At 36.1% G+C, this 144,179-nt stretch overlaps 1 pseudogene; it reads left to right on the forward strand.

The window, feature by feature from the left end:
* The first annotated feature begins 142,145 nt into the window (after positions 1–142,145).
* LOC129400917 (uncharacterized) lies at positions 142,146–142,972 on the forward strand (annotated as a pseudogene).
* The last annotated feature ends 1,207 nt before the right edge of the window (positions 142,973–144,179 follow it).

The raw sequence follows: 144,179 nt of genomic DNA on the forward strand, positions 1-144,179 counted from the left end.
CATTTGTCAAATGCCAAAGGGATTGGCACCTTCCTCCTTCATTCAACAGAGATAGGTGGCAGAGAATGAGACAAACATTTCAAGAGACACACACCAGGACCGTCCAAGCTTTAAGGTCATCTGGGCAGTCTTCAGTGGACTCACGGTACAGATTCCATCAACCTACTTCTCAACACTTGAGTTCTTGTTTCAGTTGCCAGATAAATTAAGAACAATTAGTAAGTACATCAAAATTCAGTGGATACAGCATGAGCAGAGACTGGGATATTTCAATCAGCCAATCAGCTGACACCCTTAAATCTGAGACTAAGTGCATAACACTTTCCTATTCTACATCTAGAAAACCCTAAACTGCCTTTATTCTTCCCTGGGTGCATTTTTGCTTATCCTGTAACCTATTCTATTTTTGCACAGATTATAATCTAAAAAAATTAAACTGTTTTGCCCAGGAGACTGTGCCAACTTTGAGGTTATTGATAGAGGTAAATTTCCCACACTTCAGTTCCTTGAGGTGCTCTGGGGATCAGTACTCAGGGTTTTGGCAAAGTATGTGCTCTGCCTATATAAACTATATCTCAGGTCCCAGGCTTGCATTTCACATGAAAGATAAAAGCAAGATTGAACTACATTCCAATTAAGCCTGTTTTACAGACTACAGAAGAATAACATGTCAAGGGTTGTTAGTCTTATCTGCTCTCAAGCAGGAAGATAGTGAGGTAGGAACTAAAGGCCCGGAATCTTAGTCCTACATGAAGTTCCTCTCCATATGGGGAGTTATTTTTCTTTCTCTTCTACTTTCCAATAAACTTTTCTACTGAAAAAAATAGTTCCTGGAAGAGAGCGACACAGAATCCCTTGAACCAGGCTGTCTTCACCGGGGTCCCTTGGAGAAGGGCAGGTTGAGTCTCCCTCCCCACCCTAAACAGAACCCCGGCAGCCGAAAACCTCCAGAACCCAACCACAGTCATGCTCAAGTCCACTTTCTACATGCTCAGATGAGCCTCATGCAGGAAGGAATCAGCTGAGGAACCTAGGTATGCAGGACCTGTGGCTGAGATCTCCAAGCCTGCTCAGATTGGTACTGGGCCTCCTCCACCCAGATCCCCAGTTTCCCTCTGGGAATCTGGGTGGAGATGCAGAGAGCCACACCCACAAATTTCCCCTGTCACCATGTAATCTCATCAAGGGCCAAGATCCAGATACCATAAAACAAAGGTGCCCGAAAAGTGCGATTCAGAATCTCGCACAGCAGAACCTGGCAAGCTACCTGTGGCATATTTGATATGCCAAAAACAGTAACAATAATGTGCCTCATTTCCCTGACCCTGAATGTGAAAGGGATAATGGGAGATGTTACTGATGCCTGCTTGAGCAAATTGATGAACAACAACAGGATGACAGTGATACAGTGATACAGAATTATTAAATTATAATTATTACAATGGGACCATTGTTGGTGGAAAATGGGCACTGGTTGAGGGATGGGTACTCAATCATTTTATGACTAAACACAAGTATGAAAGGTTTTAAGTCTGTAACTGTACCTCACAGTGATTCACGGCCATCCTGTTTTTCATCAATTTGCTCGAGTGGGCATAGTAACATTTCCATGATGAGACTCATTGTTACCATTTTTGGCATATCTAATATGCCATGGGTAGCTTGCCAGGCTCTGCAGTGCGGGTGGAATAATCTCAGTAGCTTGCCGGGCTCTCTGAGAGGGATGGAGGTATCGAACCTGGGTCGGCCGAGGGCAAGGTTTTTCTGCTGTGCTATTGCTCCAGTTCAATTCACTAATAAAAATTTTTATTTTTTTAAAATATTTTTAAATGAGTGCATAACAAAGATGTATTATATAAAATTAATAAAATACTACTCAGCTGTAGAAAGAACAAATTACTACCATTCTGCCAAAGCATCATTAGATATAGAGGCCACTATGCCTACTGTACTACCATTCTGCCAAAGCATCATTAGATATAGAGGCCACTATGCCTACTGAAAAGGATCAGACAGAGAAAGAAAAATAAAACATGATTTGACTCACATGTGGTATATAGACTACATAAAACAAAAGTAAATTTGTGAAATATGGAGAGAAATCAGTGTTTACCAGGGGGAAATTAAAAATATGAAAAAATGAAAAGTATGGTGAACTTGTGATAAACATGCTTGTTGTCTATGATACACTTCTTTTTTTTTAATTTTTTTACTTTATTTATTTATTTATTTTTTTAAAATTTATTTATTTTTAATTAGAGAATCACCGTGAGGGTACAGTTACAGATTTATACACTTTTGTGCTTATACTTCCCTCACACAAAGTTTGGAACCCATCCCTTCACCAGTGCCCATTCTCCACCACCCGTAAACCCAGTGTCCCTCCCACCCTCCCCAATCCCATCTCCCCCCCACCCCACCCTGCCACTGTGGCAAGGCATTCCCTTCTGTTTTCTCTCTCTAATTAGCTGTTGTGGTTTGCAATAAAGGTGTTGAGTGGCCGCTGTGCTCAGTCTCTAGCCCTCATTCAGCCCGCAACTCCCTTCCCCCACATGGCCTTCGACTACAATGTAGTTGGTGATCGCTTCTCTGAGTTGACCTTTCCCCGGAACGTGAGGCCAGCCTCGAAGCCATGGAGTCAACCTCCTGGTACTTATTTCTACAGTTCTTGGGTGTTAGTCTCCCACTCTGTTATTCTATATACCATAGATGAGTGCAATCTTTCTATGTCTGTCTCTCTCTTTCTGACTCTCTATGATACACTTCTAAAACCTCACTGCAGTGTTATTTTGATAAAAGAGAGCAAAAAGTCTCAACTTCCTTTTTTTAATTTTTTTTTTGTTTATAATTTTTTTTTTTTTTTATTGAATCACCATGTGGAAAGGTACAAAGCTTTCAGGTTTAAGTCTCAGTTATACAATGCTCAAACACCCATCCCTTCACCAGTGCACATATTCCACCACCAAGAATCACGGTATACCTCCCCCCTTCCCCCTGCCTCCCCAGCCCCCCACCCCGCATGCGTAACTGGTAAATTTCACTTTACTTTCACTTTACTTTGATTACATTCAATATTTCAACAAAAAATTCGCTATTATTGATTTGGAGTTTCTCCACCCTAAAGTCGACCTGCTAAAAAGAAAGCATTTGATAATTTGTTTTCCATTGCTGAGAATGAAGAGATATGAGGTCAGGAGGCCGCACTAGCAGCCGCACAGTTTTGGATTTCTGTATTTTAGTATTTTAGTAACTAAATCCAGAGAAATATCTGCCAGAAATCGCAACATTGTAAGCTTGTACCTCTCAGCTACTTTATATTCCACGTATAAGTGCAATCTTTACAACTGGTTTTATAAACAAAATTGCATATTGATAAAAGTTATTTTTGCAATAAGAATGTATCATATTGTCCAGTAGTGATTACAAATCATTATTTTGGTGAGACTGCATATTTTTTTTTTTCTGGTGGGTAAGAGTTTGGGCATATCCAGCAGTGATCAGGCCTTACTCTTGCCTCAGTACTCAGAAGTTACTCCTGGTGGTGTTTGGGAACCCCTAAGTGGTTCTGGAGGGTAGAATTAGAGTTGGCCATGTGCAAGGCAAATGCCTTATTCCATGTATATTACCTCTCATTCCCAACTCATGAAAATTTTACCTCTTTCATTCTTAATTTTTTTTGTCGGTCTAATAATCAGATAAGCTCAAGTTGTATCAACTGGAATCAATTTGAGAATAAACATCAAACTTTATTTGGTATGTATTGGAGTTCTACATATATAAAAGAGATCTATAAAAATGACCATAACATTTTGCTTTTATATATTAAGAAAAAGGAAAAATGAGAGAAAAAATGTTTTTGTAGATTAGAGAAAATTATGTAACACTTTCAGCTCAATTACTTTTCCACATTAATGAGGAAGCAAGCCTTTGACAAAGGTATTCATTTCTTGTTTGCAAGAGGAAGAAGAACTAATGTGCTCCTTTTATTCATATTACAAGTTTTTAAGTAACTTTAGTTGAAAATAATCAAGCTGCCAAGGTTCCACATCTTGAGACAGCCTGAAAACTGCATCCCATCACCTCCAGCCTGAATAAGAAAAGAATATGCTACACATTTATGTTTCCATATAACTGCAGTTGAAGCTAATAATAGGTACAGATTAAAATCTTTGGCAAAATTTGAATGTTTTGTACTTGGGAATCATTTTGTAAAAAATATTTTCTTTAGAAATAGTTTTATATTTAGTTCAGATGCAAATTTGGAAAATTTTAAAAGAAAGCTTTCAATTTCTAAAGACCAATGCAATAATTTCTATTTTCTAGGTGTGCTTTTTATTTTTCCTTACTAGAAAATATTACTACTCTGCAAAGCTTTTCTAGTTTCAGTATCAGCTACATTAGAATATTTTAGTAGGATATTTAGTTAAATATGCCCACAATGCAAACTTGAATTTGTTTTCCAAGTTGTTAAAGCTGAGGGAATCAGCTATGAACTCCTCTATTCTGCACAGTGGTAGACCTAGCAAGAAAATAAAAGACAATGGAAGGTGGGAGAGAAAATATAAGGATACAAAACATAAGGCTTTGTATCACCTTGTTATAAAAGCAGATAAATCTGATTTCAGAACAATACTTACTTTTGATGCAGAACTAGATACTCTATTAGAAACAAGCAATTTAGAAATACAAGTAGAAAGAAATCAAAAGAGTAAACATCAAAGGGATACAAAAAATAGACAGTTTATGGTTTAAAGAAAAAAAAATCAATTCAGACTGCATTTGAATGTCCAGGAAACAAAGTAAATGCAAGGTATATGTTTTCTTTTCAAAACAATGGTGTGAAATCCATCAGTATGAAATGGGTATGTTTTTGCACCTGAGTGCACTTTTATAAAAGTAATAACTTTGAAGAGTGGCTTTCGAAATTATTTTAAACTAGAAAATGTGATATGTTATCATGAGTAACTTATCAAGCAATGAATTACTTAGTCATAGGCATAGAAACACATTTTGAAAAGTGTGCTTAAGAGTTTTAAATAAGCCTATAAATGGATCATGAATAAATTCAGAACAAGTGGCTGTAAGGCTGCAAAGTTTATCATATTTGAAATTTCTCAGTTTTTGAAATTTGTCTAATGTATTTAGCCTATAAAATAACCATTTTGAATATAATTAAAACCTGAAAATCTCTTAAACATCAAATGACTTACCATAATGTACCATCTTTCCATTCTAATTTTGCCACAAAAACTATGAAATCATGTAATTATTCATATGTTAATAGAAAAAAGGAAACAAATGGAGATGTGGAATAGCTTCTGTCTAGCTAGAAACATTTGTAGACAGTGAGTAATAAGTTCTATTTATTCTATTGGGATATTATTTAATAATGGCTGCAAAAGACAAATAGATAAAATTATATAAATGACATCAGAATGTTGAAAATTCTCATATTGGATCTGCCTACAGATATACTCAGGGAAGACCAGAATGCTAGTAGTTTGTTTGGTTATTTATGTTAGATACTTGTAAAACAGGAAGGGTGAAACAGAAGCGGGGGCAAAAATGGGCAAGTGCCTAAATTGGCTTAAAAAGTACATTATTGTTTGGGCCAACAAGGATGCTGAGAGATGACATGATATAACTAAAGTTCTTTTCAGAGTCTATATTCCTCCTTGATTAGGGTTTTGCAAAGTGGGTTTTGCAGAATCACTACTACTGGTTCTTTCAGTGATGTATTGCTAGGTTGTCCAGTGATTATTAAAAAAGTTAACACAGAGGGAAAACTGAAATGTTCCTTCCTTAAAACACAAAGAATTTGTGGTATGAAAGGGTTGATACCATAGATAGATAGATGACTGATAGGTGATAGATAGATAGGGATATGTGTGTCTCTTGATCTTTACCTTTTCCAACAGGAAAATTAAATGGTCCAAGAATTTAAAGATAAATATTAGCAAGATGAGTCATGAAATGAGGTGATATTTTTAAGTGTTACCTTCAGAAGGCCTTAGTTTATCTTCCTGACTTTATTTACTTCTTGTTTTGTGTTTTCTCTGGAAGGAGTAGGGAAACGTAGAATGAATATTTTATATTTTGACATAGGCCTTTCATTTATATTCTGTTTCAGTTTGACAATTTATCGTCAACATTGAAAGAAGTCTGTGCAAATTTTAGGAGCTCTTTTACAAATCTCCCATTCTTTTCTTTTTCTTCTTTTTTTCCCCAAATACATTTTGTGACTTCAGTCTCTAGTAAACATTGTGCTAGTCGCTAAAGAAAAAAACAGTAAAACAGACAAGCATGTTTGCTGTCTCATATAATTGGGGAAAAGACAAATTGAAGTTTTGAATTTAGTGTCCTATAGGGAATGCTAAGGGATAGTTTAGTTGCATAAGGACATAAAAAAGGAAAAATTAGCTATTTGAATTTTGTGCCACCAAAATTCTTCTAAAGCACCAGAACTTACAAAACTACTATTTATATGGTTTCATAGATCAAGATTCTAGAACTACACTCTCCACCTGAATGTCTGCTTCCCTCTACCATTGTCCAGACTATGAGAAATATGGGGTTGTTGTTTTTTTTACTTGTAAAGGTCCAGCAGTGCTTTAAATGTAGCACTTCACTGTAGCACTGTCATCCCATTGTTCATTGATTTCCTCGAACAGGCACCAGTAACGTCTTCCTTGTGAGACTTGTTGTTACTGATTTTGGCGTATCGAATGCGCCACAGGTAGCTTGCCAGGCTCTGCCATGTGGAAGGGATACTCTCATACTCTCGGCAGCTTTCCAGGCTCTCCCAGAAGGACAGAGGAATTGAACTTGGGTCTGCCCCATGTAAGGCAAACGCCCTACCTGCTGTGTTATCTCTCCAGCCGCATTGTTGAGCTTCTTAATCCATTATTATTTGATTTTTCTGCACAGTGTTATTTTATTTTATGATTATGAGCAATCACTTCTCCCACCTCCATTTATTGAAGAGGCTTTCTGTTCTCTACTTTATGCTTTTCCTCTATTGTCAAAGATGAACTATACATATACTTGAGGATCTTTCTCTGAACTCTATTCTATTTCACTGATCTGAGAGTCTTTCCTTATTTCAGAATGTGACTTTATTAGAGAAAAGGATTCTTTTAGGTGTAACTAGTTGAAATGAGAGAATTCTGGGCTTAGATGGTGCTTAAGAGATACAGAAGAGGGGTTAAGGCTACGGCACTTGCTGAGCATGCAACCAACTTTGGTTTGATCTTTGGCATTGGATGCCAAGTACTACAAGGAGCAACCCTTGATCACAGAATAAGCAGTAGTCCTAAAGCATAGCCTGGTGTGGCCCAATCACCTGGCTCCAACTGCCCTGGGGAAAAAAATGCTTAAATTTAATGAATGATGTGACTTTTAGGAAAATATGGATATATTATTAATTATATTATATGTAGCACTGTCTTCCTATTGTTCATCAACTTGCTCAAGTGGGCACCAGTAATGTCTCCATTGTGAGACTTGTTCTTACTGTTTTTGGCATAGCAAATACATCACAGGTAGCTCTTCAGGCTTTGTCATGCGGGTGGGATACTCTCCCGGTTGCTTGCCGTGTCTCCAAGAGGCACAGAGCAATCAAACCCAGGCCAGCCGTGAGCAAGGCTAAAGTTCTACCCGCTGTGTTATCGCTCCAGTCCATATACATATATACATATATATATATATATAAAATGGATCTCATTCCCCTGACCCTGAACGTGACAGTGACGAATAAGACGTTACTGGCACCCACTCGAGCTAATCGATGAACAATATATTGTTCAAAATATATTGTCCAAAATATATTGTTGATGAACAACGGGATGACAGTAATAGAGTGATACAGTGATAGGATAATATGAAAATACAGTCACATGGGGGCAAGGAGGTCATGTGATGGAGGCCAGGATTACCAGATGCATGTAGGATAATCTAGGATTGGAAGCACCTGGGGTTAGGAGAGAGGTGTGAAATATTTTTTCTCAAAACTATCAGGATTCTTCCTATACATTAATTTGGATTCTAGTCTCTAGGATTGTGAAAAAAGATAGGCATCTGTTTATAGTATTTTGTTAGCACCACGCTAAGGATTTAATGATTACCTGATACAAACCTGCAGAAAACTGAGGAGAGAGTGGAGTGATAGTAGTGCAGGGAATGATTTTGCCTTACACAGAGCTAACCCAGATTCTATCTTGGGCTGACCTGAGCCCTCCAGGAGTGAGCACAAAGCTAGGAGTAAGCCCCAAGCATAGTGAAGTGTGTTCCAAAAGGAAGAAAGAAAGAAAGGAAGAAAAAAAGAAAAAGGGAACAAAGAAAGAAATAAATAAAGAAAAATAGAAAAAGAAAGAGAAAGAAAGAAAGAAAGAAAGACAGAAAGAAAGAAAGAAAGAAAGAAAGAAAGAAAGAAAGAAAGAAAGAAAGAAAGAAAGAAAGAAAGAAAGAAAGAAAGAAAGAAAGAAAGGAAGAAAGAAAGAAAGAAAGAAGGACAGAAGAAATATTGAGACAGAAAGAAAGAGAGAGAGAAAGAAAGAGAGAGAAAGAAAGAAAGAAAGAAAGAAAGAAAGAAAGAAAGAAAGAAAGAAAGAAAGAAAGAAAGAAAGAAAGAAAGAAATATTGAGAAAGAAAGAGAGAGAGAGAAAGAAAGAAAGAAAGAAAGAAAGAAAGAAAGAAAGAAAGAAAGAAAGAAAGAAAGAAAGAAAGAAAGAAAGAAAGAAAGAAAGATTGAAACAGATAGAAAGAAAGAAAGAAAGAAAGAAAGAAAGAAAGAAAGAAAGAAAGAAAGAAAGAAAGAAAGAAAGAAAGAAAGAAAGAAAGAAAGAAAGAAAGAAAGAAAGAAAAAGAAAGAAGGGAGGGAGGGAGGAGGGAGGAAGGAAGGAAGGAAGGAAGGAAGGAAGGAAGGAAGGAAGAAAGGAAGGAAGGAAGGAAGGAAGGAAGGAAGGAAGGAAGGAAGGAAGAAAGGAAGGAAGGAAGGAAGGAAGAAAGGAAGGAAGGAAGGAAGGAAGGAAGGAAGGAAGGAAGGAAGGAAGGAAGGAAGGAAGGAAGCATGGAGGAAGGGAGGGAGGGAGCAAGGAAGGAAGGAAGGAACTGGAAGAGAATATAAGCAAAATGAAAGAGTATATCAAGAAAAATGAAATAGAATATGTAAATACCAAAAACAGGAAATATTTTGTAGTTGAATTATAAAAAACTAAGCAAATAATTTAACTAAAACAAGGGACTAGACAGAAATATAGGAATTGGATGTTAAAGTGTTCTAAGTACATTTATTTTTCTAGAACATTATGCTCCGGCCAATAAAAAGTTATCCAATGCCCTTAAATTGAGATATATTAAATTTTATTTACAGTTTACAAATATCACTATACACAATTTGTATTATTCTCCAGAGATTACGTACAAAAGGGGAAATGGATTGGCAGAAATGACATTCATGATGTTGTTTTATAATTCTCGAGGATGGAGTGATAAAACAGTAGATAACATGCTTGCCTTTAATGTGATAGACTATGGTTACATCCCTGGTATCATATGAACTGGAGCGATAGCACAGCAGGTAGGGTGTTTGCCTTGCACACAGCCGACCTGAGTTAGATTCCTCCATGGTTCTCAGAGAGCATGGCAAGCTGCCGAGAGAATCCCGCCCACACGGCAGAGCCTGGCAAGTTACCTGAGGCATATTCAATATGACAAAAAGAGTAACAACAAGTCTCACAATGGATACATTACTGGTACCAACTCGATCAAATCAATGAACAATGGGATAACAGTACTACAGTTTTACCTCCTGTGCACTGGCAAGGGTGACCTCTGAACACAGAGACAAAGTAATTCCTGAGCACCGTAGGGTGTGACCTCAAAACAAATTAATAAGCAAACAAAAATGATTATATATTGAAAATAATCACTGAGTAAGAATAGTGTCAATGGGAATAAATAGATATATATTGATTTGAGAAATATTAGCACTGTAGCACTGTCGTTGTGTTGTTCATCGATTTGCTCTAGCGGGCACTAGTAACATCTCCATTGTGAGACTTGTTGTTACGCTTTTTGGCATGTCAAATATACTCTTGGCAGCTTACCAGGCTCTCCAAGGGGGATGGAGGAATCAAACCCAGGTCGGCCGCGCACAAGGGAAATGCCCTACCCCCTGTGCTATTGCTCCAGTCCGATTTGAGAAGTACAAATTTTTACAATTTGATGATTCTTCGGGTATGTAAAAAGAAATTGAAATTAAGGGTGATTCAATATCTGCTTGGACAACTGTGATCAGCAACACTCAGCAATGCAATAAAAAAAAAGGAAAATTAATAGATAAGGAAAAGATTATTTCAAATTTTGGTGTAGTACATTGAGATATCTATGGAGTATACATTTGATATATCTATTGAATCATATGTGAATATGCCTCTAAAAAGAGAAATATCTGTGAAATACACTTTGAAGTGAAAATCTTTGCACAGAATAAAAGTTAAATTTAGTGCAGTAACTAAAATGATATTAGCAAGGAAGGATAGTGATGAAGATTTAGATCGAAATAAAAATATAGGATTGAGAAGACAAGTTCTAGAAGGAAGCTCAGGGTACTACATTTATCTTAGGAAATATTTGGCATATATGTATATTAGGAAAAAATACACAGTAAATATCGACAAATTTAAAACAAAGTTGAGTGCAATCTACGAAAATTGAGGCAATTAGATCCAGAAATTGTTTTTGTAGAAAGAATATTAACCAATGAAGCACCTGATAAAAAACCAGAATGAGTCTTAAACTAAGACATGGTCAGAATTTGCTAGCTGACATTATGTATGTATATATATATATATATATATATATATATATATATATATGATAGCATTCACCCTTAAGACACTATCTTCATGTGCAAAATTAAAGCTTCCAAATTTTCTCTGTAGGAGTGTCACTTAATAGTGAAAGGAAGATTGTGAACTTCGGAACAAAATTTTAACATAGGATACATAGTTAAGTAATAAAAAAAAAACCTGTATAAATCTTTCTGATATCTTTTCTAACAACTGGAGCTGAGGGACTTTGTCACTTATTACTGGACACTACCAGGTTTTTACAGTCAATAGAGCAGGATATTCACTAATTCATAGTGAAACTTTACAGAGATCACCAAGAGCCTTGAAATGAAGAACACATTTTAGTTTTCAAATATCTCATTGGTGAGAATTCAGATAATTTAAAGATTTAAGGGTGTGTGTATCTCTGTGTCTGTGTGCATGTGTGTGACAAGGGGCAGGGGAGAGAGAGAGAGAGAGAGAGAGAGAGAATTTAATTTCTCTGAAAGGAATGAGGTCAGGTTAATTGCTGAGAATGAGGGTGACAGGAAGTAGTGAAAGGATGTCAGGTGAATGAATTCTTAAAATAACCCATTTGGGACAGAAAAGGTTGACATATAGAACATTTTACAACAATTTTTCAGGTCTCAAAAATTTCATTATATCTTTTATCAAAAGTATAGTAGTTCCTGTGGTTGTAGAAGGAGTTGGTGAATCACAAACTGCTAGAGATTTAGGAAATGAATGTCATTTGATTCATTTTTTGATTATTATTTTGCTCTAGTTAAGTTGCTGTTTGCTGATTCCATGTTGACTACGCCCTGTGATCATTCACATATTCATTCAGAAGTAGCAGCCCACAAAGTAATTTAGCATTAAAAAGTGATTTTTTTCTTTTCATCATGAATTTAGATCTTTTAACAACGTATTTTTCTTTTCAAATGTTTTTCTTCTTCCTCTTTTTATCCTTTGCTTTGTTTTTAAAACCTCTCCCATTATTTTAGTTTCAGCATGTATAAACATTTTTACTTCTAGTGTTCCCTAGTTTTCTTATATTGTGCATTTATGTATTTAACATTTTTGAAATCTCAAAATACAAATTCCCTAATTTCTAAAAATTGTGTGACATTGATAATATTATCTATATTCATGTCTCTCTCTGAAAGTATATGCTGAAATTTATACAGCTATATACACATATACTGTGTATGTACATGTACACATAACCTCCTTTTATTTCTTTTGGAAAATAAATAATGTCAGGACAGCAAGTCTTCTCTCAAAGTGAAGTAGTATAGAATAAAATTTCAAAAAGCAGAACATGCATGAATATATTTTTTAAATGTTAGCTATTTTGTTGTAGAATGGAAAAGTATTATATATGAACACATATATTCATCCAGTGATCTTTTAGTTCAAAGAAACATTTTCTGGGGCTGGAGTGATAGCACAGAGCATGCAGCCGACCCGGGTTCAAATCCCAGCATCCCATATGGTCCCCTGAGCTCCGCCAGGAGTAATTCCTGAGTGCAGAGCCAGGAGTAACCCCTGTGCATCGCCGAGTGTGACCCAAAAGGCAAAAAAAAAAAAAAAAATCAAAGAAACATTTTCTAATTCATTCTAGAAACATGAATTTTTATCCTATAGTAAGTTGTGAATTGAAATGTGGTTTTCCTGATATGCTATGGTGACACATGGTGGTTTTCCACAACATGCTGTGGTGGCACAGACTGATCCAAGGAAAAAATGGTAACCAGCGTGAGAATCACTGGGGCCTGATGGTGGGAAACTGGGGCACCCTCCTCCACTCCAGGACCTGTATCCCTTAGTGGTGCTAGACTGACCCCAAACAGTCTTATTCAGACATGTTAAAACCCTGCCACTGCCCATATCACGCAGAGCTGCAGTGGCTCCACCCACTGGCGGCAGCACCATTGCCATCCTCATGGGTCTATTTCGTGGTGGCAACCTGCCAGCTTCACTTAAGTATGATTTCCCTGAGACAAAATATAAAAGGGATGTCCTTTATTTACTCACACAAAAATTTTATTGTCCCATTGCTTTTTCAGAGTGCTGAGAGCTGCTGTCCTCTCTGCTGCCCGCTGCTGTGCGCCATCTTGACTAGTGTTTTCAGCAGTGTGGCTTTGCATACACTCAAATGGGGTGATTTTTACATTATTTGTTATTCTTAGTGCATTATAAACTATCTGCTCTCTAAACTGAAGAAGTCAAATGTGAACTACAGAAGAAGAGAGAAGCCAGAGGACTACATTCGCCAAAAACCAATTAGGTCTTAAAATAGTACTTTTATAATAAATATGAGAATTCCTGAGGGCTGACAAGTGAAACTTAAACTTGCATTGCTATGATTGAAATAGTTGAAATTCTAGTGGTTGGGTTAAATTACAAAAAGAAAAAAAAAACGAAGATGGCCATAAGAAAAAAAAAAAAAGCATCTACCTGAAAGTCAGTACAGATACATTAGCCAACACCAGCTGGACTACAAGTCAAATTAATACAACAGTGACTAATGAATAGATGCTGTACTGTGAGCACTTTCACCATGTAATGTGAGCCTTATTTACCTCCATGTCATTTTCAGATATGAATCCAAGAGTTTAGGATGGAGAATTTTGCTCCTAGACGTAAAATAGCTGTGCATGAATTTTACAATGCCTATCTACCCTTTGGGTGCTCATTGTTTTCTGGTGTATCTGATCACGTACATCTCCTGATTTTTACTTTTGACTCCACAAAAGCAGTTCACAGGGATGATGTTGTGCTGCAGCTCATCACTCACAGCATGTCTGCTGAAAGCTGATTTCACAATATCATTTTCTCCACACATGGAGAAGGGATACCTCACTTGTCACAGGCTATTGAAAGTCGTCAGGTTTCATCAGTGGATCCTGACAACATAGAAGGAATGATTCAACTGAAGGAAGAAGAGGGCATAGTATTTCAAAAGTGATCTCTAAAGACTGATTATTTCTTGTCCTTGACACCCTGCCAAGGGCTAGATACATCGAACATTTGGGATGTAATGGAGCCTACAAATCACTCGTTGCCTACAGTCTCCCTGGGTCTACAAGAGGATAGCATGCTTGAGTTTAGCTCAGTTTTTATTACATGTTGTAAACTTTTGACTGCTATGATATGCCTTGTCATTGATATGTCAAGATTGGACACTGACAGTGTGTCTGACCTGATTGAAATCAAGTATGCTTTATTGGATCTTGTGGAAAATAACAGGAAAGCTTCTATGGTAGGACTTTGGGCAGTGGAATACATTTCATAATCATACCACTTAGGAAAAAAAAAAAGAGACTGATGTTGAGAGTATTTTAGTAGGAGTTAAGAAGCTTTTTCTGAATACAAACAATTATAATTTAATCATATACTATGAAAATTCAAAGTCTATAAAGTCACAGATACACATTTTGCTTTTGTAAAAAGCAAACTTTGCTGGTGCGAACTAGTACATCTAATACCTGCTGCTAAGTGGTGTTTTGTTGTTGTTTTACTGCAGTTGATGTAAATGATTTCTTTAGTACACAGGAGAAATCACAAAAGACTTATTATCAAATGAAAGATAAACTCAGCTTTTGTTATTCAGCATTCAAAGTGCTCACTTGATAATATTTGAAATTCTTTTATGACTATTTCATGAAATGCAGTCTCTAACAATACAATCTCTCTCCATAAGAACACTATCAATGATAGAAGTGGTTTACCCAGTGGAGAAGGGATTGCAGATCAAACTGTGTTTTTCTTTTGCAAAGATATTTCCTCCTCTTAAAGCAGTAAAACAGGATGATAAAGGCATTATTTTAGTTGCAGTAAATCTTAATCAAAAAATACTGGTGGGAAAGAGTATCTCCGAAGCATGCTGCAGGATGATTTTATAACTTTTCAGTATCAGAGTATCCACTTGTTGATTAAAAGATGCGTCCATCACTGTCTGGCAAAGTTGATATTTTGAAAAAGTTAACTAAACAATCACATTTCTCACATTTCTCCCTTGAGTTTAGGACTATCGCCAAAGTAAGTAAACATAGCTTTCAAGCTACTAGTTGAGCTGAATTATTGCATTGTAAAAACTTCCATGTGAAGAGCCCTTTAAATACAGCCAGATAAAAACTGTGGGGCGTAAATGCCATTATCTTCAAAACTCATTCCTTAATTCTCATGTTTCCCTGCCCTGCAGTGTGTATTGTTAAAAAACAAAACAAAACAAAACAAAACAGAGCCTGGCAGTGGAAAAGTGGAAAATATTTTTTTTTACTCAGGAATTATTGCAATTGAAGAAAAGAAAGCTCAATATAAAACAAGGTTCAATTCTATATGCAAAAGCAAGTGGGAGGTTAAGTCAATGGAAATGTGTGTGAGTGGGCGGGGGTGGGGGGTGCAGGAAGGAGGCTGTTGAATAGAAAATAGCTAAAAGGAAGCATCAGAATCTTGAATTCCTGATAAACTCACAGAGGTGTATGCAAGCAGATGAAAGAAAATGAAGAATTTAATCAGATCAGGAATGGAACATTCTTTCAAAATTGATTCTTGCTAATACTGGGTTTTGCAGGTTCAACAAGGAAAGGACCAAGGTCAAGCCATAAGTAGATCAGGACTTCCAAAGTTTGGCTAAAGTTTAATAGAGAAAGAGTCTTCATTAACAATAAAATATTATTTTTCATTGGCTTTACATTTCTCATACATGCAAAATGCATTTTTCTCACAATAAGATATTAGTCATAATTTATACTTGCCATGAATTTTTTTACATTGGCATAGCTTATGAAAATCTAGTATCATTTTGAAGAAAATTGCATATTATTCACCAAAGTCTTATTTAACATAGACAGTATTTATGAACTAATTTTGTTTTTGAAATAATAGTCGAGAGTAGATTTGGAGAGCTAAAGAAGTTCAATCTGGACTCCGATTTTGTTAGCTCTATAGCTTTATACGAGTTACTAACCTTCTGCAGCTCAGCTCCTTATTAACTAACTTGACGATCATAATAACATCTGTCTTACAAGAATGCTTTAGGTGACATAAAACAAGATGTGTAAAATTCTTAGCACAGCAAAACTCGCTGTATAATCACTTGATTATCATTAGGATTTATTGGAGATAATTGTCCAGGAGGTTGGTTTAAATTATTCTGTTTAACTGGGAGAAAGAAAAGAAGAAAAACAAGGTTTTAAAAATTGAACAAAATGATTAAAGTATTTTAGACCCTGGATCTTGTCATTCCAGAGTGTCCTCTCTGTCAATTCTGGCTTTAAATCTGTTACTTATACTTGTGTAGCTTTTCAAGGTGATAAATTATTTAAAAACATACAATGTCTAGACTTCAGGTTTGGAGGAGATACGGAAGTATGGTATCTGAATTTAAAAGAAAAACCATCAACCTTGCTTCAGAAATTCTTGACAGAATGATTAGAAGTATTTATGAAAGTAAAGGATGTTAAACGTTTTGCAGGCAAGGAATCTATTAACTAGTGATCTAGTTGTTTTTGCCAAACAGATAAGCTTCTATGTTCATGGCTTTTGATTCTAGTTTTAATTCATCCATGATACTGAATTTTCTTGTTTCATTTGAAAGATGGTTTGCTTCATAGTTTTCAATGTTTCATTTAGAGATATTCATTCATCTCATTTAAAACAATTCATCTCATTTAAAACAATTTAGCTTCACTTTCCTTAACCTCAAATTTGATTTGACTTATCTTTTTTTTTTTTATTATCATCTACAGCTATACCTAAAATTCATTTTTCTGAGTTGTTATTCAGGGGTAATAATATTATATCATTATGTAATTAGAAAATGGGAATCATGTTAACCTAAAACATATAATCTTATGCTATTTTATTTTTCCATTTTATCAGAAGATACTTAAATCCTGTTATTATAATTATGATTTATATTTACTTCAAGTTTTTATTAAATCTTAAAATTTTTTGCTGTTCAAATCAGAAATTTTGTGAACAAAGCTTAAAGAATTTTTGCACTCTATCCCAAAAGGCACATACTAAGTACTTCTCCAGTGAAACAACTGTTAGCATAAACAAATGTACTAAAATATATTTTTTTAGATTTTTCTTCAACCTACTGTGTATAAAGCCAATTATTATGTCATCACAGAAAACCAGATCTGATAGCCATTGACAAAAACACAAAGCAGATTCCAGTACTAAGACCAATAGGGATTTTACAAGCTGTCCCTTGGATTTCCACCTAGATATTGAAGAAATGGAAATTATGTGACCTTTTCTGCTAAGAGAAGAAACATATTTTTTAAACTTTTTAGTGATGACCTTTTTCTCCAGTGTGATATGATCCATCAAGTACAATTCCATTGCAAATTGACATTTAAAAAATTCCCATTAAAATAACCTCGTTATTCTATTGTGTTATAAGATCATTGAAGTTTGGTGGGGACAAAGGGGTAGACACCGAGGATAAAATGGAATGCGTTGAGAAAACATGTTTTGGAATTAGCGAGATGGTACCATCAATAAGGCGCTTGTCTTGCATGCAGCTCTTCCATGTTCAGTTCCTGGAACCACATATCGTTCAGAATCAGGAGTGGCACACAACAAGGAGTGGCACAAAAACAAACAAATAAAAATATGCATGTTGGTCCCGTTTTCTAATTTTTCTCAAAAACTAATTAAAAATCAAAAATTGAAGTGGCTTCTGTAATGTCACATAACATCTTCTAAATCAATTATTTTATACATTGCCAATGTTCACAAAATGTGTTTTCTTTGTTCATTCTCTCTGCGGTACAATGTCTTCTCTCACTGGATTGGGAAAGTATGGAAATTGTTATCTTCAGTTTAGGTAACTTCCATGGATATTAACCTGTTCACTTAACAACTTTCCCAATATATCCATTTATTTTAATAGTCTATTTTAAAAATTTGTTTCTGGACCACACCTGGTGGTGTTCAGTCATACTCCTGTCTAAGTGCTCAGGAATCATTCCTGGTAATAACAAATATTAAGTGCTGGGATTAAATCTGGTGTTTTGTATTTTATATCCAGTTACCCAAAAATTATTTTGAGTGCACCACTATATTTGCATTTTGTCTTCATATTTTAAACTCATGATCCCCTTTGCTTGTTGTGCTCTTTCACCGATACTCCTTTGTTCCACACAGGTTAAGACAAATATGTTTGTGCTGGTAAAATCAATCTCCAGGAAAGTGACGTTCTGCCCATTCTCCTGGACAACAGACAGCAATAGTGGTTTTCCAAGAGCTCCTCTCTTGGCTGGAACACTAGTACAGCAGGTAGGGTGCCTGCTTTGCACATGGAGAACCTGGGTTTAACCCTTTGTACCTATTAGCCAGATAGGACTGCTCCCTGAGCACAGAGTTAGGAGTAAGCCCTGAGCACAGTTGGGTTGGAGACAAAATTAACAAGCAAACAAAAATAGCACTTCTACAGCATGGACCGATGAATCATCCTTTCTTGATTTAATCTTCTACTTTGGATTTTTATTTTTTGAATTTTTCTAGGGAGATAATTTTGAACATACTGTTCTAACTGTCCTTTCAAATCATTGAAATCATTGTCATCAATCACTAAGATGACTTCTTGCAGTTGCCTTGCTGCCTATGGTCTTTGACTGCACACTAGCCTGAGTGATGCAGACAAGCCTTCATTGTAGAAAAAAATAAAAATAAAATAAAATAAAATAAAGTCAGATAAAACCGTTTTCTAGGTGCTGATTTCTTTGGTCTGAAAATCTCTATGGTAGCCCACCCGGTTACAATTAAGCACATTGAACGCATGTTTTGTCATTAGCCTAAAACTCTCTACCCTGATCACTTTCATTAAATTTCATACCGTGAGGCAAATATCTCAGTGGTAGAATACACGCCATGTTTGTGCAGGCCCTGACTTCAATCCTTTGTGCATTAGGGGGGAATAAAAAGCAGATAAAAAACACATGATTTCCAATTATTTGAAATATAATTTTATCTTTTATTTTTATGGATATTGAGTATGGTTATCTTTCTTTCTTTTTTTCTTTTTGGGTCACACAGGGGTTACTCCTGGCTTTGCACTCAGGAATTATTCCTGATGGTGCTCAGGGGACCATATGGGATGTTGGGAATTAAACCCACGTCGGCCGTGTGCAAGGCAAACGCCTTACCCGCTGTGCTATTGATCCAGCCCCAAGCATGATTATCTTTCATGTTACAAATTTATTTTCTCTGAACTGTGATCTAACATCGAGCTTAGAGTTCAAGTCAAACAGGGATAGATTTTTCTAGAAAATGACCCATAAACTGCAGACTACTGCATGAACACTTTGTTTTCTTTTTCTCTCTTAAAATTGTAGTTTAAGTAACATGTTTACAGTGGTGTTAATATTTATGGTATTGATGGGAAAGTTTTCACACCTACACCAATACCTAGAGTGCCCAAGATCTTCCTCCATGTCATGTATAGTCTTTCTTTTTCTTCCTTCACAGTTTCTCCAACTCCACCATTTGATAACCATGGATTTGTAATCCAAGGCGAAGGGTTGGTCATTATTTGATATTATCTATCACACTGATTTGTTCCTCTATGTACTACAATTGATTGAGACAATCCAGCATTGTTCTTTTCCTTTTTGACTTATTTTGCTTAACATGATGTACCCTATTTAGTTGCATCTAAGTTAAAATAAACTGTAATATTTATCTTTTCTTAAATTCCCAATGTGTTCAGAAATCAAAACTTATTTATTCATTATGTATTATTGGATATTTGGGTTGTTTCCATGTTCTACTATTGCACTTATTTCTATAAAAAATTGTGCATATATATCTTTGGAATTAATGATTTTGTGTTTCAGAAGATAGATGCCAAGACATGGAATCTCTGGGGTTAGAGAGATAGTACAGGGGCTCATGCACTTACCTTGCATGTGACCAACACCAGTTAGATCCCTGGCAACATATTTAGTCTCCAGCAATGCTAAGGCTGATCTGTGAACACAGAGCACAGAAAATAAATCCAAGCACCCCAGACATGGCCAAAAAAAAAAAAAATCATGGAATTACTGGATAATATGAAAGCACTAGTTTTACATTTTAAAAAAGTTTCCATTCTGTTTTCCATAGAAGCTAAACTAATTGATAAATAACTGCTTTCTTTTTTTTTTTGGCTTTTTGGGTCACACCCAACGATGCTCAGGGCTGACTCCTGGCTCTACACTCAGGAATCACTCCTGGTGGTGCTCAGGGAGCCATATGGGATGCTGGGAATCGAACCTGGGTCGGCCGCGTGCAAGGCAAACGCCCTACCCGCTGTACTATTGCTCCAGTCCCAAATAACTGCTTTCTTAAGTGACTGAATCACTTCAGTGAATCGGAAATAAGCAAAAAACAGAAACAATCCAGGTTAGAGGTATAAAATGGCACTTGTAAATAGGAAACTGAGGCACTTCCCATAATAGATTCAGCAGAGGTGAGAGGCAGCTTTCAATTTCATTGAACAGAACTAGCAGAAATAGATATTTACACTGTAAGCTATAGCCAAAAACTGGAACCAGAGCTGATTGTGGGGTACTAAGAGAGAAAAGTCCAGAGATGTAGACTCAGGGCCCCATACGGATCAAACTGTGAGTTTTAGTTCTAGAAATCTCAGGTTTTCATAGTGAAAAACTCAGAAAATCCCCAGTTCTTTCCAAACATCAGCCCGCACTTATTTCTGTAATTCTTTCTCCCTCCTATAGCCGGGGACATAATCCTTTTAGGCATATCAAAGGAAGCTTCCAGGTGGAATAAGTAAAACATGCCCAGTGAAAAATTCCTGTAAATAACTATCTTGGTGTTGCTCAGCTCATACTATCCCATCTCTTGTTCTTCAAAAAGATTAGCCATAAACAAACAAACAAACTATGAAAATGTAGAGCAGAACTATTTTTCAGCGGGAAACTTCTCACTGATTGGAGCTGGGGGAGGAGGTAAACCAGGGAAAGAGCCACTCATATAATTGTGGAGGGGAATAGTAACCCCTCTAGAGGCAGGTTAGGCAATGGGAGGAAAACTGGAGATATCCGTGCAAGGAAGTGGACACCATGAAGGGATTAGTGTTGGAACATCATATGACTGAAATTTAGTAATGAAGAACTTTGTAAGTCTGTAATTAATGTTGATTTAAAAAACTATTCAGAAAATGGTTTAGCTTCTCTTGACTAAAACTTTAACAACACATATTTATATATATTTTAAATTTATATATAATATGTATATATAAATTACATTTATCTATATATATTTTTAAATGTGGATTGTTATATAATTTGCTGTTAGGAAACTTAAAAATCCACTCAAGTCTTTATAACTTTTAATATTTTTAAATATATACTCAAAATGTAGGGTCTGTAAGAAAAAAGCGTAGTTTTCTAAATTGAAAGAATGTGTCATTTCTGTCTAAAGTATTGGCACATGTGAATTTTACAAGAATGGGAAGATTAACTAGAAACTCAGCGCAATGTAAAGGCATCTGAGGAGCAGTAGGAAATGATACTTGACCTTTTGAGACTTCTCGGGGGACTGAAGTTAAAGCAACTCCAGGTGGTCTTCAGAATCACTTGACATTTCCAGTAAGTGATGGGCCAAACAACAAAAAAAGATCCAGAGGAAGTCAGTTACAATAAAGTTCCATTTCACCAAGATATTGAATATGTTTATTTAAAGAATTTCCTAACTCTACATTTAGTATACTTTATTTCTGTTTTTAGTCTAACTCACTGCAAAAAAACAGACATGAGACTTGGATTTAACAAGCTCATGCTGATGTCATTTCTCTTCTAGTAGTCATTACCAGAAGCCTTTAATTCCAGTGTTTTAGCCATCGTGTCTGTTTTGATAACTTTAATTATGTTATGACCCCCCAAATATATCCAGAGATTCTATATTCTTAATACCTGCTTTTAAATCTCCGTGTAGATAGCTTTTCAGTATCCAAGACATGATTTCTACTGTCAAAAGCAATAACAATGATCTAGGGCCTCCAGGTCACAAACGGCATTAATAGGAACCACCAGGGTCACACCCAATGTTACTTGGGAACCATAAGTTGATGGAATTGAACTGGGATGACTGCATTCAAGAAAGCACTTTACAGCTTATAATATGTCTCGATCTTGCAATGGAGTTTCTGTTTATTTGTGTTTTTGTTTGTCTTCTCACTGGAAGAGCTGCAGTCTAAAATAGTGATCAGGAATCTGAAAGATAGTAGAGCGGATAGGGTGCTTGCCTTGCATATGGCTGACCTGGGTTCAATTCCGGATAATGGACACAAAAGGGGTGGCAGAGCCATTCCTGAGCATATATTTTGTATATCCAGAAAGGTCTGGAGATGTCCCATTCTGCATACCGGAGCATGTTAGTAGAAGCTCAGTGTAGTTGGGGCTCCATCTGGAGAAGGCGTGCTGGCTGTATCTTCTCTGTCTGGCAACCCGGTGTTGTTGGCCCGGTCTGGGGTCCGAGCAATCTCTGGCTTGCGGGGCTGCCAGAATGGCCTGGATTCTTCACTGCTGGTTGTGGCCACAACCAACAGTTACTTTTTTGTACCAGTCTTCTACAAATTCGAAGTTCAAAGGCCAAATCAAGCTGTGAACTGGGTCTTGAAGGATGAGTAAATTACAATCAATTAGGAATAATGAATCTCTTTTCTAAAATTTTACATGTACAATTTTTTGATAAAGATTGCCACCACACGAAGGCATAGTTAGGCTGTGTATTTTGTTCCCTGTTGTATTACCATTTACTTGAACCTGTATAATTTACAATACTACTAGCCATTTATGTAATTGGGCTAGTATAGTCTTTATGAAATCAATTATTTTTTTCCTATAGGGCCATTGTTTAAATAAAGAATTTCCAATTGTTCATGTTAAATTTGGATTGGGCTTTGTAGAAAGTTGTACAAATTAGAGTCTGCATTTATATAAAATGTACATAAAAAATTCCCATAAAAATTTTTCCAGAATTATTATAACAAATTAGCACAAATTGGGTGACTACACTTTATCCTTTATTAGTTCAGAAAAACCAACATTTGGCTACAAGGAGCTAGTAGGCCTGATTCCTTCTGGAGTCTGATGGGGAAACCATTCTACACCTCTCAACTGGCTTCTAGTGGAGTTATACAAATGTTTGCATTCTTTGTATAATAGAGATATTACTCCAGTTCTATCGTCATCTTCACATAATCTTTTTCTCTTTGACTCTTTGTGCTTTCTATGCCTAAAAGGATTTTAGTTGTAAGATTTAGAGCCTACCTTGGATCCAGAATGATTTTATTTTGAGATTCTAAACTACTTAATATCTTTCAAAATACGCCCCATGGGCCATACCTGGTGGTGCTCAGGGATTACTGCTGGCTCTGAGTTAAGGAATTGCTCCTGGTGAGGCTAGTAGTACCACTTGGGTTGCCAGGGATTGAACCCTGGTTGGCTGCATACAAGGCAAGGGCCTTAATTACTTTACTATTGCTGGCCCAAGAGGACCAAATTCTAAATTTATAAAAGGAAAATAAAATTTTCTGGAATTTTCTGGCACTATTCAACTCACTATTATTCTCAAATCATCTTTTTTTCTTTGAACTTAGATATCCTAGTCTTTAACTACATAAATTCCAGAATATGTTCACCTTGATTAGCTATGACTTTGTTGCTATCTTGCTCAATGATAATTATAATGTACCAATGTTCCTGAAAAAGAATATGAAAATCTTTACATATGATTATATCACCTCAGCTTAAAATCCATATTTTGTTTTGTTTTGTTTCAGAACATTTTCTTGTATACTTGTACAATCTAGTTAAACTGACATCTATATTTCTTTTACAAAAAATTTTTACAAATTAATTACAAATTAAATACAAATTAATTTTTACAACTTATTTTTTTACAAAATAATTGTTTTCCTTTCTCTATGTATTTTAGCTTTTCTTTCCTTTATATTACATGCAATTCCCTTATGATCACTCCTAATAAAAAAACACCTATTATTCTTTTTTAAAAATTTTTTGTACCTATTATTCTTTAGAACCCAAACATATAAAGCCTGTTATAATAGCTAGCAAACCAATTAACTGTCCTCCTTCAGAATAAAACATATTGCCTTGCTCAAATATCTATAAAGTATGCTAGTTCTCCATTTTATGAGTAATTACAGAATCATAACATTTTTTTCCTTATTATAGATCTGTATTGCTTTTAGAGCATACATAGAGATAGATCTCATTGATTCAAAATATTAAGGTAATATTTATGCTTGTATAATTTTATTTAGATTCAGTAGCAGATGAACACAATGCTGGTATCTTGGTCATTTTATAATGACTGAAGTGATTATTAAGAGTTTTACGAATAACTATACAGAAATTAATGTCCTGTACAAGACCATGGTAAAATGTTAGCACGGCTATTTAGGATTATGGACAAAATTGTAGATATATATTCTTTCTAGAATGTTATTTCAAGCTCATTTTTTCTTCACAAAGATTGTCAAAGAATTAACTGACAAATGTTATAATTTACACTCTAGCACTATAGCATTGTCGTCCCGTTGCTCATAGATTTGTTCACGTGGGCACCAGTAACATCTCCATTGTGAGACTTGTTACTAATTTTGGCATATCGGATATGCCACGGGGGGCTTGCCAGGCTCAGCCGTGCGGGCTGGATACTCTCGATAGCTTGCCGGGCTCTCCGAGAGAGACGGAAGAATAGAACCCGGGTTGGTGGCATGTAAGGCAAACGTCCTACCTGATTTGGTTTGTTAAATGAAATTAAAGCCAATTATCAGAGAATTCCTATTGAGCTTTTTTTTTTTTAACCTATTATGAAGCAGTATGTGTTTTTGTTTTGGGAAATTATTTTTATTTTATTTTATGTTACTTTTTGTTTTTTCTTCTTTATTGGTCAAACCCAGAGATGCTCAGGGTTTACTCCTGGCTCTACACTCAGGAATTACTCCTGACAGTGCTTGGGGGACCATATACGATGTTGGAGATCTAATCCTGTAGGCTGCATGCAAGGCAAACGCCAACAGCAAACAACCTACCCATTGGCTCATGCCCCAACATGCCCATTTGAAGGATACAAGAATTACTACTAAGTTGTGTGATCATTGTTTCCATTAAAATCACTATGTTCTTTATTATAGGATATAGGCATTGAACAAAGTAAACAATGTGTGGAGATACCTTACTTCAAAATTTCTCTTATTTACATGGTGAGATTGTTGCTTGTATGTGAAGAAATTTTGCTAGAGATTAGTTATTAAAATGAGTGCATAAAATTATAAGTTTGTTCTAATTTATCTAAGACATCAAATAAAAGTAAAAATCCCACTCTTCATTTTACCAACCTACTGGTCAGAGAGTCCTTGCCAATGATTCCGTGGCGTCTTTGTTGTCAGTATTTAAATGCAAATGAACAAAATCAGGTTTGGGCTTCAGGAACTTCCAAGAAATGAAACAGCCTCCTCTCAGACACAGATAAAAGCAGTGAAGACATTATTCAAATATATTTGTTAAATATCAAAATTATTTTAAGGACAGAAACATCCCTGTGATTAAAGGTTTAAGAAAACATCATCCATCCACTGTTGGGTCCCTAGTAATTAGGAGCCACAGCTGTGCTGATAAGGGCCAAGGGAAAAGTGTGTCTTGACCCTATGCTGGCTAGGCGACTTATGGCAAACATCTGTTTTCTTTGACCCTGAGCAGTGTAAAGGATCATTAGTTCCTGTGTGAACTGTATGTTGCTTTCCTTTTTGATGTGTGGATAAAACTGTAGTCAATCTTGCATGATTTTAATTGACAGTTTGGAACATACTTTTGGACTGTAAATACAACCTCAGTTCTTGAAACATTGGTGGAATGGATTAGAGTCCCATGACCCATCTCGATCCCTGGACCTGTCACAAAGAAACAAACTCCTGTCCTCTTCTCCTTCTGTGTCTCAGCTATTTTATTATGAACTTGAACTTGGGTGTAACATATTCTGTTCATTGAAATTAAATGAAATAGGCAAATGCAATTCTTTTTTTTTTTTTCAGTTTTAGGTCTTTAGCAGTAGTGGAATGTTGCTTTCATTACAATTAAAAAGTTCAAAGTATAACTTCACCTAGAAAGTAGAGAAGCCTTAACTTTTGAAGGAAATAAACACACAGCTTACATAAGTATGAGTTATTGAAGCAGGCAGGCAGATGGGGGTGGAAGGGGTGGGGAGAGTCAATCAGGAAACCTACTTCAATATTACATGAATAATGTAAATTTGAAACCTTCTACATTTCATCTACCAATCCTCTTTTTTTTTTAAAAGAAGCATGGGATAAACAAAACATTTTGAACATAATGCCAACTGCAATGTTTTCAAGTAAGTTTTTATGATGCTTAACACAGACGAGGCAAATATGTTCTAAAACAAAGTTTATTTTGTAGGAAATTTTTAATCTGACTATATCTTTTAAACAAAGAGATAACTATTCTGTTTTTTTTTTTTTAGATAATGAATTCTTGACAAGGAAAAGGAATTTCAGGTTTGCAGTCTCTGTGATTAATCTTCCTCAAAGGGTCAAGTAAACTTAGTTGAGTAGCCCCAGAGGGAACATCTTCTAAGAGGTGGCACTTTAGTATCATGTCAATTGAGGTCAATTAAGTCCCAGGGGTTTTGAAAGGGGTGTAGCAATTGCTACTGTTACTTTAGAAGTGCAGATTATTTTACATCTAGGCCCATGAATGTTGTAGAGGCAAGCAGAAGCATTTGATCTTATCTGTGTTCTTTTTCCATTTCTCTAGGAAGTTTTTATTGCCTAGAGAATGCATTGTTTGGGGGATATCATTTTGGAATAAGTGACCATTAAATAAAATCATGAAACAAGGTGTTACAGATTTTGGTATAAAAGAAATAACTCTGAGTTGTTTAATGAAACCCATGTAATGGTAACAAATAAGACTTTGCCTCCTGGATGATCAGAACCAAAAACTCTGTAGCAATGGAAGTGAGATCAATGTAGCCTCCATTAATGAACATATTAGAATGGGGGAATTTCAGCTTGAATCCAGAAGAACCTCTATCTAGTTGCATACTGAAGATTGAGCTAATCCTCTTGGCCATGTCAACGGTCTTCCATTTTGTCTGGATTCATAACCCCGTGAAAAGATCTTAGCCCCCTTATCTAAGACACATATTTAGGCTTTTCTTCTTGTTCTCTTGTTGGTAGTTCTTGATATAGCTTCTCCTCTAATCCAGCTCAACTGTCTCAAAGCCTATGCCATAGGAACATAGAGCTTTATTCTTGCTCAGCAACGTAACTTCATCTGTAAAATCATGCCTTGTTTGAAAAACTCAGTTTTCCACAGTTCCCTAGGAAGAAATTCCTCCTTACAGGAAGTCTTGACCTGCCTTTGATGTTCTAGGTTCATGTGTCCCCTATTTTTTGCTTAGAATTTACAACAATGTACAGGTTCCAAGTGGATGTATTTAATTGATTTTTTTCTTTACTAACCTATTTTAATTCTCTGTCTACCTCAACAACCCAGAGGAATACAAGATTTTCCTATCACATTAGAAGGTTTTTGTTTGTTTTATCAAGGTGCTATGCAGAGTTTATTTACATAAATTTCTTTACTTAGTGATAAGGATCTCTCCCTACCTTCTAGTTTAGCACTGTAGCACTGTTGTCTCTTTGTTCATTGATTTGCTTGAGCGGGCACCAGTAATGTCTCCATTGTGAGACTTCTTATTACTGCTTTTGGCATATCAAATACACCATGGGGAGCTTGCCAGGCTCTGCCATGCAGGCAGGATACTCTTGGTAGCCTGCCCGGCTCTCCGAGAGGGATGGAGGAATCAAACCCTGATTGGCCACGTGTAAGACATGGAAGAGTTACTTTCCTATGGATGATTTTATTTAATTTCTTCATAATGTTGATTTGGTAGTCACATGGAACGGTTTAAAGGAAGATGAGATTATCCTTTTGTCCTCATTTCATAAGCAACTTTAATTTAATATATACAATAGTATACTGGAATATTTTGGGATGATCTCCCATGCATTCTAATTGTTAAGGACATACAAATGGTTAAGTAGAAGGTAATTTATTGGCTTTTCTCCTAACGTTGAATTTACAGTGAAGAACAAATTGTATTGTAGAAGAATAGACTAAGCAATATCCAAAATAACAAATGTTCAAGTCTATTTGATACATCTAATCAAGCCATGTAAGAGGCATTTGTTAATCCCTCAATATAAACCCTGAGGCCATCTAGGCTAGAGAAACAGGTTGATCCCTCTGACAAATTTTATAGACCCTAAAAGAATTAGAGATGCCTGGGGAGCAGAAAAGCTGAAAATTGGTTGTATTTTCTGATCTCCTCAATCTTTGAACTTTAGTGTAGTACCCAGTGGCCCCTAACCATTTATGAGCCAGGTCACTGTACCAACATCTCATTCAGAGCATAAGTTCCAGTATTCTGAGATTTACAGCCACTAAACCAACAGATACATTGGGTCAAAGAATAAAAAATGTGTCCCTCAGAAGCTCTTTACCAAATAAGAAGAATACATGGTAGGAAGACAACAACCTTTGTGAGTTACAGAGAATATAGATATCCAGCATGATTCAATCACGATCACAATCACGAAATCCTGTTGATTATCAAGTGGCTCGAGCAGCCTCAGTAACCTCTCCATTCATCCTATCCCTGAGATTTTAGAAGCCTCTCTCATCTCGACCATCTCAACAATGCAGCATCAGAGGTCTTTCAGGGTCAGAGGAATGAGATTCAGCTGGTTACTGGCTTTGGCATATGGATACACTGTGGGAAGCTTGCGAAGCTGTCCCATGTGGGCAGGAAACTCTCAGTAGCTTGCTAGTTTCTCCCAGAGGGAGAAGTAGGTTATAAGATAGCGCTTCTGGGAGCTTGCTTTTAAGTCTCTGGATGTTGGCCGCTGATGGGATTACACACACCTGGGTTCCTCTGCCGGTACCATCACACGTGAGGCCTGTTCAAACGTGTGGAGAGGAGCCTTGAGCATGGCTGTGGCTAGGTTCTGATGGTCTTCGGCCACCGAGAGCCCTGCTCGGGGCAGGGAGGGAAGCTGGAGCCCATCCCCTCCAAGGAGCCCTGGGGAAGACAGTCAGGCATGCAGGCAAGAGACTCTCTGCCTCTTGCATGATTCAATACTTACTACTATTCAAATGTGTGATTCAACATACTTCATATATGCTCAAGAGATAATAGCAAGATTAAGCCACAGAGAATATTTATACTAGACTGAGAACAAGGACAACAACAATAACAATGTTAGTGTCGCATTTCTTCTTAAAGGAGCAAAATCATATCAATATATCGTTTCTGTAGTTAGAACACTGAATTACAGACTAGTGCTGATGTCTTAGAATTATGAGACAATGTAATTTGTTATTGATGATCTGTAATTCTGAAACTGTTAAAATAGTTTGTATCTATCGAGTATTCTTAGAGGTAAGTATATCTCATTGCTTAATTGAAGTATCCCTTTTTTCCCTTTTCTTTTTTGTTTTCTCACTTTTATCAAATCTCACTTTCGTGGTGATCTATAATAGAATAAATGATCCTTCATTTTGGAGAGTTTTCTAATAACTAAAATTCTCAGTCTTTGATTCCTCTAAGAGTCTTTCTGCATTTTGTCAGCAAATGGGTAACTTTTATGATTTACTCACTGACTCGACATCTGTAAATTGCATGTTTCAATCATAAGACTCCTGGTCATACTTTTCAAATTATAACTGCAAAAGGCTCAGTTCACTGAGATAGCCAATGAAACACGAGGTGACAGACAGGTAGCGACAGAGCTTGTCAGCAAAGATTTGAAGATGGTAGACACATGTCCTCAGAGGAACCTTCTGGTTTCTATTAAGACGTTTAGTTTGTTTGCTTGATGAAGAACAGCAAAATTGTTGTTTAAGTAGTTTACTCTAAGAAATCCTTAGAAAAATATTGTGAACGAGAGAAAGATACATGTGTTCACGAGAGAAAGTGGGATTGCTATGAGAGATTACAGGAAAAGAAGACAGGGTAGCGTATTTTCAGGAAGGGTAGGTTCCAAGTCAGTTACCTACAGAATGAACAAAAAAATTTCCTCAGAACCTCATTCCTTGGGGCATACTGTGATATCTGCAAACATAAACAAAATAAGGGTTTACTTTGGGGAGAAGAGTAACCTGAAAACAAACTGCCCTTATCTTTAGGTTTAGGAGCAAGGATAATTGTCCTTATTTAATATTGACTCTTGGCCCTATTTCAATTTCTCAGAATCTTTGATTCTATAAAAGATATTTATAGGTGAGTTTTTAATAACTCTCTTCAAACATATTATTTAATTATGCTCTGGTTTATTAAAAATGTAGCACAATTATATTTGCATTTTTTTCTATTTCCTATTTCAAAACAATAAAAATCCAAGTAAGTTCATTTTAAATATCTTATTCCAAATGATTCTTGGAAAGTATCATTTCCAAGACCGCTGGAAATGTAAAGTCCTGAAAAAGTTATGCAGAATAAAAATTTTTTATAGTTAGAAAAGGAGTGAGAAAAGGTCATTAGCAAAACATAAAACTAGAATTACTTCTGAGAAATCCACCTTCCATTCGAAGAAGATGAAATTAATGTGAGGCAAGTTTAATCCTAAAATGACTTTATGAGTGCTAACTAGGATTCTCCACATTGGTTAGCTGAAAATATCTATTTTTTTGTGAGAAGGTTATAACATAGTTATAGGCTAAGATTTATTTTGGTGGAATTCTTTGTAATCAATACATAGATTTGGTACTTGTTGTTTTCTTTCAAAGCATTATCAATGGAGAGATTATATTTTAACATTCATCACCTGTTTTGCTAAAAACGATAAATATTCCACAGGTAAATCTAATATGAAAAGTTCGCATGAGAAATCCATCTAAGATGCTGAGCCTATAGCATGGAGGGCACTTGCTTTGAAAGTGGCTGACCCAGGCTTGATCCCTGGCACCCTATATGATCTCTTGAGTTCTACCAGTGCACTTGAGAACTTACCTCAAAACCACTCAAATAGCCCTATTGTTCACCTTTTGTCTTTTATTTCCAAGTTTGCATTATAACTAGGTGTTACCACTAACATTTCATAATTTGCCTGTTTATTCAAAATACCCACTAAATCAAATTAAGTATTTTTTGATCTACACAGAGTCAAAACAGTCAAATATCATTCCAAACTTTTGATACCACACAGCCCACTGTGGTCTAACTAGGTAAGAAGTGGACATATCATTTTATAGTCATAATGATTAAAATATTGATATGTAATTGATCTTATATAATAGCACCGTAGCACTGTAACACTGTGATCCCCATTGTTTATAAATTTGCTCAAGCGGGCACCAGTAGCATCTCCATTGTGAGACTCCTTGTTACTGTTTTTGGCATATTGAATACGCCATGGGTAGCTTGCCAAGTTCTGTCGTGTGGGCTGGATACTCTTGGTAGCTTGCCAGGATCTCCGAGAGGGATGGAGGAATCAAACCCATGCTTTGCAAGGCAAATGCCCTACTGGCTGTGCTATCGCTCTAGCCCTGGCGTTGCTCCTGGAGGGACCAAGTCTAATCTAATATAATAAATTTAATAAATATTTGTTTTGCCCTATTTATTAATGCATTTCTTCTCAGAAGCTTTTCAAGTCAGGAAAATGTAATAAAGGATATTTAATGACCCGGTTGAAATATAACATTGAATTACCGACAAGAAATCCTTTTTGAAATTACTAATTGTGTTTAGTTCTTTACTCACCAAAAAATCCAACTATAATGACAGAGTCAGGAAATCGTGATGATGAAGATAAATGGGATTTCTATCTTCTCAACAAAACTCTTGATGTCATAAATTAGATTTTTGACTATTATATTAATTTAGCACAGCGGGTAGAGTATTTGCCGTGCACGCAGCCGACCTGGGTTCGAGGTTCCATTCCTCCTCCCCTCTTGGAGAGCCTGGCAAGCTTCTGAGAGTATCCCACCTGCATAACAGAGCCTGGCAAGCTACCAGTGGCATATTTGAGATGCCAAAAACAGTGACAAGTCTCACAATGGAGACATTACTGGTGCCCGCTAGAGCAAATTGATGAGCAGTGGGATGACAGTGATACAGTGATATTAATTATTACTAGAAAAAGTTTTGAAATGAATAAAATAGGCTTATTTCAAATAGAGGAAAAATTGGAACTATTGTATATACATATAGAGAGCTTATTTTTTAATTTAAGTTACTTTTATTTTTTAATTTTTAATAGCGCCCACATTCAATTGTGCAGGGAGAAGATATTTCCAACCATGCTCTTTCAAAAGGTGTATTACTGGGGGCCACGAGGCACCTTGGCAGTACTAGAGACTAATCAGGGCAATTGTGGTTGTATCTGGGAAACCATGCAATGACAGAATTTATTCTCAGGATCTTGTACATATTGGGCATGTATTCTGTGACCATTTTGCTTCATATCCCTAGTCCCTGGGCTTCTCCGATTTCTCCTTATTTTTCTTACTATGGGGTTAGTCTCTTCAAAAGTGATCAAATAGGCTTTCCTCGATATATCCAGTGAACAATTTTCTAATAGATGCCACTTGGGTTTAGGGAATTATGCTAATTACATATAATATATTAATGTTATTTGGTGGGGAATTGGGGGGCACACCCAGCAGTGCTCAGGGCTATAAGGAATACCCGGTAGCTCTGTGCTCAGAGATCACTCAGTATTTGGAGCATAACGTAAGATGCCAGTGATAGAACCCAGGTCCGCTGCATGCAAGGAAAATACTTTAATTGCTATGGTTTATCTCTGGCACTTGTTATACATATATATGTATATATGTATGTATAGCATATATGTATATATGTATATATAGTCCTTAAGTAAGAAGTTTTCACAGCACGATTTGTCACAAATCTAACAACCTATCTTGTGACGAAGGTGATCATTGTATTAGTTAAATGGTAATTAGAGAAAAATAAACTTTTTTTATATCTTCATTATAGGATGCAGTTTTCTTCACTGAGGTTAAGGTCAGTGAAGAAAAACTGGGAAATAGTGATGACATCTTCCTTAATGTCTATGTTTACAAGTAGGGTTGCTAGCTTTCCAGGATGTATATTTAAATAAAGGTATTTCTGGAAAATAAAGCAGATGACAGTGGCATTTTTTTTAGCGTCATTTATATACATTTCAAAGAAATGAGAAGTACTTACAAGGACAAGTTTCTACAATAAATACCGAACCTTGGGCAGAATGGAATGTAACCTCTTCTTTTTGTTATCAGTGGCGCATAAAGTGGGAAGTGAGCGAGATCAACTGCAGCAAAGAATGCTCCCAACCCTCTCAACAAGACACACCAATGCTCAGGGAAGTACTGGCTTGGATCAGGACTGGTACAGCTGGCTATCAGCAACCACACTGCACTGTGGCTCAATCTGGCCAACCCCATGCTGTAGCCTTCAATCAGTGCCTGGAGTCCACTTGTTAACGCTTGAAATGGAAGATGACCCCTGCAGTCTAATTTCTCTAGGAATCAGGCTGGAACAAGGAGTTGCTCTTCGCAGGTAGGGAAGGTCAGTCCAACCTCAGCACAGGTGTCCCAGGTCAATTGCCTTCTCTCACAGGAAGACAATGAAGCAAAACAGTTTTCTGTTGAAGGAAACTTACTGATAAAGATATGAGGGGAGAGAGAGGAAGTATGTGCCCACAGGAGAACAATAGCTTGAAGACAAAGCCCCAAATGGCTTTCAGAAGGAATTTACAAATAATTCCTTCACTGGGACTTCCCCACATATATCTCTTGGCATTTGCACTGTTGATGGGCTCTGTATAACCAAATTCCTTCTGTAGTTTGTCCTTTTCTGAGTGTTTCACCCTTGGATTTCTGTGTCTGGGTGGTGTTTCAGTTTCTCCTCTCCAAAAGCTCAGGATTTGCAAGTCAAAAATATGTGACTGTCGGGGCTGGAGTGATAGCACAGCGGGTAGGGCATTTGCCTTGCACGAGGCTGACCCAGGTTCAAATCCCAGCATCCCATATGGTCCACTGAGCACCGCCAGGGGTAACTCCTAAGTGCATGAGCCAGGAGTGACCCCTGTGCATCGCCGGGTGTGACCCAAAAAGAAAAAAAAGATATGTGATTGTCATGCCTTTGGGCTACTTCAGGAGCAGATAATCTCTTTTTAAGTTTGTTTTTGTTTGTTTGTTTCTTTTCTCAAAAATACCTTACTAGGACCATCCATACCTGTCTGCCTGAAACAAGTCCATTCTTCTGGTTGCAGCAGTTGTTCAGTGTTTTTCCTTTTACTTTTATGGAAAGACACAGAAAATAATGAAGTTAAGGACATTAGCAGTTGGACTTTCACAGTAGTGATGCTTATGGGCCTCTGACTGACTGTGGGTTCAAGAAGGCATCTGGTTCTAATGTCTGTGATATTTGCTTTATTGTCATATATGTATCTTTTATGGGTTATTGTTAAAGCAGATTGTGTTGCAACCAGAATACTACAGAAGTGAGTAAGGAAATTTTAATAGATAATAGAATATTAGACAACAACTGAAATGCATGGCCCCCCCTAGGTATCTTACATGAGACAGAGAGAAGGTCATTTACTCCCAATTTACCTCTGCCACCCCAAGGCTGTCTGGAAAGGCTACCACTGATAAAGATTTTGATGAGCCCCTTCACAGCATAGACCAGAATCCCACCTGCCCCACCAGGTGGCCATCAAGTCACACCTGAGGTTCGCTTGATCTTCTTGGCATACAAATTAATCCCTTCACCTGATTTCTCAGAGAGCCATGGACTCACATAGGGGGAGAAATCACCCTTTGGAGAAAAGGAAAATTAGTGCTAGGCTTTTTACCCAGCCTTACTGGGTTCTTGTCTTGCCTCACCGAAAAGAACTTCAGGAGTAGACAAGCAGTTAAAATTTGCGGTGGGAGGGGTTAGGAAGGGTAAAGAGGGAGAGAAAATGAGAGAGTAATGAGCTCAAGTGACAACAGTGACTTCTCCAAAGGCGGAGAGAGCCCCTACACACAACCCAGCATTAAATATGAAATCATGAAAATATACATATCAAGACAGGAGATGTGGGTGCTCCATGTGCTCAGCCACATGGGCAGAGCCATCACCTGGGCTCCACAGCAAATGCACTCATTTCCTTGGTTCAAGATGTCTTTAATAGGATTTCTCCAATCGACCCCATGTGGGACCTTTTAGCTAAGAGTCCTGCTGCTTAGGTGGTCACCAAGGGGGTAGAGTGGATGATCCTCTTTGAAAACTTCTTTACACAACCTTCGTTCCTGCTGGATCTTCTCTTGGAGGATGGGTCCTGTAGGAGGATGATAACATTGGTTTGTCCTTCGTCCTGGGCCACAGGGAGCTTGGGTTTGTTGATTGCTCTCCCAATCTGTCAATTACTTTTGCCTCCTGATCAGATTCTGTTGACTTGTAAATATTGTTTTTCTCTTCTCCTTGATGTCCTTTGCATGGTTAGTCATTTCAGAGCAATTACTTTTTGTATGGACACAGGAAGACAGTTCAAAGATGTGCTTTTGTAGCTTGGGGGTTAATTGATTCCACATAATATTACCTCCTGGATATCTGTTCTTTCAACTTAAGCCTCAGTTGCCCTTACTTCCTAGACCCCCAAAAACATGGTTACGACCTGGGACTAGATGGACCCAGGGCAAGCTGTGAGCTACCCTGGCATCAAAAGGGGCCAGTTCAAAGTGTCATAATGCTTAATTATAAGTTAAGACCATGGTCATGGACAAATACTGTCATGATCCCCCCAAAAAAAATAACTAGATTCGGACCCTGCTAGGGTAAAGAATGATTAATCCGGCCTGAGCACTGTAATCTGATTCTGTGGCGAGATGTCCCCAGGAGAGTTGCCCTTCAAGCCTAAATGTATCTATACTGTGTCCATACAGAATGGCAAATATTAGGAAGAAGAATTAAGATGTTAATTAAAGTACTGGTCTAAGGAGAGGAGAAACACACCTTAAGTGCAGTTTTGCCCTTGTGGGCTGCAGGTGGTCAGGAAGGCTTGGTAAACATGTTGATTGCGCCTCCAGGGGAGAGGATGGTGTGGGAAGCATGGTTAGAGAAGAGGGGGCTAAAGGGGGGGCCTCAGGGAGAGTGAGGGACAGAGTTGCAAGGAGTTGCTATGGAGCATTGAGAGACAAAGTTGTGGGCAGAGAATTGGGAGAGAGTTGGAGAGTGACGTGGAGCGAATTAAAGAGAAGGTCGGAGAGAGTTATGATAGAGAGTGGTGGAGCAAGTTGGGGAGAGCGTTGTGGAGAGAGTTTGGGGGAGAGATGGAATAAACAGAAACTGATCATCAACCAGCTTAGCCCTCATTCCTCCTTCATCCTCCCATGACAACGGCCATCTGGGGTGGTGTGGGAAGTAGATTGAGAGCATTGAATATGGACAGTGAGAAATAGCCCCCTGAGAGCCTGCAAATATCTCTTAATGTGTGATCACTCATAGTGTCACCTGAGTTGTTGGTGATTACACAGTTCCAGCTTTTCTGTCTGGGCTAGCTGAAGGTTAATCAGATTAAAGGGAAACTTTGAGGGTTCTTGAGTACTTTTCTTCAGGCCCTTTCTGTGGGGAGGGGTCAAGTCTCTTCAGGGTCCCCTGCTCAAGAAAGTCCTAGCAGATTTTGCTTTCTGTATCCACAAGGTGGGTCAAACTTAAGACTGGTGGCTTTATTTCCAGAAATTCCATTGGCATAATGTGGGGGGTGGGAGGAGAGGACACTTCCCTAATCTATCTGCCTACATCACAAGTGTAGCACTGCAGCATGTAGCACTGTTGTCCCGTTGTTCATAGATTTGCTCAAGTAATAGCTCCATTACGAGACTTGTTGTTACTGTTTTGGCATTTCAAATACGCCATGGGTAGCTTGCCAGGCTCTGCTGTGTGGGCGGGATACTCACAGTAGCTTTCTGGACTCTCAGAGAGGGACAGAGGAATCGAACATGCGTCGGCCACGTGCAAGGCAAACACCATACTCACTGTGCTATCGCTCCAGTCCATCACAAGTATAATAATAATAATAATAATAATAATAATAATTATTATTATTATTATTATTAATATGTTACTGAGCCCACCCGAGAAATCGGTGATTAACGGGATTTTGTGATTCGTGATAATTAATAATAATGATTATTATTGTTATTATAAAATAATGGATGCTCTTACAAGGTCAGAGGTATCAATTTCTCATGTTAAGCATTATATAAAAGAGAGAACACCCTTGAGAAACAAACCTAAATGGTAGACAGGGAATGGGGAGAATATAACATTTTAAATGCTACTAAGGAAAATACATAAATATTTAAAATATCTTTGTAATTTTCATGAAAAATGGTAAAAGCAAAAGATAATGTGTTCATTCCACATTGCTTCCAAGAGCACTTAAGTAATAAAATGTTTTCTGAGAATCTATTGAACATTGACATCTTCCTGTAATGTTCCAGCGCACCTTGAAAATAAAGTCAAGTTACCTTGACAACTTGACACAATGTTCTTTAAAAGAGGTACAAGAATAGTCATTCTTGGTTCTAATACCTCAAGGCTTATTTAATATTGGAAAATGCCATAAAATTCAAGAAATTTTGCTAATCCAAAAAGAAAAGTTCTAACAGATTTCACATGGCTAATTATGTTGCTCATGGCCCCAGAACGGGTGGGATGGAGGTGGAAACTGTTATTAGGAAGATATCTAAGGTTGAAATTCTTCAAATTAGAGTGAAATTAATTTTTCACTAAAATACTCAAGCATCTGTTTTAAAAATACATGTATATAGTTTCCTCATACTGCATTAAAAGCACTTACATTGTTAAGTTATAATAAATGCCTCAGATTTACTTCTAAAAAACTAAAATGATGACAAGATTTATTTTAATAATCTGTAGCACTGTTGTCCCGATGTTCATCAATTTGCTCGAGCGAGCACTAGCAACATCTCCATTGTGAGACTTGTTGTTACTGTTTTTGGCATATCGAATATGCCATGGGCAGCTTGCCAGGCTCTGCCTTTCAGACAGGATACTCTCAGTAGCTTGCCAGTCTCTCTGAGAGGGATGGAGAAATCAAACCCGGGTTGGCCAAGTGCAAGGCAAACACCCTACCCACTGTGCTATCACTCCAGTCCTTTAAGTTGCAAAAATATCATTGTTGAAATTATGTGCCTAGAGCTAAAGTTATGCAAAAGCTGTTGATTGGACAACTAGAAGTAAACTACTTTGCATTGCTGCTGTAAAACACTTCAGATTGCTTACTCTGGCTAGATCCATTGACAAAGACTATGTCAATTTTACACTCTCCAGCCTTTGTAATATTTCTGAAGCAGACATTATTTATTCACATTTTATGTATGAAGAAAATGAAATCTGGGTATGTCCCAGCTAATAAGTTTTCAAATTTTGAAGGTAGGTAAATAGAGTACCCTGGTGTTGAGTTTTTGAGAAGTGACAAAACTTAAAGGAGAAATTGTCTAGTACTGAAGGCAAGTGAAACACATTCCTTTGAGATGCAAATCCTGAACTCTTTGGAGTTGTAAACCCCTAAACAACACCCAAAGAGAGGACCTCTCAGAAAAGGAGAATCTACCCAAGACTCTGAAGGGTCTGATAAAAATATTAAAGGACCTTTCAAATTCCAAGATTTTTTTGAGACAACAGCCAGATTAATTCTTATGTTTGCTAAAAACTCCTGAATAAGGCAATTTGGAGAAATTATATATAACCTTCTCCCAAAAGCCATTCTCATATAAACACCTTCACCTCTGTTCTTCCCTAGTTGCCCTCTCTCCTCTCCTCTCCTCTCCTCTCCTCCCCTCCCCTCTCCTCTCCTCCCCTCCCCTCTCCTCCCCTCCCCCTCCCCTCTCCTCTCCTCCCCTCCCCTCTCCTCCCCTCCCCTCCCCTCTCCTCTCCTCCCCTCCCCTCCCCTCCCCTCCCCTCCCCTCCCCTCCCCTCTCCTCCCCTCCCCTCCCCTCCCCTCCCCTCCCCTCTCCTCCCCTCCCCTCCCCTCCCCTCCCCTCCCCTCCCCTCCCCTCCCCTCCCCTCCCCTCCCCTCCCCTCCCGTCCTCTCCTCTCCTCTCCCTGTCTAAATGTCTTTTAATGAATACTGTTCCACTTCACTTTTTTGCATCCTCCTCAAATTCTTGGAAGGGAAAGGTGATGGACCTAGACTGCATGTGAGATTAGAACTGAATTTGTCTTGCTTGAGTCACAGTTCACTGAGAACTCAGTTAGTGGGGACCTGTTCTCCCACAGCATGAAAGAAGTGAACTTTGGGCTACATCTTGGACTAACAGGTCACAAGTGTCCATGTCATACTGTATAAGTGCCTGTGGCCAACTTGCCCAATTCTTGACCACTCCAGTCCTTTCCATGGTGTCAGAGATAGTTCAAGCAGATGGGTGAAAGCATTGTTTTCACAGGCCATCTCCCTCTCTCCTCGAAGAAATAGCTTAAAATACTGTCAATGCTTTTCCAAGCATGTTCCCTGGATAACATTTTTTAAGTGCTATAGCACTTTATCTTATTTATTCCCTGTCTCAGAGAATCTCCAAGGGACTTCTCACGCCATCTGGATTGCCCAACTCTGAACTCTCACCTCTACCAATTCTCATATCATCCCCAAATTACAGGGACAAAGGGAAAAAAAATGAAGAGCTATTTTTGATGAAGAGAAAACTTATAAATTGAGAAGCATATCTAATTAACTCAGTCTGTAACCTAGCTTTAAAAAGTCCAATTCCTGATCATAGAGCTAGAAGTTAGTCAGGTTTGCCCACCTACCCCACCCCATAGAGGAAAGTGAGGGGTTAATGTTATGCAAAGTAGAGTTGTTATAAGCAGATAGACAAGGAGAACATGCAAGTACTGGAGACAAGCTTCTTTGTTTCCCCACTTCATCCAAATCACCTGCAACACTTGTCAAGATAAGCAGATGTTGCTGCAACATAATTTGTGAGCCACTGGGGATTCCACTCTTTGGTGGGAACCACTTCTCCCACCTGCAACAGATTTATGATTTAACAATTTACACACAATTAGGAAATTTCCAAATGCATATTCATGAGGGGGAATGGTGTGCACAGAAAATGAGGAGCATGTGATAACATATATAAGTCATATATAATATGTATTAAAAATGGTGAAGTGAGATCGATCATCAGAGTGCTTTTAGTATGAGAATGAAGAGAAAGGAAACTATTAAGTGAAGGAGAATTCTGTATGTGTTCACTTGCCACTTCTGTCCAGCCAGAGTGATGAGTACTAGACGTATGGATAAGGCTCTGTCTCAGAATAATCAAAGCTGAAATAATTTGACATTATGGCTGTTCGAACAGAGGTCTTGTCATACTTTTGTCTAAACTGTAAGTCTTAGGTCAGTCTGTTTTTGAACTCTTACTCACCTAGAGGCCATCTCAATTTTGAGAAGGAAGGGGCAAAAAGTTGTTAAAAGTTTTGATTATTTGATTGCACTTTTAAGAACTAAGCACAAGCGAAATTTCCCCAGGCAAAATTTCCCAGACAGATTAGACTGCTCTTTCAACTTTCATAAAACTCAATAATCTTCTCCAAACTACTTAACAAAATTTTCAATAAGTCAGTTGATATGTACTTATTTGATATATGCCTATGCTGGGATAGAATATAAGTTCTATAAGCAGGGGCAGAATGTATTTTTCTCACTGCTTTATACTCATTCATGTAACACAATGTTTTATACTGACTGCAAAAGTTAGTGTGAAGTAGGCAGGCAGATGGGTTGTGAGTGGAGGTTTTTGGCAATAAATTTCAAAAGAATTTCAATATGACCTTAAGAGGAGTTCCTGCCTTCAACTGCTAAGTCCAGACTTGGAAGTCAACTAAAACCCTAAATCTAGAACTCATCAGAAACCCTTCAAGGGGTTACTCAAGAAGAACAAATTCCTGACGAAACTCTGAATGATGCTGTCACAAAGGGAGAAAGATAGACGCTCTTAGGAGACAAGTTGCATAAGAACCTGGAAAGTGGCCTGTAAAATCAGCTTTGCAAAAGCAAACTCCAGCAAGCATTCTGCCTTGGAGTTGCCCCCTCAACACTGTATGTGATGCTTCTTCCTTTTGCTTTTGGACACACTCTCTTTGGGTATCACTTGCATTCCAAGTTGGGTATGCAAATTCTTACATTTTTTCTTCATTTTTTTTCTGTTTGGTTTTTGGGGTAACACCCTGTGATGCTCATGGGTTACTCCTGGCTCTGCACTCAGGTACTACCCCTTGCAGTGCTCAGGGGACCATAGGTGATGCTGGAGGACCAACCCGGTCAGCAGCATGAAAGGCAAATGCCCTACCTGCCGTACTATCTCTCTGGCCCTAATGCTTTCATCATCTTTGTGGATTTCTCTCTTCTCTCTCCTCTGTCATATTTCTTAAATGGAAGTATTTTGTTTCATAGTCTAATTTCCTGATATTTATTTCTGTGAGAAATGAAAAGGAATTTGGGTGAAATTCAGGGCTTCAATATGCCCTCAGTCAATAACATAATAGTAGCACTCATTTATGGCCACCTTCCTACTCCTTTTGTTCCCACCTTCCCTGAGGTAACAAGTGAATGCAATACAGGGAGTAAGTAGGGATAGGTGAAAATGGGCAGGGTAAGATTAGGGAGTCCTGAGAGCAGATTATGAAGACAAATATTAGGAGATGCAGACTGATAACACAAACATGCTGCTTTTCTCTTGATATCCAGACTTTAGGCCATCTTCTCTCTTAACATCAAGGCTAAAAGGATCATGAAGATAGGAGACTTTTATAAGTCTGATGAACGTTTATCACTATATCACTGTATCACTGTCATCCTGTTGTTCGTCAATTTACTTGAGTGGGCAGCAGTAACATCTCTATTCCTCCTAGTTCTGAGATTTTAGCAGCCTCCCTTTACTCATCTTTCCCAACGACTAGAGGCTCTTTCAGGGTCAAAGGAATGAGACCTATTGTTAATGTTTTTGGCATATCAAATACACCAGAGGTAGCTTGCCAGGCTCTGCCCATGCAGGCAAGATATATATTACTCTCTATGATTTGTTGCCTACTGTCTGAACTCCATCAAATTTGGTGTGGTAATTGTGGAAAAATTGGTAGGGAGTGTCTTATAATGTGATGCACGGCTGCTTTGCGTCCGCGTTGTTCGGAAAGTGGCCTGTAGTGTGGCAGCAGTGAATAGTGGAGGTCCAGGTGCAGGGGCTCGGTCCTTTGGGGAGGGGAGGGTTCTCACCCACACCCTCTGGGGCTCCCCGAGTGAAAACAGGCTGGCACGGAGTCTGGTGGCATGGCTCTGGGGGTATGGAGTCCTCATTTTATACTCCTGTCTGGGAGGAGCAGCCCTTGAGATCTGGAGGGTGGCCCGATGAGAAGATTATCTGGATGAAGATAGGAGACCTTTATAAATCTGATGAATGTTTATAAGGTTTTTTAAGAAGGTAAGAAAAGTGCTTGCTTGACATCCCTAGTTAGAAAATAGACACTTTTCACTGGATATTCTGCTCTGGGACTTCAGCTCCTTCCTTCCCTTCCCTTCCCTCCCTTCCTTCCTTCCTTCCTTCCTTCCTTCCTTCCTTCCTTCCTTCCTTCCTTCCTTCCTTCCTTCCTTCCTTCCTTCCTTCCTTCCTTCCTTCCTTCCTTCCTTCCTTCCTTCCTTCCTTCCTCCCTCCCTCCCTCCCTCCCTCCCTCCCTCCCTTCCTTCCTTCCTTCCTTCCTTCCTTCCTTCCTTCCTTTCTTCCTTCCTTCCTCTCTTCCTTCCTTCCCTCCCTTCTTTCCTCCCTCCCCTCCTCCCTCCCTCATCTTCCTTCCTTTATTCCTTCTTTCCTTCTTTCTTTCCTTTTTCCTTCTCTTTCTTTCCTTCTTTCTTTCTCTTTCTTTCTTTCTTTCTTTCTTTCTTCTTTCTTTCTTCTTTCTTTCTTTCTTTCTTTCTTTCTTTCTTTCTTTCTTTCTTTCTTTCTTTCTTTCTTTCTTTCTTTCTTTCTTTCTTCCTTCCTCTAAAACAAATTACTTGGGTTCAAACTTTTTTAATCAGACTTCCAGTTTGTGATGGTCAGAGATAGGAGCCTTCTTGCAATGATAGATATGTAAACTTAAAAAATTCCTAAAATTCAAAATTCAATTTCAACATAAATTTTAGACTCCAGATTGCCCACTCTAACCAGAATGCCAAATTATCATGCGATTAACTTTGTAGAACAAAAACGAACATTGGCTTACATGGATGAGAGGTACACACATCTAATTTAGGATAAGTTACAATTGCTCATGATAGATTAAAGCATTTAAAAACACATCTTTGGGGCTGGAGCGATAGCACAGAGGGTAGGGCGTTTGCCTTACACGAGGCCGACCCGGGTTCGATCCCCGGCATCCCATATGGTCCCCCAAGCACTGCCAGGAGTAATTCCTGAGTGCAAAGCCAGGAGTAACCCCTGAGCATCGCTGGGTGTGACCCAAAAATAAAAAAAAATAAAAACACATCTTTAATTTTAAAATACATCACATTGATAAATCATTTTTTTATTTTTTGTCAAAAATCTATACTAAATTGGTCAATGCATTGTGGTATTTAGCACAACTGATTATGATGCATTTTTAATAGTGAGAGAGATAAATCGCCTCTCCATTAGGACTCTATTAGTTCTTCTTTAACCAATTTAGGACTTGGATGTGACAGAAAGAATTTAGGTTGCAGGGAAGTGGAAGACTACAAACTAATGCTGTGATAAAATCAGCTCTTGGAAATTGAACAAGAAACAAGTGATGTAAATTCAGTCAGACAGTCAAAGCATTTTATCTGGAGAATACTAAGGTGCGTTCTAAACAGTAATAGATCAGGACAGGCAGACAGAGAGGCGGGGCATCACGCTCGTGTCCAGGAGGACCAGCAACAGTGTGAAAGTTAGCTGTCAAGTCATTTGAAATTAAAGCAGCTAAGTACTAAAGCAAAAGATCCTAAAGAGGATTTAGGCATGCCCGGGAAGTTGGAGAAGAGTGGTAGTGTAATTACTACTTCAGGGCTAATATTTTCAAAACAAGTTAGAATACATACTCTCAAGAAAACAATGGACTGAATTCCTTGGTGGTGGGGGAAACATGCTGTAAATCCAAAAGGGAACTAGGCATGATGTTAAACTATAAAGAACAACTCAGTTACTTGGTGTCAAATTTTGGATTACATTATCCCAAGAAGTAAAATTAGGAATGGTGACATGATCCTAGAAAGGAGTAGACCACACAACACAAAAACATTAATCTGAAAAGATGGTTGCATATATACATACAAATGTACACACACACACACACACAAACACCCATGGACTAATACTCACCTCTAAAAACATAAAAATCATTTACTTTGGTGCTGCACTTGGATGGACTTAGAGGAAATCCGACTAAGTGAAGTGAGTTAAAAAGAAAAAAATGAACACCTGATGATGTTCTTCATTTGCAGAACATAAGAAAACAAGTCAAGGATTAAACAATTCCCAATGGAAATAACCCCGAGGTACAGTTAATAGCACTGTGATCTAGGGTGTTGGGGAATAGGGCTGAGAGATGGGTCTTCATATAAAAAAGGAGGCACCCAGAGACTCTACTGGTGACCATTGTGTGATTATTTTTAATAATTAAAAAAATTTTAAAAAATTTAGGGTAGTTTAAATTATTTTATTTATGTAATAAATATTTAAATATATTGAATGTTTGAATGTTTTAAAATTACTTTAAAGCAAGTATTTAAAATATTTTTTTTTTTTACTAAATACACAAGCAAACAACATCAAAAATAAGTAGGGTTAGCAAAAGTTAATCTTAGTCAGGAAATGCTGATTTGCTGGATTGGAGTTTCTAAATTCTAAATACTTGAAATCTTTCTTGATCCTGGGACTTGAGACTGGATTTACTATAGTGGGAGCAGTGGCATAGGTCTAACTATAGTTATAAACTTGGGTTCCTCTGTTGGTACCTTCATGCGTGAGATCGAAGATGAACCCAGGTGTGTGGGACCTGGGGCTAAGACCTCCAAGCCTGCTCGGATCGGGACTGGGCCTCTTGCGCCCAGATTTCCCATTTCCCAGTAGCTAGGCAGTCACACCCAGGGACTGCCCCCAGCGCCCTGTAATCCCATCAATGGCCAACATCCAGAGGCTTAAAAGCAAGCTCCTGGACATCTTATAGCTTAGTTCTCCCTCTGGGAGAATCTGGCAAGCTACAGAGAGTTTCCTGCCCACATGGGAGAGCTTCACAAAATCCCCATGGTGTATTAATATGCCAAAACCAGTAACAAGCTGGGTCTCATTCCCCTGACCCTGAAAGAGCCTCCAATGTAGCATTGTTGGGAAGGACAAGTAGAGAGAGGCTTCTAAAATTTCAGGGCTATGATGAATGGAGACGTTACTGAGACCGCTGGAGAAATTTGATGATCAATGGGATGATAATGATGATGGTAGTTATAAACAATCATAGTAAGTAAAGCAAGAAAAATAGTATTTATTGTAAATGAAAGGATATCTATTTTGAAGTCGACTCAGAATTATATTCCCCATGGTGGGTGTGTGTGTGTATCTGTTTGTGTGTTTGTGTGTCTGCCTGTCTGTCTGTTTCCATATAAAGGAATAGTATCAAATCATTAAATATATATCAAATAAAGACATGAAAGAAAGCAGAAAAAATGAACTTAACTTATAAGGAACATATTTGACTTTATCATCGTTGATTATTTGATTTCAGTTATTTTAAACTGACACTACCAAAAATTCCCCAAATCAAAAACAAGGAAAAACTATGCTCAGAACAAAGAGGCATAGTAGAAGAGGAAGCGCTAGATACTGGTTTTGTGTCACAGTCTTTATCCAATATAATTACATGAATTTGTGCAAATCCTTTCCTCTGGCCATACCATGATGTGTTAATATTTTATCATTTGAAAGTAAAAACTAGTATTTCCACTATCTATTGCTGTGGACAAAATGATCAGAAAACTTAATAAAAATCACACCACCATTCTATCATATATCACATAATTTTCTAGGTCAGGAATTCTAGCAGAACCCAGCTGGATAATCCTAGTTTTCCTTTAGTGGCATAATAGAATCCTTGGATATTCAGCTACTATATATAATGGATTGAGGTGAAAACTGCACCCTCATTTTTCTTGTGACTTTGTCTCTGGTCTGGAACACTAAAATCAACAAGACCTAAACTTGATGTTCTGTTTGTGTCTGCTTCACCGAAACTAGATTTTTCATGTGTTGATCAGAATGCCAAGAATAAGCATGTTAATAAAGAATTCAAAAGCTGCACAATAGTTTATAATCTAGTATCATTCCTGCTGCAATCTATTGGTTGAAGTGTCATAACCGTGCACATTTTCTAAGGAGAGATCCTAGGTTAGATATCACTGAGAAAAATGCAAAATACTTTGATTTAAAACCCCAAATCACTACAATACACACCCTGTATACAAATGACTGGCTTTTTTTTTTCTGGATCTTGCAAAAATCACAAATATCTCATCCTTTTATGTGTAACTCAGGTATTATTAGATCCAATATCTCATCAACTAAATAAGGTCAATCCAACTGCCTTGGATTCTTTGCTTTGTGTGAAGTTGTATTTAGTCTGAAAATAAGTCATATAAATTGACAATTATATGTTTCCTCCGATGTAATGTACAGCTATGAGACATGTTCAGGACAATTGTAATAGCATAGTTGTTCTGTAAAGGGAAAAATGATACTGATAGAAATCATTATCTTACAAATATTCTTAAAAATAATTGAGCAAACATTGCAGTTTCTTTGACTGGGGCTCATTCTTGGTCCTGAGCCCATTCTATTTTTTCATATATTTTTTTATTTTATTGAATCACTATGAGATATACTTATAGGCTATCATATTTGAGTTACTATCACACAATAGTTAAACACCCATCCCTCCACCAGTGTATATTCCCCACCACCAATATCCCCGGTATACCCCGCTTCCCTCCCCCACCTGCATGGCAGACAATATTCTCCATACTCTCTCTCTACTTTTGGTGAGCCCATTCTTTTTAGACCCCATTCTTTGTAAAGACCCCCCTTATTTTAGTGGTTGTTGGCTTTGGTCCTGCTCTAAAAACTTTTCCCTTCTATATAGTAAAAGATTTTTTCATAAAATCTGGTTTGCATAAAATCTAGTTTTCATAGATTATTTATATAAAATTTCAGCTACCTGAAGTCCTAAATATTTTTACTTGTTATATACCTTTTCCTCTATATACTAATATTATTTCTTTGAAATATCATGAACTCATTGAGTTTATTATGTGTCAATTTATAGCCTAATAAATTATGTTATACTAAAAGTGCCAATAAATCTTAAAGCAAACCATTCTCTATCATGGTTTTCCTACTAGGTTGCTATTGGACAATTATTATTATCTGTTTTAGAGCACCTATGTGACATGTCATTTTATTTTTAAATTTGAGAAGGTATATTCAGAAGTGCAGTTTTCTTGAGGTCTTTAAAGACTCTTAGAACCACAGTCCTGGTTCATTGAAGTAATGTTTTAATGGCTGTCTTTAGATTTATTCTTTACCGGGAGGAGACCTCCTTCTTTGAGAATAACTGTCTGGCTGAAAAGGTAGCCCTAAGTTTTTCATGTTTCTTCTGTAGTTTATTAATGGTTCATCAGTTTACATTTTTTTAAATTTTATTCAGGATAGCTGGAAGACATCATGTGATATCTTTAACCATTTACTCAGAAATCATTTAAACTAGGGGAGGACCAGCCCCCCTCCCACCGCTGCTGAGATGTGACCCCGGGGGCCGCACACATGTGCGGCTCCTCCACAGCTGCACAAGCATGAATCCAGACCCAGCTGAACCAAATTCAACATGGGAAGCTCCTTGCAGAATGTCTCCAGCCTGAGGACCAAGCCAAGACCCCATGCCTGCCCAGGAGGGGAAAGGTATTTCTCTCTCTCGCTGTCCCTTCCTGGGGATGAAGGGCATGGGGACGCCATATTATGACGACCACAGATGGGTTTTACAAGCTTGCCATGATCCAATATCCGGAAGAAATCTCCCTGGACTTAGTTGTTAAAGTACAGAAATCCAAAACTGCGCGACCTCATTTCCCTTCACAACAGGTCTGACTCTAGTGGGGTGCTCCTAACAATAATAGTGAGGATTGTGTTGAAATATTGAATGTAACCAAAGTAAATAGAAAGTAAAGTGAAATTTATCAGTTACAAGCGGGGGGGGGTGCGGGGGTGGGCGGGATGGGAGGCGTACTTTTTTTTTTCTGGTGGGATATGGGCACTGGTGAAGGGATGGTTGTTTCAGCATTGTATGACTAAGACTTAAGCCTGAAAGCATTGTAATTTTCCACATGTGAATCAATAAAATAAAATTTAAAAAAATCATTTAAACTAGATTATCAAGTTTGTTGCTTATATTTATCAGATAACTACAGATGACAATATTACCAAATTTCTGCCACTTGTCAATAATTTTTTCCCCAGTTTCCTTCAAGTCTTCCATGCTAGTCACTGCAAAGTTGTCAACTCTCGCTTGATTTACTTTTTGGAATCAACCTTACATACTTCAGAATATGTGTAATGTTAGTACCTCATTTCTAGGTACAAAAACAACAAAAAGTTATTATATTTTATAATATAGTCAATAATTTGATAACATTCAAATGAATGATTCCTCACTTTCGAATGACTTTGAGGAATATTACTGGCGTATTCAGCTAGCATATGGGCTAGAATGGAGAGCTCAAAATAGTTTCAAGTTTGTGATGCTTTGCTAAGAATGCCAGGGAGGTTAAAGTCCTCTTGGGTCATCAACTAGAATTTTTACAGGTGTTTTTCCTGCATCGAAGCATCTTAAAGTGGTTGAACTTCTTGCAGGGCAATTCTAGGGATTACAAAAAAGGATTCTAGTTAACTCCTGATGAAAGAAGTAAAAATTATTCCTTGACCTGGATTCAATATACTAAAATTTGACTAAATTATTACTAACTCTACCCCCCAAAAAAAATCTGTTTAAAAAACTAAATATTTAGAATGGTTATAAAATACCAGCATAAAACATTTTAACTTTTCACACATTATAGACATTTAAACCTGCTGATGCATTAAGTAGTCTGCAGCATTCATCTCTCAAAAGATTTAATTTCAAAGATAACTCTAGGTGATAAAGATATTTATAGCTGAGTTTGGATGAAAATATCTAAAAAAAAATAAGTCTATATTTATTTTTATATAAAAACGGCAATTTTGCCTATAACCTCTGTCATGATGCATTTTTTTCTACCAAAGCCTATTAACACAGCTGAAAACATCATTCTTAAAATTGAATTTTCAGTCATTTTAATAACACAAAAAAAGATTATAGTCAGAGAAATTTCAATGTATTAAGATTATTTCAGATAAAGATACCAAAATCAATAAATTATATTCTCTTTTTAAATTTTATTTTATGTGATATATAAAATAATTAAACTATAGAGATAGGACTAATCTTTAAAATTATCTTGACTAAATCCTTTCAGCCAGAGATAAAAGTAACTGAACACTAGAGGGAGAGACTCTGTAGTCTCCTTGGCTTCTTAGCTGGTTTTCATTTTTTTCAAATTGTATTTTAGTAAAGTTCTCTGATTTACAAAGTTCTTTATAATTGGGCTTTTATATACAATGTTTCATCATTGATCCCACCATTAGTGCCAATTTCCTTCCATTAGTGATTTGGGTTCTTGTCTTACCCTCACACAGCCTGCAATCTCAGCAGACTGTCTACCTTTGAATTTTGGTTATTAACGTTTGGGTCTCAGGAACTGTTTCTCTTTATTGTGGTGCTAACACTACAGCATCCTGAAGAGCAGTAAGCTTTTCAAAAAATATGACTATTTCCTTGCCATAATACTCTTTTTTTAAATGAATGCCTGTAAAAAACTAAAGCACACCAAGGGACTCGTGCACTCTCGGGCTCTTCCTGCGGCTCTGTCTCACCGCCCACGTTTGGTGCTCTGGAACTGCTGTGTGTGCTGTCGGTCAAGGGCAGGCGATGGAAGGAAGAAGGCCAGACTGGTTGCTCGATCAGTTTATTTCATTCTCTCGCTCTGCTTCTCTCCCAGCTCTGGATCTCTCTCTGGATCTGTGGATCTGGCCCCCCAACCCACTCTTACAGCCTAGTTAAATATCCCCAGCATGAGGGGGTTGGAGTGTAGACATAGGTGTGGTCACCATCAGTAGGGTTGAGGTTCCTTTCCCTCAGGGGATGCTTCTCCTAGGACTGGCTCCCTTTCAGCAGGAGGATCCACCCAAGGGTGGAGTCCCATGAGTGTGTTTCTCCTCTCCTCAGCCAGCAAACATATAAGAATTCATAATATTAATCATTTTGTATGGACACAATAAGAAATGCATTAAAGCTTATAGAATTGCTCTCCAGGGGTCATCTCAATCTCAGACTACAGTGCTCAGGCCAGATCAGTCTTTCCTATCCCTAGTAGGGTCCTAGTCTCATCATTACTTTTGGATCATGACAGCATTTGTCTATGATCAAGCTCTTAACTTATAGTTAAGCGTTAGGCACTCTGGCCAGACCCATCTCGATGCCAGGGTAGCATCTAACTCACCGCTTGCCCTGGATCCGTCCCATCCCTCCTCGGGACCCTGCTTTTGGGGTGCTAGGAACTGAGGGCAACTGAGGCTTAAGTGGAGAAAGCAGATGCCCGGGAGGGAACAATATTCAAAGCCAATTAAGTCCCAAGTTACAAAAACATAATATTGTCTTCTTGTGTCTATACAAAAAAAGACATAGCTTTAAAGTAAATTATTCAAAAGGCATAAAGAGGGGAGAAAGGCAAGGTTATAATATCCAGTCTCCTAGGAAGGTCTGACTTTACAAATTAGCAGAGTCAGATTAAGGAAAAGCAGATTAACTGTTTTGGGGAAGAGAGCATAGAGGAGTGATTATAGCTAAACAAAGGGATGAGAGAGATTCCGGAACACCTTGATGGGTGAAACTGGGGTAAGCCTAAACTCTGGGAAAAACCGAGACAAGCTACTCATGGCAAGGGGGGAGAGGACAAAGTAATGTCATCCTACAAATGCCTATTATGTTCTACATGACTTTTAGAAAAACCTTAATAGATTGAAACAAATTTGAATACTGCTGAATTACTAAAAAAAAAACCTCTTTTTTTTTTTGAGCTGACTATTGACCTATAAAGTAAATTTGCTAAACTGTGGTGAGTGGTGCGTAGGGTCAGAGAAGAAAGGCTTGGAAATATTGTCTAACACCCTAACGGTGCATGTGATGATGCAAAACTGTGTGTATATTAATAGTATTATAAATCATAGCTTATTAATAAGAAGTTTTAAAAGTGGGGACAGAGAGCTGTACAAGAGGACATACCATTTTGATGGCTCCAACACATATGGTTTCCCAAATACTGCCAGGAATGATCCCTGAGCACAGAATGAGGAGTAAACCCTAAATTGAACTGGGTGTGTCTCTCCTGGACTACTATTTCATATTTCTAAATAACAGCAATACTAGTAGAAAATTATAAGCATATTTAAAAATAGTGAGTAAAGGATAACTGATAAAAAATAGTTGTGTGTTTTTTTTTTCATCAACTATATAAGCATCATTTATGTTGTGCATGACATGTCATCTTTAAGTCTAACTGCCTTCTGTCTCTTTTGAAATAACTTCTAAAGCATTCTCAATTGCTAGGAAGCCCTGTGAATTTGAAAGGATCTAGTAATCAGGTGCTCAATCCTTCTGTCAAAGAGAAATTTTTCACATAAAACTCATCATCATAATTATATTTTTCCTTAAAAGTCATATCTACCACTAAGCAATGTCTTTTTTAAAGTTGGTTATATGCTGCCATAAAATATGTTAACTTTCGTCTTTTTACTGAGGGCCTTCAAATATTATATCATGCTATGATGTTTTATAATTTAAATATGTACTAATTTCAGTTATAAAAATTCTAAAATGTTATATTTGCAAACTTTCTGTTTGTCTCTTTGTCTTTGGGGCACACTCAATGATACTCAAGAGTTACTCCTGGCTCTGACAGAATTACTCTTGGAGGTGATCAGGAGACCATTTTGGATTCTGGGAATCAAACCTGGGAATCAAACCTCAGAAATCAAACACAAGCAAGGCAAGAGCCTTATCTCATGTTCTATCTCTCCAGCCCCTAGCAAACAGATTGAGGGGGATGAACTCCAATAATAGCTAGCTAGAGGAAAGTATTATGAATTATATTTACTTGGCTTCTTTTCTATTTCTCTTTATTCTTCCCATAAGACCAGAATGATAGCCCAGCGGGTAAGGCATTTGCCTTGCAGGCGGCCGACCTAGGTTCGATTCCTCCGCCCCTCTCGGAGAGCCCGGCTAGCTACTGAGAGTATCTCGCATGCACAGCAGAGCCTGGCAAGCTACCTGTAATGTATTTGATATGCCAAAAACAGTAACAACTAGTTTCACAATGGAGACGTTACTGGTGCCTGCTTGAGCAAATCTATGAGCAATGGGATGACAGTGACAATGACAGTGATAGAGTGTTCACACTAATGCTAACTACCACAAAGTAGTCATGAAATTTACTAAGACTTTAATAATGAGTGACATTTGTTCTTATTATATTATTCTAGGACTTTAGATATCTAAAGAATATAGTTAATTGTGTTTTGGCCACTTGATAGTGGTTGAGTTGTAGTAGCTTTGTTTATTCAAACCATGCAAATTGACACTGCTGTAACCCTTTTTAACTAAACAATGAAAATTAATTTAAAATAAAAAAGTAAGTTTCACATAAACCCTTTTATTAAAAATTACATTGGGATTGAAGACAGAACTCAAAGTGTTACTGCAAATGTTTGCATCATATGGGAGACCCAAATTCTATCCCTGGCATGTATATCCCCAAAATGCATCTAGGAGTTTTATATATATACATACATATGTATATATATATGTGTATATATACATATTACTTAAAATATTTGTGAATGTGAATTATATGCTGAGGGATAAGTACAGTAACAGTAAGACAATAAAAGCCTTCATGAATTTATATGTACTGGGTTTTATTTTTTCCCCAACGGTTGTATTTATTCTTTTGTATATAGCATTTCTCACTTGTGTAAGATTTTTTTGTCTGTTGTTCTGTCATCTTATTTTATGAAAATTCAAGGATAAGTATTCTATTTTTGAGATCATTATACTAATAAAATAAATCTAGGTATGTGAAAATCAGTTAACTCAAACTAATTATTGTATTAAATTCTTTAAAACCTCATATTATTTGAGATCATTAAAAAATCTGTTACCTAGAAGTAGAAATATTATCTCCATTAATATCTGAATATTGCATGATAAAGTTCACATGCAATCATCATGTCAACTAAAGTTTTAAAGTTTTCTGATTTTATTTCAATTATTTTTCTGATGTATTTTAATGCTATGCTTCTCCATTTTCTAAACATTCAATTTAACATCACCATTCATCTCTTTAATATTTGGTCCCTTGTATTTACAGTAATATAGATTGCTCTTTTATTTTCTTTTATTCTCTATCTAAGCTTTAAGTATTCTATTTATCTTTCAAAACTTGAAACCCAAACCTATTACTTGCACATAGACATGTCTATTAAGAATGTGTATTCTCTTTCAATGGCCACATGTAAATTTCTTTGAGCATAGAGTTTGACTTTTTTGATATTGCTTTGTAAAGTGCTATATACATCAGATATTCTAAAATAAATGTTGATCCTAGAATATTGGATTTTTTGGTAAATGTCAAATTGGAGTGGAAAATAATGTAGTTATTTGTGGCTGATTTAAGACCTAGCTTGCATAATTTCATATTTTGGTTTTATCTTATCAAATTCCACAGAATTCTATTCCTTGTGAATTCAGGAAAATGTTTATATTTAAGCAATGGATAGAAAAATTAGTTATATTTATTGAATGTATGCAAATATTATCTTTGTCCTCAAAAAAGTAGAAATTGATCTTCCACTTGACCCAGCAATACCACTTCTGGGAATATATCTCAGAGATACAAAAAAATATATAGTAGAAATCACATCTGCACTTGTATGTTCATTGCAGCACTGTTTACAATAACCAGAATTTGGAAAAAAAAAACCCCGAGTGTCCGAGAAGAGATGACTGGTTAAAGAAACTTTGGTGCATACACACAATTGGAATACTATGCAAATGTTAGAAAGGATGAAGTCACGAAATTTGCGTATAAGTGGATCTACACGGAGAGCATCATGTTAAGTGAAATGAGTCAGAAAGAGAGAGACAGACATACAAATATTGTACTCATTTGTGGAATATAAAGAATCAGAATGGGAGACTAACACCCAAGAAGAGTAGAGATGAATAGCAGGAGGATGGCTCCACGGCTTGAAAGCCGGTCTCACATACAGGGGGAAATGGCAGCTTAGATAGAGAAGGGAACACCAAGTATGGGGTGCTTGGAGGGCCCACTCGGGATGGGAGATGTGTGCTGAAAGTAGACTACAGATGGAATGATGGCAATTCAATACCTCTATTGCAAACCACAGCACCCTTAAGGAGAAACACCAAAAGGAAATTCCCTGCACAGAGGTGGGTAGGGGGTGATGGGGTGGGAGTGGTGGGAGGGGTAACCGGGATCATTGGTGGTGGAGAATTGGCATTGCTGAAGGGATGGGTACTTGATCATTGCATGACTGAAACGTAAGCACAAAAGTTTGTAAGTCTGTAACTGTACCCCACAGTGATTAATTTAAATAAAAATAAAAATTTAAAAAAAAGATTATCTTTGAAGTCTTAGTTATAACTAACTTGGGTATCAAATTGAACATATGAAAAAAGTTCAATAGGTGCCTAAGAGATCTAGCTGTATAATATGATTTGGGGGCAAGTTACACATTTATTTATTTATTTTGCATTTTTGGGTCATACCAGGCACTGCACAGGAGCTACTCCTGGCTCATGCACTCAGGAATGACTCCTGGTGGTGCTCGGGGAATCATATGGGATGTTGGCAATCGAACCCGAGTTGGCTGTGTGTAAGGCAAGAGCCCTACCCGCTGTGCTATCACTTCAGCCCCACATTTTTTATAAGTATTTTCTTCAATGATATTTGTTGATTATATTCCCAAGTAGCACATAAAGTTCTGTTTTAAAATTCCATTAGAGATATATTTGTCCATTTTTCTATACCCATTAACATTTTATATTTTTTTCAGGCATTTTTTCACTATTTATAAATACATGCAAGATCATTTCACTGTTTATTCTCCATGATTCTATAATACTGATACTGATTCTCATAACTGACTATCAAGTTTTCTTTTTTTTCAGCCAGTTACTATAATCTAGTGGTGAAACAATTTACCACAAACTAATGTTGGTGTCCAACCAAATCATCAAGTCCTTGGATGCTGCCCTGCAAGCAGGAAGCAGAAACAAGACCCCACATTGCACTAAGTGGGTGAGACTAAGCTTGAGAGTCTGATTGATATGGAAAAGGCAAAACTGACCCTCTCTGGCCAGCAAATTCCTGCAGCACAAAGCAGCAGCTTCCTCTTCTCACATATCTCAGACCTGGCTGGACTTTAAATGTAAATATTCTCTCCTATTCATCACAGACCCAAGGTGTGAGGAGGTTATGACAGGAGGTTATGACAGTTAGTTAGTTACAGTTTCTGTAACTAAACTATGCTTTCTATGTTTCCTTTCCTCTAACTGTCCATGTTTTCTAACTATGTTAATTTACATACTCTTAAACTGTTTAATTTCACTGGACGTTATTATAATAAGTCAGCAAATAAAAGGAGGCTGAAAAGACTGCTCTTGGTCACAAGCTCTGAGTGAGTCTGTGATCCTCTGTCAATATTAATTTCTCTTGAGTTCCTTGTTTCAGTGCCTCAGACCGCCTAACCAAACATTCATACAACAAACTATAATATCACTGTATCACGGTATCACTGCCATCCCCTTGATCATTGATTTGCTTGAACGGGCACCAGTAATGTCTCTATTGTGAGACTTCTTGTTACTGTTTTTAGCATATTGAATAAGCCATGGGAAGCTTGCTAGGCTTTGCCGTGCGGGCAAGAGACTCTGGGTAGCTTGCCAGGCTCTCCAAGAGAAACGGAGGAATCGAACCCGGGTTGGCCGCGTGCACTGCTATTGCTCAAGCCCACAAAGACTGGGCCTTCAACCATTCTCCCTTAAAAATTTAAGGGTGTGCAATCTCTGGGGGGCGGGGGGATATGATGTAGGCAGGTAGATAAGGAAAGGCTCTCTGCAACTAAACTTAGATCAACATAACTTCTGGGAGGAAAATCCTAAGACTGATCCACCCTGTGGTACAGAAAACAGACCTGATAAGAACTTCAGCAGTCTCTGAGGAGGTTGGAACTCTCCCATGAAGCTCCTGAAACCCTGGGACCTCTCCCTTAATCTGATTAAAATGTGATCAAGCCCTGAGCCGACTCCAGAACTTCCTGATCAAGAGAATCTAAGAAGAACCTATAAAAGACACCTTAAACAAAAGAAGGAAGCACATATGCTGCCTGGGCCTATGTGTTGCTTGAGCATACATGGCCCATCACATGTGGTGTCCAAGCACATGTGTCACATCTCCCCTCTTGAGATGTGTGCTTTCATGCTTTCGTGCTAATGCTTGGAATGTGGTTAAGGGCTCTCTCTCCACCCTTGGAGAAGCCCTTGTTCTCTCTTGAGCAAATTATTCACTGTGTCTCTCTCTTTTTTTTTGTCACAAACTATAATAAATGAGTAAAAATACTACATATTTTTAGATAAACTATTCCTAAAATGTATAACTGCTATTCTAGAATATATTTATGTATACCTTTATTACGGGCTGGAGTGATAGCATAGAGGTTGGGCTTTCGCCTTTCAAACAGCTGACCCGTGTTCGATTCCTCCACCCCTCTCGGAGAGCTAGACAAGCTACTGAGAGTATTGAGCCCACACGGCAGAGCCTGGCAAGCTACCCGTGGCGTATTGGATATGCCAAAAACAGTAACAATAAGTCTCTCAATGAGAGACGTTACTGGTGCCTGCTCGAACAAATCAATGAGCAATGGGATGCTAAATAATAGTGATAATAAAGTGACCTTTATTATCATAATATTTGCTTGATTTTATATAATTATTAAAAACTTAGGATAGTATGTATTTTATTCTACTTAATTTTTATTTTGGGAAGACATTGATCCTCTTATAATGACAGTTCCTGTCTACATAAATGAAATTTAATATACATTTTTAAAAGAATTAGTTATAACTCAGATATTCAGAAACTTCACAAATGGACACATATAATTGTCTATTTCTCAGGTAGTTTATATTAGGTTGAAATGGTGAGAAAAAAGGAAATCGGGGAGGCAATTTAGATATAAATATTGATTATGAAAATTTGAAATGAATGGAACCACTTGAGATCACTAAGTCTGTATTCAAATTATTTTTTTCTATGTATCTGTACTTCTAATACCTAAAATATGCTTACAGCCACCCCCATTTCTGACCTATAATGGAGTAACAGAATGTTGCTTATTTCTGTGCTCCTGAATATCTTGTTTAGGCATCCTTTCTATAAGAATCCCTACTATAGTAATAGATGTCTATAGTGCTTTCTTAATTTGCTATGTTTTCATGTTGCTTACCCCATGTCACTATCAGTGTCATCCTGTTGCTCATCAATTTGCTTGAGCAGGCACCAGTAATGTCTCCATTGTGAGACTTTTGCTACTGTTTTTGGCATATTGAATATGCCAAGGTTAGCTTTCCAGGCTCTTCCATATGGGCGAGATACTCTGAGAGTGAGCCTGGCAAGCTACCAAGAGTATCTTGTCCGTACGGCAGAGACTGGCAAGCTAACTCTGGCATATTCAATATGCCAAAAAAAAAAAAAGTAACAAAAGCCTCACAATGGAGATGTTACTGGTTACTGCTCAAGCAAATCGATGAGCAATGGGATGACAGTGTTGCTTAATAAAGTATAATAATTTTTCTATACTCCCTTTCTTATATCTTATATTCTACTTCTCCCTCTTTTATCTTATAGCTTACTTCTCCCTCTAGGAGATCCTGGCAAACTACTGGGAGTTTCCTGCCCGCATGGGAGAGCCTGGCAAGGTCCCCATGGTGTATTAATATGCCAAAACCAGTAACAAGTTGGATCTCATTCCTCTAACCCTTAAAGAGCCTCCAGTATGGCATCGGTGGAAGGACAAGTAGAGAGAGGCTCCTAAAATCTCAGGGCTTGGACGAATGGAGAGGTTACTGAGACCGCTCAAGAAATTCGACGATCAATGGGATGATGGTGATGATGATGATGATGATGATGATGATGATGATGATGATGATGATGACCCCTTCTCTATTTCATTAGCCTATGAATACCTTGAGAGAAAGGTTAACTTTTTATATGATATTGGTATTAATTCCCTTCATGTTACCAAATTTATTGGTTTGACAATATACTGAATACTTTTTCCAGATACTATGGTATAGAGGTACAACATAGCAATAGAAAAAAGTTACTAAATACAGAAAAACATTTTTTTTGGCTGATTGAGTTTGACATTGGCTTTTGTTATTTAAAAAGAATGTAATAATGTCATCATATTAAAGCACTATTTTCCCAAAATACAATAAACTCACATCTTTTAGAGGATATTAGCAACTGTTGAAAATGTACAAAATAAAAAAGAACATGTTTTATTGCGTGTATGGAGAAATATCCCAGTGGATAAGGCACTTGCCTTACATGTAGCCAACCTATGTTTGAATCCTCTGTACACATTTAGTTCCCTGAGCCTCACCAGGATTTATCACCGAGCCTGAAGTAATCCCTGAACATTGTTGGGTGTGGCCCTAAAAACAAACAAAAGCAAAATAAATAACTCAGTTCACTAAAATAGAAAGTATCAATTTAACTTTTAAGATAAGTAGAGGAGGATAGTTTTGAATTTATAATCATGAGATGAGATTTACTAGTAGGTAATTTCAAATACCATATCATTTCTAATTACTATCATTATGGATTGTGAACATATGATTAACAGAGATTTCTAAATTTTCACATGAGGTCTTTTGTAACAATACTTATGCTAGAAAATAAAGGAAGAGGACATCCACTGTCTCTTTACATTTTCCCAGAAATCTTTATTGGTATCTGTGAATTAATGTGGATGACATTTTAAGAATTTTGGGGACTGATTTTGTCATTGAGGTTAAAATGATATATTCAAATTTTGGTTTAATGTTTCCCAATAAAAATATCACAAAAATACCTAAGACTAAATATATATTCTTTTGAAAAGTTTCTCTTGCCCCGAAAGAAAAAAATAAAATTGAGATAATTTATACATAACAGAGTTCTTTCACTGAAATACGTTTGAATTACATGAAAAGACTATGCCATAATAAAATGATACTGAATTTGTATTCTTGGCTTAAATCCACAAGCTCTGCCAGTAACTAAAATTGTAATCCTGTTGACCTCTCAGAATTTTACTTTAATTGCTAATAAGATATCTTTTGGCAGTAGCAATCATGAATCCCAAATTGTCACCTAGTCTCACAGAAACAGTACTGCAAGCCTTTCAGGTACATACAAAAGATGAAATTAGTTCAAAATCTCCTACCTTGCACAAAATTGTACTGAAAATGGATTAATGACCTGGATGTTAGATTTAAAACTGAAATTTGGGCCAGTGAAACAGGATATTGGATAAGATGCTTGCCTTGTAGGTGCCCGACTTGAGTTCTATTTTTGACATCACATGTGGTCCCTTGAGCCTTGTCAGGAAAAATCCTGAGCACAGAGCAAGGAGTAAGCCCCAACTGAAGCTGGTATGACCCAAGTTGTGGTTGCATCTCCCAGTCCAGCTATATTATGGAGACTATATACTGAAGAAAACATAGGGAAAACAAGGCATTATATTGAAGTTTGTGTTATACTCAGAGATTCTGCTCCAACATTAAGAGGACAGAATAAACAAACTCCAAAGGTTCTTCTCAGCAAGACAAACATAAATAAGAATCAAAATTCTACAAACTTATACACCATATATCAGATAATAGCTTGTATCCAAGACATAACAGGAACTTCAAATAGCTAAATAAGAAAACAATGCCATAAAAAAAAATATGTGAAGAAGACTGAAAAGACATTTAAGAAAGACATAGAGATGACAAACTGATTTGTGAATAAAAGTGTGAATCACCAACCAGCCTGGCCCTTGTTTCCTCCTTCATCCACTCATTGCCATCAGCTGTCCTGGGTGGGGGAAACAGACTGAAGACCACTGAACACAGGCGGCAAGAGAGCGCCGAGGTTTCATAGACATTTTTTGAATATGCAGAAACCTAATTTGAATCTTAAATGTTTCCTTAGAAATTACTATGATGGAAATATCTGTCTATATATTTGTTTTATAAATTAATTATTATGATAGCAACAGCACATATAGATCAATGAGGTATAATCATTAGCCTCAATATTTGAAGTGCTAAATAGTAGCTGACACTTAGATTTTTCATGCTGGAAAAAAATTTCGTGAAGGGAATGTAAACATCTATGAGAAGGGCAGGGAAATATTCGTCTGATAAGAAATTAAGGAATCAATGGAGGCTAATGGTGCAAGATGGAATAATTATGCTTAATTCTGGTACTGCTAAGAATAAAGTGGAGGCTCAGAATTATTGATATTTTGTTTTCAGGTTACACCCAGCCATGCTCATGGCTCATTCCTTCCTGGCTCTGTGCTCAGGAATCACTCTTGGCAGGCTAACGGGACTATATAGGATTCCAGAGATAAAACTCAAGTCAGATGCATGCAGGGAAATGTCCAACTCACTGGACTCTTTTCGGGCCCCTGTGGTTCAAATTTTATGAAAGATTTACAGTACTCTTCATAAAGTAAAAAATGTTTTTATTACTATTAATATTTAGTTCTACTTTTATTTCTTCACTTTGAATGTTAAACATTAAGAAATACTTTATAGATTTTGTAGAAGAAACAACAAATGAAGTTTAGAATTGAATTAATGCTAAATTATTTTATGAAATTAATTGCTGATATTTCTATATAGTAAAAATAGTTCATAATACTTGTTCTATGAAATCTACAGTGAAACTTGTTTTATTTTTCTCTTGGATTTTTGAATGGAAAGTAGATTTTTTTTTCTATTTTATTTTCCTTTTTTTGGTTTGTTCATTATTAAAAGTCTATACCTGTACTTTGAGAAGTCAAATAAAATCTGATTTATATAGATCTAAATCTAGATAGATTTTTTTCGCCGAGGTTAAGATGTGCTATTATGAACTGTTATATATAAAGTGATCATAGATAAGGGATTTTGATAAAACATCCTACGACTTTATCATTAAATTCAAGAAGATAAATATTTTTAAATTTACCATTAATTAACTAACTTCATTAATGCCGCGGCTGACCTGGGTTCGATCCTCCGTCCCTCTCTGAGAACCCAGCACGCTACAGAGAGTATTCCGCCCGCACAGTGCACAGTGGAGCCTGGCGAGCTACCTGTGCCATATTGGATATGCCAAAAACAATAACAAGAAGTCTCACAATGGAGACATTACTGGTGCCTGCTTGAGCAAATTGATGAATAACGGGATGACAGTGCTACAGTGCTAACATTAAATTGAAGAAAATAAATAATTCAAGAAGGTAAATAGCTTCTATGCCTAGCATCCTATAAGGTCCTTTGGAACACTGACTGGAGTAATCCCAGAGTGCAGTCAGGAGTAATGCCTGATAACTGCCAGGTGTGGCCCCAAAACAAACAATAAAAATCAACCAAACAAACAAAAAAATTATATCCAATAATTTCCTTCACTGAGACTTTAAATTTAGTCAATTAAAATATCATGATATAGGAAATTGGGCATGCAGAAATTAAACTTACATATGTAGTAGTTAGGAGTTTCTCCCCAAAACATATTTAGAAATAATAAAATATTTGAGTGGTTTTAGACCTTTACTTATGTCTATGCTATTCTGTTTTAAAAACAAAACAAATATTTAAGAAGATTATTCATAAGTTCAAGTGAAAGCTATAAATATTTTTTGGAAGGATAAAAAAGTGCTGGATTTAGAATAAAGAAAAAAATAAATAACCAGTGTTCTTATCATGGATATTTTATTTGCTAACTATAGGATTCTGAGAGATTTATGACCTTTCAATTCGATGGTCATGGTTTATGACCATCGATTAAATTCTGATAAGAATGACCTTAGCCACAGATAATTTTATTTGGAATATTAGCTTTATTAGCATATTACTTACTCAAGTAAAGTGAAAGTACTGAGAAACATTATCAATGTAAAAATTGATATGATGTCTTAGTTTCCTAAAAGAACCAAAATTGTTTTACTTTCATATTATTCTGTTTATTTATACTTAATTTTTGCAGAATTTTCCATAAATAATAATGAACATACCTTGTGAGCTTGTATAAGATGATAAAGCTCAATTACTTAATTTTATACCATATATATGTACATATATATATATACTTATCATTTATGTTTGGACATTGTGTTATTCTTTGAGTAGTGATAAAGGCGACTTCTCATTATTTCTCAATTATCTCTTAATCAGTTTGCATACAATTAAATACTATTTCTAAGATATTGCTTTCTACTTTACATTAACACATAAAGTTATCCTGCAGAATGTCCTGACCTTGTGCCAGGCTGTCTTTACCAGGCCACCTTGGATGGGGTCGGGTTGAGTTTCCCTCCCTGCCCCGAGCAGAACTCCGGCAGGCAGCTGAAAACCTCCAGAACCCAACAGCTGCCATGCTCAAGGCCACTCTCCACACACTCGGATGAGCCTCACCCATGAGAGGACAAGCCTCACCCAAGACGGGATGAACTTCACTCAAGAGTGACCAGCATAAACACCCAGGTATTCGGGAACTTGTAACTGAGATCTCTAAGCCCTCTTGGATCTGAACTGGGCCTCTTCTCACCAGCTCTCAGCTTTCCAGTTGCTTGGTAGTCACACTCACAAAGTGCCCCCAGCACCATGTAATCTCAACAATGGCCAGGACCCAGAGACTATAAACAGGAGCTCCAGGAAGAGAGCACCGCAGAATGTCCTGGAGCACACAGCCTCTTACACTCTATCTCACTTCCTTATCAAAAGTAGCACACATTTGTTTGATTTTAACATACTTGTTTGTATGTTATTCAGACTTAAATGGCTCCAGAATGAAATGCAACCTTCACACACTTCCCTCTTATTGTGATGGGGAGGTGCTCCGTGGTGGGATGTTTTTTGAATATTATCTGTGAACTATTGTGAACTATTTTTATGAAAATAATATAACACCATAGCAATGTTGTCCCATTGTTCATTGATTTGCTCAAGCGGGCACCAGTAATATCTCCACTATGAGACTTGTTACTGTTTTTGGCATATCAAATATGCCATGGGTAGCTTGCCAGTCTCTGCCGTGTGGGTGGGATACTCTTGATAGCTTGCTAGGCTTTCCAAGAGGGACGGAGAAGTGAAACCTGGGTTGGCCACATGCAAGGCAAATGCCCTACCCCTTGTGCTATCACTCCAGTTCTATGAAAATTATATATATATACATATATATATATATATAAAGAAAAGCTATCCTAAAACTGTGTGCCAGATTTTTCAAGTAGTAGATTATAAGGCTATCTATATATATTTAACAAAAATATAAATATTTTTCATTTGCACCCATGATTTAGGGCTTAAAATTTTATATCTTAAAGGTAATGTGAAAAATGCATGCACATAAATATATGTATTTATATATATATGCACATACACACATATATACACATATATAGTTTAATGCACAAATATATAACATAAGCATTCATCGCTCTTAGAGAGCCCGGCAAGCTACCGAGAATATTTCACCTGCACGGCAGAGCCTGGCAAGCTCCCTGTGGCATATTCTATATGCCAAAAAAACAGTAACAACAAATCTCACAATGGAGATGTTACTGCTACCCATTCAAGCAAATCAATGAGCAACAGGATGGCAGTGATATGGCAGTGTCAGTGATATAAAAAATTTAATTTAGCCTACTGCAAGCAAAAGCCATTTTCAGATATCATGAAAAAAAAACTTTATTTATTCTTAAAATTGTTCTAAAAAAAAAAAAAAAAACAGAGAAATAGAACCTGAGATCCAACCCTGTTACTACATACGGTTCACTAGGCACTTACCAGGAGTGACTCTTGAGCACATAGGAAGGAGTAATATCTGAACATTTCAAGGTAGGGTATGGCCCTATTCCCCCTTTCTCCCCAAAGAATCAGCCATCATGAAATTAAAGTCTTTAAATGGATTGTTCTTCCTAAAGATAATTTTTCTTGCTAATTTTTATTTAAACTCCACATAAAACTAAATCCCTATTATATCAATTTTTTTCCTCTCTGTAAAAGTTCAATAATGCATTTTTCCTATGTTGACCTATGAACCTGAACTTAACAGGTAATTATAATACATATTTGAGATATTTAAGTTCTGTCAAGTTAACCAAATAATTCATGTGGTATTTTACAAAGAATTCTGCCTAATGATCTGGTCAACATAAAGCTAAAACTGCCTTGTGTTTCTTCAATTCTTGGTAAGTGCCTCCCTTGAACTATATAATCTGCCAGTACTTATAGTGTAAAACACAAGTAGGGTTCACCTAAATGACAAAAACATTACTGACAAAAGAAAAAGTTATAGAAGAGAAAAATAACCAAAAAAAGTCCTATACACTTTGAAATTTATATAGCAATCACAATAAATGATGAGACTAAGCATAAACAAAAAGAATTAGAGATGATACTAAGGCTATATTCCTAAATTTATTCCCCCTCCAAAAATAAAGAGAAATAAAAGAACGATTTTTTAATTTTTCTTATGAAAATACAAATATTTGTTATTAAAAATTCAGATGAAAATTGTCTGAAAAGTTTGTTGTATATCAGAAGGCAGAATATTCGCTAACTGGCTAGGTGGTGAACAAGTTCAGTTTTTCAATGTAAATAAAATAATTTGACTCTGATGAAGCATCAGGAAGGCTTATTAAACAAATAGGAAATGTTCAGAAAGGATGCCTATTTTTATATTAATGCATATGAATATATCATGAGATGTAGGTATACATGGAAATTGATATCTATATGTACTATGGTAAGTTTGTTTACTATATATGTATCACAAGTACAAAACACATATATGTATGCCATGTCAACTTAAAAATGATGTGAATTGTAAAATAATGCAAGTACCCAAGAATAGTTGACTCTGTAAATAAAGTGTGGCATATATATATATATGTATATATATATATATATATAAAGAAGTATTACACAGCCATAAGTAAAGATGAAATCATACAATTTAGTGCTATGTGGATGAAATCAGAATGTACCATGATGAGTGAAGTTAGCTATAAGAAAAGAGAAACATTCAGAATGCTTTCTCTATGACATGTAGGATAAAAGATGCATGGTTAGGGAATAACAAATGGCCAAAAGTCGGGGACAAGGGGAGGAGTACAATGGTAGGTTTTAGAGATAATTGTGAGATAGAGACAATGGTGGGGAGAAGCAAAAATTTGGTGGAGGGTATGAAGTTGGAATGTTGAATACATGAAACACTAACATTAATAGTATTGTGATCACAATGATATAAATTAAAAAGAAATTAAATGACAAGCAAAAGAAGGATTCTGTTTAAATGACACAAGTGCCATTTTTCTCTCAGTCATTGATGAATTGGTCTGGCTATTTAGCCCAGGTCTCTCATGTACCAATCACTTTAAGATTAGCATGGTACCAAATGGCAATGTCTTATGTAGGAAATACATGAAAAAGAGCTACCAATATTTCCTTCTTATTGAAAGCATAATAACACAGAACACAATATGACTTTTTAAAAAAAATGTCATGGACACTCTTACAAATAAATTAAATAGATAATTAATCACTCCATGTTTTTTATCATTATATATATATGTTACATATGTGTGTATATTTGTATATATAATGCACATTTTTTTAAAAGCACACTAAAATTTTCAACATTGTTAGTACAATAATAATTTTTATAGGTTAAAATTCAATCCAAAGAAAAGGTACAAAAAATAGATTTTTTTATAGAGTAAGGCATTTGAAAAATCATTATTTTCTTTTGCATTATGAGAAGGCCTGAATTTAGGATAACACAGTAGATGTTAGAAGTATTTATGCTTTTCTTAATTCACATTAGACAATTTGATTCTAGGAGATGATGATGCTTTCTTCCTGTGTACCATTTCTATAACTATCTCAGGTATTAAGAATCTTATATTAGAACTTAAGGATGCAATTTTAAGTCCACATCTTGCTAGAATAATAGCTACCTTTATACACATTGAATACTTGTTGAAGATTTGAATATAATTGAGAAGAGGATTGTGTTCATTAAAGTCATATTTACTTTATTTTTTATTTAACTTGGCTAATAATGATTTTTATTAAAGATAATTGTAATTTTGTTTTGTAAATTGCATGAGCTACTGATGTTGATCTTAAAATTACTGCTTTTAGCTTTAAAAACATTTCTTTATCATATGCATATACATGCGACATACATGTCTGTGTGTGTGTGTGTGTGTGTGTATTGCAGCATTGTACCACTGTCGTCCCATTGTTCCTCGATTTGCTCGAGCAGGCACCAGATTTTAAAAACAGGACACAACAATTTACCATTGTAAATACAAAAATACTTTTTATAGGTTAAAACTTATTATAGTTCTATTCTTTGACTGTTTACTATAATAAACTCCCCTGGGAGAAGTATAAGATAGAAACACCTCAGACAGAAATACATTTTATAATTGGTCTCTTATAGAAAGTCTTCAGAGTATTTAGATGTGAATATGAATTTCTTGCTTCCAGTAATTAGCAGATTTTTTGAAAATGCAAAAGAAAATTTTCCTTAAACTTCAATAAAACACTAGTGTTATATTGAACAGAACAGTAGTCTACAAACATTTATTTTTCCCCACTTCAACTTTTCATTTTTAAAGTTTTTTTATTTTTTATATTGCATATGGTCATTTCGAAGTTACAAAGTTATTCATCATTGGGTGTCAGTCATACAATGTTTCAACACCAGTCTCTTCACCAACTGCCCACTTCCCTTCATTAATACCCCTGTCCACTTTAAGCTCTCTCTTTCACTCATCGCTTTCCCAACTTATGTGCGGTGCATATTTCTTTCTTTATGGAGTGGGATGGAATGTTTTGGATATCACCTTAGATAAATGAACATCTCAGACACTCATTCAAATTTTCCTCAACTATTTTTTCTTAAAAATTTAATGACCCCCTGGTCTGATTGATAGCACTGTTAGGCCAATAGCAGGCAAGGGGTTTGCCTTCCATATTGTGGACTTGGGTTCAATCCCCAGCGACTGATATGGTCCCCCAAGCCTGCCAGGAGTGATTTCTGAGCAAGAACCCAGGGAAATCCCTGAGCAGCACAAGGTGTGGCCCAAAATGAAAAGACGTAAATCAACAAAAAAATTCTAATGAACCTCAGAGCTAAGAACTGTATCTCTGAGTGCTGGTTAGAATAGAATATTAATCCTTAAACACATACCTCTATCATAAATTGATTTTTAAAATGCCATCAAGGAATTATGAACTAATAAGATTTGGTAAAAGTATACTTTTAGATTTAGCATAAATTTAAAATATCAAGATATGGATAAAAATCACAAATGACTGTTTTATGTTTCTTTGAAAGTATAAAAAGGCCCTTCAGATCTCTCTGGACAAGAATGGAGTGCTGAAAGTAGGAAAAGGGATACATAATATCCTTTCAGGACCTGTAGGGTAGAAGGAGGGAAACTGGAGGCATTGCGGAACATGTGTACTGGTGAAGGGGCTGGTGTTGGAACATTGTATGACTGAAACCCAACCATGTACAACTTTGCAACTACATATCTTGTGGTGATTAATAATCAATAAATTAATTAAATTTTAAGAAAGTACAAAATACATTCTGATACACAGACTCTCAAAAGTTTAATATTGGGTATTCATCACTGGAGCGATAGCACAGCGGGTAGGGCATTTACCTTGCATGCAGCCGACCCAAGTTTGATATATTCGTCCCTCTCAGAGAACCCAGCAAGCTACTGAGAGTATCCTGCCCACACGGCAGAACCTGGCAAGCTCCCTGTGGCATATTCGATATGCCAAAAACAGTAACAACAGGTCTCAGAATGGAGATGTTACTGGCGCCCTCTTGATCAAATGATGAACAACAGGGAGGCAGTGCTACAATGCTACATAATTTCTAATAAGACAACATATCCTTTTACAGTTGCTTTTTATTCATTTATCAGTGGATGTGTTAAAACTGCTTTCCACATCACGTTATATAAAAAATATTGCAAATTCCTAAATTTTCTCCATGGATATAAATATTTCAGGAGAGATTCATGTTAAACTTGGTAAGATTTTGGAAAATTCCAATTAATTACTAAATATTTTCTGAGAATAACTTGTGCCAACCTCAATTACTTTAGACACTGATAGAGCTTGGCATATTAAACTGTTAAGTGTCCTGGAATTGTGATTAACATTGTGCACAGAAATTGTAAAAGCGAAGTTATGCCAACAAGTATATTATTTTTCAAATATTTAAATTAGAAATTTTAGCAAACTAGATTCTTGGTACTAAATTTAGTCCCTAAAGAATAGTAGCTGCAAAACACTAATAGCTCCTTTTCCCTCCCTCATTTTAAAGGACTGTAAATGATCTACTTTTTTAGAATAAAAACAGTTTCCAGTAAGAAATGCACATTTTAATGTTGTAATTTAAAATTAATTTTAAGAATTCATTCAATTTGGTTTATTCTGTTATCACTTGGAAATAATTTATAAATTGAGTCATATACTCATTTGATATTTTGTACAATTCAACCTTATTTAAGATATAAGAGAGTTCTTATTAATGAAAGATTTATTTCTAACTTATATAGTGTAATTTACTAAGAAAGGGGATGCCTGTTGGTATGGTTTACAGAAGGAAAAGAACTAAAATTGTCCATTATAGACTTATATTTTTTGCTATGAAGTGCTCTGATTATCCAATCAAATTACAACATTGAATATTTTATACATTTTACATTGGATATTATTATAATGCATGTTATTTTGTTCTATTCCTTCATTCCTCTCGGAAAGCCCAGCAAGCTGCCAAGAGTGTCCTGCCCACACAGCAGAGCCTGGCAAACTACCTGTGGTGTATTTAATATACCCAAAATAGTAACAAGTCTCACAATGGAGACATTACTGGTGCCCACTTGAGCAAATCGATGAACAATGGGATGACAGTACAGTACAGTGCTACATATTATTTTAAAATATTACTTTCATTTTGAGCTTGTTTTGCTTTTATAATTTGCATTAAGACACAACACATTTAAAATGCAAAAAAAATCTAAAAGGAGGCTTGCCATATAATTTCATGTACTTTAGTTTCTGGATAAAGGTGTCTATAGCTAAAATTGGATTTCATTATGCTCTTCAATGTAAAGTTAGATTTGTTAGAGACAATCCAATTTTGTATTTCTTTAATTTTACCTTGCTCTTGAGTTTGGGCAATTATCTGATTTTTAATATTTGTTTGTAGCCTTAGGTAATATTAAGTGACTATTGGGTTACTGAGGGAAGAGAAAAGAAAAAGGTGTTTCAATTATCAAGCTTCAAAAATGTATTAGAAAGCAAAACTTAATATAGATATTGAATTATTATTTAAGTTTTCCATAATATATGAAGGAAAATCTGCATTGAAATAATTATTTTTTACTTTTAACTATTTCAATGTGAATTTCTGTATAAAATCTGGCAATCTTTTTAAAAATTTTTTATTTTTAAAATTTTTTATTAGTGAATCACCACGAGGTACAGTTACAAACTACTGAACTTTTGTGTTTGCATTTCAGTCATACAGTGATCTTTTAACCATCCCTCCACCAGTGCCCATTCTCCTCCATCATTGTTCCCAGTATCCCTCCCACAACCCCCACCCCATCCCTCACCACCCCACCCTGCTTCAGCGGCAGAGCATTCTCTTTTGCTCTCTCTCCTTTTTGGGTGTTGTAGCTTGCAACAGAGGTATTGAGTGGCCGTCATGTTCCGTCTATAGTATACTTTCAGCACGTGTCTTTCAACCCGAATGAGTCATCCCAACATCTTCTATCTCAGATGTCTTTTGGTGTTCCCTTCTCTATCTCAGCTGCCTTTTCCCCCAGCATGTGAGGCCAGTTTCCAAGCTGTGGGGCAGACCTCCTGGTTCTTATCTCTACTACTCTTTGGTGTTAGTCTCCCACTCTGTTACTTTATATTCCACAGATGAGTGCCATCTTCCTATGTCTGTCTCTCTCTTTTGACTCATTTCACTTGACGTGATACTTCCTATGTTGATCCATTTATATGCAAGTTTCATGACTTTATCATTTCTAACAGATGCATAGTATTCTATTGTGTAGATGTACCAAAGTTTCTTTAACCAGTCATCTGTTTTGGGGCACTCTGTTTTTTTCCAGATTTTGGCTATTGTAAACAGTGCTGCAATGAACATACAAATGCAGATGTCATTTCTATTATACCTTTTTGCCTCTCCGGGCTATATTCCCAGAAGTGATATTGCTGGGTTAAATGGGAGCTCAATTTCTAATTTTTTGAGAATCATCCATATTGTTTTCCAAAAGGGCTGAACTAGTTGGCATTCCTACCAGCAATGAACAAGTGTCCCTTTCTCCTCATATCTGTGCCAACACCAGTTGCTTTTGTTCTTTTGGATGTGGGTTAGTCTCTGCAGTGTGAAATTATATCTCATTGTTGTTTTGATCTGTATATCCCTGATGATTAGTGATGTAGAGAATTTTTTCATGTGTCTTTTAGCCATTTAGATTTCTTCTTTAAGAAAATTTCTGTTCATTTCCATTCCCCATTTTCTGATGGGGTTGGGAGTTTTCTTCTTGTAGAGTTCAACCAGTGCCTTGTATATCCTTGATATCAACCCCTTATCAGATGTGTATTGGGTGAATATCCTTTCCCATTCTGTAGACTGTCTTTTTATTTTGGTCACTGTTTCTTTTGAGGTGCAGAAGCTTCTTAGTTTAAGATAGTCCTATGTATTGATATGATCATATGGTTCTTATCTTTTCTTTTGTTGATATGATGGGTTATGTTGATTGATTTTTGAATGTTGAACCATCCTTGCATCTCCGGGATGAATCTCACTTAGTCGTGGTGTATGATCTTTTTGATGAGTTGTTGAATTCTGTTTGCTAATATTTTGTTGAGAATCTTTACATCTGTGTTCATCAGGGATATTGGCCTGTAGTTTTCTCTTTTTGTAGTGTCTTTGTTTGCTTTTGGTATTAGGGAGATATGAAGCTTGAAAAAACTGTTTGGGAGGGTTTATGTTTCTTGAATTTCCTGGAAAAGCTTGGGAAGAGCTGGCAATAGGTCTTCTTTAAATGCAAGAATTCATTAGTCAATCCATCTGTACCTGGGCTTTTGTTTTTGCGAAGACTTTTGATTACAATTTCAATATTCTTGATATTAATGGACTGTTCAGGTATTCCAGGTATTCTTGATTCATCCTTGGGAGATTATAGGAATCCAGAAATATATATATTTCTTCTAGTTTCTCTTGTTTTGTGGCATACAGATTTTCAAAGTAATCTTTGATGATTTTTTGCATTTCTTTGGTTTCTGTTGTGATATCCTCCTTTTCATTTCTGATTCAGTTTATTAGGGTTCTCTCTGTCTCTCTCTTTCTTTGTGAGTCTTGCTAATGGTTTATCGATCTTGTTTATTTTCTTGAAGAACTAGCTCTTGGTTTCATTGCTCTTTCAGATTGTCTTTTGGGTTTCCATGTCGTTGATTTCTGCTCTAAGTTTTATTATCTCTATCCTTCTGCCTGGTTTGGACTCCTTTTCTTGTTCTTTTCTAAAATCTTGGGCTGTGAGGTCAAGTTATTTATGTGGGCCCTTTCTTCCTTCCTGAGAAATGCTAGCAGGGCTATGCATTTTCCCCTTTACAAGACTTTAGCTGAGTCCCACAGGTTCTGGTAGCTCATGTCTTCATTCTCATTTGTTTCCAGGTAACTTTTGATTTCTTTCTTGATTTTCTTCCTGACCCACACATTGTTCAACATTGAATTGAATTGTTTAACTTCCAGGTGTTTGATTTGGTTTTCTGTGTCTGTACATGATTAACTTCTATCTTCAGTGCATCATGATTTGAAAAGTTAGCTAATACAATATCTATCTTCCTGATTCTGTCGAGGTATGTTGTGTGGCCCAGCGCATGTTCTATTCTATAAAATGTTCCATGTGCATTGGAAAAGAATGTTTATTCATTTTTGGGGGGTATAAATCCTGTATAAATCTATTAGTCCTCTCTCATCTATTTCTTCCTTCAAAGCCAGTATTTCCTTGGTGAGTTTTAATATTTTTGATCTATCCAGAGGTGATGGGGTGGTGTTGAATTCTCCAACTACTATTGTGTTGCTCTCAATGTCCTTCTCAAGGTTTGTTAGCAGTTGTTGTAAGTATTTAGCTGGTTCCTCACTGGTTCCGTACATGTTTAGGAGTGTGATTTCTTCTTGCTGTACATACCCTTTGATTAATAATAAGAGACCTTCACTGTCCTTTATAAACTTTTTCAACCTGAAATGGATGTTGTCTGATACTAATAAGGCCACCCCAGCATTTTTGAGTGGGTGTTTGCTTGCAGGAATTTTTTCCATCCTTTGACTTTGAGTCTGTTTGTTCTGGCTGTTCACATGTGTTTCTTGTAGGCAGCAGGATGTTGAGTTCAGTCTGTGAATCCATTTTCCCACTATGTGTCTCTGAATTGGTGAATTTAGACCATTGACATTGAGAGACATTATTGTTATAGGGTTTTGTGCCATCTCTCTATAAGAGTTTGTTGTGCTTGTAGGGGTTTTTCTTGTCTTACAATAGTTCCATTAGTCCTTCTTTTAGGTTCGGTTTTGAGTTTATGAAGTTCCTGAACTGTTGTCTATCCACAAAATAGTGTATTGTTCCTTTGAGTTTGAATGAGAGTTTAGCCAGATAAAGTATTCTTGGTGAAGCATTCATTTCATTGAGTTTTTTCACTATATCCCACCACTGATTTCAGGCTTGGAGGGTTTCCTCTGATAGATCTGCTGTGAATCTAAGGGGTGCTCCTTTGTATGTGATTTCCTTCTTTGACCTTGCTGCTTGCAATATTGTGTCTCTATCCGTGACATCCATCACTCTAACTATGATATGTCTTGGAGATTTTTTGTTAGGGTCTCTTAGCTGGCACCTTTTAGGCTCCTTGAAACTGACTGCCTGAATTCTCCAGCTCTGGGAATTTTTCAGCAATGATTTTTTTTGACTGTGGCTTTTTCATTGGGGTTGCTTCCCTGTCCTTCTGGTACTCCAATGATTCTAATGTTGTTCCTCTTGAAATCATGCCCTAGGACTCTGGTTCTTCTTAAAATCATCCCCTAGGACTCTGATTTGCGGTAGAGCTATTTTGAGGTCTGTCCCCATTGTTTTTTGTTGCCTGTGGGCTTCCTGCAGCTCATATTCAAGCTCACTGATTCTATCTTCAGCTGTAGCCATTCTATTGTTGAGGGCACCCACTGAGTTTTTTATTTCATCTACCGACTCCTTTATTCATGATATTGCTTTTTGTAGTTTTTTAAATTTCTGCTCTCATTTCTTCCTGTATTTTCTCGGCTGTCTGTTCCATTGTTTCTTTCAGGTCCTCCTTTAATTTAATGAATATCTGTTCCATCTTTACATTGAGTTCATTGAACATCTTCAGCATTTCATCTCTGAATTCTTTATCAGAGAGCTCAAGTTTGTGGGAAATGCCTATTGAGGCTTCTGGACTCCTTTAATCATCATTTCCTTGTGGTGCTGATTTGCACTTTTTCTTCATGTTGTTGTGCTGGTATGGAGGAGTGACCTTCAAGTTCACTATCCTTATTTCTTCGTGTTGCGAAAAAGGATTCTGGATGGGCTCAGTCAATGGTGGTCACCTATTTATTCTCCACCTCTAGAACATGTCCTTCCTCTCAGATGTTCCTCTAATCCTTATGTGAGGCCTCAAGTGATGCTTTTGGAGAATGTATTCTTTTACATTGGACTGCTACAGCTGCATGTATTCATTGGTATTTTGGTGAAATTGGAATAGGCTAGTGGCCTATTGGCCTACTGGTTTTTGGATAGCTAGGATGTTACTCATGGACATAGGTAATGAAGACTGAGATATAACAACAGATTGCTGTGTTTGAGCAAAATAGCACACCCACTTCAGCAGAGGCCATAGGCCCTGAAAAATAGGCCACGCCCACTGCCACACTGTAGCTAGGCCAGATGCTGGCTGGGACGCAGAAAGGGATGGTCAGGGAACAACACACACCTGGGCAAGAAGAGAAAATGTCTGCGGTGAGGGGAGCAGGGTGCCGCCAGACAGGGAGGCAGTCTGAGGTGGGAGGGAGGGCTGGGATGGTCTGGGTTCGAGATGCTGGCTGGGATCTGGGACGGGCGTGTCAGGGGACATCACACACCTGGGCTGAAAGAGAAAATGGCTTCGGTGCTGGGGAGTGGGGTGTGCAGCCAGCCAGGGCAGCAGTCCCGGGCGGGGGGAGGGAGGAGGGCTGGGATGGTCTTGGCAAATCTGGCAATCTTACACAAGGGAATTCCTTTTATTTTAGATTATGCATCAAAATACGTTTTCAAGCATTAGTGCAATACTTAATTCTATAAATTTTCTTCTCTATGAAGCCAGAAGAGGGTAATGAATGGCTAATCAACATATTGGAATGATATAATTGTTATTATGGCTAATTTATTGGAGCAAAAATGTTTTGATGTTTTTACCCATTCTGTTGAGAACTAATGCCAAGATACAGTAAATCAAACAAAACTAGTGTAATGTTTTAGTTACTGTACGAAAATACCTAGTATCCAGATAAAGACAATAAAATTCTGGGCTCTGGAGAGATAGTACAGTGCAGAGGGCACTTGATTTGCATACAGTCTACATGGGTTTGATACGTGGAAGCTCATTTGGTCCCTGAACACTGCGAGGAGTAATTCCTGAGTGCAAAGCCAGGAGTAAGCCCTAAATATATCCAGGTAGGGCCAAAAGAAAACAAAAAAGAGAAAAATAAAACATTTTCTGGCTATACAGAAATTTTCTCCTTTTTCCATCTCAATTATAGCCTTAGTCAAAGATCTAAGATCTCTACTATACCTGATAAATAATTATTATACGGAAATATTAGCTATTAGATATTATATAGGTACATTAGGTATGATAGAAATGACACATGAACCTACAAAGACAAATTAATGTACAATAATCTCTCTTTATATATGTATATGCAAAATATTATATAAAATTCATATCATCTATATTTTCATGAGTTTATTCATCTTTTTTAATCTGAGATGCTCAGCCATCACATTTGTCCTATTGCCCACTTTGTAGTATATACATGTCTAACAAAACGGCACCTTTTCCTCAAGTTTTCTCCCTATTTTTTACCACAATGTTTATTTTAGTTCTGAATTTTATTTATTTATATTTTTTTAGTTTTGGGCCCCACATGCTCAGGGATCACTTCTGGTGGACCAGAAGTCCAAACTAGGTTGGACACAAGTAAGGCAAGTCCCTAACCACTGCACTACTGCTTCAACCCTTAGTGATAAAGTTTCAGTTACTTTCTGCTCAATCTTATTTATCACACCATTTTTTTCAATATATTTACTAAATGTATCATTTCAAATGTTTTCAGTCTTTAATTTATGTATTATCTTCTCTAAAATGCAAATAACCGTGTCTATATAAATGAGTGTATTTATCCAGGACACAAGATACATATTGAAAATGAATTTATTTTAGGATATGTATTTGGATGACTTTAACTTTTTCATGAAAGTTTAATATAACCATACTAATCAAGATAAAAGATAGCTTTTTGAAGTCAGCGTGAGGGTGATTTAGCCAAATAGAATTTAAATAATTTTAGGTACTAAATAATGTATCAATAATAATTTAGAACTACTGTTTTCAGGGTAAATTTTTTACAGGTATTATGTAAAAGATCTGCTCTTTAATATATCTTAGAATGCTATAATTTCTACAAGATTAAGTTATAAAACTAAAATTTAGGAATTCAATATAGATAGCTGCTGATAAATGCTCTTTATTAGCTAAGAATGTTGCAAAGAGCACAGGGCAAACAAAATAGTCATATAACTTAAAGTATGATAGAGAGTTGTAGAGCACATGCCTAGCATATGCAAGACCCTGAGCTTAGTCCCTGGCACTGTCCTCTCACCCTGGTACAAAATATGATGAAAAGAGATTATGAAAATAGATATTATTATAGAAAGCCAATGTTTTTCCATGTATTGTATATATAAAAAGTAGAGTTATGCACATAGAATCATCGCACTCATCTGCGGGAATATAAAAATCATAGTATGATAATAATACCTAAGTACAATAAAAATGAAGGCAGGAGCTTGGAAACTTGTCATAACTGGGGTTTAGAGGTGAAGGTAGTTAGGGCAGAGAAGGGGCAGCTGGCAATAAGAGTTGGAAGTGATCATTCTGGACAAGAACTGAATGCTGAAAGGAGGTAAAGGGACATACTATAACCTTTCAGTAACAGGGTTTCAAACCACAAGGCACAGGAGGAAAGAGAGAGGCAGCAAGAGAGAAAGAGCAAGAGTGAGAGCAGTAGGGGGAGTAAGAGAGAGAGTGAAAGAGAGAGAGAGACAGACAGAGACAGAGAGAGACAACCAGACAGAGACAGACAGAGACAGAGAGATAGAAACAGAGACAGAGGAGACAGAGAGACAGAGAGAGACAGAGGGGTTTGGCCAGAGGGAACCTGGAGACATGGTGTCCAGGCAGGTGTTGGAACATTGTATTGACTGAAGCCCAATCACGAACAACATTGTAATTGTGTATCTTACAGTGATTCAATTAAAAGAAGAAAAGAAATGTGGAAAATCATGCTTAAAGTTAAGCTTTCACAAGTTAACATTCACAATAATGTTAAATGACATGACTAATTCTTATCAATCATGACACTTAATAAAAAGCAAGTCTTGTACTAACTGGTTAGTAAAATACAACTTAAATCATCTTGCCATACCAGTATGATAGAGGGCAGTATTTTTTTCATAACTATATTGAAGATGTGTAGTTATATCCTATCAATAGATCTTGGATAAGGAGACACTGAAATGTCTTATCAGCACATAAAGGAGTACTTTTGGGAATTGTGTACTCTTTTTCTTGTAATTTACACTTATTTCTTTATAGCGTCACCAATTGCATTTGGGGAAGTCTTGTTAAGTGATTTATTGACAGCTTGTAGTTAATGATATGTATATACATACATATATATATATATTGTGTGCATGTTGTGTACATGTCATATATGTGTACGGGTATTCTCTCTGTAACAAGGGTAGTTTTTGTTCTTAAGTTAAATTTCCTCTTTATGTAACTATGAAAACCAACTTCCAAAATATTAAGATGTAGTTTCAACTTGGTAAATGAGAATAAATAAAATCTTCAATAATTTTAAAAGTGTTTACATGATCTCATGCTTTACAAAAATTCACAAACAATAGTTCCACCTTTACGTGATAAATAACAGAAGAAAATTACATCATCTATGAATTTATATTTGAAAAAAATCAAGCAAATGATTGAAGTTTAAGGTATCCTAAAAATGAAGATAACAGCCAAAAAATAATCTTTGTGTTCAAACAAACCTGTGTTTGAGTAAGATTTGGAACAAATTTTGGATTTTGCTACCAGATGGTCTTAAACAAATTCATCTAATTTTGAATGATTATATTAAATGACAGTTACTTACTATTCTGAGAAATTTGTAATTGTGTATTTAATTTTCTTAGTGTAAAATAAGACAGTTTGAAGGGCAATCTAAATCTCCCAACATGATACAAAAAGAAAAATTACAGAAACTCTTATTTAGAAGCACTCTTTCTAGGACCTGTAGTTCAAGTGAAGAGTCTATTGGTGTTTATAAAGTATAAAAAGTATAAGTAATATAAATCTTATAACTAGTGCATAGAAACCTAGAGGAGTATCATAAAAGTCTCTTAGAAGCCTATGGTTCTAACATTAAATTAGATGCACAATGACAATTTATGACTGATAGCATATTTATGAACTTAAATTTTTATCATGTGTGATTTTATGCAACTAGTTAATATGGTCAAAGAAAAACTTGAGTTATATACTTAGATATCTCTACTCTTACAGAAAGCCTCTAAAGAATTAAAAGTAGCCAAATAGTGACAGAAAAAAATGAACATAAAATCACCATTTCCATACTTTATTTTATCAGACTGTATTAATATATTTAAAATAACAGTTATTCATCTTTGCTGAATTAAAACCTAGTTTATAAAAATGTTTACTCTTTTAGATATTAGATATCAGTAAAAGTTGGGTAGATCTGCATCATCAATGGCTGTTTCTTATTATTATGCAAGCTAAATAACACATATGTGAAAATCACACAGATCCAATGCTAATATGAGAAAGAATAGAAATAGACTAAATGATTATATGAAATGGGAGAAATATTTATTTGCCTTATTTAGTAATTCCCTTCCAGAGTGTTTCACCTTTTTGTGTTTTCAACTTTTCATTACTATACTTCCTTCTGAACTTTAAAACACATCAGCTTCCTTTATTTGATACCATATTGCATGTCTATAAATTTGGTGTCAAAACAACTCCTTGTGACACATTCGAGATTTTCTAGTAAATTTTAAATCATATAAATCCATAAAATATCTACTGAACTTATTATAATCCATAATTAAATTGACTGTACTACTTCTTAAGAAGTTTTTGCTAAATGTATGAAAAATTCTGTATGTAATCAAGTATAATTTTCAAAGATGAAATTTGATCATGAAACTATTATAGAAATTCTATCATGAAGTCCAATAGATTATTTCTTGCTTAAAAATCAAATATAAAATTCAAATTCAATCAGAATACTATGAGGACATTGAATTTATTTTTCAACAGTCTATTAACTATTCACTTGGGGTTGATTTGCCTTAAGAAAAGGGAAAACTCAACAACCCATTTTGTGCCAAAATTAATTCTAATAGAAATACATTTTGTGCTCTACTGACTTTCAATTTATTACCAGTGGAGCTTGGTTGATTGTTTTGATCTTCACTTTATTGGCAATGAAGTAGGATTTACTGTGCCACCACCTTTCAGTAACATAAATGTTACTTCATTGAGCCAGTGCCTCATTGTAAAGCACTACAAGAAAATAATTTAATTGTCTTTGCTTAAACTCATAATACTTTAGAATGTAGTAGAATGTTTAATGTCAAACTTGTCTACTTGAATATTTATTTTGCAATTTCAAGTGTTGAGTAAAATGTATTCCTCTGAGGAACTTATATTGCAATTTGATTACACTAACAGCAGATGGCAGTGAATAGGCCCATGATGTTGGATATTAGAAAGGCTGTCCCTTTAAACAAACATTCTATACAATCTTTAGAATCACCTATTATAAAATTTCAATAAAGACATTAAATATTATTTAAAAACATTTAAGAATAAAGATAAATTCAAAGACACAAATATAAAAATAAGGTTTACTTTTCAAAGCCATGATGCAATTTGAAACCCACATTTCTGTCAAGAATTTTTTTTTAATTAAGTAATGTTAGTTTAACAATAGAATAAATGCCTCTGTGCTTCAGTATAAGATGTTATCACATCACGCCAATCACCACAGTGCCTATATCCATCTACTATATTATGTTGCATCCTTTCACCCTGTTTCTCTCACTTACTATTAATCTTAATTCTGGGATCTGAGGATAAGGTATCTTTTCATTAGATATTTTATATCCTGTTTGTTTTTATAAATATCTACCACATATAAGTGAGATCATCAGATATGTGCCCTCTATCTTATTTTATTTAACATGAGCTCCTTAATTTTTATCTATGCTGTCCCAAATAGCAAGATATTATCTAATCTATGAAGACTGAGTAATCAGTAATATTCCACTGTGAATATATATACCAGATATTATATATGCACATATATGTATATATGTGTGTATGAGTGTGCACATATATATATTTATTTATATATTCTTTATATACTTTATCTACTCATCTGTTATGGGACATGGGATGTTTCCAGATCTTGGCTAAAGTACAAATATAAGGAAAATATGTTTTGGGGAGAATGTAGCTTTGTTCTGATATAAACCTGCAAGATTTATTATTAAATCATATGATAGTCCTAGTTTGAATACATGTGTATATATTAAATTTCACAGAGACTGAGCTAGTACACATTCCAAGTTATGGAGAATGAGGCTTCCATATTCCCACATCATTGCCAGCCCTGGCTCTTTCCAAAGTTTTAGACACAGGTCATTCTGACGATTGTGAGATGATATTCTATTGCTGTGTTTCTTTGTAATTACCTGATAATCAGGGTTGATCAGCATTTTTTATTCTATTGGCCATATGTATACCTTTCTTAAAGAAATGATTGTACAGTACTTCTGTGTAATTTTTCATGAGGTCAAATTATTTGGCATTAATTTTTGATGGTATTTGGGAGTATCTCACCCGCACAGCAGAGCCTGGCAAGCTACCCGTGGTGTATTCAATATGCCAAAATCAGTAACAACAACTCTCACAATGGAAACATTACTGGTGTCCACTAAAGCAAATCGATAGGCAAAGGGATGATAGTGACAGTGACCGTGATTTATATAACTTGAATACTAGATTTTTGTCTGGTGTATGGTCTGTGAATACTTTCACCCATTCAGTATAATGTATTTTCTTTTAGTCATAGTTTCCTTAAAGGTAGAGAAGATTTTAATTTGATGTAATGTCTTTTTAATTTTATTTTCAATTTTCCTTTAGTTTCCCTTGCCATTGAAGTCAAATCCTGAATACATCACAGAAGCTAATACAATGAATAGTTATAAATACACTTTCTTCAATTTTTTAATAGATTTGGGATCTAGAATCTAGATATTTATATATTTGAATTTTATGTAAGGTGTGAAAAAGTGGTCCAATGAATTTTTTCTGTCTAAAAAAATTATTTCAGCGTTCCCAAGACCATTTGTTAAAGAGACATTTCTCTCTCCAATATATATTCCTTGTTGCTTTGTCTTAAATCAACTATATATATAGCTAAAGTTCTTTCAATTATTTCTGTGCTCTCAATTACAGATCAGAGTTTTAACTTGTAATTTTATTCCAGTACCATTTGATCACTACATAATTTTATAATATTCTTTAATAGTGGAGAACCCAATGCATCTCATCTTTTCTTTTGATAATGCTATGTCTATTCAGAGATAAATTTTGATAACATATTTTCTGTGCCCTTTTAAGTTTATTTTTTTCTGGTATGATTATTTTCTAATTGTTTACTTGAAGGCTATACTTATCACTAATATTCAAGTTGGTCTCCTATAGAGACAAAAGATTCTGAGTTTGTTTATTGTTACCCTTTGTGCAGTTTTATTAGTGTGTTACATATATTATTTATATAAGTTAATTATTTGTCTTTATAATATAGATTGGATGCTTTGGTGACTTCTTTTTGACATTATCTTCTACTCCATGTACTTTGATGTCTACTTTTCATGTAATGGTCACATTCTGTTTGCCTCTGTTTTGTGTTTAAGCAATTTTCTTTTAAGGTTACCAGGAAGTTTATATCTCAAATTCTAATCCTATAGCACATTTTAAATGTAAACAAGTAAAGTAATTTTAATAGAAATCAATATTCCTTACTTTCTCTACCACACTTCATGTTTTGGTCTAAAAGTATTTCCCTCACTCTGAAGATGTCTCTTTTTCCTTTTTTAGAGACCATTGAAATTCTATTTTTTTGCTGCGCTACCTTTTTGACTTTGGATTCTTGTTCTATAGTCAGTCTGCAAAAATTTTTTTTTAATTTATTTATATTTAATTAGAGAATCACCGTGAGGGTACAGTTACAGATTTATACACTTTTGTGCTTATACTTCCCTCATACAAAGTTCGGGAACCCATGCCTTCACCAGTGCCCATTCTCCACCACCAGTAAACCCAGTGTCCCTCCCACCCTCCCCAATCCCATCTCCCCCCACCCCACCCTGCCACTGTGGCAGGGCATTCCCTTCTGTTCTCTCTCTCTAATTAGCTGTTGTGGTTCGCAATAAAGGTGTTGAGTGGCCACTGTGCTCAGTCTCTAGCCCTCATTCAGCCCGCAACTCCCTTCACCCACAGGGCCTTCGACTACAATGTAGTTGGTGATCGCTTCTCTGAGTTGCCCTTTCCCCGGAACGTGAGGCCAGCCTCGAAGCCATGGAGTCAACCTCCTGGTACTTATTTCTACAGTTCTTGGGTGTTAGTCTCCCACTCTGTTATTCTATATACCATAGATGAGTGCAATCTTTCTATATCTGTCTCTCTCTTTCTGACTCATTTCACTCAGCATGAAACTTTTCATGCCCATCCACTTAACTACAAAATTCTTGACCTCCTTTTTTCTAACAGCTGCATAGTATTCCATTGTATAAATGTACCAAAGTTTCCTCAACCAGTCATCCGTTCTGGGGCATTCGGGTTTTTTCCAGATTCTGGCTATTGTAAACAGTGCTGCGATGAACATACATGTGCAGATGTTGTTTCGATTGTACTTTTTTGCCTCTCTGGGATATATTCCCAGCAGTGGTATTGCTGGGTCAAATGGGAATTCAATATCTAATTTTTTGAGAATCGTCCAAATTGTTTTCCAGAAGGGCTGAACCAGTCGGCATTCCCACCAGCAGTGAAGAAGGGTCCCTTTCTCCCCACATCCTCTCCAACAGCGGTTGCTTTTGTTCTTTTGGATGTGTGCTAATCTCTGTGGTGTGAGGTGGTATCTCATGGTTGTTTTGATCTGCATCTCTCTGATGATTAGTGATGCAGAGCACTTTTTCATGTGCCTTTTGGCCATTCGTATTTCTTCCTTGGTAAAGTTTCTGTTCATTTCTTCGCCCCATTTTTTGATGGGGTTGGATGTTTTCTTCTTGTAGAGTTCAACCAGTGCTTTATATACCATTGATATCAACCCCTTATCTGATGGGTATTGTGTAAATATCCTTTCCCATTCTGTGGATAGTCTTTGTATTCTGGTCACTGTATCTTTTGCGGTGCAGAAGCTTTTTAGTTTAATGTAGTCCCATTTGTTGATCTCTGTTTTTACTAGATTGCTTAGTTCCGTGTCACCTTTGAAGATAACTTTATCTTCAATATCGTGGAGGGTTTTGCCAACCTTGTCTTCAATGTACCTTATGGTTTGTGGTCTAATGTTGAGGTCTTTAATCCATTTTGATCTGACTTTTGTGCATGGTGTCAGGTCAAGGTCTAAACCCTTTTTTTTGCATGTGGTTGTCCAGTTGTGCCAGCAGCATTTGTTAAAGAGGCTTTCCTTGCTCCACTTCACATCTCTTGCTCCCTTATCAAAGATTAGATGATCATACATTTGGGGTTGTGTGTAGGGATATTCCACCCTGTTCCATTGGTCTACGGCTCTGCCTTTGTTCCAGTACCATGCTGTTTTAATTGTTACTGCTTTGTAATAAAGTTTGAGGTTGGGGAGGGTGATGCCTCCCATCATCTTTTTCCCAAGAATTGTTTTAGCTATCCTTGGACGTTTGTTATTCCATATGAATTTTAGGATTGCTTGATCCATTTCTTTGAAGAATGTCATGGGTATACTTAAAGTGATCGTGTTGAATCTGTATAATGCTTTAGGGAGTATTGCCATTTTGACAACATTGATTCTCCCTATCCACGAGCAGGGTATATGTTTCCATTTCCTCATGTCCTCTTTTATTTCATGGAGTAGCGTTTTATAGTTTTCTTTGAAGAGGTCTTTTACTTCCTTGGTTAAGCTGATTCCGAGGTACTTGATTTTCTGGGGCACGATTGTGAATGGGATTGCTCTTTTCATGTCCCTTTCCTCTGCCTCATTGTTTGCATATATGAAGGCCATGGATTTTTGGGTATTGATTTTGTAGCCTGCAACTTTACTGTATAAGTCTATTGTTTCTAAGAGTTTCTTAGTAGAGGTTTTAGGCTTCTCTAGATATAGTATCATGTCATCTGCAAATAGTGAGAGTTTGATTTCTTCCTTTCCTATCTGGATGCCCTTAATCTCTTTTTCTTGTCGAATAGCTATCGCAAGTACTTCCAGTACTATATTGAAGAGGAGTGGTGAGAGTGGGCATCCTTGTCTTGTGCCCGATCTCAGAGGAAAGGCCCTTAGTTTTTCCCCGTTGACGATAATGCTTGCCGTAGGCTTGCGATAGATGGCTTCGACTATCTTGAGGAAAGTTCCTCCAAACCCCATTTTGGCGAGGGTTTTCATCATGAAAGGATGTTGGATCTTGTCAAATGCTTTCTCTGCATCTATTGATATGATCATATGGTTTTTGTCTTTACATTTGTTGATATGCTGGATTATGTTGATTGATTTCCGAATGTTAAACCATCCTTGCATCCCTGGGATGAATCCCACTTGGTCTGATGTATGATCTTTTGGATGAGTTGTTGGATCCTTTTTGCTAGTATTTTGTTGAGGATCTTCGCATCGGTGTTCATCAGGGAAATTGGTCTGTAATTTTCTTTCTTAGTGGTGTCTTTGTTTGCTTTTGGTATTAGGGAGATATGTGCTTCATAAAAACTGTTTGGGAGAGTTCCTGTTTTTTCAATTTCCTGGAAAAGTTTGAGGAAAACAGGCAATAGGTCTTCTTTAAATGTTTGGAAGAATTCGCCAGTGAAACCATCTGGGCCTGGGCTTTTGTTTTTGGGGAGGTTTTTGATTACCGTTTCAATTTCCTTAACATTGATGGGTCTATTCAGGTATTCCAGGTCTTCTTTCTTCAGTGTTGGGAGATTGTAGGAATCAAGGAATCCATCCATTTATTTTAGGTTCTCCTTTTTTGTGGCGTAAAGACCTTCAAAGTAGTCTCTAATGATCTTTTGAATCTCACTGGTTTCTGTTATGATGTCCCCCTTTTCATTTCTGATTCGATTTATTAGAGTTTTCTCTCTTTCTTTCTTTGTGAGTCTTGCTAGCGGTTTATCAATCTTATTTATTTTCTCAAAGAACCAACTCTTTGTTTCATTGATCTTTCGGATTGTTTTTTTGGTTTCGATGTCATTAATTTCTGCTCTAATTTTTATTATTTCTTTCCTTCGGTCTGGTTTGGAGTCCTTTATCTGGTCCTTTTCTAAGGTCTTGAGTTGTGAAGTCAAGCTATCTATGTGGGTCCTTTCTTCCTTCCTGAGGAATGCTTGGAGAGCTATAAATTTTCCCCTTAACATGGCTTTAGCTGCGTCCCATAGGTTTTGGTAGCTCCTGTCTTCATTCTCATTTGTTTCTAAGTATCTTTTGATTTCTTCCTTGATTTCCTTCCTGACCCACTCATTGTTCAACATTGAATTGTTTAATTTCCAGGTGTTTGATTTGATTTTCCGTGTTTGTGAGTGGTTAGCTTCTATCTTCAGTGCATCGTGGTCTGAAAAGATGGTTGATACAATTTCTATTTTTCCGATTCTATTGAGGTATGTTCTGGGGCCCAGTACATGGTCTATTTTAGAAAATGTTCCATGTGCACTGGAAAAGAATGTGTATTCTTTCTTTTTGGGGTGTAAGGCCCTGTATAGGTCTATTAGGCCTCTCTCTTCAATTTCTTCTTTCAGAGTCAGTGTTTCCTTGTTGAGTTTTGTTCTTGTGGATCTATCTAGAGGCGATAAGGCCGTATTGAAGTCTCCGACTACAATTGTGCTGTTAGTGATGTCCTCTTTGAAGTCTGTTAGGAGTTGTTTTAAATATTTAGCCGGTAGTTCATTAGGAGCATATACGTTTAAGAGTGTGATTTCTTCCTGTTGTACATATCCCTTGATAAACAGAAAATGACCTTTGCTGTCTCTTTTGATCTTTTTCATCCTGAAATCTATGTTGTCGGATACCAGGATGGCCACTCCAGCTTTTTTAAGGGGGTTGTTTGCTTGGAGGATTGTTTTCCATCCTTTGACTTTGAGTCTATGTTTACTCTGTTTGTTCAGGTGTGTTTCTTGCAGGCAACAGAATGTTAGGTTTAATTTCCGGATCCATTTAGCCACTCTGTGTCTCTTGATAGGTGCATTTAGGCCATTGACATTGAGAGAGATTATTGTGATGTGGTTTTGTGTCATCTTTCTGTGGTATTTGTTGTTCTTATGGGGCTCCTCCTTGTCTTACAGTAGCCCCTTTAGACCTTCTTTCAAGATTGGTTTTGAGTCTATGAAGTTCCTGAGCTGTTGTTTATCCGAGAAGTAGTGTATGGTTCTTCGAGTTTGAGTGAGAGTTTAGCCGGATAAAGTATTCTTGGTGAGGCATTCATTTCCTTGAGTTTCTTCACTATGTCCCACCATTGTCTTTGGGCTCGGAGGGTTTCTTCTGACAGATCGGCCGTAAATCTGAGGGGTGCTCCTTTGTATGTGATTTCCTTCCTTGACCTTGCTGCTTAGTCTGCAAAAATTTTTATCATTCTTTTATATATATAACAATCTAGATGAATAGACTACTAACGATTAATTGGAAGCCTTTACATTCAACTCATTGAATGCATTAAGCCATTTCCTTATGATCTGTGAAGTTTCTGATAGGAATGTTTGCTTTTAATTAATATAGATTCTCTTTCAAGATTATTTTCACCAGATGAGGTTTTCTACATACATATTATATAGAAGCAACATGTCCCCTTATCCACCTAAGTCTAATATGCCAGAACAATGGGTTTTCTTTTTAGAATTTCCAGAACTTTACATTATGATGGCACAGTGTTAGCAACTTCATATATAATAACTTATTGTCTAGTAATTAGCAAGACAAAAAGGTGTTGTTTGCTCTGGACAAGCAAAAATATACACTGTCCTACAAAAATCTTGCTTAGGCAAATTCTTGCCAGGTTAAAGTCTAGTGAGAAGGCAAAAAAAAAAAAAACAAAAAAAACTAGAGTATAGTTATTTTTCATACTTTACCATTGAAATTTATCCGTGAATTTCAAGTAATATTGTGTATTTATATTTATGAAGATTATGTAAGAAAGCTGTTATACATATATATACCTGAGAATTATCATCATGATGCTAATTACTTGAACTCGTAATGGTTATATCAAGAATAATATGATAAGGTATTAAGTATTACATGACTATATCAACATTTTTGAAGCAGGTGAGGAAAGTAGATTCCATAATGAAGTGTTACATACCAGTATATAAATGGGGTGGTTTTTGGTTAATATCAATAAATGGTTACCCCATGAAGACCAAACAAGAAGTTTCTAAGATTCCGAGAAGAAATCAATAACAGCACATTCTATAGAATACTCTTTTTCTTTTTTAAAAAAGGAATAGGGCCTCATAAAATTATCGTATTGTGCAAAATGGAAATTATAGGTGACCTTAGTGAAAGACATTTATATGAAATAGTATGGCAGAAGTCAAATTTAAAACCAAAAAAAAATGGAAAAGAACAATTTTTGAGTGATTTACACTCTTACATTGTTTCCCTAAGAGTAGAATACAAAGGAAATTTATAATTATAGAGAACACTGAAAAGTAAAAAATGCTATCTCCTTATAGAACTATGCTTGATTTATGACAAAGGCTAAACAGGTGTTAACTCTACATATTTTTAGGGTTGAAACACTACTACTTGCCTGATATTTTTATGCTTATGTGATTTTATCTATTTTGGTATCCATCCTATGTGAAGAGGACTGATTTATTCTTATAATTTATCCCTGTATCTCTCTGTCTCACTCTGTCTCTGTCTCTGTCTCTTACTCTCTCTCTCTCTCTCTCTCTCTCACACACACACACTCACACACAAAACACACCACTCACAGCCTACCTTTCAGGAGCATAGATTTTCTTGCTCTCTCTGTAAAGCCCCCTTACAAAGGCAATAGCCTTATTATACTGAAATTGGGTACATAAGACTTACCCAAGTGAAATGTATTTGTACAATAGACCTAAAATAATGTTTCTTATTTTGCATTATTTAAGATAAAATAGTGCTTTATTCCCTGTAAATTTATCCTTTATCTCTTATAATGATTCCATAGATAAATTAGAAAGATTGTCTATAGATAAATAGTACATATTATATTCTAAAACTAACATAAATTTCTACAGCAAAGCAGGTTTTTTCCTTTTATTCCAATCAACCTGACAATATGGAAAAAAGTATGAACTACATCCTCTTTTATCTGTTCCTACCTGATGGTCAATGCTAACACTTAGTTCCCCTTGAACATAGTTTCCAAGTTTTCACAGAGGTGGCAGGGTCCTGACAAAATGATTAGCTAGTACTCTTTAAAAGGGCAATCTGTATCCTGTTTATCCAGGCCCCAGACAATTACATCTCTTGATTTATTTGGGCTAAGACACATCCACATGCTTCTCAGAGGGGGTTATAGGAACCTGTGGTTGTTCTGACAAGTCAAGCTGGGAAGAACTTTTATTGATGTTGGCATATGTGTCACAAACAAATATTCAGTTACTGTGATGCCATGTTGTACACAAACATTTCTCAAGAGGATTTCTGTCTCTCTAGGTTATACTTATGAAAATGATATATCTTTTTTGGTCCTTTAAATATATACTAAAAGCAAATGCTTTTCAAACTACAAATCATGACTAGTGATATCATTCTTTTCGGTCATATTATTTAACAAAACCAGGAGTTTTCAAACAGTCAAGAACACATCATGTTGCAGCTGGAATAATAGCACAGTGGGTAGGGCATTTGCCTTGCATGAGGCCGACCCTGTTTCGATTTCCAGTATCCCATATGGTCCCCCGAGCACAGCCAGGAGAAGTAAACCCTGTGCAATGCCGGGTGTGACCTAAAAAAAAAAAAAAGCACCATATTGACCATTCTGAAAGCAAGAAAATGTGTCATAAAATCATTATTTTGGTTATATATACATATATTATATATATATATATATATATATCACTATCACTGTCATCCCATTGATCAACAATTTGCTTGAGCGGGCCCAGTAATGTCTCCACTCATCCTAGCCCTGAGATTTTAGCAGCCTCTCTTTACTTGCCCTTCCCAATGGTGCCACATTACAGGCTCTTCAGGGTCAGGGGAATGAGACCCATCATTGTTACTGTATTTGGCATATGAATATGCCACGGGGAGCTTGCCAGTCTCTCCTGTGCAGGCAGGACACCCTCAGTAGCTTGCCAGATTCTCCAAGAGGGAGAACTAGGTTAATTTTCTGGTAAGAAATGTAAATTATTTTTTCTATTTCCTGCCTTCAATCAGGTGACAAGGACATCTGGGGGTCCCCAGGTCCAGGATAAATGGAGAGTGAGGGACTGAACAGATGGCATATATAGCAGAAATCTTTATGTTTTAATGCAAAGAATAAAATTCACAAAGATGCCATGCAAACAGCCTCCAGAACCATGCCTCAGCATCATCTTATCACCTGTTAACCCCAAGGATCAGCATTAGACTCCAAACAAAGACCTGGAGGAGCTGTGAGCAGAGAGAGGACAAACCCCTAGCCCTGACCTGGGAAGTCCCTGCCTTGGACCAGGAAATGACCTGGTCCATATATATGTGTGTGTGTGTGTGTGTGTGTGTGTGTGTGTGTATACACATATACACATATATGTATACATATATATGTATATACACACATATGTATATATATGTATATATACACATACATATATATGGATGTATAAGTGGATAAAATACAATATTTATTCTTACTATTATTTTTTGATTTTTGTTTATTTTTGTGATTTTTCTTAAATTTTGGGATCACAACCCACAGTGATCCCAGGTTATCCCTGACTCTGTGCAGGAACTACATGTGCTGCTGGGATATACCTAGGTTGATTACATGAAAGGCATGTACCCACTGTACCATAAGATTTTTCTCTCCATTCTCTAACTCTTGATCTCTGTCTAAACAGTTGGCGTGGGGGAAATGAGTTTGAGACCATTTCTCATTGGAAACTTCATCTTTTGTATAAAGCATACTGTTGGATCCTTCAAGGTAAGCTTTAAATTTTAATTTAACAAACTTTTCTCTTGCCATGTCTAGTAGCACTCCTGCAATTTAGGATCCTTCAGTCATTTGTTTTATTACTCTGAAAACATTCCTTTTCAAAAGGTACACTATCCTGAGTTATTGTTTCCTCCCCAATATAATGAAGGCCAAGTAATCCGCATAAATGAAATTTGGTTATGTTGCTTGCTCCAAACCACCCAAAACTTAGTATATCTTAAAGGGACCACTAAATACCTCTCATGGTTTTATTAGGTTTATAATTGAATCACAGATTACATAATTTTTCTTTTCTATTTAACATTGATGGACTGGAGCGATAGCACAGTGGGTAGGGTGTTTGCCTTGCATGTGGCTGACCTGGGTTTGATTCCTCCGTCCCTCTCGGAGAGCCAGGCAAGCTACCAAGAGTATCCCACCCGCAGACAGAGACTGGAAAGCTACCCTTGGCATGTTTGAAATGCCAAAAAAAGTAACAAAAATCTCACAATGAAGATGTGACTGGTGCCCACTTGAGCAAATTGATGAACAATGGGGTGACAGTGCTATAGTGCTTTAACATTGATGGAGATCCTAACTGTTCAAGATAGACGTTCTAATCTAGAGGATTTGAATCAATTTCATTCACATGTCTAGTTCCTAAAATATGTGCTCAAAAATTTTTCAGGAAAACTCTCAGGGTTCTAGAAATAATGTAAGAAAATTGGGAGAATTATGCAGTCTTTTTGTTCGTGGGACTCCAAACTTCCATATTTCTGTATTATTTTTTCCATCAATGCTATTATAAGGAGCATCCTGCATTCAAAATAAATGGTAACTGTGAATTCCTCTTCTTTAAAAAAAAGTTTAAACACTATGATTTACAAAGTTGTTTACAATACAGTTGTTTCAGGCATTCAAAATTTTAACACCAGTCCCATCACCAATGTGCCCTTACTTCCACCTCTGTCCTTATTGTCCAATCCACCTCCAAGCCTGCTCCCTTAGCAGGCATTGATTAATTTACTTTATATCATGTATTACACCAAATATGTCACAATGGTGTTGCTAAAGTCATGACCTAAAGATTTTTGTTGTGAGTTGGGCATTTAAAATTACTGTTTTCACTCATTGAATTTAGTGGGATTCTACTCAATTTTCACATTTAATTTTCTTGTTTTCCTAGGCTTTCAGCTCTGTGACGTTTTGAGGTGTTGTTGAAGTTTAGAAGCATATGAGACTTCACACTTCAGGGACTTTAGAGCTAGGATGATCAAGTACAGGTGTCTTTCCTCTCTGAGATGGGTCCTGAATCTGGGATATTTCTGTGGCAGTGAAATATGGGGTGGGGTGGAGTGGAAGGGTCGCTGTATGTGAATGGACAGAGTGCTAAGCCTTTAGCAAGGTAGGCCTATAGATACTGGCTGTGGGGCAGCCAGGACTTCATGGAATAAGTCAATTGCTGGTATCTCTTAGAGATCATTTCTCTCAACTTTTCTTAAATGAAAGAACAAAAAGATATTTGGAATCATCTTAAATTTACATCGTTTCTTTGCTCAGAATATCACTTTTGATCACTCAAAGGCATTTAAATTAATTGTCCTACCACACAATCTCAAAAATTCCTTTTAAATCATTTAAATATTTAAATATTTCTGAAACTTGAAGTTTGCTGATTATTTCTTTGTTTTTAAAAAAGCACAATTCTAAGCTTCTTATATATTGAACTGTGATAACCTCTTAATAATCGTAAGATACAATTTCCATTTAACAAAGGAAGAAACTGGGGCATAGAAAATGTACATAACTTTTACTATGTTCTCAGTAAGATATGTAGTACTATTTGTACTTAGAGAATGTAGCCTCTGAACCCTTGCGTCTTGCTGACAACATTGCCTAGAAAATCACCTCTTGGGGAAAAGTACCCGTTTTTCTCTTTTCTAGTTTTTTTTTAATGTGACAAAAGTTGAAATGTATTTTTTGAAGCACCTAATAAATACATCCATTAAAACCTTTGTTAGCATTTTGCATATGCATCTACTTCAGTGATCATATATTTTGCTTATAAGTTTTCCCTTTCTGCACACAAAAGTGTAATAAAATGCCTTGTAATTTTTATTAATTCTAGTCTCAGCACAGTGCTCAACACAAGATTGATGCTCTGTGATATTTTATTTCTCAAAAAATGTGTTAAAAGGTGTGTCAAGTAGAAAGTGTGTAGATGTCCTTGGTTCCATTCCTTGCAGGCATGCGCTGAAACATGAATAAGTTTGTGCTATTAGGCTCATTTTAGAATATACTTTAAATATAGCTATGAGGCATGGACAAATATGTTACATTCATTGAATCATAATCTATACATTTTATAAATCTTGTAAGTTTTTCCCATGTTAATAATGCTTAAAGGGTTCAAAACTGAAGGGGGTGTTTTATTTTAGGAGCTCACACTTTGTGGAAAGAGATCATAAATGTCAGACATTTCTAACTGAGGCTTCACAGTGAGACATTGATTCCATAAAAATACAGTGGCTTTGGAGAATTCTAAGAATATTATTACAGTTAGTGTAGCTATCTGGAGAATGAGCTAAGTAAGAAAATCCATATTTAATTAAAACTAAAATTGCAGGGCATATTATGTGTAAGAAAGAAATGATATCCATGCATGGTATTCATTTAATGCTTAATGAGAACATCTGGTCATATTTCTAGTTTTTAAATTTAGACTGTAGAGTAGGGAACAGCCTTCCTCCCCACAGGCCACAATAGAAAGCCAAAGCTTAAATGATATAATGAGTAGATTTATGCTATCCAATTGTAGTGTCTCTAAACCTTAACATAAAATTATACTGCAGAGGATGAAAGGTGCTCAAGGAAGACAGGAACCAATATTTATCTGGTAATCAAGCTGTAGTACAGAAAGAACAACGATGCACAATACACACAAACTCTCACCAGTGCAATTCTTCTGGTCAGAAATCCACTAAAATGAAGGTAAGAAGTTAAAAGTCTCTACTAAGGACACAAAGAGGAGAGAATACTCATAGAACAGTAGTCCCCAAGTAATTATTTTTAATGCTTGAACTTGACAAAATAGATGCCTTGCAATCAGGAGTGATAGCACAGTGGTAGGGCGTTTGCCTTTCATGCGGATGACCTGTGTTCAATTCTCTGCCCCTCTCGGAGAGCTCGGCAAGCTACCGAGAGTATCGTGCCTGCATGGCAGAGCCTGGCAAGCTACCTGTGGCATATTTGATATGCCAAAAAAAGTAACAATAAGTTACTGGTGCCTGCTCAAACATATGGATGAGCAACGGGATGACAGTGACATTTATATATATATATATATATATACACATATATATATGTGTGTGTGTGTATGTGTGTGTATATACATATATATGTGTGTATATATATATATATAGCTGAAATTTACTTTTGAGGTTGGTTTTGGTGCCACATCCACTTGTGTTCATGGTTTCTCCTGTCTCTGCATGCAATACAAACACCTTATTCACTGTACTATCTCTCTGGCTTCCCAAAAACAGCATCTTAAGTAACAATTTTTGGCCAATGCTCAGTAATGATGTGAGATATGATTATTTTACTAAAAAATCCAATAGTAAGTATACAATAAACTTTGTATAAATCAATGGAGATGATTCTTACGTTGGTAAAGGGCATGCTATGTAATTTAGAGACCAAGGTAAAATAGAGTGGTTTTGTCACTGTCACTGTCACTGTCATCTTGTTGCTCATCAATTTGCTCGAGCGGGCACCAGTAACATCTCTATTATGAGACTTGTTGTTACTGTTGTTGGCATATCGAATATGCCACGAGTAGCTTGCCAGGCTCTGCCATGCAAGCGAGATACTCTTGATAGCTTGCCAGGCTCTCTGAGAGGGGCTGAGGAATCAAACCCAGGTCAGCCGCGTGCAAGGCAAACACCCTAGCTGCTAGGTTATCATTCCAACCCAATGTGGTTTTGTAAATATACTAATTCAGAATAATTATTTTGTGCAATTTTTGGCATGTTGTCTTAATTTTTTATACTTAGTATGTCATGACTAATTTACATATTAACTCAAATGAGTATAAAATAATAATGGCCTGAATAGCCAGGAACTAAAATAATCAAAAGAAAACTTCAATTAATACTTATTTTTAAAGAGTTCTTCTCTTTGAACTTAAAATTCAAGAGCTACAAATAAATATATAAATTGTCTTTTTAAATTATGCTTATAGTATATTAAAAAACTGAAAAGTATGATTACTTTTTTGGTTACCCTTAATTCACTCAGACAAATTATTGTTCATGGTTTTCTTTTCTCAATCAATTGTATTTAAGAAGTTATTTGCATTATAGATTTTATAACAGGTTTTTTGAGGGTTATTGTGTTTTTCCAATTTCTTATTTGAAGAAAAAAATACAGGAGCAATAGTAATTTCGTAAACCTATAGAACAGGTTCTTTATTGAGGATCATTTCTTTTGAAAATTTACAAAAGCAAATGTCTTCTTCAGGCAACTCAGGAGAGTCACAAAGAGAACTGAGTATATAACCAAGCTACTCTGTGCTCATGAGTCACTCCTGGTAATGGTTTGGTTACCATTGTAATGCTAAGGATTGAATCTGGCTGTATGCATGATTTTCTTTGCATGCACCCAAACAGTTAAGCTATTTCTCTAGCCAGAAAGAAAATAATAATTTTTTATCTCACCTCTGGGAAGAAATTTAAAGAAATAAACTTTATTATTTATCAGGAAAGTCTTCTGTTTCTACAAGAGGCACTGTCAGACAAATAAGCCTTCTAGAGTAAAATTTCGAACATAGGTTGGCCACTGCAAGGTGAACGCCCTACAGCTGTGCTATTACTCCAGCCCCTATCGGAGAGCCTGACAAGCTACTGAGAGTATCGAGCCCGCATGTCAGAGCCTGGCTAGCTACCCGTGGTGTATTTGATATGTCAAAAACAGTAACAATAAGTCTCACAATGAGAGAAGTTACTGGTGCCCACTCGAGCAAATTAATGAACAATGGGATGACAGGGACAGTGACAGTAACAGAGTAAAATTTAAAGAAACAGAAACCATATGAACAGAATTGAATTAAAAAACAGAGTTTTCATATTATGTGTTTATTTTCCATTATTGTTAAAGAAATTGTATTATTAATAATAAAGACAAAGCATAGTCACTTAAGAATTTTTATATAATAACAAAAATAAAATACCCTTAAATTATTAAATGAATACAGTGATTCACTTCATTTACTAAAACCAAATCTTTAATGAAAGGACTGCCTTATTTTCGAAAATCTCCTTTTAGTGAGTAAATTTGTTGTATTGGCACCATTTTCTATTTTAGTCTTCCAAATTTTTTTCTGTCACACAGAAAACACTTTGTCTTGTAGTTTGGTTTCAGGTGGATAGAAATCATGCACAAGTATCCTGGATGTTTTATACCAAACTGATTCTGTACTGAAGTCAGCTGTAAAACCAGATAAATCAAGAGGGGGCACTGGTTTTCACTCTTTAAACAATGTTGGTGTACTAGCAGAGAGTATTTCCAAGAAAACCTCAGTCGTTAAATGGCACTCTATGGTGAAAAATTTATATGCAAGAAATATTTAGAAAGTACTCATTGGCAAGAGTTTCTGAATTGGCAAAATGCTCCACCAGAGCATTGGTAAATTGAAAATAACATTGCAAAATGCTCAAAGTTTGAACCATGATAGCACAGGTCTCAATATTCTATGTAAGCCACCTTTGTCTTTAATTGTAAGCGGTATTGTGAGTATATAGCTTATTAGCTCAGAATGAAGATTTAAAGAATTTTTCAGGAGGAAGACTCAGGAGTAAAAATGTTTTGAAGAGATACTATGATTTAAAATATTATCTAACAGAACAACAAATTATTAAGAGGCGAATGAGGAAGAAAGAGAGTAGAAAAGAGAATGCACTCTCAGCCTAGAAGGCCAAATAACTATGATTATCAAGAAAGTCACTAAGGTAGATCATTGATCAATTCTTATCAAAAGACAAAATACATTTATGGTAAAATCATTGTTTTCATAAAGTCTTTTAGAATATCTAAATGAAAAATGAAATTTTCATGGCTGTTCTCAACTGCCAAGTCCACTGATAAAGACAAAATCAAATAGTAGAGTGTATTGAGGTTGGAAAATGTTTTACTTGTAAGATTTCATTGATGGGAGGAAAATGGGGATTATTTTAAGACAAAAGAGAATTGAAACACTGTGAAGAACAGTCTTGCAGTTTGAAACAAAGCATATAGACATGCCCTCAAGAGACATGAAATCTACAGTCAGCTTAGCTCTTGATTTATTTGGCAATACATGAGAGCCTTTAATACACAGGCTGATCTTTTGAGAATGCTGGAAAATGATTTAGTTTGTAATGATTTTGTTCTAACATAATCAATGGCTGTAACTGCTATTTGGTGTGGCACTGGTGTGATTGCTAAGGTTAAAGGTCAAAATTATTGATTTGCACAGAACCTATGGCAATGATAATAGAGACAGTTACCTATAATAAAAAAAAAAAAAACAGTGAACACTGACTCGGGTCATCTTTTCTTCTTAGTCCTAGCAAGTGTGAGTAACTTTATTCATTGTCCCATCTCCTTTATGAGGCTTCTAAAAGCAAAACAAGAACAGTTTTTCAAGAAACCAAGGAAAATTATTGTAGACAGAAAATAAGAGCAGGTGTCCAATCAAAAACAAAACCCTCAAATCACATATAAGTAGAATCAAATCCATATTCAAGGTAAACTGGTAAAATCATACTAACTTAAGACATTTCATTCCCTGACTTAGAACATCCAACTACACATGTTGTTAAAATATATTACTATTGCTTCTTTCAAGAAAAACACAAAACAAAACCTGAATTTTGACATTTAGCTCCCCCAAAGATGTTCTTAGCTAAAGGCAAAAGAATTTTACTGTTACTTCACTTTCCCTACATGTTAGATATCACTTCACTTGTATCACCTGTAGTCCTGTTGATCTTCGATTTGCTCGAGCAGGCACCAGTAACATCTCCATTTGTCCCTGTCGCGAGCTAGTGTAGCCCAATGATACCTGCTCACTCCAGGAACAGAAAGAGCCTCAAATCATTCACTCAGAGATTTGACGAAGAAATCTGACCATCTAGTTGGTGGGAGGCCACAAGGTCTTCTGACATCACATTGAATCCAGTCTGTAACAGCTTTAGTCCAATGGTCGTCTCTGAATCACATTACATTACCGGCCCATCTGATTTTTGATGCCTTGGCAAATGAGACAGCTCACTTGAGTGAGACATGTTATTCCCAGCATAGCTCCTTCGATTCCTCTTTGGGATACCCTAATAGCATTCTCATCCTGTTGTGTAGGGCCCAGGTCTCTGAGGCATATGTTAGTGCAGGAAGAACGGTGGAATCGAAAAGATGTGCCCGGAGTCAGAGTTTCTTCATTCTCTTAACCACCTCTTCGATGCTCTTGAATGCATTCCATGCTGCTCTCTTCCTCCTGCACAGTTCTGGCACCAAGTCATTCCTCATGTTGATTTCTCGACCCAGATATACATAGCTGCTGCATTCGGAGATGTTAATTTCATTGAGAGCAAATGGAGCTTCAGGGACCAGTTCATTTTTCATGAACATCATCTTGTTGAGATTCAGCTGCAATCCGACCTTTCCACACTCGTGGTCAAAGTTGGCCAGCATTTGTGCCGATTGGCTAATGTTTGGCGTTATGAGAATGATGTCATCAGCTAAGCGGAGGTGGTGTAATTGCCGACCATCTATCTTCACTCCCATTCCTTCCCATTCCAGTGGTCGCATGATGTTCTTAAGGGCGGCACTGAAGAGTTTCAGTGAAATGGTATCACCTTGCCGCACCCCTCTCTTTACATCAATGATCACTTCCTTGTAGAATGGTGAGATCCTGGTGGTGAATCCACAATACAGCTCTCGGAGGATTTTGATATACTGAGTTTGAACGCCCTGTTTGGCCAAGGTTTCAATGACCGCCTCAGTCTCAACAGAATCGAAGGCAATCTTTAAATCGATGAACGTTAGACAGAGCAGCATCTTGAACTCTCTCGAAACTTGAATGAGTTTGGTCACTGTGTGGATATGGTCTATCATGCTGAATCCTCTTCGGAACCTGGCTTGCTCGAATGGTTGTCCTTCGTCTAGTGTTCTGCCAATTCTATTCAGGATGACACGAGTGAACAGCTTGTAGATGACAGACAACAGGCAGATTGGGCGATAGTTGCCGATGTCGTGAATGTCTCCCTTCTTGTACAACAGAATGGTCCTACTGGTTTTCCACTGGACAGAACCTTGCATTCAGACAGGTAGTGTGTGAAGAGTCGGGCCAGTGTATTGATGTGTACTGGTAGCAGATTCTTCAGGTGTTTGGGTCTGACCTTGTCCAGATCAGGTGCTGTTCGCGTCTTTACCAGTGAAATGGCGTGTCGGATATCAGAAGGGAGAACGTTGGGAATGACATATCCATCCTGCAGAATTTGGTATGTGGACAGGCGGACATGGCTGTCAAAGACATCCGAGTAGAAGTCATGAATAGTTTTCTCCATTGCCTTTCTCGAGGATGTGATAGATCCATCGGGACGTCGGAGGCAGTCATCTTGGTCTTGTAGTTGGCGAAGGACAGGCAAGCATTTCGAATACTTCTGCTGCACTGGCCTACACTGCTGCTCTTTGAGGTCTTACTTAATCAAATCTCTGCACAGCTTTGTGAGCTCGGACGTTAGCTTGTGGTTGCCTGAGGCTCCTGCCAAACCACACTGATGAATGAGCTCGAGAGTTTCCTAAGACAGGCATCTGTTTGTGGCTTTCTCATTCTTGGCATTCTTCACACAGACATGGAGGTTCTAAACCAGTCGATCATATTCCTCGTCAATGTTGTCAAGTATGGCATCTTCCCACGTTGCTGCAATAGTGCCAAAGAGCTCCCAGTTTGTGGTCATTCTGGGAGTTGTCTTCTTAGACTAAAATTTTGCACTTTTCTCCCCGTTCTGTAAAGTAGAATTTTGCACAAAGAAGACGGTGGTCTGATCCCGTTTGGAATTTTGGGACAACAGCGACATCGGTCAGGTAAAACCTTCGATTGAATATGATGTGTTCAATTTCATTGTGGAACTGTCCACCACGAGACTCCCATGTCCAGCATTTAGATTCGGCCTTCTGGAACTGTGAGTTACCATGGATGGTCTTGGTCGACATGATGAATTCAGATAGTCTCTCACCCTGATTGTTCCATTCTAGGCCATGTGTCCGAATGTGGAGTTCCTCAGGCGACCTTCTTGGACCTATCTTGGCAATAAAATCACCAACAATGATCTCATAGAAGGTGTGGTCTTCTTTATAGAACTTCTCCAGTTCCATGTAGAACCTCTCAATTTCTTCTTCATTGTAGTTGGAAGTTGGTGAGTAGATGATGAAGATAGAAACTGAGCAGGCAGTGAGCCACATCTATTAAAGCGTAATCATCCAAGTCAGGTTGTTAGGCCTTCAACTTCCACTACCCAGACACCGCCACCCTCCAGGTTGCTCTCCGGACACTTGGGCCGAACCTCATGCACGAGTGAAGCCTAGCAAAGCAGAACTTTGCGACCTTAGCTCTAGGTTCAACAAGACCTGGAAACAAGATCCTGTGTCTGCCTCCTGACATCCCACCCTACCCAAGATAAATACCTCACTGGCCAACCCCCACTACATCCACTACCCAGACACCGCGACCTTCCAGGTTGGTCTCCCGACCGCGTGGCCACTTCTCAGCCATGCGACACATTATAAAACTCTTAATACCTATTATTCCCATACCATATTTGATAGGGTTCAAATTTAGTGTGAACCATGGTAACACCTCTAAGGGCAATTAGAGGCCGCCCTAAAAGCCTCCGTCCCTCTTGGAGAGCCCGGCATGCTACCGAGAATATTGAGTCCACACGGCAGAGCCTAGCAAGCTACCCATCGAGTATTCAATATGCCAACAACAGTAACATCATTCACCTGTCACCGAAAGAGCCCCCAATATGGCAGCATTAATTAAGATGAGCAAAGAGAGGCTGAAAAAATCTTGGGGACGAACTAGACTGCCAAAACGAAGAAGGACTAAGATGATTGTCTGTACTTTCAACGCACGGTCACTGGCATCAGAAGCATCCATCAAAGACCTGATGGTGCAAACACAGAAGATCAAGTACAGCATCATTGGTCTGACGCAAACGAGGAGACATCAATCACATCACGCCATTTTCGACACTGGAGAAGAATTGTGTCTCAGAACATGCGACAACGGAGGCGTTGGTGGCATTGTTGTCCTTGTCAACACGAACTTAGCCATGAGCATTGGTTCATTTGAAGGCCTAACAACCCGAATTGTACGATTACATGTTAGATAATCTATAGAAATTTTAAATATCAAATTCAACATCTACATTCACTTTCTGATTGAAAATTTTGCCTCATTTTTTTATTTAAAAATGAGACATTAATAAAATAGCTTGAACTAATTACTTTAGAAGTCAAAGTCTAGTAAGAAATATGAAAAATTTCAACTTCCAATGGTTATCTAGATAATGATACAAAGAATACATCCAAGACCAAAATTTAAATCTTTAAGCTGCCTGAGATAAAATAAATCAGTGTTTTTTATATTTAAATAAGTAAGTATAAATTAATTGAATAACATAATTAATTATAATAAATTTGAATATATGAAATTCTTTGTTTAGATATATTTAAGAATATGATTGTAAACATTCTAGAGGTGTGAATAATTGCATATGTATATAAAATAAAATATAATATTAAGTCACTTTTACTTCCAAATGTATAAACTCCAAGTTCATATAATTATTTCATAGATTGTTGGTATCTATAGTCTTTAAATAATCAAATTAAAGGCCAGAGAGATAGTAAAGACCCCCAGAGTACTGCAAGAAGATTTCTCTGAATATAAAGCCAGGACTAAGCCTTGAGCATTGCTGAATGTGTCCTCAAAACAAATCAGAGACAAACAAAATATCAAACTAGGATTCTAACTCTTCTAAAATACTGAAATTTTTTTTTCCAATATTGAGTCCTTATAGTGAACCAACTTATATGCCATGACAGCAGATAAATTGGGAAACAGTAAATTATCATTAAAAATTAATGATCATAAATTCTTAGAAAATATTAGAACCATAATCCAAACCATGATGGATTATGTAGTGTAACCTATTCCTAAAATCTTATATAAATATATGATAGCAGGATAGATAGTTATATATAGCTTTTGAATCAAATTTAGGTGGAAAGTTGTGGTAACATATATAATTTATTAACAAAAAATTAAATAGAAAAATTATTATATATTTTTTGAATCTAGTAAAAGTAAAAGTTTGTTGGACCTTAATTGATGGAAATAATCATCTCAGGACTAATTAGAAAATGAATTAAAGCCAATTTATTGACAAGAGATGAGATATTTTTAATAATGCATGAATTATTCTCTCCCAATCTTTATTGAATAAATAAAATGTGATTTGTAATATCCATATTATATCCATGTTATTATAAAATGGATATCCATATTATTATTTTATACTTTCAATGACATTATGTCTCCTCCACCACCAGATTGTTCCAAGGAATAACCACACACAGTTGTCCTAGGTCCCTACCACTCCTCACCACCCTTTGCACTCTCAGTTCATCTTCATTTTGTGCAATATCACAGGGTCTGTTTCAACTGGAAATTGTCTATTACCTTGTTTCATTTCTTCATACTCTACATATAAGATTAACCAATATTTGCCTTTTGCCTTCTGACTTACTTCATGTAGCTTGATACCCTATAATTCTATCCAAGTTGAAGAGAATTGTAAATTTTTGTTTTCTCAAAGCTGACTGGTATTACATGGTGTCATGTACCACAATTTACTATGATTTCATTATTCATTCATCTATTATTGGGCACTTGTGTTATTTTCAGATCTTGGTTATCGTAAATAATGCTAAAGTGAACATGTGACCTTCTGGAATAATGTTTCAGAGTTTTAGGGATTGACACTCAGGAGGGAATTATCTGAATCATATGAGAATTCTATGCTTTTTTTTTTTAGAAAGCCATTTTCATAAAGACCTTAGGAGATACCAGTTCCAGCAAAAGTGAATGAAAGTCACTTTTATACCACATTTCCACCCACACTGGTTGTTTCATTATCACTTAAATAGCACCCGCCACATACACACCTTTTTTTTTTTTTAAACTAGTGTGAGGTCATTATCAATATCATTACTGACTTTTCCCTGTTAATCATTGATGACGACATACTTTCATATGCCTGTTAGATATCTATGTTTTCTTTAAGCAAAGTTTCTGTTCAGCTTCACATTTCATTTTTGGTAGGGTTATTATTTATGGTTTTTGTTGAGATTAGTGACTGATTTATGTGTTTTGAATATTAACCCTTTGTCAGAAATATGATATGTGAATGGGCTGGAGCGATAGCACAGTGGTAGAGCGTTCGCCTTGCATGCAGCTGACCTGGGTTCGATTACTTTGCCCCTCTCAGAGAGCCCAGCAAGCTACCGAGAGTATCCCGCCCACACGACAGAGCCTGGCAAGCTATCCGTGGTTATTCAATATGCCAACAACAGTAACAACAAGTCTCACAATAGAGATGTTACTGATGCCCACTCAAGCAAATTGATGAGCAATGGGATGACAGTAATACAGTGATGATATGTGAATGTCTTCTCTCATTAAGAAAGTTTTCTTTTTATTTTAAGCACAGTTTCCTTTGCTGTAAAGAACATTTTAAGTTTAGTAGAGCCCAATTTGCTTACATATGCTTTTTGAATATTACTACCAGTGTAGGGGACTGGAGCAATAGCACAGTGGGTAGGGTGTTTGCCTTGCATGTGGCCGACCCGGGTTTGATTCCTCCGCCCCTCTCGGAAAGCCTGGCAAGCTACTGAGAGTATCCTGCCCGCACGGCAGAGACTGGCAAGCTACCCATGGCGCTTTTGATGTGCCAAAAACAGTGACAAGTCTCACAATGGAGACATTACTGGTGCCCGCTTGAACAAATCAATGAACAATGGGAGGACAGTGCTGCTATCAGTGCGGTCTCATTGAAATGTCATTTGAGGTTAATGACAGGAAGCATTCACATATGTTTTTCTCAAAGATTTAGTAGATACAGTTCAGATATGAAGGTCTTTTATTTATTTTGAATTAACTTTTGTATATAATGTGAGATAGGGATCTTTTTAAACATTTTTTGTTTTTATTATACTTATGTAGCTAGCTGTGTTGCCATTGCAATTTGTTTAAGGGGCTTTCTTTAGTTCACCTCATATACCTAGCTCCTTTATCATAAATTAACTGTCAATGTATCCCGGTGTTTGACCCTGGTCTCTCAAGTTCATTCTATTAATCTGAGAGCATGCTTTTGTTTAAGAACGATGTGGTTGTGATTGATATAACTTGATAGTATAGTTTAAATTCAGGAAAATCAGTTCCATTCATCTCCATTTTTTTCAGGATTGTTTGGGTTATTCTGAGTTTTATGGTTCCAGACAAATTTCTGAAATATTTCATCAATGACCTTGAAGAGTACCATGAAATTTTATAGTGATTTTGTTGAATATATAAATTGCTTTGACTAGGATTGTCATTTCTGATGACATGGAATCTTTTCATATGTGAACAAGAAATATGTTTTTATTTCCTTGTGTCTACTTTTATTACTTTTATTAGTGAGTCATATTTTTTGCAGTATAGGTCCATATTTCTTTCATAAACTTTTAAAAGTTGATTTCTAGGTACTTTAGATTTTTTTTAGTACCATCATGAATAGAAATGTTTTTCAAGATGTATCTTTTTTTCTAACTGTTAACATGTTAAGAATGAAGCATAATTCTCTTCATTGAGTTTGTAGACTGCTACTTAACTATATATATTTGTTATTTCTATGATAATTTTGGTAGAGTCCTTAGGGTTTTGTCTGCACAAAATCATGTCTGCTGATAGTGATATGTTGTTTTCTTCTTTATCAATTTGATTATCTTTAATTTATCTTTCTTGCTTTATTGCTGTGGCTAAGATTTCCAATATCATGCTAAATAATGGGACTGGCACTGGACATCTTATACTGTACCTGACGTTAGAGGGAAGATTTTTGGTTTTTACCATTACATGTAATATGGGCTGTATATTTGTGTTATATGCTCTTTACTATACTGAGATAAGTGCCTCTAACTCCATTTTTTGTTGAATGATTTTTATAATAAATGGGTGATAAATCTTATCAAACACTTTGTATCTCTAGATATGATCATGTTTTATATCTTTAGTTTTCTTAGGTGCATAGCATTTATATATTTGTGTATATATTTATATATGTGTGTATCATATGTATATTATATGTGTATATATGTATATTTATAAGCATATTATATGTATTTATATGTACTATATATAATATATATTTATATATATGTGTATATTTGGAGAGGATTCAGTTTTGAAACCAGGAATGTCTACTTAAAAGTCATATAATGTAAGAATTATAGCAATCAGTTGATTTTGTGTTAGTTTTTATTTAAAATTTTAGGCAAAAATATAAGACTGCAGCCTATATACAAATATGCATCTAGATGCATGGATGCTTGTGAATATCACATACGGATGTATAAATATATAAAGAATGTATAAATATATATAAACTTATGCATATTTATTCATTCTTATGTGATGTATATATTTATACATTGTTATAAATATATTGTTATACATTGTATATATACATATATATATATCTGTAGGTGTATGTGCTTTGAGGATGAAAGGACATCATTATATTTTAAGCAAAGCATTCTGTGACCATAATAACACAAGATAAAATGAAAATTTAAGGATGAGGAGTGCCTTTTCATCTATGTGAAGCCATTTTGTTACATTTCAGTCTTATTTGTACTGTATTTCTCATGGTACTAGACATATAAAATTTAAATTTCTTTTGTATTATTGTTAAATAGGAATAGGACTTACCATTCAGTTAGCATATCTGGGAAAAACAACTTATTTCCTAATGAGGAAATTGAAAGAAATAATTTGCATGTATTATTACCTTAGTATGCATCATTTCAGAATATGGGGTCAATGAGAGACTTGTGTGATTCAAATATTCCCTTTGCATTTTGAATAAAGAAAAGAAAGGCAGTGACTATATTTATGATAGCATTCTACAACTTTCTGATACCTAAGTAAACTTTAAATATGACGCAAAAGAAAAATGACAACAGAATCTCTACAAATATTTCTCTCAACTATAGATAAATGATTATCCTGATGTACTGCTAGAATTAAAGTATATCCAAAATGTTAATTTAAAACAAACTTAAATTCAATCTTGCCCATTGTCCTTCAATATTATTTGGCTGTTTCAGAACACTCTAAGGCTTTGATGAAGGTAAATGAATACAGAAGCAATTTTGCTGTTCATTCTTTTCTCTGCCAAGATCCGTACATACTGTAAAAAAAAAAAGGCCACTTAAACACAGATGGAGAAACAGATTGAAAGAAAAATATTATAATTCCTACTATTAAAATACTCTTCTCAAAAAATGAGAGCAGAAGAACAACAATTATAATACTTTAGTTATGCATTGTTGAAGAAAATATTCCTGAGTTAAAATGTACATATTTCATTATACTTCTAACCATTTCCAACTACCATTCTGGGCACATACTGTATAAATTTTAACTATCTTGTAGAGTACATAGCTAACATGCACAATTAGATCAGCATGCATGCATACACATCCCCAGAGGTCTACACATTTAAAAACTTGTTAAGAAGTACAAGTCATTCTTACGCTGAAGTCTTTGAGGTTTACATGGATTAACTTTGCACTTCAAAGAAAATACAGTTTAAACAGCTATCAAGGCCAAACTCTGCAAATTGGTAAAAATATATTTAGAGATATCTATAACACAGTTTTTATCTCTTTGTAATCAAAAACATGTTTCCAGTTTGGTATTTTATTATAGGCAAGTGTATGCATGCTAAATGTCTTCTTTTATTTTTAGTGGTGAGCACATGGCATGGCATTTTTGTTGTTACAGTTGTTTCAGGGACACACCAGCAGTGCTCAGGGCTTACTTTTGGCTCTGCACTCAGTGATCACTCCTGTGAGACCTCTGGTGTCCATATTGGACGCTTGGGATCAAACCTGGATTAGCTGTTTGCAAGGCTCTTTCCACTGTAGTACCTCTCCTGCCCAGTGTGACATTTTAAATCACATATGGAAAAGGGGGTCCTGATTTGTTCTATGGTAGTTTAGATTTAGGATGTCATTTTGTTTGAACATTATTGAATTTTACTTTTTAAAAAAACAAGCACTTCTTTGAGATAGTATTAATGTATTATAAAATTTCCCCTTTAAAATATGTGATGACATAGCAGGAAAAAATTAGTCAACCCCCATAACAAAATTAAGAGAAGTAATGAACAACGACTTCCTTGAAGAAGATAGACAGAGAGCTAATAGGTATTTGAAAAATGCTCCGTGTCACAAAATAAGAGAAATGCAAGTAAGAGAACAGAACACTGGGTTTTAATCTCACCCCAATGAGACTGAACATACATCAAATTAAAAAAAAAAAGCAGCTAGTTTTTGTGAGGGTACAGAGAAAGAAAAACTCTTATCCACCTCTTCTGGGAATGATGGCTGGTTCATCTTTTTTGGAAAATAATATGGAAACTCCTAAAAACTATTAAGAATTGGGCTTCTATATGACCCCCCCCCAAATTACATAACTAAGCATCTACCTGAAGGACACAAATAATTAATCAGAAAGGATATCTACACTCATGTTTATTGCATCATGATTCACAATACCCAAAAACTGGAAAAATAAATGTCCATAGCAGATGACTAGTTCAAAAAAAAAGTACTGGTATATATACATAAGTGAATACTACTCAGCTATGAGAAAAATAAAATCATGCAACCTACCACAACAGGAATGGAACTGGAGGGTATTATGCTGAGTGAAATTAGCCAGAAGAAAAGAGTATATCTCTCATATGTGATGTATAAAGAACCTCAATGATGGAACAAGAAATGGCCAAAGATAGCAGAATGTGAGAATTGTTCTACAGAACTGAGCTTTCTTAGGACAGAGAGATGGTGGAGAAGTTGATGTGGCGGAGGGGAGGAAGCCGACAGTTTCAGGGGATGACCCTGAGATAATGGTGGAGGGTCTCCCATAACCCCATACTCTCCGCTAGGGAAAATATTTTGGTGCCATGGTGGAGGGTATGGGTCTGGAAAATTTTATGTATATAATATGTAATAAAATTATTTTCATTATTTCAAAAATCATGTCATCTTTTTTTTTATTTTTCAGACATTTTTATATCTCCTCCGAAGAAATCTACTACTAGTGATCAGTATCTTTTTGTCTTTCTCCTCGGCTTGTAGATATTAGTACACTGTTCCCTAGCTCTTTAGATTTGCCATTTTAGTATTTTCTCTGTGGAAAAAAGAATTATATGGGTTTTTTGCTTGGCTCTCTTCATTCAGCACAATGTGTTCATAATTTATCCGTGTTGACACAGATATCAGATATCAACGTTTCATATTTTTATGCTAGAATATTTTGTTGCATAATAACTCTTATAAAAAAAAAAGGGGGGAGCTGGAGCGATAAGGGCGTTTGCCTTGCATGCGGTCGACCCGGGTTCTAATCCCAGCATCCCATATGGTCCCCTGAGCAATGCCAGGGGTAATTCCTGAGTGAAGAGCCAGGAGTAACCCCTGTGCATCGCCGGGTGTGACCCAAAAAAAGCAAAAAAAAAAAAAAGAAACTCTTATTTACTTATTATGAGTTTACTTATTATAAGAGTCCCTAGCACCATATGTGGTCACTTGTTTTCTTCAATTACAGCTATTAATACTATTTTTTGACATTGAAGAGAATGTTTTTGCATAGATATAGTATTTCATTTCTCCTGCATATAGGTCAAGTACTGGAATTACTGAGTTTTATGATAATCTGTGTAGTAAATTTTGAGAAAGTGCCAAGAGGTTTACTAAAGCCGTTAAATTATTTTCTGATTATATCTAAAATACACAAAAGTTCTATTTTCTTCACAACTTCTCCAACATTCATGATAGTTATCCATTTTATTTTTGCATGCTTCCAGCTTTAGGTTTGGTATTAATTTGTATTTTTTCAAATGCAAATTTGTATTCGTATCATAACTTTCTCCTATCTCTGTACACAGGAATTACTCCTGGCAGGGTTCAAGGGACCATATATGGTGCTAGGGATCGAACTTGGGTTAGCCACATGCAAGTAAAATGCCTTTCTTGCTGTACTGTCTCTCCAGACCCATATTTTAAGATTTTTATCAAGTCCATATCTAGTTCTTCCCACAATATCTGCAAAGGAATTAAGAGGACTAAAATATTAATTCATTTTGTCAGGGGAAAGGGGCTTGGGACCACACCAGGATTTGCTGAGGGGTTGCTCCTGGCAGGGCTTGGGAGGTGATACAGTGACTGGGATTGAACCGGGCTTGATCACATATAAGACAAGCCCCTTATCCTATGTGTTCTCTCCCCCTGCTTCATCCCTCAATCCCCCATCATATATTAATTTTTTTGGGGGGTCACACCTGGCTCTGCACTCAGGAATTACCCCTGGCCGTTCTCAGGGGACCATATGATATGCTGGGATTTGAATCCGGGTCAGCCGTGTGCAAGGCAAATGCCCTAACCCGCTGTGCTATTTCTCCAGCCCCCATATATTAATTTTTAACTCTTTAATCTCCCTTTAACCTGATAACTTTTTTATTGTCTGACTTGAACTTTGCCACATTACCAAAATTCAAGTTTATTATTCCTAATGTAGCTGTCAGGTCCCAGAAGAAAGATGTGTGCTATTTGTTACAATCATTAGTTATGATTTATTTTCCTCTATCTGGTTTTATGCGTTAAAATAGTAAGAATTTTCTTTAAGAAGAACACCATTGTGCTGTAGAAGCCTAGATCATAATAGTTGTTCTGAAAATGATAAAATCTAAGTTCAACCAAATTTTGAGGTACTTTGTAAAGTGTTGTTAAACACTTCTTGTCTAAAGGCCTAAATCTGTGGGTAGTTTAAACTAGGCATCACCTGCTTATGACATGTGGGCACACTTGTGCCTGCAACCTGTTTTTGTCAAGTTCAATCTGAACACAACGATTTTAAACTCATTTATACATATACATCTGACTACTTATGTCAAATTATGGCAAAATGGATTGATTGTGACCAGGACTTTATGGCATACAAAGCCTAAAATATATGCAATTGTTCTTTTATATAGAAAAAGCTTACACAGTCTGGTTTAGTTGTAGTTTTTCATGTGATATATGTTTGTGATATATAGAGCTTTTATTTTTTTTCTTGTTTCTGTTTTAGAATCTTTTAGAAACTTCTGTTTTAGGGTTTTTTCTGTGTATGAAAAAATGCTTGTATTCTTGTGGAATTGTTAAAAGTTACTGGAGTAGAAAGCTCATGATTTTAAATAAAATAAACAAGAATGATTGGGTTGGAGCAATAGCACAGGGGTAGGGCATTTGTCTTGCACGCAGCCGACCCTGGTTCGATTCCTCCACCCCTCTCAGAGAGCCCAGCAAGCTATCGAGAGGATCTTTCCCAAAAGGCAGAGCCTCGTAATATACCCATGGTGTTATCTATATGCCAAAACCAGTAACAACAAGTCTTACAATAGAGATGTTACTGGTGCCCGCTCCAGCAAATTGATGAGCAACGGGATGACAGTGATACAGTGAAAAATAATTGATTATCTTACACTTTATAGGGTATATATAGATGTAGTAATTGCATTTTAGTTAAAATAATTATTTTGATTATTAAAATTATTTTCAATTATTAATGAATTAGTCATTTATTTAAAATTTTCTGTTTTTTATTTCTTTCTTTAAATGTATTTTTTAATTAGTTAATCACCATGAGGGTACAGTTACAGATTTACATATTTTCGTGCTTGTGTTTCAGTCATACAATGCTCAAGGACCCATTCTTCCACCAGTGCCAATTTTCCACCATCAATGATCCCAGTATCCCTCCCACCTTCTCACTCCATGCTCCCTACCCCACCCCATCTCTGTGGTAAGGCATTCCCTTTGGTTCTCTCTCTACTTTTGGGTGTTGTGCTTTTCAATAGAGGTACTGAGTGGCCATCCTGTTCTATCTATGGTTTACTTTCAGCACACATTGCCCATCCTGAGCGAGTCCTCAAACCACACTTTACTTAGTGTTCCCTTATCTATCTAAGCTGCCTTTTCCCCAGCATGTGAGGCCAGCTTCCAAGCCATGGAGAAAACCTCCTGGTACATATCTCTACTATTCTTGGGTGTTACTCTCCCATTCTCTTATTTTATATTCCACAGATGAGTACAATATTTCTTTGTCTCTCTCTTTCTGACTCCTTTCACTTAGCATGATACTTTCTATGTTGATCCACTTATATGCAAAGTTTATGACCATCATTTCTAACAGCTGCATGGTATTCCATTGTGTAGATGTACCAATGTTTTTTTAACCAGCCATCTTTTCTCGGGCACTTGGGTTTTTTTCCAGATTTTGGCTATTGTAAAGAGTGCTGCAATAAACATACAAGTGCAAATGTCATTTTGACTATACTTTTTGCCTCTATGAGATATATTACCAGAAGTGGTATTCCTGGGTCAAATGGGAGCTCAATTTTTAATTTCTTGAGAAGGGTCCATATTGTTTTCCAAAAGGGCTGAACCAGTAGGAATCGCTGCCTGCAGTGTAGGAGGGTCCCTTTCTCCCCACATCCATGCCAACATGGGTTACTTTTGTTCTTTTGGATGTGTGCCAGTCTCTGTGGTGTGAGGTGGTATCTCATAATTGTTTTGAACTGCGTCTCCCTGATGATTCGTGATGAAGAGCATTTTTTTACATGCTATTTGGCCATTAGTATTTCTTCCTTGACATACTTCTGATCATTTATTCGCCCCAGTTTCTGATGGTGTTGGAAGTTTTCTTCTTGTGGAGTTCAATCAGTGCCTTTTATAACCTTTGGTGTGTCATCTTTGATGATACCTTTAGCTTCAATGTCGTGGAGGGTTTTTGTTGACCTTGTCTTCAATGTACCTTATGGTTTGTGGTCTGATGTTGAGGTCTTTAATCCATTTTGATCTGACTTTTGTGCATGGTGTCAGGTCGAGGTCTAAGCCCATTCTTTTGCACGTAGTTGTCCAGTTATGCCAGCATCATTTGTTAAAGAGGCTTTCCTTGCTCCACTTCACATTTCTTGCCCCCTTATCGAAGATTAGATGATCATACATATGGGGTTGTGCATAGGGATATTCCACCCTATTCCATTGGTCTGCGGCTCTGCATGTACGATGCTATTTTAATATTACTGCTTTGTAGTTGAGTTTAAGGTTGGGGAGGGTGATGCCTCCCATTGTCTTTTCCCCAAGAATTGCTTCAGCTGTTCGTGGCCATTTGTTGTTCCATATGAATTTCAGGAGAGTTTGATTAATTTCTTTGAAGAATTTCATGGGTATCCTTATAGGGATGGCGTTGAATTTGTATAATACTTTGGGGAGTATTGCCATTTTGACAATGTTGATTCTCCCTATCCATGAGCAGGGGATATGTTTCCGTTTCCTCATGTCCTCTTTTATTTTGTGGAGGAGTGTTTTATAGTTTTCTTTGTAGAGGTCCTTTACCTCCTTAGTTAAGCTGATTCCAAGGTACTTGATTTTCTGGGGCACGATTGTGAATGGGATCCCCTTTTTCATGGTTGCTTTCTCTGTCTCATTATTTGTGTATGGAAGGCCATGGACTTTCGGTCATGATTTTATAGCCTGTAACTTTACTGTACAAGTCTATTGTTTCTAAGAGTTTCTTGGTAGAGGCTTTAGGATTCTCTAGAGATAGTATCATATCATCTGCGAATAGTGAGAGTTTGATTTCTTCTTTTCCTATTTGTGTGCCCTTAATATCTTTTTCTTGCCTAACCTCTATTGCAAGTACTTCCAGTACTATATTGAACAGAAGTGGTGAGAGTGGGCATCCTTGTCTTGTCCCTAGTCTTAGAGGAAAGGCCCTTAGTTTTTCCCCATTGAGGATAATGCTAGCCATGGCTTTGTGGTAGATGGCTTTGACTATCTTGAGAAAAGTTCCTCCAAAACACATTTTGGTGAGAGTTTTCATCATAAATGGGTGTTAGATCTTGTCAAATGCTTTCTCTGCATCTATTGATATAATCATATGGTTTTATCTTTACTTTTGTTGATATGATGGATTATGTTGATTGATTTCTGAATGTTAAACCATCCTTGCATCCCGACGATGAATCCCACTTGGTCATGTTGTATGATCTTTTTGATGAGTTGTTGGATTCTATTTGCTAATATTCTGTTGAGGATCTTTGCATCAGAGTTCATCAGGGATATTGGTTTACAGTTTTCTTTGTTAGTGGTGTCTTTGTTTTTGTTATGATTTATTTAAATTTTTCTTAAGCAGCAAGTTAACTTGTTTTTAAATCTGAGTTTTATACTTAGTGACTGGAAATATAGATTTTAATAACTTATATCTGAATAATAGTTTAAATTATTATAGTTTATATTTGTCTTATTCTACACCATTTCATTTATTAAATATCTATATGGAGTTAGAAAAAGTTTTGTATGAATAAGTTTATGATAACATAAAAATGAATAAAATATTATATTTTCTCAAGTGTTCATATCATAAATGTGAATGTTTAGAATCAAATTTGTTACCTAAGGAAAAAATTTGGAGACATATAGAGTAAAATAGAACTGTCTTTCTCTGTGAGTTGATTCATTGGACCAATTTAATCTCATGAACATTAAAGTAAGAAATCTTAACACCATGATCACAAATGGATTGTTTATGTGCCATCCTACAGATGTTTGATGCAATTATTAGTCTTATGTTCATTACTTTCTGAAATGTACACATAGCTTTCAACAATTTTCAAATAATGGAATTGGCTTATAAATGGTCTAAAGAACATGAAAAAGCTTAAGAACTATTTTCTAACATAATAAACCTAGTTATCAGAAGACTGTCTGGAGAGGCTTTTTTCAGTAACAAAATAACTCAGAGTGCAAATAAGAAAACTCAAATTGCAACTTTCAATTATTTGTAACGTACAATGATTCTTTCTTTCTTGGGATTTATTTCAGTTAACTGGGATATTGGTTTACTAAAAAAGAGCGAATTGATTTTAAATTATAGTTATTTATAAAATAAAAGAACAATTTGCATCATTATAATTATGTGACAATGGATACTAATTTGAACTAAGTTAATGACAGTACTCAATCAGAGGATGGATGAATACATACATACAAGGAATGAAGTCTGGAAAATGGTTACAATGATGACTTTCATGGCTCACTCTAGCTTGAAGACATATGATAACCAGAGAAATGGAAGAGCACTGAGACAATATAATACAAGAAATTAGCCCCATTTTTCTCAAAAATTTTTAGTGAATCAATCATTCTTCAAGATAAATTAACTGATAAAAACCAGGAAAATTAGTTATGTGCCACTTTAAAACAATAACCTCTGCATTCCTTAGGTTTGCAGTATCACCAACATATGTCCTTAAACGGCGAACATTATAAATGTTCCCCTTCAGGTTACCTCTAATGGTTGAGCATACATTTAAGAAAGCATGTGCTCACAAAGTATGCCTAAAAAATAAAATGAGTGAAAACCCTGATACGTTTACATGCCTTTGATGTTCTGAACTGTTGCAACATTTAAATTAGATTCTATGTCTCCAATACTATTTGAGTCCATCTATGATGACAATGAATATAATGGTTTCTTCTCCATAGAGGATATTTTCATTTCTTCCCATTAATATTTTGATATCTTCACTCATCTTCTTTGAGAAGCATTTATCTTTGCTTCTAAAATTCCTTTTTTCTTTGTCTTTCAATGAATCTGCATTTCTTTCACAGACTTTCCTCATGTTTTCCGTATTCTATTTCTACAGTTTGGTTTTCTTTTTCTCTCTATAATTAAAATAACTTCTGAAGTCACATCATCCCCCAAAAGCTTCTCTATCAAATTGAATAAATGTTGATGGCTCCCCACTAATATGTTTCTCTTTTGATTTAACACCCCATTAAACTTATCTCTTATCATTCCACATAATTAAACTTTGTGCTAAGCAAACTGTATTATTCTCCTCAAGTGCTATACAAAAGAATTCCCATTCACCTTTTGCATGACAACTCTTTACACATTAGTCTAGTGAGTTTCTCCTTCTAAAAGCAGAATTCTCTACTTATTTATGGCATATATCAAATCGTCTGGCTTAAAGGAATATTACTAATAACACATGCAGCTAAATACTCTTAGTGTTTATGCAATGTTGACATTTCAGGGTCCTAAATGGTGTATGTCTTTGGATTATGGTGGAGCTTATAATACCCTCAAATACAGTAGAATCATACTTTTCTGTCCTTTATCACTTTTATATTTTACTGGTGAAGAATTGCAAGATGTGATTGGGTGTTTTATTGTTTACACTGCATGTTGGAATATACTGAATTAGTTTATAAAAATTTTAAAATCCCAAATTATTTATTTAAATTATTTGATATTACTTTTAATCAGATTTCAGTGTTCTAAAAACTTAATTTCTTTCATTTTTGCATCGTAACATATTGACCACATAGAGTTAACAATAGAATGCCAAGCACACTACACGGTTTTTATTTGAATCTCATTTTTACTTTTAAAATAAATGAGAAAGCAAGTAAAAACTATCTTTTATATTATTATGCACGTGTGTATATGTAAATGTTCATATATATCTAAATTCAATTAAGCTTCATAATTAAAATTACTTTTACTATAAATTAACCACTCAGATATTTTGCTCTTCTATTTTCTTTTCTTCTATTTCGTTCTATGTACTATTGGTCATGTCTCATATTGAGTTAGTAAGCACTATGTGACAAAGCATCAATTGATCTCATTTATTTCCACTCATATATTCATAGATCATCAGAAATCCTGCTGCTTTAACTTGGACTTGACAAGACTGGAATTCTATGTTTGGACTAGTCTGCTTCACATGTATCTGACCTTTCTTGAACTCCTGGATTAAAGCAGAAGCTTCCTATTCATAGTAATACACCATAGATGTAACATTGTAAAAGTGGAATGATTTGGCAATTCTAATAACAATGTGAGAAAAATAAAATATAAGATCAATTGTGCAAAAAATGCTTTATGCGTTTACTTCCCCCCAAAAGCCATTAACCTGTTATTGACCAAAATGCATAGAATTTAGATTAAAATATGAACTGAAAAATCATATTTTATTCTAACTCCAAATCAAATTACATGAGTAAGCACAACATCACAGAGAAAATTGTACTCCAATATTGGAAGTATCATAGAAAGATAAACCATTTTTAACTAAAACATTTTCACAGCCTAATTATGGATTGCCATCTATACCACTAGCCTGATATTAAACAATCAAAACTCCATGAATATATGAAATATAAAATAGTTATTTATTAAATCAATTTTGTATTCAGATCATAGAATTTCATTGACATGAACCAATGTGAAATATATTTATATATGTGTATACATTTGAGATTGTCTAAATTTATTTATTTGAGGCACTAAATTGAAAAAAGTAGAAAGTTTTTCATATATTCAGTAAGTATTCTGTCGCTGTCCTTCTGACTTGTTTCACTTAGTGTGATACTCTCCATGTCTGTCCTCTTATAAGGTACATGGAGAAAAATGTAGGTAGAACCCTCCATGACATTGAAGTTAAAGGCATCTTTAAGGATGAAACACCACTGACAAAGCAAGTGGAAACAAACATAAACAAAGGGAATTACATTAAACTAAGAAGCTTCTGTACCCCCAAAGAAACAGTGACAAAAATATAGAGAGAGCCCACAGAATGGGAAACACTATTTCCCTATCAGATAATGGGTTAATATCTAGGATATACAAGACATTGACATGAATGAACAAGGAAATAAACCTCCAACCCTTTATTTTATAATTCAATAATCAGTACATTATCAAATTCTCATTTGAATCATAAATACAAAAATATTAAATACTTTTTTAAATTAATTTACCTGTATCCTAAAAGTGGTTTTAGATTAAATATCATTTATATTTTCAAATCTCCTATTTTCAAATGCCCAGTAAAAAACTATGTATGTCCCTTTACTGTTTCACTGTATCACTGTCATCCCGTTGTTTGTTGATTTATTCGAGTGGGCACCAGTAACATCTCTATTACACTCAGCCCTGAGATTTTAGCAGCCTCTCCTTACTCTTCTTCCCCACCGATTGGAAGCTCTTACAGGGTCAGGGGAATGAGACCTATTGATACTATTTTTGGCATATCAAATGCACCACGGGTAGTATGTATGTCCCTTGCTAACCTTAATAGACACATTTTCTAACACATATTACTGTGTGCATATAGTATACTGATATTTAGGGTAGATTAATTTCTGATCTTTGTTTCAAATCTATAGTCTAAATGTCTAGAAAAGCATTTACAGATTAAAAGTACTCAATAAAATAAGTAATTATTCAGGCTACCATTGAAAATTTGATATATATCTAATAATTAGTCATAATTTTGTCCCAATATCTTAAACATTTCTAATAATATTTCAGTGATCATTTTATTACCTATAATACTAATTTGAAATATATATGGATTAGGCAAATTAATTTGATTCAGAGTTTTATTTTTTCTGGCGGCATCTTAGGGAACACCCTTGAGTGTTCAGGTGTTTTTCTAGGTTGTTCTGGGGAACATTTGGTGCTTGGTGTCCTACATGCAGAGAATCCTCACTAGTTCATTGAACTACCATGCTGGCCTAGACGTTTTTAGTTAATTTTTAATTTTTTCTTGCCTGTAATATTTTCATCAGTAAGGACATTAAATCACTATTTTTCTGTTTGAATATTACAATTATAATATTATAAATGATGATTTATTTGGGATTTACTTTCTTTGGAGAGTGGGTCAGACCCATAGAGCTTGGAGCATACTCCTGGATCTGCACTCAGGAATCTCTCCTGGCTTGGATCAATGGACCATAAGGGTGTTGGAGATCAAACTCAGGTCAACTGTGTGCAACACAAGAACTCTACTCATTGTACAATAACTCCAGCTGGGAATTTATTTATTGGTTTTTGGCAAAGAATATAGAACTGCTATCAGCATGAGACATAGAAATAGTAAACCCTTAAGTATAGTAATACACTCTGAAAGGACAGGATTTTCGTGTGTGTGTGTGTGTGTGTGTGTGTGTGCGCGCGCGCATGTGTGTATGTGTGTGTGGTGAACTAACTTTACATAATTCCATATTTAGTTTCTTTATATTATTCCATAGTTAGTTTCATAATATACTTAATACCATTTTCTATAACTACTGTACCATATTTGATGGGGTTTAAATATGGTATAAACCATGGGAACACCTGTAAGTGTGATTAGAGGCTGTTCTAAAAGCTCATTTCTCTCTGAGAGCCCAGCACACTACTGAGAGTATCCTGCCCACACGACAGAGCCTGGCAAGATACCCATGGCAAATTCGATATGCCAAAAACAGTAACAACAATGGGCTTCATTCCCCTGACACTGAAAGAGCCCCCAATATAGCAGCATTAAGAAGGATAGGCTGATAAAATCTCAGGGATGAAGTAGACTTCCAAAATGAAGAGGGACTAAAATGACTTTCTGTACTTTCAACACATGTACACTGACAACAGAGCATCTTTTGAGAACCTGATAGGGTAAGCACAAAAGATCAAGTACTACATCATTGGTCTGACTGATATGAGAAGGCATCAATCACATCACGTCCTTTTCGATACTGGAGAAGAACTGTTTCTCAGAAAATGTGAAAATAGAGGCTCAGTGGTATTGGTGTCCTTGTCAACATAAACTTGGCCATGAGCATTGATTCATTCCAATGCCTAACAACCCGAATCAGATGATTATACTTGAATAGATGTAGCTCACTGCTGGCAGTTTCTATCTTCTTTGTCTACGCACCAACATCCATACATAATGAAGAAGAAATTGAGAAGTTCTACATGGAGCTGGAGAAGTTCTATAAAGAAGATCACACATTCTACAAGACCATTGTCGGTGATTTTAATGCTAAAATAGGAACGAGAAGGTGGCCAGGAGAATTCCATATCGGAACCTATGGCCTAGAATGGAATGAACAGGGTGAGAGACTGTATGAGTTCATCATGTCGATCATGACCATCCATGGTAACTCACAGTTCCAGAAGGCCAAATCTAAACATTGGACATGGGAGTCTCCTGGTGGACAGTTCCACAATGAAATTGACCACATCATATTCAATCGATGGTTTTCCCTGACTGATGCTGCTTTTGTCCCAAAATTCCAAACGGGATCGGACCACCATCTACCTCATGCAGAATTCTACTTCACAGAGGAGGGAGAAAGGACTGTAAAATTTAAGTTTAAGAAGAAAACTCCTGGAATGACCACCAACTTGGTGACCTTTGGCACTATTGTGGCAACATGGGAAGATGCCATCATTGACAACATAAACGAGAAATACGATTGACTGGTTCAGCACCTCCATGACTGTGAGGAATGCTGAGAGTGGGAAAGCCACAAACAGATGCCTGTCTTTGGAAACTCTCAAGCTCATTCGCCAATTTTGTTTGGCACAAGCCTGAGGCAATCACAAGCTAATGTCCGAGCTTGCAAAGCTGTGCAGAGAAGTGATAAAGGAAGACCTCAAAGAGAGAAGAGCAGCAGTATTGGCTAATGTGGCAGAAGCCAGGAAATGTATTCTCAATGCTCGCCTGTCCTTTGTCAACTACAAGAACAAGATGACTGCCCTCCGACGTCCTGATGGATCTATCACACCATCCTGAAGGGCAATGGAGAGGATTATTCATGACCTCTACTCATTTCTCTTCGATAACCACATCCACCTGCCCACATACCAAATTCCACAGGATGGATATGTCATTCCCAATGTTTTCCGTTCAGGAATCCTACACACCATTTTGTCGGTAAAGATACGTACAGCACCAAGTCTAGACAAGGTCAGACCCGAACACCTGAAGAATCTGCAGCTAGCACTTGTCAATAAACTTTCTTGGCTCTTCACACACTACCTATGTGAATGCAAGGTTCTGTCTCAATGGAAAATCAGCAGGACAGTGACCAAGCTCATTGAAGTCTCACATGATTTCAAGACGCCACTCTGTCTAACGCTCATTAATTTGAAGAAGGCCTTTGATTCTGTTGAGACTGAAGTGTAATCGAAGCCCTAGCCAAACAGGGCATTAAAATTCAGTACATCAAGATCCTCCTCTGCGAGCTGTATTATGGTTTTACCACCAGGATCTCACCATTCCACAAGGAAGTGATCATTGATGTAAAGAGAGGGGTTCAGCAGGGCGATACCATTTCACCAAAACTCTTCAGTGCCACCCTCAAGAACGTAATGTGATGACTGGAATGGGAAGGAATGGAAGTGAAGATAGATGGTCGGCAACTACACCACCCCCACTTCGCTGATGGCATTGCTCTAATAATACCAAACATTAGCCAAGCAGCACAAATGCTGGCTGACTTCATTCGCGAGTGTGGAAAGGTCAGACTTCAGCTGAATCTTACCAAGACAGTGTTCATGAAAAATAAACTAGTCTCTGATGTTACATTTGCTCTCAATTGAATGAACATCTCTGAATGTAGCAGCTATATGTACCTGGCTCAAGAACTCAACATGAGGAATGACTTGGTGCCAGAACTGCGCAGGAGGAAGAGAGCAGCGTGAAATACCTTCAAGAGCATTGAAGAAGTTTTTAAGAGGACAAGAACTTGTGGCTGCAGGCACATCTTTTCGACTCCACCATTCTTTCTGCACTAACATCCTCCTCATAGACCATGAAAACAGGATAAGAACACTATTCGGGTATCCCAAAGAGCAATCAAAGAGCTATGCTTGGAATATCACATTTCACTCAAGTGAGAAAAGGAATCCGGAGTTCCAACCTCCATCGATGATCAAGAATCAGGGATGCTGTCTCACTTGCCAATGCGTCGAAAATCAGATGGGACAGACACATAATGTGATTTAGAGATGACCACTGGACTAGAGCTGTTACCAACTGCAGTCCACAGGGCAGGATGACAAAAGACAGCATGACTGCCCACCTATGAGATTGTCAGACTTCTTCGTCAAGAAAATGAATGAATGCTTTGAGTCTCTCCGTGTTCCTGGAGCGAGTAGATACCATTGGGCTACATTAGCACACGACAGAAATGAATGGAGACATTACTGGTCCCCGCTTGAGCAAATCGAAGATCAATGGAATGACCAGTGATACAAGTGATGTATAAATGGGTCTAAGTGCTGGGATACAATTATGTAAATTTATTTATTAAAAAAAACTCAAGTTCAAGATGCAGACTTTGACTTCCTTTTCTGTTAAACTGTCTATATAGTGTTATACATCACTATTCTGTGATCATAAGAAAACAGAAACATTTAGAACTAGAAAATAGAAACATTTAGAATCTATAAGCTTCCACTAACCTACATACCAAATTAACAGGATAATATTTAAGTCTTCTTTTTTTGTACTACAGACTACTTAGCCTATACTCCTTCCCATCTCCACTGATCATCAACAAATGCAGTCAAATTGACCATTAAAATTTACCCCCTATTAAAAGGAAACCCTATTTTCCACATTTAAATTAATCTGCCTCCTTAAAGCCTATCTAGTTACTACTTTATATATATATATATATATTTTCCCTTCATAGTTAAAATGTTTAAAAATATGTTTGAATTCTATGAAAAGCCTTGCTATTTTAGGATTAGAATGGCAGACAATTATTTGGAAAAAATATTTGTGAATGATAAATGGCAAGAGTGCAGAAATCTGCAAGAAGACTCTTAAGTAATGATACTCTTATTTATCTATGGTGAAAGGAGAGAGTAAAAATCAATTGCAAAATGAACTTTAGTACTTTGTGCAGTTTTGAAAAAATATTGGCACATTTTTAAAACAGTGTTTCTTTGATATTTAGACCACCCTCAGGTGTGCTTCGGAAGTACACCTGGCTCATTGGTTGGGGGATCATTTGGTTTCATGATTTGAATATAGATCCTCACAAATGCAAGGTATGTGGTCCGCCTTTAAATTTACAATCTCATCATAACCAACCCTCAAATTTTTGGTTTGGAAGATAGAAAATTAAAGTTAATAGAGAAATCAGTAGTCAACTACAACTATTTCCAGGTTGACTACAGTTGCCATGCTGAGTCACTAGCTAGTAGAAACTTGTGCCTTCTACTTGAGAAAATAGAAGCTTGTGACTTCTAACTTGAGAAAATGCGGTTTGATTGCAGTATCAAGGAAGATAAAGTGTAGAGAGACCAGAGTCTGATAATCATCCATGTCTTGTTAATTGGGCTACGTTGAAGAAATATTGGAGCTAATATTTAATACTTTATTAATCTAGTAAGAAGATCAGCTACCAACTCAATGTTGTGGATTCCCAACATATGCTGGGCCTCACATCCAGTATTGATGAGAGGGAGAGAAAGATCAAGTTGTGTAATGGTTTTCCCATGGAAGTTTCCTGCAGATTCATAGTATAAAGATGGCAAACATACACCTAATAGTTTTAGTGAAGATCCCTTTCTTTCCACTGAGGTATAGTTGGCCAGGTGCTATAACACTCTGGCATAAAGTTTCTAGGAGTTCAACACATTTTCAGAAAACGAGAATGCTCTCTCTTTTACAAGACAGCTAGGGTAAAGCAACAGCCCAACATCCAGCATCTGTATAAGAGATAGATCTAGACTAGAGACTTTCAGTCCTGAAGAGAGGTGCATATCATGTGATCACCAATTCCAGGATTACTCCTATTTTAAATTTTTATTATTATCATTCATGCCGCTGTTGTTATTGCTATTTTAGTACTGCTAGTAAAAATGACAAAAAATGTAAGATTTAAATATTTTCAGTTCTAGTATCAGGTATAATGATATATGCATATCTCAACATATATTATAAGATAATCACATATTTAGAGAATGCAGAAATATATATATGTACACACAGTCAAATAAAACTTTTCCATAGAACTTTTTTTATATTGCAAACTAAAACTTCCTTACTTATTAAACAACTTCATTTTTCTCAGTTCCCCATAGCTTTTGATAATTATCATTCTATTTCTATTGACCCTATAAGAAAGGTCTTATTTCTATGCTCTGTATTTTATCTCACTTGACTATTACAACTTTTTACTCTTTTTTTCATGAAAATGAATGATGTTTAACCCCTATTTATGAATTTTCCAGTTTTACTTATGCTATTTGCTTTATTTTTATGACAATGATATCAGAAAAGATAGTTTACACAATTCCACCTTTAATTTATTAAGACTTATATTATGAAATCATGCAATGTCAAACCTGAAGAATGTTTCATGAGCAGTAGAAAAGAACCCTTATTTTGGTACTGTTGGGTAGATAGTGAATGTATGAAGATATCAAAGGAGAATGTTTTGGAAAAACTTGGCCATGTGTGAAAGTGTATAGGAGAGTACTAGAAAAATAAGATGTTTAAAGAAAGAAGGAAAAACAAATAAATCCAGGAGATATTGGTGTTAAATTCTATCTGATAGATTTTTTTCCTGTGAAAAATATTCCACTTCTGAGCATGATATGAGCAAGAAAAGAAGCGTCTGTATTTTTAGAGACAGATTATAGGTGTGATTTCAGAAGATAGCAAATAAGGCAAGAGGTTTATTAGGATTATAAAATGAAGCAAAGGCCATAGTTTACATTATACATCTATACATCCCCTAGTGTCTGACAGTTTTAACTACAGGTATAAAGTTGATCTTTGTAGGGAAGCAACCCAGGATTAGTATGTTTTATTTTTCTCCCCAGAATGTTATTTGGAAGAATATTAAAAGAAAAGGCATTTACTCTATAGATTCACATTTTGTCTTTTTTTATTATGGAAAGTATATTAATGATTTCTATGTGTTTTAACTGACCTACAGCACAATACTGAGGTCTTTCCCATACAACTTGATGTAAGACTGTATACTACAAGTGACACTATTAATTGAGGATACTCACCAAGGTAGAGACTGTTACCAGAAAAACTTTCAATGAAATGAAATTAATTTTACATTTGATTTTACTTGGGGTCTTATCCAGCAGTGTTCAGGAACCCTGGGGCTATTCCGCGTGACAAACACTGCCTGATGGTGAGGGCCTTGGTGTTGTTTGCTACAGTGGTGGTTTAGAACCCCATGGTCACTCCCACTAATGCGTGAGGGCAAGGGGGAGTCATACAATGACAGATCAATCACAGGTGCGCCTGCAGAGATGCTCCACCTTTAGTGCTCCACACCTTTTAGCTGTCTCATTTATATATCACACTCTGGGTCCAGATAACACAGAGGTCAAGGTGCTCTCCCTGTACAATGCCAACCCAGGTTTGATCCCTTGTGCCATGTATTGACCCTGAGCATAACTGGGAGTGATCCCTGAGAACCAAGAGTAAACGCTGAGCACAGTCTGGTGTGGCCTGGACACCAAAACAAACAAAGTACACCCTATAAATAAATAAATATAACACTTTGAGGATTCCCCACATTTACTCCTTTTTGGCATATTCTCTTGAGTAAGATATCATCTGACAGGGAAGACAGCAAGTTTCTAAAGTAATTTGGCACTGCAGAGATGAATTTTGATGATAAAGGCACAAGGATGAGGACATTTAAAATCCCTGGTACAAACAGGAAACAAAATTATATTATCATGAGATGCTAATGTCGCTGAAAGATACTTTTTCATATTTTAAATATTTCCTTACTTTGCTTAAATAAATAAGGAAATATTTAAAATGTATTTAATTATACTGAGACATTAACTTGTACATATAAATATTTTCAAATTTTATTCTAGTATGGGCTGGAGCGATAGCATAGTGAGTAGGGCACCTGCCTTGAATGCAGCCGACACGGGTTCGATTCCTCTGTCCCTCTTGGAAGAGCTCAGCAGGCTACCGAGAGTATCTAGCCTGCACGGCAGAGTCTGGCATGCTACTTGTGTTGTATATGATATACCCAAAACAGTAACAATAAGTCTCACAATAGAGACATTACTGGTGCCTACTCGAGCAAATCGATGAACAACAGGATGATAGTGCTACAGTGACAGTGCTATTCTAGTATCTTTATTTTTTATAAATAGTAAAGAATAAATTAATAAATATCTTTCAGCCTTTTTAATTAAAATTTGCATGCTGATATATGTTGCAAATATTAGATGCTGCTTATTTTCTAGTAAAGTATATATTTTAAACGCATGACTAATACATTACAAGTGCTTTAGATTACGTGTGATTCTGCATTTTTAACAATCAGAGCAATTTTGTTGCAGAAACTCTTTATGTAGTTTTATTTGTGCATTTTATCTATACTGTGAAATACTTATACATTATGATATTTTGATGAAAATACCTATATAATATTATTACTTAAAAATATGTAAAATAACTTAATAAAGATTTTTTCTTGCTTTTGAGTTAAATTAATCTTGAAAAATATTTTATTACCTATATTCTTATTAAATGAGATATAAAATTCACTTTTTATTTAAAAGTTATTGATTTTTTTATATTTAAATTCTATTTCCACTTATACTTTATATAGACATAGGTTTATAGAGTTGTTCATGATAATATTATTTTTGCTAAGATAATTTTTTAAGTGACAGTGATGTATAAGATTATATTTCTTTGTTTATGTTTTAACATTTAGGCAAATCTTTAAATTCAGGAGACATGTTTTAGCACAATGTAAGGCTTAAGTTTTCTTTCCATTTTTTTCAAAGTAATCATTTTTTAGCTACAGCTGCTCATATTGAATGATGGCTGCCATAAATTCTCATATACTGAGGTCACTATAGCATAAGTTTTCATATTTGCCTCACAGATTTCTGGAACCTTCTTACAGGATCTTATAGGATCCTACAGGAACAAATTGATGAACAATGGGACAATAGTGCTACAACAGTGCTACAGTGCTCTCTACCTAAAAATATAGAAAATCTCTGGTTCATAATTTTTTTCTACACCTTGTCAGTATGTGACATATCTCCCCTACACATATATATGTACATATATTTATTTGTCTTCAGTTTCTAGCATTATTAATCACACTGAAATGAATAAAACTTTACATATTAAATCTTGAATAAAAGTTTAACTCAACATTATTCTGAACTGATATTCATGAGTGAAGAACATGTACATTTGTAATATTGATGTATATTATCAAATTACACTTCTTAACTTTTATAATTTTCTGATCTCATTAATAGCAGATGCAAGTGTTTCTGTCCCCTATCAACAGTGGGAGGTGAATAATATTTGGATGCTGCAATCCCAGGAGTAAGAAATATATATCATCATAGTTTTAACTTGTAGTATAAAGCAGTTTTGGTTATTGTTCTCAGAAAACACCTGTCCTGTTTTCTAAACATGTTTTGGAAGCATGTGCATTTTTCCCTAAAATCTACTAAGTCCTAGCCTTTGTCTCTTTTCATTGGGTATTTGCATTTATTTTACTTTATTTTTTATCAGCTCTTATAGTATTATCATTCGGGGGATCACCTTAATAAAGCCAGCAGGGTTGGTTGCAGAGAATGAGACAGTTAACAGCTGTTTATAAAGGCAGCAGCAAGCTAGCCTTGACATCTCCAAAGACGACCTTCCCCTTTAAACATTCAGCCTTTGGGGCTGGAGCAAAAGCACAGCAGGTAGGGCGTTTGTCTTGCACATGGCCGACCCGGGTTCGATTCCCAGCATCCCATATGGTCCTCTGAGCACCGCCAGGGGTGATTCCTGAGTGGAGAGGTGGAGAACCAGGAGTGACCCCTGTGCATTGTCAGGTGTGACCCAAAAAGAAAAAAAAAAAACATTAAGCCTTCATTCCCCCAGTTAATTCCGTCATTAATACTACTTGTCTTGAGTTAGTACAAGGAACGAAGGATAAACTGTTAATTTAGCTGTGAGAATAGCCTTGAGACTATGAAAACATTCTACTCTTTTTGGTAGGAATCTCCTCGCCAGGCTACTGGGTTGCAGCCCCCATTCACGTTATCTAGGCCTAGCGGGTCACTTCCTGCCAGATCAAAACTCTCCCTTTATATGCATAGACCTTAATTTTCCTTAGAACATTTCCTACTATACCCATGTTTATAGCTTAGTGACCTTTTTTAAGCTTGCTTTATTCAGAATACTGCCCAGATCTTAAAGCCTGCGTTTGTGAGGTGAGTTAGGGCACGGCAGTGTCCATTTGTCCTTGATTGGAGATGTAGATATTTGTACCAAATTATACATTGTCTTTGTCATTAAACATATTTTATATACTGAACTTGATCCATTTATATTGGCTACTAAAACTATGGCATCCTAATTTATAATAGAATGCTCTTCTTAGCATCTTATCCTTAAAAATTTTATCCTTAAAAATACATCTGGGGGAGGAGGGGGGAGGTATACTGTGATTCTTGGTGGTGGAATATGTGCACTGGTGAAGGGGTGGGTGTTCAAGCATTGTATGACTGAGACTAAAACCGGAAAGCTTTGTAACTTTCCACATGGTGATTCAATAAAATAGTAAAAAAAAAAATACATCTGAGACTTTGATACATTTGAAATTTATCCTAGTATAATCTTAATTATTCCATTAAAAATACAAAAGGCTTTACAGTTTTCTAAAACCATAATTAAAATGTGACTACCTAGTTCATAATTTGTCATATTAAGACCATATAATGACATACTAATTTTCTATGTATATTTGAATCTGTTTCAGTTTTTTCTGTCCGGGTGCATTTATTTCTTTACTTTTGAATTAGAATCACATCTCTTAGTTTAATGAGATCTTACAGTTAATTTCAATGAATGCATGGTCATTTTCCTTCCATTTTTCTGAATGCTCCTTATTGTGTTATCTATATGGATTCTCAATGTCTTCTTTAGTTACTGAGAAAGTCTGTTAATGTTTTTATTGGAATTAGCTATAAAGAACAAATTAACTTAAGCAAATATGTTTATGAGGACAAATTTTTTATTCCTAAAACATATAATAGATAACTGTTCAGATCTTTTTGTCTTTCTGTATCACTATAAAATATTTTAGGCCTGGAGATATAGCTTGCTTGTATATCATTTTTGAGCTCAACTTCTGTCACTGTAATTTTAAAAAAAAGCATTTTGGAGTAGTCCTTACTTAGACATATATATGCATTTGATGTTTTCCCCAGATAATTTGTCTCTTTTATTGCCACTATATATAGATACTTCTTTCATTATATATTGTATTTAAGGACCATTTGTCCCTATAAAGTCTATTATATTGTTATGTTAATCTCATATTAAATACTTTCCTATTTTATTGTCAGTCAAAACATAATTACTTTATACTGAATTTTCAGCATACAGTCATAATAATTGACATATTGACAGTGTCAATTTTTTTAATTTCATTTATTTAGTTATTTATTTTTTCTGGTAAGGGAGGCCAGTTATACCTGTTGATACCTGGATAGCCACACCTTGGGGTACTCCTGGATCAGGACCCAGCGAACCATATGAAGTTCTGGGGTATAACCTCCTTAATACAAGGCTTAGACTATAGCTTGTTTGTGCTCTCTGTATTCTTGTCTTTCTTGCCAAAGCTTATGAGTGGTGTTTTTATGTTTTTTCTAATTGTGTATGTATCAATACTCCATAGTATTTCACATAGGATTTTCATTATTATTATTATTTAACTCGTTTACCTAATATTTTTTAAAGATCGATTCTTCTTTAACTGACTCTGTGATGTTGGTTTGGGAGAGGATGGCTATTTTAGTTTTTTTTTTATAACTTTCACAGAAATTGTAACAAATTTAATGGAGTTTCCTTTCCTAATATGAATGATTACCTTTGCTTTTGGTTGATTGGCTTTGTGTGAGGTCATATGTAGAGATGTTTGGGGTCATTTCATGTTGTTTTATAGACCACGTGATATTGGAGATAGAACATGGTATTTCTTCTTGCAAAGCAAGCAATGGAGCATTAGAGACATCTTTCCAGCCCATATTTCAGTGGGTTTTAGGTATTACATTTTTAAGCTACATAATGTGAATGCATATATTGCATATCTAATATTTCTATATATGTATGTTTAAAATAACTTGATTATTCTGAATTAAATATATTTAATTATTTTATCATATAAATATTTCCAAGAATCATGTATTCCTTTGTTTCAGAGACACTTTTGTTTTCCAATTAGTTGAATTGTGCTTTTGTATTTATGAAGATATTTCTCTTGTTTGTGTCTAGATCAAATCATTTAGAATTTAGTATTTGCTATATTTAATATGTTTAAGTTTAAGACATATTTATCTCAAAATATTAATATTATAAAATGTCAAAATATTAAAATAAAAATCAGTGCTACATTAAGCATCAATTTAGCTCAAAATTTTAATATTAGAAAAATTATGTTACATATTTATTTGGATAAAACATTTCTGATTTTGGTTGATATAAAGAATATTAGAAAGTTTTAGATTTTGTTCTACTAATTTACTTAAATTTCTTGGTGAAAGTAGCTTTTTATTGAGTTTGCTCCAACTTTTTGTCACAAAAGAATGTTTTTTACGAATCTGTGTCTCATTTGTATTTTAAGCTTAACATCTATTTTTCTACTTAATTATGTGTCCTAGACAAGTTAATATTCTTTTCATATCTATTTTTTCACCAGTTAAATGTAAATGCTAAAATCTGTCACAAAAAGAAATAAAAATTTGAAAAGCACATACATATGTGTATCTGCATGTCGATCTTTCTATCAATATTGCCATCCATCTGTATGTCAGCCTGGTTTATAACTTCAAAAATAAATGACAGAGGTTGAAAGATTATATAGCACATAGAATGTTTGTCTTCCTTGTGGTCGACAGGGATTGAATTTCCTAACACCAGGTATGGGTATCCAACAGAAGTGATCCCTAAGCACAGATCCTGAAACATGATGTCAACACACATGATTGTGCCCGCACCCCCAATAAAACAAAACAAAGTCTTAGATCCCTAAATATATAATAATTAGAAATCACTGATAATGACTTAAATGCCATTTTAGAACATCATCAGCTATGTCATTATCGTATACTCCACATGTTGATTAAAATATTTTGGCTATATCTTTTCCTTTGATTTGAACATCTTGGTTATTAAGAAAATAATTGAACTGATTTTAGTTTTAGCATTTTATATATATATATATATATGTTTTTTTAAAAAAACTATTTTATAGCCAAGATCTGGAAACAACTTGAGTGTCCAATAATGAGTGGTTAAGGAAATTTTAGCAAACATACAGAATTAAAAACTACTCTACTATATGATAAAAAAAAAAAGTTTTGCATTCTGCTGCAACTTGGAAGGAGCTGGAGAGAGTCAAGTTAACCATGTCAGTTGGAGAAAAACAAATACTGGATGAACTCATTCATATGAGTACACAGAAATAAGAAAACGGAAAGGCAGTGTCCAGTGAAAACATACTTTCAGTGACAACAGAACTGAGTCTAAATAAAAAAGTGTGTGTCTGGAAAGTGTGGGGTGGAGGGTGGGGAGTTGATGAGTGAGAGACTGAAACAGTGATAGGAGTGAAGGGACCTAGGAACTTGGCGGGGAGGGGGTGGGGGAAGGCATTCTGGTATGGTGTAGTAGACCTATGCCTAAGCGATAAATGCTGACACTATTGCAAACCACACACACTAATAAAGTTTTTGTCCTTTCTTCTGTTTTTTTTATGGACCAAACCTGACTGTTTTCAGAGCTTACTCCTGGCTCTGCACTTAGGGAACACTTCTTGTGGGCTTGGGGGACCAATTGGGGTATCAGGGATTGAAACCATCTCAGCCATATGCAAGGGAGCGCCTTACCGTCTTCACTGTTTTTCAGCCACAAACGTTTAATAATTTTAAGTTAAAAAACATTTTTATACTTTTTTCAAACTCTTTAGTGACTTTAACATTTGAATTGCTTGTTTTGAGTTTTAAAGACACTTTCAAATTATACATTTTATTCTTACAAAAAATGCCATAAAGAAATACAAGTAACACTTCTAAAATTCTGATGCTTTTAATATATGCATGACTTATTTTTTAAAAGCTTCTTCAACCAAAACAGTTATGGTATCTGAGACAATTATAGTGTTATAACATCATCCACCTAGCCCCTATTTTGTTAAAAAAAAATAAATTGCTTTGGATGATTGATTATTTCCTCAGTGTAAAACTTAATTTTAGATCAATTGTGTACATCATATAGATGGCAACATATTAAGTAATTTTTTAGAGCTTTAGCAAGGATTCTGTTTACACATGGCCCGTGATGGTTGAGTCTATGAAGTTCTAAATCTCTAAAAATATAAATAACTGAAATAAGTACAAAAATTTGGAAAAATAAAAATGGGAAGATTTTAGAGAATATGAAACTCAAAGAACACTTAATCTCAATACATGACAGAAACTTTAGTTGTTTGGGATCCTCCTAACTAAAAAATGTGTTAAAAGGAAATTATATTTTTAAATTCTGTTTTGTGGATTACACCCAGTCATACTCATGATTTCCTCCGAATTCTGTGCTTAGGGATCAGTCCTGGTGGGACTTAGAAGGGCCATGTGTGTTGTCAGGGAGAACTGGGTCTACCTTGTACAAGGTTTTACCTCGCCCTCTATATTCCCCCTCCAGCCCCATAAAAGGCAATGAAATTAACTACAGTCCACTGAAATAATGGTTTCTGTTTTGAAATAATCTACTATATCTATTTAACAGAATACAGTTTGGGCCTTAAAATCGATACCCCAATAATTTAAGTATGGAATAATGAACAAAAAGGTTTTTATTATAAATGTCACATATTTTTAAAAAACTATTATTAAATCCAAAACCCAACATTGTGACTATCACATTCATAGTGCAGATGTCAGAAAAATTATATTTTCAGAAATACTTAAGTAAAAATATAAAGCATATACTAAAAATATACAAAGATTAATAAAAGATGAAGGGAAATGATACTTATAATAATCTTATATTCTGTAAAATTATATCCACTCTCAGGAAAATTAGTTTTAAAAGAAGAATAAATGAATACCCTTCCACTGTTTTGTTTAGTCTTGATCTATTATTACAAAAATAAAGAATCCAAGGTCAAAACATTTGTACGTTGTTATGGCCTTCTTAGATATAGGTACTAAGAATTCTATACAAGACAGCTTCTAAGAAAGTCATCTTAAGAGGTAGAAATTTGCTTGCACATATGTTTAAACTCCATGACAAAAATATACTTGGGGAGAAAAAATATTATTACTAACCACATGGTTATAGTGATTTTTAATGATACATTAGTTGAAGGGCCATATTTTATCTTAACATAAACATTTGAGCAACAAAGATTCATGTAGATATGTGGTGTTTGATATTGGGACTTTTCTTTAGGTTCTTTGAAAAGGGAATTAGAGAGATATAGAGACAGAGGAGAGAGAGAGAGTGCTTAACGGGCTGAACACATGCATTAAGTGACAGAGCCTATTTGATTTCATGAACCATATAGTCCTCTGAGTACACAACAATTGTATCCTCACCCCTTTACAGCCTCTCAAGCATCTCGGGGTGTGGCTCAAACAAACTAGCAGTTAATTAGAAGGAGAAACAAAAGCAGAATGAGCTCTCTGAAGGATATATAGATGAATAGTAAATGGTCAAAAGCAACTGACCCTTAAAATCAATAAGCAGAATGGAGTTTTCTATGGCAGTGAGATAAGCATGTGGGGGGTAACCCCATGACAATGGTGGAGAGAAATGAACTCTGGTGAGGGGAATATGTAAGGTTGGAATATTTTATGCATAAAACTCTATCATAAACAGTATATATAAATAAATAGAATGTATAAAGCACTATGTTGAGTATCAAACCCATAGTAATATTTTAGTAAATATTAGGTGATTTTAATGGTGGTTTTAGAAATTGAACTTCTGATACATATCTCCGCATGGAAGTAAAGAATTTGAGGTATAAATAAAATTTATTATAACCATTTAATAGGTAGAATTTCTGAAGTGGCTCCACAAAGTTGTACAGGTGCTGTCTCAGAAACTTGTTGACAATATGAATTATCACCTTTGTGATCATGTTATGTGTTATGACTTCGTTGACTCTGAGATAAAGCAATAACCCTGGGTTACCTGGGTAAGTCGAATGTAATCACAAGAACCCTCAAAAGAAGAAAGCTTTTGCTGGCTGATGTCAGAAATAGTCAGACAGATTTGAAGTGTGAAAATAATTCAGTGTCCTTGTTTTCTAAACCCAGAAGACTAGAAAGAAAGTGAGTAGAGTCCACTGTCAGCAGCAGATCCCAGTTGACAGCCAGCCAGGAAATATGGACTTCAGCTTTTACAATTGAAGGTAAATAAATTCTGCCAACAACCTGAATGGACTTGGAACATTGTTCTGCTTTCATGGAAGAATCTCACCCCGGGAACACATTGATCTCAGCCTCACAATCCCTGTTGAGCCTATTCAGACTTTTGAGCCAAAGAAACTAAAATAATGAATGTTATTTTATTTTTTAATTTATAATAATAATGTGTATTACACATCTATAAAAACTAAAACCAATATACTGAGACCAGGAACAGAGTGTGAAGTTTAGTGTCTGCCCCCAAAATCAAACATTAACACCAAATGCCCTCCTAAACAGCACCAAATATAGCTCTGGAAGCCTCAGAGAACTGCTGCCTGGCCTTAGAGAGTCGGCATCACTGTATAATCTGAGCAGCATCCTTGGCCCTGTCAAGCTAGTCAGTGGAACATTGCTGGCATTAACCCCAAGACCCCTGATTACCACTTGGGAGGCCCCCGAAATGCAAGACATCAGGTTATGTTTATTTGATGGCATTTTAATATTTGACTTCTCATAGCTGAAGTTCTTATAGATTCAATATAAATTCAATATAAATTATTTGCTAATTATAAGTGACTTCATCTAAGTTGATATGTTCAGATTTTAGAGTACAAAGGTTTCTAAAGGAACATAGTCTAGGATGAAGAGAATGTGGCTATAGAGAATCACTTCAATGAGTTTTGATAATTTCTAACACTAAGATCTGTCGCCATTGACTACTAAAGGATCAGTAAAAGGATTTGCAATGCATGAACATCAAGTAGCATTAGCGGGTGTAAAAGTTATGTCCTGCAACTATCTATATTCTATCATTCTCATGCAATCTACTAGATAAAATTTATTTTTGCATCATTAATCTCTCATTCAACCACTTATTTAATATGCACAACATTTTTAAGGGGAAAAAATTCTTATGACTGCAATGTAAATTCCTGAATAGTGCCATAGAGACTGAGCATTCAACAGAATAGCTAGCATTTTAGACCTTCTAATTCCAAATTTTCATATCTGGTACTCTACTGTCTCCTTAGTCTACATTCTATATTACAGAACAGGGTAAGCATATACTTTATCTTGCAGTTTAACATAGGATCATGATTAGTTATAAGCACTCTACACTTGTAGATGTGCTCTTGATTACTTCCAAATAAATATTTTACTGGATAATGTTTAACAGGAAAGGAAGATTATTTAAGACTAGTGACTATAAAGCAAAGAGCCTGAACCCAATTCTACTTGTATGCTTGAGATATTCAAGGGTTGGGGTGAGAAGATTTTCAGTTATATGTAATTTTTTAAATAGGTAATTGGCTTTATATAAAAAGGAGAAAATATAGCAATAGATTTATAATTAGGAGAAAGATTCCCTAAAAGATAGGCTCCTATAATATCACTCCGATAAAGATGGAGGTAAAGCACTTTATGTTTTTGATGATTGCATCTTAAGATGAATGATTCGTAATCCTTGAGAAAAGTATTAATCTATTGTAAAACTGGCAAGAAACTTCCAAACATATTTAAATTTGCAAGGGAAAAGTAATAATTTTAATTTTTCTAAATTAAATATTTTAATAGAAAGGAGGTAAGGCACTTTAAGACAATAAGAAGCTTATGTTGAGCTTGGTCAAGCTGAATGAGACAGTGCTGTCTGAATCATTGATACAACTTTTGATTCACTACAATTTTCAGAATCTACATGTTTTGAAACATCCACTACATTTTTCAAAATATCTATTTTTAAAAGAATGTATGCAAATACAAGCATAAGTAAGTTTTGTAGGAACTCAATAAGGGTGACAAACAGATTTATATAAATAAAATTTTGAGAATGAAAAAACCCTCATGTCATGTAGAATTAGTTTGACTTTTCTCCAAATGCTTTCTTTATACATTTTTCTTACCCACATAAAAATCCAGACAGTAATGTGGGAGACATGTCTCAAGGAGCTTGTGATATTGCTTTTTATATGGGTTTGATCCCTAGTATGACACAGTACTTGAAACATCTCATGGAGTGATGTTGAGCACTGAGCCTGGAGCAGATTCTGGTTATATTGTATGCATACCCAAAATTATATTGATACAAAATTAGATAAAGCTATAATGTTGTCTTTTAGCATGTTCACTTCTTAAGATAATGACTTTTTTGCCTATTTGCTATTAAAATAATATCTATTATATTTATTCCATTACTAGGGAACAGGAAAAGAAATTCTAGATTTATTCATCTTCATTCTCAATCTAATGTTTTAGTCATTAATTTCAAAGACTCCAAACTGTCATATTTTCAGACTTAATTTTTCTTTAAGTATAAGCTCTTAAAACTCATAGAGCCATAATGAATCAATAGATGAAATATAACATAATAAAATATAATACAGGAAGCTTTATGTATAGAGCATTTATCTCCAGAGAGACCAAGTAACAATTCGAACAATTGTCTTCCTAGAATACAAATTATTCAGTTGTTTTCAATTATTTACTTTACAGTGGTCCACCATATATTTTCATTTTGAGTCACCAGACAAAAAGAGAAACATACTTGGTTTTGAGTCCCAATATTTCCTCTTTGAGCAATGCTACACCATAAGCCCTTTTAAAAAGATGAAGTTCTTTATAATATGTGATCATAATAAGTCTATTATATTAAAGATGGAATAATATGTCTTTTCAATTGAATATATGGAGGTCTTGGTATTCAATTGAAATTGAACTTTATATGGTATCATATAAAGTTATGAAATTTATAACAATAATTACCAAAATTCCTAAGAGGATATCTTTTAATAAATAATCATTATTATAATCTTATTTAAGGCAGAGATCTTTTTATGTCTTCCCCTGTTGATATATTTTCATTTCCACACAAACTGAATATTTAGGTCACCTCTAGGAAAGTAATGTTGACTATTTCACAGGAGCATACATTTTTTTTTCTTGAGGAGTATACCTTTTTTTTATTCTTTAATTAACATATTTATTAAAGACCAAACTGGTAGAACCCAGAAGGTATTTCTTGGACAAAAGGGAAAAATACTCAATATGTTTTTGTTTTAAAGCTTGCCAGATGCCACTCATTAATTTGTGATTGAGAGGTAGCCAGCATGTTTTTTGTTTTTTCTTTTCTAAAAATTCCTATCCGGGTCCATCCTTTATCATTATTATTATTATTAATGAATCACCGTGCAGGTACAGTTACAGATTTACATATTTTTGTGCTTGTGTTTCAGTCATACAATGCTCAAGCACCCATCCCTCCACCAGTGCCCACTCTCCTCCACCGATGATTCCAACATCTCTCCCACCTCCTTTTCCTTCATCCCCCCCCCACCGCACCCCCCCTCTGTGGCAGGGCGTTACCTTTTGTTGTCTTTCTCCTTTTGGGTGTTGTGGTTTGCAATGGAGGAATTGGGTGGCCATGGTGTTCAATTTATAGTCTGCTTTCAGCACATCTCTCCCATCCCGAGAGGGTCCTCCAACCACATTTTAGTTGGTGTTCCCTTCTCTATCTGAGCTGCCTTTTCCCCAGCATGTGATGCTGGCTTGGAAGCCATGGAGCAAACATCCTGGTACTTATTTCTACCATTCTTGGGTGTAGTCTCGCATTCTGTTGTTTTATATTCCGCAGATGAGTGCAATCTTTCTATGTCTGTCCCTCACTTTCTGGCCCATTTCATTTAGCATGATACTTTTCATGCTGATCACTTATATGCAAATTTCATGACCTCATATTTTCTAACAGTTGCATAGTATTCCATTGTGTAGATGTACCAAAGTTTCTTTAACCAGTCATCTGTTCTCAGGCACTCTGTTCTTTTCCAAATTCTGGCTATTGTAAACAGTGCTGCAATGAACATACAGGTGCAAATGTCATTTCGACTATACTTTTTTGCCTCTCTGGGTATATTCCCAGAAGTGGTATTGCTGGGTCAAATGGGAGCTCAAATTCTAATTTTTTGAGAAGCGAACATATTGTTTTTCAAAAGGGCTGAACCAGTGGGCATTCCCAGCAGCAGTGTAGGTGGGTCCCTTTCTCCCCACCTCCACGCCAACAGCGGTTGCTTTTGTTCTTTTGGATGTGTGCCAGTCTCTGTGGTGTGAGGTGGTATCTCATAGTTATTTTTATCTGCAGGAATAGCTAAAGCAATTCTCTTTATTTATCGAAAAAGACAATGGGGAGGCATCACGCTCCCCAACCTCAAACTCTACTACAAAGCGGTAACATTTAAAACACCATGTTACTGGAACAAAGGCAGAGCTGCATACTAATGGAACATGGTGGAATATCCCTACGAACAACCCCAAATGTATGATCATCTAATCTTTGATATGAGAGTAAGAAATGTGAAGTGGAGTAAGGAAAGTCTCTTTAACAACTGGTGCTGGCAAAACTGGACAACCACATGCAAAAGAATGGGCCTAGACCTCAACGTAACACCATGCACAAAAGTCAGATCAAAATGGATTAAAGACCTCAACATCAGACCACAATCCATAAGGTACATTGAAGACAAGGTCAGCAAAACCCTCCATGATATTGAAGCTAAAGGTATCTTCAAAGATGACATGCAACTGAGCAACGAAGTGGAAACGGAGATAAACACATGGGACTATATTAAACTAAGAAGCTTTTGTGCCACAAAAGACACAGTGACCAGAATAAAAAAGACAATCTACAGAATGGTAAAGGATATTCACCCAATACCCATCTGATAAGGGTTTGATATATTGAGGAGTATAGCTTTAATTTCAATGCTTTCCTCCAAATTTTCTTTCTTAATAATCACCTCTCTGTCATATTTACAAGCTCCATTTCCAAGGGCCATAAAAACACAAAGCAATGATTAATTTGAAATAAATATGTGCCTTTAGACATATTTATGTTTATAAACATAGACTTTATATCTCAAACTTTCAAATAATTATGTAAATTAACAAAGTGAACAAATTCTAATCCCATATTGATTCTTTTATTACCACGGTAATTATTTTCACAGTGCAATGACATTTAGTCTCACAATGTTGACCTGGATTTACTAAGGTGTTTGGAGAGACTTACAATGATGTTTGTATATTTGTATGTCATACGTCAAGCACTAGAGATTTTATTTTATAGTTATGATGAAAAATTATGGATCTCAAAATACTATGAATGGAATGTCATCATTCAATCCAGTTTTGAATAGAAATTTTCAGAATCCCAATAGTAACAATCTTGTCACTTTTCAGCCATCAACACTCAACTTTTGACTTGGGCACTGAAAATTAGACATCTAAAATTCATGCTTCTAGAATTCCCAGAAAGTGATTCACAGAAAAACCTAATATATAGACTGAACCATAATATATTTTTGTATGCAAGATTATTTATTCTAATATAATTATAGTATTGAAATAAATATACTTTGTTTCATATAATATATTTGTATACATTGATAAGTCTAAACTAGGTAACACTATCTTTTTAATTTCACCCCATATTTGTGTTTGCTAAGTAAGTCTTACTTTTCAATAAAATAACCTCTGCAATTTTCTTAAATATAGAGTTATGTAAATCAAGTTGATCTCACTGGGTTGAACTTTATACGAAACATCATCCCCTGATTCTTTCCACTTTGTACTTACTTTGTTCTGGGAAAACCTCCCAAAGCAATGATCAGTGGGTCCAGGGGCCTCTCCTGTGATTCTTCACTAACTGGGCTGGTGGTTCAGCAATAAGGGCCAAGAATGACCTACTGCTTAGGCCTTGTGGTGCCTATGATGTGAAGGAATATCAAGAGTACCCATAAATTCCCAGGAGACCATGTTGCTTCCTAAAATCCAGAGTAATTCTGTGGGCAGTTGAGCTGGAGGCATAGTGGCAGCTATTGGGTGTGAATGCAGCTACCAGAGCTTTGGAAGGGCGAGAACTTGGCCTGACCCACTCAGAGATTGCCGTGTAGGTCTAGGTCTCAGTAAGGACTGAGTATCTAAGAAACTTTTGCGGCTAGTTGATCTCTTTCAAGATTTGTTTAGGAGTCTTCAAAACAGAGCCAATAGATGAGTTTACATGGCTACAGCTGTGGGATGTGGTGTGGCTGCTAGAGTTTCAAGTAGTATGGGGAAGTGTGAAGAGGTTGTCTGACTCTGAGAAGGCCTGGAGTTTTCAACCAAAAACCCCAGCGTAACTGAATTTTTCAGCAAGGTAGCATTTCTGTGGAGTTCATTTGTGAGGTGTTAGACAGCCTCAAATTGAGAGTGGTTTTTTTTTAATTCAAGTAAGATGAGTTTATATATATCTAAATGTATATGCTTTAAGAGGTACAATATTGCAACAAGAATTCCACCACTGAAATGCTAGTATCCCTATAACCCAGTCCATTAGACATTTTTGGAAGGCACTTATATTCAACGTATACAACCTTTGCAGCTCCTCTGTACTTTAGTAACCAAAGTTATGTGATCAAGTATATTTTGTTTACATTAAGCATGGTTAGCTTTTCTAAATCCCATATGAGTAATATTATAGACATTTGTCCTTCTAATTCTTACTTATTTTATGTACCATGGTATCTTCAAATGTATGCATTGTTAAAAAAAGAAAGATTTCCTCTTTGCTTGTAGTTGATATTATTCTATTTGGTCAATATTCTATAATTACTATATCCACTCATCTATTCTTGGTCATGTGGCTTGTTTTCAGACCACAAATTTATATTTTAGTCTTTTTTAGATCAATCTGTGGGAGTAGCATTGCTAAATCATAAATTAGTACTATATTTAAATAATTAATCAATTAATTATTTCTGTGTCTGGGGCCAGACCTGGCTGTATTTATGGTTTACTCCTGGCTCTTTGCTCAGGGATTAAACTTGATTTTGTCTATGGGGCTGGAGCAATAGTACAGTGGGTAGGGCATTTACCTTGCACGTGGCCTACCCAGGTTCAATTCCCAGCATCCCATATGGTCCTCTGAGCACCTCCAGGGGTGATTCCTGAGTGCAGAGGCAGGAGTAACCCCTATGCATTGCCAAGTGTGACTCATAAAGAAAAAAAAAAAACTTGAATATGTCTTTCTGTTGAGCTCTGCTGGTAGAGACTGGGAATATTATATACTGCTTCATAACTGCTACTTAATACTAGTTGTGGCAGATAGTTGACAGTACTACTTACTGAACTGAAAATGCATTGTTAAGGTCCAGAAAAGCAAAAATTGAAGATGCTACCCTTTCTATAACCTCAAGATGTATCCTATTTTCTATTTTCTACAGTTATTTGTTAGTTTTGCATCCCATCACTTTATTATATCGGTTCATTGTTTCTAAAAATCTGGAAAATGTTTAGGTTGTTCTATATTATCTGGAGATAGTGGTAGTTTGATTTTTCTTTTCCTGACTGAATCCTTTTAATTTTTTTTCTTGCTTAATTGAATCCAAGTATAAGGTGTTTGCACTGCAAAAATAAATAAATAAATAAAAAGCTAAATTGATACCTTACTAATTGCGGAAAAAAGTATTTGCAAACCATACATAGATTAAATACAAAAAGTGTTTATTTTCACGTATTATCAGAGAAATACAAATTAAGGTATGTTTATAGTGAGGCACCAGTCCCCATCAGTGACCAATGTCAAAAAGTGTGGAAATAGCCATTGTGTTGACAGGAGTGTTATCTGACTCAATATCTATTGGAAAGTGTGGAAAAATTCCCAAAACCCATACAAATAGGATTAACATATAACACAGTGACTTATTCCACACCTTGGCATCTATCCTAAGAACACTATTAAATTGGAGAGTTATATGCATATCTATCTTATTTTATTTTATTTTTGACGTAGAAAGATATAATTATATATTTTAGTTGTATAGGATTAGTGTAGGTTTCTCAGTATATAATTATAATTTTAAACAAGTCTACATGAATTGTTCTTTATATTGCTTATATGTTTAAGATGGCTTCTTAAATAAATTCTAATATTGAAGTATATTAGTCTGTTACATTATTATTTGCATTCATATTGAAAAATTATAATCTCAAATAATTTGCAACACTGATAGGAATATAATTTTTTAACCTCCAGTGGGAGACATCTGAATCTCAGGCTAAAGTGACAAGCACACTAGTGAATAATAATAAAAACCAGCTACCAGACCTTTTTATATGCAAGTCATTCACCAAGAGATCAAAACGTGGAAAGTATAATACTCCTACCAACATTTCTTGTTGAATTAATACCCAGGTGAGTTCTTCTGAAATAGTGCAATTGTATCTTAGCAAAAACAAGAAGCAGTAAAGCATCATACTTATTAGGATCCAATTTGCCACATCAGCAGTCAAGTGCTTCAATTTCTCCCAGTGGTGAAGGCAAGGGAAAAGTAGGGATAGAGAAATTTAAATTAAATTCATAGTGCAGTACACATTTGAAATTCAATATTGACAGCTCTAATTACACCTGCCTTACTATCATAAGTTCATCATGTGAGAGTAAAAGATTAAAAATTACTTTACACATTTATTAAAAGAAATGTTATTCTTTTTCTGCTGTAGTTTTTCACCCCTCTTCTTCCCACTAAATGTATTTATGATGGAGTTGTTTGGGTTTTGGAAAAAAGAGGGTTTATTGTTTTCTTAAACATATACACAAACATACAAAGTATGAAAGTATACAATTAGAAAGTGACAGTACATTTAAATATACTAATTAAAATACAAAGAGAGAAAAGCAGCAGTGTTTGCTGATGTAGTAGAAGACGGGAAAAGTATTTGCAACAGCTGCCTGTCCTTCGGCAACTACAGGACCAAGATGACTGCCCTCCTTTATCCAGATGTATCTATTACATCTTCCAGAAAGGCAATGGAGAAGGTTATCCACAACTTCTTCTCAGATCTCTTCAATAGCCATGTCCACCTGCCCATTACCAAATTCCGTAGGATGGATTTGTCGTTCCCAGCGTTCTCCCTTATGAAATCTGACACACCATTTCATAGGTAAAGAAGCATATAGCACCCGGTCCAGACAAGGTCAGACCCGAATACCTGAAGAATCTACCGCCAGTACTTGTCAATACACTGGCTCGGCTCTTCACATGCTACCTGTCTGAGTGCAAGATTGTGTTTCAATGGAAAACCAGCAGGACCATCCTGTTGTACAAGAAGGGAGACATCCACGACATGAGCAACTATCGCCCAATCTGCCTGTTGTCTGCCATCTGAAAGTTCCTCACTCGAGTCAAGCACCTATGTGAGCAAGTAGAGTCCTGAAAAGGATTCAGCATGATTGACCATATCCACACGGTGACCAACCTCATTGAGGTTTCACGAGAGTTCAACATGCCACTCTGTCTAACGTTCATCGATTTAAAGAAGGCCTTTGATTCTGTTGAGATTGAAGTGGCCACCGAAGTCCTAGACAAACAAGGAATCCAAACTCAGTATATCAAGATCCTCCATGAGCTGAATTACGGATTCAGCATCAGGATCTCACCATTCTACAAGGAAGTGATGATGACATAAAGAGAGGGGTTTGGCAGGGGTTTCACCGAAACTCTTCAGTGCCATCCTCGAGAACGTCATGTGACTATTGGAATGAGAAGGAATGGAAGTGAAGATAGACGTTTGGCAACTACAACACATCCACTTGGCTGATGACATCCAGCTCATAACACCAAACATTAGCCAAGTGGCACGGATGCTAGCTAACATTGACCATGAGTGTGGAAAGATCAGACTGCAGCTAATTCTCACGAAGACAAAGTTCATGAGAAGCACACTCGTTCCTGATGTTCCATTTGCTTTCAATGGAACAATCATCTCTGAATAAAACAGTTATGTTTACGTGGGTCAAGAACTCAACATGATGAATGACTTGGCACCAGAACTGGGCAGGAGGAAGAGAGCAGCATGGAATGGCTTCAAAAGCATTGAAGAAGTTGGCACATCTTTTTGACTCCACTGTTCTTCCTGCACTAACATAGGCCTCAGAGACCTGGGGCCTACAAAAACAGGATGAGAATGCTGTTTGGGTCTCCCAAAGAGGAATTGAAAGAGCTTTGCTTGGGTTATCACATTTCATTTAAGTGAGAGAAGGAATAAAGAGTTCCAACCTCTGTCAATGATCGAGGAGCAGGGAAGCTGCCTCATTTGCCAAGGCGTTGAAGATCAGATGGGCCAGGCAAGTAGTGCAATTTGGACATGACTGCTGAACTAGAACCATTAACGACTGGATTCCGCAGGATGTCAAAAGAATGCCTGACCGCCCACCTACAAGATGGTCAGACTTCTTCATCAAAACCCTAAAGGAATGGTTTGAGGCTCTTTGTGTTCGTGGAGCAAGCAGATGCCATTGTACTACACTAGCATGCAACAGGGACGAATGGAGACATTAGTGGTGCCTGCTCAAGAAAATCAATGAGCAAGGAGATGACAAGTGATACAAATGATACAAGGGATTTAAAATACAAGCATAAAGACCACAAACCATAAGGTACATTGAAGACAAGGTCGGTAAAACCCTCCACGATATTGAAGATAAAGGTATCTTCAAAGATGACATGCAACTGGCCAACCAAGTGGAAACAGAGATCAACAAATGGGACTACATTAAACTAAAAAGTTTCTGCACCGAGATACAGTGACCAGAATACAAAGACAATCTACAGAATGGGAAAGGATATTTACACAATACCCATCAGATAAGGGGTTGATATCAATGGTATATAAAGCACTGGTTGAACACTACTAGAAGAAAACATCCAACCCCATCAGAAAATGAGGTGAAGAAATGAACAGAAACTTTCCCAAGGAAGAGATACGAATGGCCAAAAGGCACATTAGTGCTCTACATCACTAATCATCAGGGAGATGCAGATCAAAACAACCATGAGATACCACCTCACACCACAGAGACTAGCACACGTCCAAAAGGACAAAAGCAACCGCTGTTGGAGAGGATGTGAGGAGAAAGGGACCCTTCTACACTGCTGGTGGGAATGCCGACTGGTTCAGCCGTTTTGGAAAACAATATGGACAATTCTCAAAAAATTAGATATTGAGCTCCCATTTGACCCAGCAATACCACTGCTGGGAATATATCCCAGAGAACCAAAAAAGTATAGTTGAAATGACATCTGCACTCATATGTTCATTGCAGCATTATTTACAATAGCCAGAATCTGGAAAAAACCCGAGTGCCCTAGAACAGATTAC

The sequence above is a fragment of the Sorex araneus genome, chromosome 1, assembly GCF_027595985.1.
Source record: "Sorex araneus isolate mSorAra2 chromosome 1, mSorAra2.pri, whole genome shotgun sequence".
In the NCBI taxonomy this organism is placed as follows: Eukaryota; Metazoa; Chordata; class Mammalia; order Eulipotyphla; family Soricidae; genus Sorex; species Sorex araneus.